The sequence below is a fragment of the Aquarana catesbeiana genome, linkage group LG09, assembly GCF_042186555.1.
Source record: "Aquarana catesbeiana isolate 2022-GZ linkage group LG09, ASM4218655v1, whole genome shotgun sequence".
Taxonomy (NCBI): domain Eukaryota; kingdom Metazoa; phylum Chordata; class Amphibia; order Anura; family Ranidae; genus Aquarana; species Aquarana catesbeiana.
The window spans coordinates 37,649,433-37,793,611 of NC_133332.1; the positions used below are offsets into that span (position 1 = coordinate 37,649,433).

General features: G+C 44.1%; 1 protein-coding gene across 9 annotated transcripts; it reads right to left on the reverse strand.

The window, feature by feature from the left end:
• Positions 1-5,685: 5,685 nt before the first annotated feature.
• Positions 5,686-93,266, reverse strand: LOC141107518 (zinc-alpha-2-glycoprotein-like). 9 transcript variants are annotated; one of them, XM_073598296.1, is made up of 15 exons: positions 91,242-91,702; positions 80,442-80,473; positions 72,403-72,492; positions 63,891-63,950; positions 56,595-56,618; positions 45,372-45,473; positions 39,691-39,798; positions 36,788-36,928; positions 34,422-34,538; positions 30,809-31,072; positions 29,468-29,743; positions 22,511-22,786; positions 20,236-20,324; positions 14,423-14,457; positions 5,686-6,008 (listed from the first exon to the last, which is right to left on the reverse strand). In XM_073598296.1, exons 3-15 carry the CDS (start codon positions 72,419-72,421, stop codon positions 5,996-5,998), a joined length of 1,524 nt encoding a protein of 507 aa, XP_073454397.1. In that variant the 5' UTR covers positions 72,422-72,492; positions 80,442-80,473; positions 91,242-91,702; the 3' UTR covers positions 5,686-5,995. The 9 variants fall into 9 exon arrangements, with proteins under 9 accessions (XP_073454397.1, XP_073454399.1, XP_073454400.1 ...); XM_073598298.1 differs by lacking the exons at positions 80,442-80,473; positions 91,242-91,702 and adding an exon at positions 93,120-93,266; XM_073598299.1 differs by lacking the exons at positions 80,442-80,473; positions 91,242-91,702 and adding an exon at positions 91,832-92,107.
• Between the last annotated feature and the right edge of the window lie 50,913 nt (positions 93,267-144,179).

The following is a 144,179-nucleotide window of genomic DNA, read 5'->3' on the forward strand; positions in this document are numbered from 1 at the left end:
TGCATGCAATATCTGTTTGTATTTTTTCCGTATGCAATGGCAAACGAGCCAATTAAAATAAAATATCAAATTTGGGGTAGATATCACACATTTGGTAAATATGTAAGGTAAATACCACAAATTAATAAAGTTAATAAAAAAAGATAAAACATTTGTTATTTATCCCATGGTTTAGGCCCCTGATGCCCAACACGCAACTGGCAAGCTATTGGGCACCAGTTACACAGCAGAGTGGCAGCAGGGTGCTAGGTGATGGAATGTTTTGTGTTCCAGCACCCAGCACTGAATGAAACTGTACTGTGAGTCTGGGTTATCTCCACCTACAGTACAACTAAAGTCCTGGCCTAGGGAGAGAGAGCAGAGCAGGAGATTGTGATCAGGTAAGTGATGCATTGGGGTTAACTTTCATTGCCACTGACCACCAATGCAGGGGAGTAAAAGCACTGACACCATAGTGCTAAGGGCTATTATTGAGGCCGCTGACACCAATATTGTTTTTTTTTTTATTAAGGCCAGTGACGCCAATGCTGGGGGCTATTATTGAGTCCATTGACATCAATGTTGGGGGTTACTATAGAAGCCACTGAAACCAATGATAGGGGCTATTATTGAGTCCACTGACACCAATGTTGGGGGCTATTATTTATGCCGACACCAATTTTGGGAGTTAGTATTGTGGGCACTAACACCAATGTTGGGGGTTATTGCATGCCCTGGTACCAGTGTTGGGCATATTATTGGGCTTGATACCAGTGTTGGGGGCTATTACTGAGGCCACTGACACCAATGTTGGGGGTTATTGCATGCCCTGGTACCAGTGTTGGGCATATTATTGGACTTGATACCAGTGTTGGGGGTTATTATTGCATCCTCTGACAATGAGGTTGGGAGTTATTGTTTCATCAAAGGCACTAATGTTAGGGGTTATTATTGTGTCCACTGATATCAATGTTGAGGGTCATTATTGCACTCACTCACAGCAATGCTTGGGGCTATTGTACTCCAATTTCTTCAGTGTGCATTGCGAAAAGAAGCAGGACCAGAATTTTTGTTCATTTAGATGCGTTATATCCCAATAATTATGCACGGATTGCCTAACTTGATGCAATACAGCTCAATGCACAAAAATGTGCTGCTATTGAGTGGCCCTTTGGAAGTGTCAGGGCTGCATATAAGGCCTCAATCATTTTTAAGAATCTATAAAGAAGAACTGGAAATGTAATATTTTATTCATTCCAAATATTAAAATAATTAAACAATGTTGACTCTCAAGGACAGAGAAAACACATATAAAATTGTCACAACATAATAGAGAACAATATAATGCATGTAAAGCTATATAAATGCCTGTTTGCTCAACATGTTTCGCTATATTGCTTTTTCAGGAGATGTAAGGCATATGTTGGCTACAAAGAAATACAAAAAAGAGGTATTTAACGCTTACTGAATTGACCCCACAGTGCTTTAACAACTAAATGTCACTCAGTTACAGTTTACATTTACTTTACCGCTTGCCAACCAGCCGCCATAATTTTACGGCGGTAGGTCGGCACAATCCCGTGAGCCGTCATAGCTATACGTCGGCTTGTGGGATCGGGATAGCGAGCGCGCAAGCGCCTGCTGCACTGCGGGGGTGCCGGTGTCTTGCCGAGAAAGTTCCCTCGGTGGATAAGGTCCCCACTGTACTGCGCAAGCGCAGCGCTTGCGCAGTACGAATGACTAGGAGCCGCCGAAAATGAAAATCTTCAATCAGCTGTATACGGCGCCTGCGCCCTGGGTCCACGCTGAAGCCCCACCATCCAAGTGTACCTAGAGGGGGAATAAAAAAGTGCCGAGCGAAGCGAGGCCGTGCCCGAAGCGTGGCGCGCGAAGTGAGCCCGCGAGGGGCCCTCTTACAGGCGCCGTGTACAGCTGATTTCTTCTTTATTTCGCTTCGGCTATTTCCGGCGGCTCCTACTGCGCAGGCGGAAAGGGGGGTCCTTATCCGCCGAGGGGAACTTTCTCGGCAGAACACCGGTGCTCGTGGCTGATGGTTGCGATGACCGCCGGCCACGAGCGATCGTGGGCACGAGAGGCAGAACACGGAAGTGTGTGTGTAAACACACAAATCCCTGTTCTGTTCTCTGAGGAGTTACAGATTGTGTGTTCCTAATAGCTAGGGACCACGATCTGTCACTTCCTCTAGGTCAGTCCCCTCCCCCTACAGTTAGAAACACACTGAGGGAACACAGTTAACCCCTTGATCGCCCCCTAGTGTTAACCCCTTCCCTGCCAGTGACATTTTTACAGTAATCAGTGCATTTTTATAGCACTGATCGCTGTATAAATGCCAATGGTCCCAAAAATGTGTCAAAAGTGTCTGATGTGGCCGCCATAATGTTGCAGTCCCGATAAAAATCGCAGATCACCGCCATTACTAGTAAAAAAAAAAAAAATAAGAAGAAGAATGCTATAAATCTATCCCCTATTTTGTAGATGCTATAACTTTTGCACAAACCAATCAATATACGCTTATTGCAATTTTTTTTTACCAAAACTATGTAGAAGAATACATATCGGCCTAAACTGAGAAAAAATTGGCTTTTTTAAAAATGAAAATGGGGATATTTGTTATAGCAAAAAGTACAAAATATTGTGTTTTTTTTTTTTTTTTTTAATTGTCGCTCTTTTTTTGTTTAATAGCGCAAAAAATAAAAACCGCAGGGATGATCAAATACCACCAAAAAAAAAAGCACTATTTGTGGGAAAAAAAAGGACGTCAATTTTGTTTGGGTGCAGCGTCGCAGGCCCGCACAATTGTCAGTTAAAGCGGCACAGTGCCAAATCACAAAAAATGGCCTGGTCATTCAGTGGCCAAATCTTCTGGGGCTGAAGTGGTTAAAACAATTCTACACAATCTGAGGAGTTCATAGAGTGTGTCATAGGCAATCTTTAGAACCCATCTAGACAAAAAATGTCAGTGCGGGAGACATATTTATGTATATGTACTGAACAGGTACATGAATCTCTCACATGGATTGTGGCATCACTAAGGCTACAGCGTCCATATTGTGGAAACTCGGTCATAGGTGCATGTTCAGCCCCATGTTATCTAAGACACTATCGGCTATGCAGTCAATATCATCATAGCAATGGATAATCCATATTCAGCCATGAGTCAGGAGATTCCCAAGCCAACAGATGAAAGTAAACAAAGGGATGGGGATGCTGGTAATATCATTGTTCAAATATGGCTGTTGCCATGGACATCTTTGGACACTGTCATATTAGGACAGTGATATCACCATCTCCCAGCCAGAAGATGGATGGGACTGGAGATGAGTCATTGGTTGCTAGGAAGCCTGCATTTGCTGGCATCCTAGCAACCACATTCCCTATACAGGAAACTTTCACATTAATGATAGTTTCCCAGCATATATATCCAACTCTGAGCACTGGTTGTACTTACAGTACACCGTGCACTGTACACAACTCAGAGTTGGTCTTGCAGTGTAAGTTACCCTAAATTTTTCCTATGTGTGTATTTTATAAATCATAGTCTACCCTCTATCATTTTCATGTACTTCTTCCATCTGAAGTACCTGGTTAACCCTGCCAGTCATTTTCCTTCCTTGTTCTAAACTGACCACACAAAGCACAGAAGCTGATCTATGTTCATGTGGTCAGTTTTCACCCTTTGTCTGGTCATTCAAAGATATGGGACACTGTGCAGACACATTGCATGCCTATTGAGTAGTTTGTCCAGCCACCACACCCCCGAACCAATCACATCCTGCCTCTAGCACTACCTGAATCTTGCCTCAAGTTGAACAGGCTATGCAATACAGGCATGGTCTGTGCCTGCACAGTGTCCTGTAACCCCGCCCCCCACCATCAGAAAAAAGAGATGCATGGTCACATGACAGCTTTTTAACCTTGTTAAAAAGATAGGAAAGCTCATTTCTGGAACTAAGCAAAACAGTTTTGGTGACTGCATAGTTATAACTGTATTAGAAAGTGTCTATAACATTGTATATTCACAACTACGTCTTTTAGAAATTTTCACAGCTTTAGTGATAGACTCTAAAAGTGATAGTAGTAAAAACTACCTGATACCGGTGCATGTGTCGGTACTGGCACTGAGACTGGCTAACAATTTTCATTAAATTGTGCTGGTCATGTTAAAGGCTCCAAACCAGCAAAAACGTGTCTGTATTACTTACTGAATTCCCCCAGAATACATGTAATAGTTCTATAGATTACAGAAACAGATCTAATTGATTCATTTACTTTGGATACATTCCTGAAAACAATGACATGTTGCTGCTCACAATTTTAAAGTGTAACATAAAAAAACAGTGATCTTTGTTTTTGCAGGGTGCTACCATTTTCTGTGCTGAAGAAAAAGCTGTACATTTCATCATGTCCTTTCTAGACTGATTCCTAAATGGGATGGCCATTGTTTAGTATAATGACCAGTCCACTCTCAGTATTTTGATGAGGAAAGATGCAGTGTCTGTATCCCTTTAGAAGTAGTCAATCCTTAGAGAGTATCTCACTCAAAATTAAATTCTTATTGCAGAGGATGCCTAAAACTTGACTTAGTGCAGACTTCTGAGAATATCACAATCAAGTTTCCCAAAATCACACCGCTGAAATTTCTGGGGACATTCCATACACCAACACTGTGCAGAACAACCCCAGGTTGTTATGCTTCATTGAATTTTTTTAAATAGATATTTTTTTACCTCTTGCCGCCCGCCCACCGTCAAATGACGGTTGGGTGGTGCGGCTCTCGTTCTGGGTGGACATCATATGACGGCCTCCCAGAACGACTGCTCTCGCGCGCCCCCGGGGCACGCTGTGTTGCTAGGACACTGCGTGACCCCGATCTGTGGCTCTTTAACCATGTGATCAACTGTGTCCAATTACAGCTGGTCACATGTAAACACAGAGATGCCGGTAATCGGTGCTCCTCGCCTCACACTGACAGAGTGTGAGGAGAGGAGAGCTGATCAACGGCATCTCCTCACAGGGAACAGCTAGGTATGTAATTATGGCACTGATCATCAGTGCCCTGATTACAATTAAGTGCCCTCCAGTGGCAGCAATGATTGCCCACTACCGCCAGCAATCAGTGCCAACCAGTGCCCACAATTGCCACCAATCTGTGCCCACAAGTGCCAGAAATCAGTGCCCACAAGTGCCAGCAATCAGTGGCCATTAGTGATGCCAGTCAGTGCTGGCTATCAGTGCTGCCCATCAATGCTCATCACTGCTGCCCATTAATGCCACCTATCAATGCCCATCAGTGCCGCCCATCATTGCTGCCTATCTGTGCCCACCAGTGCTGCCTATCTGTGCCCACCAGTGCCGCCTATCTGTGCCCAGTGCCCACCAGTGCCACCCATCAGTGCCACCTATCATGGCCACATATCAGTGCCACCTATCAGTGCCCATAAGTGGGGCATATTCGTGCCTCCTTATCAGTGCCACCTAATCAGTGCCCATAAGTGCCGCCTTATCAGTGCCACCTCATCAGTGCCCATCAGTGCAGCTTATCAGTGCCCATCAGTGCCACCTCATCAGTGAAGGAGAAAAATTACTTATTTACAAAATTTACTGACAAAAAATAAGAACAACTTTTTTTTTCCAAAATTTTTGGCCTTTTTATTTTTTTTGAAAAAATAAAAAACCCAGAAGTGATTAAATACCACCAAAAGAAAGCTTTATTTGTGTGAAGAAAAGGATAACAATTTCACATGATTACAGTGTAGCATGACCGCGCAATTGTCATTTAAAGTGTGACAGTGCTGAAAGGTGAAAAATGGCCTGGGCAGGAAGGGGGTGTAAGTGCCCTGAATTGAGGTGGTTAAATAGTTTCAAAAAAATCACAGCGGCTACAGACTGAAATTGAAATGTAAATTTTATTATGTTAAATTCATAAATGGCTTGTGCAGCAATTTTGCAGACTTTATTAAATGTTTTATTGTAAGTTGAGTTCTACTTTAGGCACTCAAATGGATTCCCTGGAAAACAAGAACACAACAGTATTTATATGTTTAAAACATAAACTATAACTCGTGCTAGGTGAAAAATAATAATAAAGTAAGACCGCAGCTGCTGTTGCAAAGGTACTAAAACCTTGTGGATAGAATAAACAGTGATAACGGCGCTAGCGGAATAATGACACAATGTGATACCATGTAACACACTAAGAAAAATAAATAAAGTGCTCAGTGCTTTCAAAATAAATGATCAGTGAACTAGTGATAGCGCAATGTGATCCCATATATCACACACTAAAAAATATTACATATTAAAATGCTGGGTGATTGCGATAGTAAACAATGGTGATGAAAAAGTGCTTCCGATCAGATGATATCACCTCTTGTGACCCCACTCACCGGAGTTATTGGACCCTCAGCTTTGCAGTCCAGGGGTCAAACTGGGCTTAGAGTTTTTTTTGGGAGGTAAGACACCGATATCAATTTCTCAGAGGTGATGGGTCTCAGCAGGATCCAGGATAATTTAGGACATGACGAGGCAAAAGAGAGAGAAAATACATGTGAAGGACCGCCAGTACACAAAACACACTGCACTGCTAATGAGTGTCACTCACGAGACATTAGGCAAAAACAAGCATCAGCGTTTTCCGGGTTCGCACCATCCGCGTGCGTTCCATGGGAACAGGAAGTAGCGTCACTGGTTCACTACTTGATGACGCCCTGGAGGAGGGGCGAAATGCGTCAACATAATTTCGGTATAGTGAACCAGTGACGCTACTTCCGGTTCCCATGGAACGCACGCGGATGGTGCGAACCCGGAACACGCTGATGCTTGTTTTTGCCTAATGTCTCGTGAGTGACACTCATTAGCAGCGCAGTGTGTTTTGTGTACTGGCGGTACTTCACATGTATTTTCTCTCTCTCTTTTGCCTCATCATGTCCTAAATTATCCTGGATCCTGCTGAGACCCATCACCTCTGAGAAATTGATATCAGTGTCCTACCTCCTAAAAAAACTCTAAGCCCAGTTTGACCCCTGGACTGCAAAGCTGAGGGTCCAATAACTCTGGTGAGTGGGGTCACAAAAGGTGATATCATCTGATCGGAGGCACTTTTTCATCACCATTTATGTTAATGGTGGATCAGTATATCCCGGTCACTTAAGAATATCTGAGAACAGAAATCTTGTAAGGGGAAGTGTGGAGGGGCATCTTTCTGTACCAGCCATGATATGGAGGGGGAATATTTGGATGAAGCTTAAAGAACAAATTCACTTTTAGTGAAGTAGTTCCTTCTTAAATTTTTTCCCCATCCCCTTTAGTGGAAGTCACAAAATGAAATACTTTCCTTCAGCCCCACTGCCCAGATCTTCACTGTGCCACCCTGCCTGGCTCTGCACAGCTATTGTATAAAAAGTCATTGCCGAAGCTATTCACTTCTATGGCTGGGGCCTCACAGTATATGACTACCAGGGGGAAATCGCCCATTAACCCTTTCAATGCCAGAGCCATTTTTGCATTTTGTGTACACATGTTTAAAAGATCATTTTAAGACCTCCTCTGTAACTCAAAACTGGTAACCTGTAAAAAATGTATTCTCTAGGGGGTCTGAAAAAAAATATATAATGTTTGGGGTTCTAAGTAATTTTCTAGCAAAAACAAAAACAGATTTTAATCACTTGCCGACTGCTGCATTCTGATATACGTCAGCAGAGGTGGGCAAATGGGCTTACGTGTACGTCCCCCTTAATTGGAGGGGCTAGCGGGCGCGCGCGTGTGCCTGCTGCATACAGCATGACCGTGCCTGGCGGGTCCCGCAAGTCCCCCGGTCTCCCGGCGATCATGTCACGGAGCTGAAGAACGGGGAAGTGCCTATGTAAACAAGGCATTTCCCATTCTGCCTTGTGTCATGACAGAGATCACTGCTCCCTGTCATTGGGAGCAGTGATCGCTTTCATGTGAGTTGAAGCCCATCCCCCCTACAGTTAGAATCTCTCCCTAGGACACACCTAACCCCTTCATCGCCACCTAGTGGTTAACCCCTTCCCTGCCAGTGTCATTTACACAGTAATCAGTGCATTTTTATAGCACTGATCACTGTATAAATGCCAATGGCCCAAAAAAGTGTCAGATGTGTCCGCCATAATGTCGCAGTCCCGATAAAAATCGCAGATCGTCGTCATTACTAATAAAAAAAATAATAATAAAAATGCCTAAAAACTATCCCCTATTTTGTAGACGTTATAACTTTTGCACAATTCAATCAATATACGCTTATTGAAATTTTTATTACCAAAAATATGTAGAAGAATACGTATCGGCCTAAACTGAGGAAAAAATTAGTTTTTTAATATATTTTTGGGGGATATTTATTATAGCAAAAAGTAAAAAAAAATGAGTTTTTTAAAAAATTGTCACTTTTTTTGTTTATAGCGCAAAAAATAAAAACCCCAGAGGTGATCAAATACCACCACAAGAAAGCTCTATTTGTGGGAAAAAGTGGTTAACTTGTAAACACCAAGCCTGAAAAATAGGCCTGGTCCTTAAAACGGAGTTCCACCCAAAAATGGAACTTCCGCTGTCCGGATTCCTCCCCCCCTCCGGTGTCACATTTGGCACCTTTTTAGGGGGGAGAGGGCAGCAGATACTTGTCTAATACAGGTAATTGCTCGCACTTCCGGCAAAAGATCGCCATGTCCGGCCCCTCCTCCGCCCCCCACCGCTCTCTTCTGGGAGACACACAGGTCCCACTCAGAACGTGCAGTGCGACTCGCCCGTGTGTAGTAGGGAACCAGGCAGTGAAGCCACAAGGCTTCACTGCCTGATTCCCTTACTAGCAATGCTGGTGCCTCCACCCGGAGCCGTGGGATGGATTGGCTTCGGGTGAGGACATTGCGGGCGCACTGGACAGGTAAGTGTCCTTCTTTTAAAAGTCAGCAGTTGCAGTATTTGTAGCTGCTTACTTTTAATTTTTTTTAGGCGGAACTCTGCTTTAAGTAGTTAACAGGGACCCCACTTTATTAATGTAATTGAAGCAATTATAGGACAAGATTAGTAACTACAATGTGAGCTATCTGTAGGAGAAGACTGCTGCACACTTGGCACTGAATAAATGCCACATGCTTTGCGTTTTAGTGTGTGTTGAACGTACTTAAGTTAATGTGCGTTGACGTGATTTTTTTAATGTGTTGCATTGCATTACCTTGATGTAAAAATTTTTAGAGCAGAAGACAAAAATATTTTATTTTATCCTCCTTAACACACAGTATCCTGCAGCAAGCTGTGATGATCTGTAGTGAATTGCTCTGTGTTTAAATGCAGCATGTATTGTTTGCACCCCGCACACATCAACATGGTGCATTGCTATGAAATTAGCGCATTGGAAACAACAGATTTCAGATGGTTATTGCATTGGGCTGCATTAATCAATGCAGCCCAACGGACATGGTGTGAATGGGCCCTCAAGCAAACCTTGCATGAAAATGAAAGATACTGTACTGCAATTAAGTAGACCCCCCCACATGTAAACACACTATAAAAAATAAAATAAAAATAAAATATTTTTTTTTTAGAAAGGAAGTTACTTAAAGAGGTTGCAAACCCTGTCAAAAAACAAACAAACCTGTAAGCTCATTATGACATACTTACCTTAGAACGAAGCTCTCTCAGCGGCACCCGCACACCACTGAGACAGCTGACATTTTTCCCGGCGTTTCTTCTGGGTTTGTGGGCTCCGGTGCTGTGATTGACCAGAGTTGTGATGACGTCACTCCCACTTATGTGCACGGGAGCCGGTGGTCACAGTACAGGGTCCTAAAGAAACACCACGGGCGGCCATTTCTTTAGAACGCATGCTCCGATGACGTTGGCATGGCGTGTACAGTAGATATCGCCTAAACGGTGCAAGTTTAGGAGATATTTACAGGACCTACAGGTAAGCCTTATTATAGGCTTACCTGTAGGTACAATTGTGTTCAGCAGCCAAATCAAAGTCAGTCAGCCAATGAGGAGAGAAAGGGGGCGGGGCCAGCCAACGACTCTGTGTCTGAATGGACACAGGGAGCTGTGGCTCAGCTTGGGTGCCCCCCATAGCAAGCAGCTTGCTGTGGGGGCACTCAACAGAAGGGAGGAGCCAGGAGCACAGAAGAGGCAACTGAGAAGAGGAGGATCTGGGCTGCTCTGTGCAAATCCACTGCAACAGAGCAGGTAAGTATAACATGTTTATTATTTTTAACTAAAAAAAAAAAAAAAAAAAAAAAAAAAGAGACTTTAGTATTACTTTAATTATAGGGCCACATTCTCATGAGAATGTGTAAGGTAAGCATCTTTCCCTTTGGTTTCTTTCTTTCTTTGTTTCTTTATTTCATGGGGATTATTAACCTCTTGCCATCCAGCCGCCGTCATTATACTGCGGCAGGTCAGCACGATCCCGCGAATCGTCGTAACTATACGTCGGCTCCTTTAAGCGGGATACCTGGCCACTTGTGATCGTGGGCACCAAAGGCAGAACAGGGACATGTGTATGTTTACAGGGAAGTGTAAACACACAAATCCCTGTTCTGTTCTGTGAGGAGAGACAGATCGTGAGCTCCTAATAGCTAGGAATCACGATCCGTCACTTCCTCTAGTCAGTCCCCTCCCCCTACAGTTGGAAACACACACAGGGAACCCCTTGATCGCCCCCTAGTGTTAACCCCTTCCCTGCCAGTAACATTTTTACAGTAATAAGTGCATTTTTATAGCACTGACGCTGTATAAATGCCAATGGTCCCAAAACTGTGTCAAAACTGTCCGATGTGTCCGCCATAATATCGCAGTCCCAATAAAAATCACAGATTGTCGTCTCATGGTTGGGACGTATCGCAGCTGTGAAAATGTCCCTATTGCCAAAGCTTCTGTACTTATACAGAGTGCTCCCTATTACAGTCCCACCCTATTAACATAGGATCATACAAAACAAAGTTTTCAAATACATTTGGGGCCCTATTAGGCCCAGAGTGGCGAGACCGGTTCTTCTCCGTAACAAGCTCTTTGGCGGCCTAGGCATTCCCAACTTTTCGCATTACTATCATGCAGCCCGTCTAGCCCGGTCAATATTATACCACGCTAAAGCTGAGATACCACTTTGGGTTGCCCTCGAGGCCATTGACTTACATCCGATTAATGTAACTAATTTAATATGGCTCCCTACATCAACATGAGGACCCATAACTAATCCATTAACACAACACATGCTTAACCTCCCTGGCGGTATGATTCTTTCTGATTTTAGGTGCTGAAAGCGGTACAATTATTTTGCATGGAAATTTGGCGTTTTATATTGTAGGTCTGTAATTATTAAGAATAACACACTTAAATCTGTCCAAACAAGAGTCTAGTAGATATCCCGGGTATGATAAAGTTTGAAACACAAAAACGTAAATTATAATATAATAAAAAAAAAAAAATAATTAAAAAAAATAAAAATAAATAGTAATAAAATAAATTTCCACACGATTCACTATCGCTCAATTCTGCAAGTGTTCTAATTTACTATTGCTGTTTTCTAGCTGGTCTAAAGCCATTTTTGACGTAAAGGGACACTTTTTGGTTGCTATGGACAATCTCCAGTTTCCAGGCAGAAAGAACAGTATATGCAATATAAAACTGCATGCAGGGCATGGGCCAAAGCACTGGGGACAAATGGGATGTGAAATGATTTCATACAGTACTGTAATCTGTAAGATTACAGTACTGTATGTGTTATGCTTTTGATATTTTTTTGAATTTGCCACCAGGCTCCGCCCCCGTGCGTCGCGACGCTCGCAGGGAGCTGGGGCCTGGCACAGAGAGGCTTCGGAGGAGGACACAGCCCGCGGACACTGCGGGGGACATCGCAGGATCCCGGGGACAAGGTAAGTAAGGAGGCACCAGGATCCTGCGATGCAATCCCGAGTGTGGCTCGGGGTTACCGCTAATGGTGCTGAATTTTAACCCCGAGCCACACTCGGGAATACCGTCAGGGAGGTTAAGCTATGGGACAGACTGAAAACCCCCTTTAAGTTACTCTCTCCACACTCCCCACTTCTATCCTATTTAGGCCATTCCCAATTTTACCCAGCTCGCACAGAGCCAACTTCATTCCATGCCTGTGTCCAGGCGGGTCTGACTCGCATTTGCGATCTAATTAGCGGAGACTCTGTAAAATCATTTCCAAATATCCAGGTGCAAGCACAGCTCCCCTACAGAGAATGCTTCCGCTACCTTCAAATTAAACACTTTGTTCAAACAATCATAAAATCTAACTCTGGGCTAGATACTCTAACTGAATTTGAGCATATGTGCGACTCGGACCCATATGCCCCAGGTATTATCTCCCGTCTATACTCCCACCTTACATTACCACCCCCGGGTCTCCCCACCTATGCACAGCGATGGTTAAGGGACTTAGATATTAGCCTTGAAATGGATGACTGGACGACCATATGGTCTAACACAAAAAACTCATCCCAAAACGTTGTTGCTTCAGAAGTGAACTATAAAGTGTTAATGCGCTGGTATCTAGTCCCAGCTAGAATCGCTAAATTTCTACCTGAGTCCTCTCCAAGCTGTTTCAGAGGGTGTGGAGACAGGGGCACACATCTACATATCTGGTGGACATGCCCCCTGGTGCAGTGCTTCTGGGCAACAGTATTCCGGATGGCATCCACCCTCCACCAAGTTACCTTACTGTACCTCCTAACTCAACAATGGCCCTCCTTAATCATTTCCCGCAAGATTACACTAGATCACAACTCCGTCTCCTCCTTCACTTATTTACCGCAGCCAAACAGACGATTGCTAAGGCTTGGAAAACGCCCACTCTTAACAGTCGAAATAAAGAATAGGATCACCCAAGCAATGATACATAGCAAAATTGAAGCGAGAATTCTTGATAAAGTCCCTCAACACTCCAGAACCTGGCAACCCTGGGTTGAACATTTTTTGCCCGCGGATATTGACGAAAGCCTCTTGCTACTTTAGGTGGGTCTCCATACCACCTTGAGACTCTGAAATGGTTCTTGTGCCCGCGTGGACCGACCGGTACCTCTCTCCCCTCTGCTTCTCTTATCCACATCTCCTTCTCTTATACTCCCCCTTTACTACTACTTTTCCTTCTTTCATTCTTCTACCCTATCCTACCCTCCAAAGTTAAATACTGGTAATGTACTCTGTTACATGTGATAGTTTCGGTGGCCTCCCCACCACTGTTTTTGGGGAATGGCCAACACTTTACTGTAGTAAAATTTGGAACGTAGCTCCCTTTAGCTATTCATGTATCTAGTTACACTGATCCAGAATGTTACTTGATTAAGAATGTACCTGCTGTTATATTATTCAGTTTTCTTTATGCTCATGTTCTTTTACCTTATTATTATACACACTGTCAACTATTCGTATGGTACAATGTATTGAGCTTAATGTAACAGTTGTATGTGAAATTACCAATAAAATATTTGAAAAGAAAAATCACAGATTGCTGCCATTACTAGTAAAAAAAATAAATAAATATTAATAAAAATGCTATAAATTTATGCCCCTTTTTGTAGACGCTATAACTTTTGCGCAAACCAATCAATATATGCTTATTGCGATTATTTCTTACCAAAAATATGTAGAAGAATACATATCGGCCTAAACTGAGAAAAATGGCTTTTTTTAAGAAAAAATGGGGATATTTATTATAGCAAAAAGTACAAAATATTGGGAGTTATTTACTAAAGCTGGAGCGTACAAAGTCTGGTGCAACTCTATATTGAAATCAGCTTTCAGGTTGTATTGCCAAAGCTTAATTGAACAAGCTGAAGTTAGAAGCTGATTGGCTACCTTGCACAGCTGCACCAGATTCTGAGTGCTCCAGTTTTAGTAAATCCCCTCATTTGTGTTTTTTTTAAATTGTCGCTCTTTTTTTGTTTATAGCGCAAAAAATAAAAACCGCAGAGATGATCAAATACCACCAAAAGAAAGCTCTATTTGTGGGGAAAAAACGGACGTAAATTTTGTTTGGGTGCAACATCGCACGACTGCGCAATTGTTAGTTAAAGCGACGTAGTACCGAATCGCAAAAAATGGCCTGGTCATTGAGCAGCCAAATCTTCCGGGGCTGAAGTGGTTAGATAAATTTGATGCAAGGTCTGCTTTAAGTGAATTACTCCTTTGGCTCACTGATGGAGCTCAATGACTGAGTGGGATCATCCAATAAGCCAGCAACATAACCTCATCCAGATTTGATGTAAAATCAGGTTTATGCAAATTGATTCCCTTATCCCTAGCTGCAATGGAGTTTAGGGTAAAAATAATTTATTTTCACCATCTAGCCATAGAAAGGATGAAATTTATCCCCTAGATGTGAGATGAACTTTGATCTCACCAAGACGTCAGAGAAAATTCTTGATCACTTTCAACAGTTACTACTTACCGGGTCAACACTATAGGGGTCCGTCTTGCCTGAAACTGAGAAATAAACATTTATCATGGCAGCCCTATAGAATATGGTGACCATACTTTCACAATAAAGTCCTGGGACTCCCTACTGACCACACCCACATTTAACCACACCCACAAAAAAATCACTTGCGTGGGTTTCCTCCGGGTTCTTCTTCAAGGACATGCTGGTAGGTTAATTGGCTCCTGTCGAAATTGGCCCTAGTATGTGTATGTATGAATGTGAGTTAGGGACCTTAGATCATAAGCTCCTTGAGGGCAGGGACTGATGTGAATGTAAAATATATACGTAAAGTGGTGTGTAAATTGTCAGTGCTATACAAGTACCTGTAGAAAAATATTTAAACAATATAAAAACATGTAAATGTTGATAATACCCATAAGAGGTATTCTGCCTGGCTTTATCATCAAATCATAGGGCAGTATGACAAAATTTTGCTCTCAATCAAAATGCAAATAAAGTACCAACTACTAAGGTACTTTTAGTACTAAAGTATAAAGTACTAACCACTACATGGAAAAAATCCTTTTCAAGTTTCTGTATACAAACATATATAAGATCATCACTAGTATTATCATGGAGTCAGTATGTAAATCTGACCAATTGTTTTCTTTAATTTATTATACACCCCCCAAAAAATTGTCATAGACATCCTTTAGAATTCTGTTGGGTTGCTGCACAAAAATTGCCCCTGTGATTCAAGTCAATTCTCAAATATGGGCCAATGACATCATCACTTTCCCCGGCCCCTTTGTTTACATACAGTTTTGAATATCCCAGCTGACAGCTGGATGGGGCCGGGAATAGAGCCCTGTGCACATCCCAACAAAATCATGCCCGACTGAGTACTGGTATACCTCTGTACGCAAGCCTAGAGTTGGTCTTAACTGCCACTGGTTTCCTAATCTGCAAACTGGGGGTAATTGTTTATAAATCTGTATCTGCCATTGCGGCAGGGTCTTAAAGTGGCAGTAGTTAGTACTGTAATAAGAATATTCCTGCGCTACCCAATTGGAAAAAGAAAAGAAAACAAGAACTCAGAAAAATAGTAAAAAACGCACGTATGTGACTGGACAGCTGCATGCACCGAAGCAAGGGTCAGACATAAGCCCAAAATCAAACTGAGGTATAGGGGGGAGGTGCTGCGCTAACCAGAAGAAAGCTGTAAATCTCTGTCTGTGGTCAATTAATAAATGACATAAAATTGCATAATAAATCGCATAAATAAGTGTTGACACTAAAAACATTCAAGTCTTAATAATCAGCATCATGTGTATGTGAAAAAAAGTGCATAAAAAATCCTTTTCAGTTAGTATATACTAAATGACAAAAAAAAACGCATGTAAAATCGCATAAATAAGTGTTGACACTAAAAACATAAATCTAGATAATCATGTGTAGGTGCACAAAGGGACATAAACACTACTTCATGTGAATAATTCTAAATAAAAATGCATAGAATAAATCAGAAATAACCATCAAAAACATATCCTTATAAATGGTGCAAAACGTACAAAGTGCCAGTGCTTAAAGGTAATCTAGATATCGCAAATAAAACACATCAATCCAACGCAATATGGATAATAAATAATATAAATAAATGTCCCAATAATAGTGATATAAAATATAATGTGCTGGCCTGCGAAACAAATGACCAATGACATGCCAGTAAGTGCAGCAAACTTAAAGTGCCAGTGTAAAAGTCATTGAAGGTGCAAAAGCAAGTTCTGGTGTATTCAACAAAACAACAGTGGGGTGTCTGGGATGCAATTCACTCAGTGTCCTCTTCGTGCATAAAACACTATTGTAAGCAGTGGCCCCTTACCTAGCGGTGCTAGGTCAACCGCATGAATTGTAGCTAAAACGCCAGGTCCTGAGCCTCCATCGCGTCCCTATATCCACGCTTGCCGGTGTTGGGTTATCCTAATGGCAGCTGATTACAAGTGGCTATGGTCCTATCAGGGGTCCTGGACCAGCGCGGATCCTAGCTCAGCCTCCACATCTCAGGTATGTATGTACAGGAATAGGCAGGACAAAGGTACTTGATAGTGAAGTATGTCTTAACCAGGTAATGCTTTATTAAAAATCTTTAAGTAGATGTACTCACATAAAAACAATGCAGAGCAAACCTCTCTCCTACGAGCAGCGAACTCGTTCTGTGTCTAGCAATGTGAAACAGCCTATTCCGTCCCTACGCGTGTCATCACCGATCACGTGACTTCTTCCCCTGAAGAAGTCACGTGATCGGTGATGACACGCGTAGGGACGGAATAGGCTATTTCACATTGCTAGACACAGAACGAGTTCGCTGCTCGTAGGAGAGAGGTTTGCTCTGCATTGTTTTTATGTGAGTACATCTACTTAAAGATTTTTAATAAAGCATTACCTGGTTAAGACATACTTCACTATCAAGTACCTTTGTCCTGCATATTCCTGTACATACATACCTGAGATGTGGAGGCTGAGCTAGGATCCGCGCTGGTCCAGGACCCCTGATAGGACCATAGCCACTTGTAATCAGCTGCCATTAGGATAACCCAACACCGGCAAGCGTGGATATAGGGACGCGATGGAGGCTCAGGACCTGGCGTTTTAGCTACAATTCATGCGGTTGACCTAGCACCGCTAGGTAAGGGGCCACTGCTTACATTAGTGTTTTATGCACGAAGAGGACACTGAGTGAATTGCATCCCAGACACCCCACTGTTGTTTTGTTGAATACACCAGAACTTGCTTTTGCACCTTCAATGACTTTTACACTGGCACTTTAAGTTTGCTGCACTTACTGGCATGTCATTGGTCATTTGTTTCGCAGGCCAGCACATTATATTTTATATCACTATTATTGGGACATTTATTTATATTATTTATTATCCATATTGCGTTGGATTGATGTGTTTTATTTGCGATATCTAGATCACCTTTAAGCACTGGCACTTTGTACGTTTTGCACCATTTATAAGGATATGTTTTTGATGGTTATTTCTGATTTATTCTATGTATTTTTATTTAGAATTATTCATATGAAGTAGTGTTTATGTCCCTATGTGCACCTACACATGATTATCTAGATTTATATGTTTTTAGTGTCAACACTTATTTATGTGATTTTACATGCATTTTTTTTTTTTCATTTAGTATATACCAACTGAAAAGGATTTTTTATGCACTTTTTTTCACATACACATGATGCTGATTATTAAGACTTGAATGTTTTTAGTGTCAACACTTATTTATGCGATTTATGGGATTTATTATGCGATTTTATGTCATTTATTAATTGACCACAGACAGAGATTTACAGCTTTCTTCTGGTTAGCGCAGAACCTCCCCCCTATACCTCAGTAGTTAGTACTACCTGAATTTGGCGCACATGTTGGTATTGTTACTGAAACTGGCATAACTGCATGTCTAAATTAGGCGCAGGTAGTTCCAAAGGAAATTACTGCCAGAAAACATGTAAATGCTTTATTGATCTTCCCCCCATTAATTTCATTAGGACTTTATTTTTTTATGTTCTTAACCTAGAATGCTTTTTCTTACCATTTCATTTGTGTCACACTCTATAGGGGCCTGTTGACTGTTGGATGTATGTAATTTGCACTAGTCTTTGGTTACCCATAGCAATGGCATTACTCTTCCGGTTTGACTTGCCGAGTAGACTTCTTACAGTAGCTGTGCTTTATACCCCACATGTACTTTACTGACCCAAGTTCTTTTAAATACACCAGGACCAACATGCACCCCTTTGAATAACTTTAGACTAAGCTTAAAACAGTTGACACAACATTACTTTACATTACAAACATTTATTTTTAGAGTTTCTGCCAATACAGTCCAACACGAACAGTGTTCATATTCTGACCCTAACTACAACTGAATGGTTGCCCAGGCATACCTGTACGAGGTAGTAGTCCTTTTTGGTGTCCTCCAAGTGCTGGTTGAACACCGGATCCCCGATGCCTCTGATAGACTGCGAGGTGCAGCAGTCCTCCTCCACAGAAATTAAAGCATGTCCTGCTTGGTATGGCCCGTCCGACGATCCCAAACCCAGCTTTCCCGCATTTTTATGTGGCACTACCCCTGTAGGGGTTGCAGATGACAGGGTTCCCCACTCGTTCACAGGCAAACAACAAGTAACTTCCACACTTTCTCCAGACTCAAGGAACAGTCTTTAAGCTTGGTTTTTATGTTTTATTTTAGGGTAATAACTTGGATGGGGATTAGGAATTATGGGATGCCCAATGTAATAGCAACAAAACCAGGGACAACTTCCTCCCTATGTACAACTCTGATTGATCTCCTTCTCTCTGCACAACTCTGATTGATCTCCTTCTTCTAGCAGCTAACAGTCTTTGTTAGCAATACAAAAGCCCCCTATGGACTAAGAACTCTTAATTTCTTTAGAAAGTAGCACAAAGTGTTGTGAACTGCATTTTAGAGTACCTCCAAATCCCTTGTAGACACTGATCCCAGTTCTACTACTGCAGGTAATGCCAGCCCACCTGGCTGCCTATTCACCAGTCTACCCGACTGACTCTTCACCAGTCTACCCGACTGACTTGGAGATCTTCCAGGGCAAGGTTAAAGAAGATTTAAGCACACTGATATCTTCCAGAGAGACCTGCTACGTGTGGCAGTATCTCCCCTTGTAGGTCCCTGAACCATGCTGTAGTACTCACACTGTCGTCATTGCTCTCGCTGCCTCTCAGGGAAGACTCCTGTTGTCAGGATCCTCCCAGGCCAGCCTGGAGCCCCAACCTGAGGCAGAGCACCCCCCTAGACTAGGAGGTGTGTCTCAAGGGCCATCAACAGTCCCCTCAGTGCTCCATCTCCATCTTCCACCCGACTCCCCTGCCAGCATGACTCATTTATATTTAAGGGTTGGCTTAGCCCCATGCCAGGCCTACTGCCAGGGGATTGGCTAAACTCCCCTAAGAATGCAGAACAACCCTCCTCCACCCTCCAGCTTCCTGAACGTTTTCCAACTTTCCAGAACCAGGGGAAGGTACCAGAGAGTTGTCTGTATGAGTCATCCAGCCCTGACCTAAAATAAACCCAAGACCCATTTAAAGACTCACAGGTTTAAGCATGAGTCAGATATACATTTTCCTGCACTCTAGAGGGTGCTACACTTATACTACCGGTGGTAAGGGTGGATCCAAAAGGCCCAGGAGCTGCAGCACACGTATTAAATCTTTCCCCCCTTGCGTGGGCCAGCCAATAACTAAAACCAGAATACCTGTAGGCAACCTGCCTACAGGCCCACTTGTACCTGTACATTTTATGTGTGTTTTGGGTGTGGTGCTTTAAAAAGAATCCCACTTGCTGCATCTTTCATGCCCTTTCATAAAAAAGCATGTTCTATACAGTTCAATAGTAATGTACCTGAAACGCATGTAAAACACACCTAAAACACAGTGCACCTAAGATGCACCACACAAATGTGAACTGGCCCTTAGGGTCAGGGGCCTGAGGGCCCTCTGATAACTTTCATACCCAACATTATACTCAGTGCGGTGTATTTACTAAAGGCAAATAGACTGTGCGCCATGGAAGTGCAGGTACAGTCATTTTTCCCAGAGCTTAGTAAATGTGGTAAAGCGCTTCGGATTTCCATCATCCAATCACGTGTAAGCTTAAAATGCTGTTTTGGTTTTTTTCTTGCAACCGATTACAAAGTGAAGCTTTACCACATTTAGTAAAGAAAATTAGTGCAACTGCTCTTGCAAAGTACACAGTCTATTTTCCATCAATAAACCAACCCCAGTATGTCCCAAACTTACCATTCTAATGCAGAATATCAATATTAAAATAGAGATGAATGAAGAAGACAGCAAAACCAAACGCACTTTTACATCATATTTGGTGGGTTCTGAAAAGAACAATAATTAAATATTATTATGAATAAAAAAGAAATGATCCATTCTGCATAATAAAGCTGAACTCCAAGCAAACAGCCAAATACAAAGATGAAATACACATAAGGGAGTTGTTTTACCTGATAAAGTATTGTTATTTCTCTACATCCAGGGCTGAGATTTACACTCAGCTCTTTCATACAACACAGCTCTGCCTGGCAGGACACAAAGCTGATCTTTGATCACTGCATTTAACCTCCCTGGCGGTATGATTATTTCGGATTTTAGGTGCTGAAAGCGGTACAATTATTTTGCATGGAAATTTGGCGTTTTATATTGTAGGTCTGTAATTCTTAGCAATAACACACTTACATCTGTCCAAACAAGAGTCTAGTAGATATCCCGGGTATGATAAAGTTTGAAACACAAAATCATAAATTATAATATAATAAATAAATATAAATAATTAAAAAAAAAAATAATATAATAATAATAAATTAATTTCCCCATGATTCACTATCGCTCAAATCTGCAAGTGTTCTAATTTATTATCGCTGTTTTCTAGCTGGTCTAAAGCCACTTTTGACGTAAAGGGACACTTTTTGGTTTCTATGGACAATCTCCAGTTTCCAGGCAGAAAGAACAGTATATATCACATAAAACTGCATGCAGGGCATGGGCCAAAGCACTGGGGACAAAAGGGATGTGAAATCATTTCATACAGTACTGTAATCTGTAAGATTACAGTACTGTATGTGTTATGATTTTGACATTTTTTTGAATTTGCCGCCAGGCTCCGCCCCCATGCGTCGCGACGCTCGCAGGGAATGGAGCCTGGCAAGGGGAGGCTTTGGACGAGGACAGAGCCCACGGACACTGCGGGGGACATCGCAGGATCCCGGGGACAAGGTAAGTAAAGGCACACCAGGATCCTGCGATGTAATCCCGAGTGTGGCTCGGGGTTACCGCTAATGGTCCTGATTTTCAACCCCGAGCCAGACTCGGGAAAACCGCCAGGGAGGCTACATAACATGACTGGGGGGTATACTAATCCTGACTGTGAAGGGGCACATCTCTCTGATGCAAAGAATGACATTTGCAAACAACATATTATTCCTGGCTTTATTTAAAAACAACAAACGAATTTAAGGAGGACTCCACAATAGAAAAAAAAAAGTGTGACGTTCCCCTGAAAATCCATACCAGACCCTTAATCTAAGCATGCAGCCTGGCTAGCCAGGAAAGGGGGACGAGCAATGCCACCCTATCTAGAACCTTGGCAGGCCACATACTTTGAACATAGGGGAGTGCAAACACTCCATGTTGATGAGCACAAGGGCCTCTTCCCCCACAACCTTGGCCAGTGGCTGTGGGGGTATGCCAGTGATGTCACTGCCATCTCTTTCCCTTTGCTTAAGTGGCAGGGAATCCTGGTGACATCAGTGGTTCCTATGGACGTTACAGGTGCAAGCACCCATAGCTTCATTAGGAACCAGTGACAGTGGAAAGTTGTCATATATAGGATTGGTAGAAAAACAGAGGACTAAACAGGAAAAAGTTTGGGCTTTCAACAGCAGTGTTAATTTTGGCAGCAAATTTCGATTTAGTCTTAGGACTAAAATGGCATTTTTGTCCCATTTTAGTCTTCTGCAATTGTTCTAGTTTTAGTCGTATTTAGTTGACTAAACCTCCAGGACATTTTAGTCGACTAAAACTCATTTGAGTCATCTAAAATTGAATATGTTGAGTTAAATTGTAACACATTATTTAAGCATTTCTCTACAATTTCCAAACTCATTATATACTGCTGGAGTGAAAAATCTAATATGCTATTATTTATGGTATTGAGGTATGAACATGCACTACAGGTCAGTGTTAATTTAATTTAGTTTTAGTCTTAGTCTTTTGACTAAAATTGCATTTTAGTTTTAGTCGTATTTTAGTCATCTCAATTGTTTTAGTCTTAGTCATATTTTAGTCGACTAAAATGGTATTAGGTTAGTCAATTAAAATGTTTTAGTCCAGGCTGTCAGAGTCCCCCCTGGGCATGCATTATCATGCCACCCTGGGCTCACAGTGTGCCTAAAAAGTATAGAAAATTTGAAGTTTGCCTTTAACAATGTACAGTATTTGCAGGATGTGCCTGACACATCGGACAAGCTCAAAACATCTTTTGACTTCTCAACTCATATTTACTTACCCCATTTTACAGTGAGAGTCTCCTTCAGACTGCTGTGGTCCACATGACAGGAGTAAGTATCTACCTCCCTTGTTGGCACTTCCACACTGATTCTGATCTGATAGGTGCCATCAGGATGGGGGAGAACTGGACTCATTTCATCTGAAGGAACATCCCCCCCCCAATTCCTCACCCACTTCACATCTACAGGTCGGGGGTGAAACCCGTACACCAGGCACTGAAGTCTTGTTATCCCATCTGATTGGTGATGGCTCCACACCTTCACCTCTGGGGGCACTGAGAAAAGCAAATAAAATATATATTATATCTTTATTATACAATTCATTAAGATATGGAAACTATTATTTGATCACATTCTTCTTTCCAGATTTTTGCATTCTCAGAAACTCGTTCACTAATTAGTGGGTTTTGGGGCTGAAGTTTTACAATGCTGAGAGAAGCAGAGTAGCTTCATGTTTGTTAATGACCCTAGAGTCTCTAGCAAGAGGCCTGATGATAAACATTAGACTATATTTAGGTAGGTGAGAACCTCCCACCCATTACCCCTTTAAAGAGGAAGTAAACCCTGATGTGTTTTTCTTCCTCTTTATTCCCCTGCAAAGTAAAAGCATAATGGGCTAGTATGCATCGCATACTAGCCCATTATGTGCCACTTACCTGCAAACGAAGCCCACGATGTCCATGACGTCCCCGCTGGTGGCCGCATCCATCTTCATCCCTCTTCCTTCCGAGGCCCTTGACTCGGGCTCTGTGACTGTCCGGAGCCGCATGACGTCACTCCCGTGCATGTGCGCGGGGGAGACACCGGTCACGGCACATGCTGGGGGAAAAATGGCACAGCGCAGTGTACATGAAATATCTCCTGAACAACGCACATTCAGGAGATATTTTCATTACATATAGGTAAGTCTTATTATAGGCTTACCTATATGTAAATATGTCTCAGCGGGGTTTACAACCACTTTAAGCACCTGTCTGAACATAACTTAAAGGTGAAGGAGTTTATATAAAATACATGGCAGGACAATAAATATAATGGGGAAGGTGTGTATTTAACAACACCCTTTCAAAATACACAAAGGTCCAAACTACATCGGAAAAGCTAGGTGATTTGACATTGTAAAATCAGCAAAAAATCAATAATATTTGAGAAAAATACACCTATTGACGTCTCCAGTGATTGCTAGAGAGTCACATTCTCATCCAGTCACTGGTTATAGATTATAGTAATGAGCAGAGCCCTCTGATTCCTCCTGTATTGAATTGTATTGTAACTGGATTGTCTGCCCTCATGTTATAAAGTGCCGCATAAATTGTTGGCGCTACATAAATCCTGTATAATAATAATAATAATGATAAAACTGAAATGCCTGTTAATATGTCGTGAGCTAACCAGGGCCCAGACATTAGTAAATTTTAGTGCTATTTTTTACAAGCAACTTTTTGAGTATGTAATTAATTGAATATCAAATTAAAAATCTAGTTAGGGCCTACAACTTTCATATCACCTGTTATGCTCATTTATGGCAGAGTAACAAGTTTTGCTTTAGAGTAAGGTGGTTATGGGGCACATGCTTACATTTCATACACTTTCTCACCATTCTCTTCATTTGCAAAATTGCTGTGTAAGCTCTGACCCAACCCCGAGTCCGAGCTTACACAGAGCTAAAAACCTACCCCCGTCCCATGTGACAGCTTTTGGGTCAATGTGTAATTGTGGGGAGGCAAGAGGAAGAGAGTCACATGTGCCTACTTATGTGGAAGAACTGTGTGCTTCTCTGGCTCCAGCAGGAATGCAGGATGGCAGAGGAGCAACTAGATGCAAGTATGTGCTCTTAGGTCCATATCTAACATTACCAGGTTTGCTATGAAGGACACATGCATATGTTACATAGTTGCATAGTTACATAGTAGGTGAGGTTGAAAAAAGACACATCAAGTCCAACCTATGTGTGTGATTATGTGTCAGTATTACATTGTATATCCCTGTATGTTGTGGTCATTCAGGTGCTTATCTAATAGTTTCTTGAAGCTATCAATGCTCCCCGCTGAGACCACCGCCTGTGGAAGGGAATTCCACATCCGTGCCGCTTTTACAGTAAAGAACCCTCTACGTAGTTTAAGGTTAAACCTCTTTTTTTCTAAATTAATGAGTGGCCATGAGTCTTGGTAAACTCTCTTCTGCGAAAAAGTTTTATCCCTATTGTGGGGTCACCAGTCCGGTATTTGTAAATTGAAATCATATCCCCTCTCAAGCGTCTCTTCTCCAGAGAAAATAAGTTCAGTGCTCGCAACCTTTCCTCATAACTAAGATCCTCCAGACCCTTTATTAGCTTTGTTGCCCTTCTTTGTACTCGCTCCATTTCCAGTACATCCTTCCTGAGGACTGGTGCCCAGAACTGGACCGCATACTCTAGGTGCGGCCGGACCAGAGTCTTGTAGAGCGGGAGAATTATCGTTTTATCTCTGGAGTTGATCCCCCTTTTAATGCATGCCAATATTCTGTTTGCTTTGTTAGCAGCAGCTTGGCATTGCCTGCCATTGCTGAGCCTATCATCTACTAGGACCCCCAGGTCCTTTTCCATCCTAGATTCCCCCAGAGGTTCTCCCCCCCAGTGTATAGATTGCATTCATATTTTTGCCACCCAAATGCATTATTTTACATTTTTCTACATTGAACCTCATTTACCATGTAGTCGCCCACCCCATTAATTTGTTTAGGTCTTTTTGCAAGGTTTCCATGTCCTGCGGAGAAGTTATTGCCCTGCTTAGCTTAGTATCGTCTGCAAATACAGAGATTGAACTGTTTATCCCATCCTCCAGATCAATTATGAACAAATTAAATAGGATTGGTCCCAGCACAGAACCCTGGGGGACCCCACTACCCATGACCATTCTGAGTACTCCCCATTTATCACCACCCTCTGAACTCGCCCTTGTAGCCAGTTTTCAATCCATGTACTCACCCTATGGTCCATGCCAACGGACCTTATTTTGTACAGTAAACGTTTATGGGGAACTGTGTCAAATGCTTTTGCAAAATCCAGATACAGGCCTACAGGCCTTCCTTTATCTAGATGGCAACTCACCTCCTCATAGAAGGTTAATAGATTGGTTTGGGAAGAACGATTCTTCATGAATCCATGCTGATTACTGCTAATGATATCGTTCGTATTACTAAAATCCTGTATATAGTCCCTTATCATCCCCTCCAAGAGTTTACATACTATCGATGTTAGGCTAACTGGTCTGTAATTCCCAGGGATGTATTTTGGGCCCTTTTTAAATATAGGTGCTACATTGGCTTTTCTCCAATCAGCTGGTACCATTCCAGTCAGTAGACTATCTGTAAAAATTAGGAACAACGGTCTGGCAATCACTTGACTGAGTTCCCTAAGTACCCTCGGATGCAAGCCATCTGGTCCCGGTGATTTATTAATGTTAAGTTTCTCAAGTCTAATTTTAATTCCGTCCTCTGTTAACCATGGAGGTGCTTCCTGTGTTGTGTCATGAGGATAAACACTGCAGTTTTGGTTACTGAAGCCCCCCGATTCACTCGTGAAGACTGAGGAGAAGAATAAATTCAATACCTTCGCCATCTCCCCATCCTTTGTAACCAGATATCCTTCCTCATTCTTTATGGGGCCAATATGGTCTGTCCTCCCTTTTTTACTGTTTACATACTTAAAGAATTTCTTGGGATTTTTTTTGCTCTCCTCCGCTATGTGTCTTTCATGTTCTATCTTAGCTGTCCTAATTGCACCCTTACATTTCCTGTTGCATTCTTTATAAAGTCTGAATGCTGAGGATGATCCCTCAACCTTGTATTTTTTGAAGGCCTTCTCCTTTGCTTTTATATGCATTTTTACATTGGAGTTAAGCCATCCAGGATTTTTGTTCGCTCTTTTAAATTTATTACCCAATGGGATACATTGGCTAATGCCCTTATTTAATATGCTCTTAAAGCAAACCCATCTCTCCTCCGTATTCTTTGTTCCTAATATTTTATCCCAGTTTATGCCTTTTAGCAAGGTTGCTCCCTCGCTACCTGAATAGGTGAAGCTTTGCTCCCAACCTGGGGAATGGCAGCTTAAATTCTGCAGAAATTTCATCAGTAGTGATGGGCCAAACACCCCCCCCTCCCCCAGTTTCGGTCTGCACCAGAACTCTTGAACAGGGAAAAAGTTCAGACCCGAGCTGCTAACTGTATTAAAGTCTATGGGACCCAAACATGATAGATCAAAAGTCCCTATTTTGAAGGCTTATATGCAAGTTATTGGCCATAAAAAGTGTATGGGGTCCCAGATACTGCTCAAGGGGACATATATCAATGCAAAAAAAAGTTTTTACAGCAGTAATTTTAACCAGCCGCTTGCCGACCAGCCACCGCAGTTTTACTGCGGCAGAATGGCACGGCTGGGTGAAACAACGTTACCTTACGTCGCTTTGCCTTTTGGACACTAGGGGCGCACGCACCCACAGCCTGTGCACGGAGCCGATGCAAATGCCCGGCGGGCATGATGACCGCCGCCCCCCCGCGTTCGCTCGTGACGGAGCGAGAACCGGGATCTGTGTGTGTAAACACACAGATCCCGGTTCTCCCAGGGGAGTGGAGAGAGATTGTGTGTTCATACTATGTATGAACACCGATCTCTCTCCTCCTAGACAGTCCCATACCCCTTCAGTTAGAACACACATAGGGAACACAGTTAACCCCTTCACCACCCCCTAGTGTTAACCCCTTCGCTGCTAATGACATTTATACAGTAATCAGTGCATTTTTATAGCACTGATCGCTGTATAATTGTCAACGGTCCCAAAAATGTGTCAAAAGTGTCAGATGTGTCCGCCGCAATATCGCAGTCCTGATAAAAATAGTAGATCATTACTATTTAAAAAAATAATAATAATAAAAATGGCATAAATCTATCCCCTATTTTGTAGACGCTATAACTTTTGCGCAAACCAATCAATATATACGCTTATTACGATTTTTTTTTACTAAAAATATGAAGAAGAATACATACCGGCCTAAACTTAGGAAAAAATTTGTTTCTTTATAAAAAATGTGGGATATTTATTATAGCGCAAAGAATAAAAACCGCAGAGGCGATCAAATATTACCAAAAGAAAGCTCTATTTGTGGGAAAAAAAGGACGTCTATATTGTTTTGGGTACAGCGTCGCACGACTGCGCAGTGCCATATCACCAAAAATGGCCTGGTCATTCAGCAGCCAAATCTCCTGGGCTGAAGTGGTTAATGATGCTTGAAGTGAAACAATAAAAATGAAATATTCCTTTAAATATTGTGCCTGGGGGATCCCCTTAGTCTGCCTGTAAAGTGGCACATCTGTACAGTGTATATGACCCGCTGAAGAAAAACTGTAAGGAAAAATAAAAGACATTTAAATTGACTATCGTGGCTGCGAGTTATTGCCGGCAATGAAAAAAAAAAAAGAAAAAAAAATTGGCATCTGGTATGGATTTTAAGGGGAACCCACACACATTTTTTTTAAAATGGCACGGGGTCCCCCCAAAATCCATACCAGACCCTTATTTGAGCATGCATCCCACCAGGTCAGGAAAGGGGGGGCAGAAGGATGAGCGAGCACTCCCCCCTGAACCATACCAGGTCACATGCCCTCAACCTTAAATAGGTAAAGGGCAGGGCCACCTGGTGACGTCACTGATCGGTGCATGCTGAGTCAGTGACATCACAAGGGGGCGGTGCCACCAGGTGACATCACCAGGTGGCCCTGCCCCTTGCCTATTTAAGGACTGTCAGATGGAGGAGCAGGCATTCAAAGGTTAGCTTTCATCGCGGGCGGGCGTTTTTGGGTGTGTGGTGGGCATCGTGATCGACAATGGAGCTAAATCAGGGGACATTGTTTTTTTTTATTTTTTTAATAAAGGAATTGTCAAAAACTGTACCCCTACTTATACAAAAATATGTATAGAACCTGCTGCAGCAAAACAGACACAAAAAAATGACATTTAAATTGATTTTCCTGGCTGCAAAAAACAAAAAAAAAAATTGCCGGCAATAAAAAAAAAACACCCTTTGGGTATGGTATGGAGGAGAACTGCACGCTAAAATGATTTTTTTTTTTAAATAAACAGCATTGGCCCCCTCCCCCCAAATCCACACTAGATCCTTAGCCAAATTATTAAAAAAAAGTAGCATGGGGTCCCCCCAAAATCCATACTGGACCCTTATTTGAAAGGGGGGACCTAATAGTCTGCTATGGGTTTTGGGGGGACCCCACACCATTTTTTTTTAAATTCTGGCATGGGATTCCCCTTAAAATTCATACCAGACCCAAAGGGCCTGGTATGGATTGTGGGGGGGTACACTTTTTTTAAGATCTTCTAATGCTGGCAAATTTTTTGACTCATTCGTTGTTGCGGCGGCTGGGTTTGGCTTATGCTCGACCCCAACCGTTCGCCCATCACTATTCACCAGTAAGGGACAAACACTTTCCTGATCTAGCCAGCAAGGGCGTGGCACATGCAAGCAGTTTAGTGGGACATCTGCCATAAGCCGGCCATAGACGGGTCGAATCTTGGCCAGTTCAACAGGAATTGGCTGAGATTCAAACCATGTATGGGCAGATTGAACGATCGATCAACTTGGGTACAACCAGCCTGTCAGATTTTACATGCAATTATTGCTGTTATAGGTGCTAGCAATAATCACAGTGATCTCCCGCTGGGGACGGATTTCTCCGCCCCTGCTGAGAGAACACAATGGCTCTGATTATGTTTATGGGCAATCGAGCGATTTCCTTTCCTGCAATCAATTCGCTCTGTCAATGGCTGGCTTTACTCTCCCTGCTCTAAATTGAACTTACCTTCCAATAACCACCTCTTTTGCAGAATGTTTTTTCTGCTTTGATGTGACATGTGCACATTAAGATAGGACAAGTACACTTTGTGCTGTGTGTAGCACCAACTCACCTCTCTTGTTCAGCTCTGGTTCACCCAAGCTTATGTATTTTTGCAGAGCATTAGTGCAGTGCTGTGTAAGATAGCCTATCACACTCTTGGCAATTATTGGGTCGCTGTTCCATCTATCAGCGCTGATCTGTGCTTCATACAAAACCGGCGTCCACAGCGATGACTTGTCATCTAGGTACAAGAAGTCTCTCCCATTTAGGGCATACTGGTAATGGCCTCTGACACTTCCATCTTTGTTCCTTTTACAACCATACATAAGCTGGAGAGTGAGGAAAACTGTAAAGAACAAAGAACATACAATTAACAGATGTCACCTTCACCACGTCAGTCGTCTAGATGCCTAAATGTACTAAGTTGCTGTCATATGATTGGCTGATTAGCAATTTGTGATAGCAAGCAATTGAACAGGTATACCTAATAAAGTGGCTGGTGAGTGTATATGTGATCAGGTATCTTTTAGACCCCAAAGGGGCTTTAGTATGATACTCAAAGGGGTTGTAAATGTTTGTTTTTTTAAATTACAAACATGTTATCCTTACCTGCTCTGTGCAAGGGTTTTTCACAGAACGGCCCTGATCCTTTTCTTCTGGGGTCCCCAAGCCTTGCTCCTGGCTCCTCCCTGCATCGAGTGCCCCCACAGAGAGCCACATTCCATAGGGGCACTCATACGGGCACGCTCCCGAGTCCTGCTGCTGCGTCCTTTGACACAGACAGCAGGACTCAGGCCCGACATTCGGCTCCCGTGTCACTGGATTTGATTGACAGCAGCGGGAGCTAATGACTCCTGCCGCTATCAATCTATCCAATGAGAACCAGAGACAGCGGCTGCAGCTACTATGCTCTCTCGTCGCTGGAAAGATCAGGTTCAGGTAAGTAAAAGGGGGACTCTGGGGGGCTGCTGCACTACAGAAGTTTTTTTCACCCTAATGCATAGAATGTATTAAGGTGATAAACCTTGAGGGTTTACAACCCTTAATACATATGTACAGTATATGAGGTCTTTTCAAGTTGAGAACATTAGAGGTTGGCTACCAGGGGCAAACGCATGCCACATTATACACTCTTTATTGGGTGTATTTATACTATATGACAATGATTTTTTTTAAATGGTTATATTATAAAATAATGTAACACTAAAATATGAATTTTTGTAGGATGTGGTGGTTCTTTATTGCACCTGAAAATGTCCACTTATCTAATTAATGGATCTGAGTCTACAGAGAGGAAGGGAAGACTTCCGAAGGCTTGCTCACTACAAGCTATAACGTCTCAAACAATAATCCAAAAAATGATGTAACTTTAGTAATGAATAAGCTAAAAAATGCCGTATACAATACTCACCAGAAGAATCATTGAGCCGATGCTTCAGTATACGGAGGTTGTCCTCGAAGACCTTCTCCCAGCCTCGGCGATAATTTGTTTCCCTGTCCCAATAACTTTCATCCTCGTGCTTTTCCATCCAGGAGGCCACAGGGACGTCACACTTTCTATCATGGTCATATTTGTCAATCTGCTGATCATTCACAAAGCCCACAGCTTCAAATTTGAAAGGACATTTGTCTTGCTGATATACTCCAGTGTGGTAATACATCAGGCTCTGTGTTTCTGATCAAGAGAAGAGAGGCATGTTATACTACAAGAGAGCGCATGAAACCTGATGAAAAGTGAATTCTGATTGGTTGTTCTAGGTTATTGCATTTTACACATCCTGATGTTTGAATTTTCTTACTGAATAAAACTTGAATGAAGAGAATGGGGTTGATTTACTAAAGGCAAATAGACCGTGCAAGTGCAGTTACTCCAGAGCTTAGTAAATGAGGGAAGCTCTGCTGACTTCCATCATCCAATCATGTACAAGCAAAATTGCTTTTTTTTTAATTCATTATTTTCTTTGCACGTGATTGGATATTCTTTGCAAAGCTCATTTACGAAGCTCTGAAGCGACTGCACTTGCAAAGTGCACAGTCTATTTGCCTTTAGTAAGAGGCTGCAGTCTCAGACTTTTGTGAACACAGCCAATAATTGCACAGGCACCAAGATTTATTTACATAATTTTGTCATCTCTTAACCAGCATCTTCACAAAGCTGACCCTGGATGATGCTTGGACAAAGAGAAAAAGCAGATAAAGACATTGTCATGGGGAGCTTTGTGATTTCTGCGAGAGGTGATGAATACTTGGAAGTAGGGCTGGGAGATTTTCTTTAAATAAAAATCTTCGATTCTCTTAAAAAAAACTCGATTCACGATTCGAATCGAGTTTTTTTGTTTTTGGAAACCGCGCCGGTCCTGAGGCGCTGCGGGCATGAGCATTTAGGCGAGGCCGCGGCTATGGCCTAGTCCACGGCATTCGGCCGTAGCCGCGGACTAGGCCGAAGCCGCGGCCTTGCCTAAAAACTCATGCCCGCAGCGCCTCGGGACCGGCGCGGTGGGAAAAAAAAAATCTAAAAAAAAAAAATCGATTTGACCTCTCAACTCGATTCAAGATTTAAATCGATTTTTTTCCCAGCCCTACTTGGAAGTATTACACCTTACATTACTTCAAGCAGAGGGTTTGCAGCCTAAGCAGAGATAATTGTTCTGCTTCTTTCACACTATTGGATGATGGATCTGACACTCACTGGCCTGTTAAGCTGGACAAACACTGGATTTTTTTAGTTCAGCCTTCAGACAGCATTGATGAGTGAATCTCCTGTTGCTCATATTGTAATACCTTAACAGCGGCTACATCCGATTGGATGAAGCCACTGTCCCAAACATTTTCTATCTGGCTCATTAATTTTTTCATTAGAAGCAGGAAGGTGGTGACAAGGCCATTCGTGGAGTGAATTCTGACTCATCAAGAGTAGTGTATGGCCAGTTTTACAGATGTCAACTCTTTAATGTATGGACTATTCCCCGAGTTACTTTGTGCCAATGCCAGTATCCCAAGCAGGCATAGGTGTGCGTATGGGGTGTGCCGGATGTGCCTTGGCACACCCTAATCATCCCATGCATCTCCAAAAGTCTACCTGTGTGTAATTTAATCTCAGAATAAATACAGCTGTTCTGTGGAGCCCTCAGAGGTTTGTTAGAGAACCTTAGTGAACAAACAGCATCATGAAGGCCAAGGAGCACTCCAGACAGGTCAGGGATAAAGTTGTGGAGAAGTTTAAAGCAGGGTTAGGTTCTAAAAAAATATCCCAAGCTTTGAACATCTCACGGAGCACTGTTCAATCCATCATCTGAAAATGGAAAGAGTATGGCACAACTGCAAACCTACCAAGACATGGCCATCCACCTAAACTGACAGGCCGGGCAAGGAGAGCATTAATCAGAGGAGCAGACAAGAGGCCCATGGTAACTCTGCAGGAGCTGCAGAGATCCACAGCTCAGGTGGGAGAATCTGTCCACAGGACAACTATTAGTCCTGCACTCCACAAATCTGGCCTTTATGGAAGAGTGGCAAGGAGAAAGCCATTGTTAAAAGAAAACCATAAGAAGTCCAGTTTGCTAGAAGCCTTGTTGGGGACACAGCAAACATGTGGAAGAAGGTGCTCTGGTCAGATGAGACCAAAATTAAACTTTTTGGCCTAAAAGCGAAATGCTATGTGTGGTGGAAAACGAACACTGCACATCACCCTGAACACACCATCCCCACTGTGAAACATGGTGGTGGCAGCATCATGTTGTGGAGATGTTTTTCTTCAGCAGGGACAGGGAAGCTGGTCAGAGTTGATGGGAAGATGGATGGAGCCAAATACAGGGCAATCTTAAAAGAAGACCGGTTAGAGTCTGCAAAAGACTCGAGACTGGGGTGGAGGTTGAGCTTCCAGCAGCCCTAAACATACAGCCAAAGCTACAATAGAATGATTTAGATCAAAGCATATTCATGTGTTAGAATATAAGGAAAAGGGGAATAAGGGTTTCAAGGCCCCCCTTTTCCTCATGGGAGCACAGCAGCAGAAGTTTCAAGTCTCCCCTCAGGTCAGGGGCTCGTGGCTTCGGGGGAGCCTTGTGACTGATGAAGAGGGGAGCCTTGAAAATAGACAGAAGGTTCTGGAACCCCTTGGGGTCCCTATATAAAGGGGGTGTGGATAGGGTCTGATGCTAGTCGCCGGTGGATGGTATAGCTGCAGGAGCTCCCCACCCCTCCCTCCCTTGTCGTGGTCTTTATATTGTGGTGGGCCACCTTTCTGTTTGGACAGTTTAATAAATACTGATGTGGTTTTGTAATACAGCTTGAGCTGTAATAGCCGAGCTGAATAAATGGTTATTGTATATTTAAGTTGGTTTAACTATCTATTGTGATTTTGTGTGAATCGTTTTTACAATTATATTAAAACCAATAATAAAGCTGCGGACAATTTTTGTTCCAAATGATCTTGAGTGGTTTACACATTTAACATGTCTGGTGATTGTTTAATATATTGCTGCTTGTGATCTCATGGACCAGTCAAAGTCCAGACCTAAATCCAATTGAGAATCTGCGGCAAGACTTGAAAATTGCTGTTCACAGACGCTCTCCATCCAATCTGACAAAGGTTGAGATATTTTGCAAAGAAGAATTGACAAACATTTCACTGTCTAGATGTGCAAAGCTGGTAGAGACATCCCCAAAAAGACTTGCGGCTGTAATTGCAGGGAACGGTGGTTCTAGAAAGGATTGACGGGGGGGCTGAATACAAATGCACGCCACACTTTATCATTTTCCTTCCACTTTACAATTATGTGCCACTTTGTGTTGGTCTATTACATAAAATCCCAATAAAATACATTTATGTTTTTGGTTGTAACATGACAAAATGTGGAAAATTTCAAGGGGTATAAATACTTTTACAAGGCACTGTACATGCATGTCTGTTTGTGCACACCCTAATGTAATAGGCTTCGCACATGTATACATGCTGGTCTGCCTGTGGAATACCATCCAATGTGTGTGTTGTGTCAGCTTCTAGAATGAATATAGGCACTCACCAGAGACGACACTCTGAAACAATGATGTTAACATTACTTTAAGTATTAACGAAGATGAAAGATAGACTGCAGGAAGTAGATCTCTGGAGGATGAATCTGATTTTTTGAGTATACCATCTGTAATTAAACCAAAAATATACATCATCAATGCATGCCTGCATATACTGTCCGGGGCCCTCCTTCCCATAAATGGCCTTCTGATAGTAGGTCCAAAATTGACATGTAAAGAAAAAAGCTAACCTAATGTCGCGTACACACGAGCGGACTTTGCGGCAGACTTTGCCCGGCGGACTTTTCCAACGTACTTTACGACGGACTTTCTGAATGAACGGACTTGCCTACACACAATCCACCAAAGTCCGTCGAATTCGTACGTGATGACGTACGACCGGACTAAAACAAGGAAGTTCATAGCCAGTAGCCAATAGCTGCCCTAGCGTGGCTTTTTGTCCGTCAAACTAGCATACAGACGGGCGGACTTTTCGACAGGACTCGATGTCGACGGATTAATTTAAAACATGTTTCAAATCTAAGTCCGTCCAACTTTTGAGAAAACAAAGTCCGCTGGAGCCCACACACATCGAATCGTCCGACCAAATCCCGTCCGCCGGGCAAAGTCTGCCGTAAAGTCCGCTCGTGTGTGCGCGGCATAATGTCGAGGTGAAGAAAATGTCATGGTTTATAGGTAGTTTTTGGGCTGAAGTATATCCACTGATCTGAAGGAGTTTCCATTTCCTCAGGCTGGCAGGAGACCATTGAGCACTAATTTGACCCCTGCTATGGGCTCCAGGCAGCCATCTTGGGGAGTGCCATATCTCATTGGATGCTGAAGTCTGGAGAGATTTGGGCACCCATTTCAACACAGAAGTCCTTCAAAACAGTGTGGGAGTAAGATATGGATAGAGTACCCCCTGTATAGGTAGTGAGTAGGAATAGTATTAGGGAGTGGTACATGTTGAAGAGAGAAAGAACACATTTCCCATAACAGGGGGTCTCCTCTGTCAGGTTCTCAGAACAGTTTCCCACTGGCAGACAGATATCTGCAGAGGCTTTCGGGGATCGCAATGTGGCATGGTAACAGGTAACACCACAACCCCTCCACGGGAAGTTCTCCTCTGGCATCCTGCGATCTTAAAGCAGATCTAAACACTGAAGGTTTTTACCTTAATGCACAGTAAGGTATAAAAAAACTTCTGGGCGCAGCTTCCCCCCAGCCCCCCCCCCCTTTATACTTACCTGACTTACCTGATCTCAAACCAGCACTGTTTCCAAGAGCAGAAGCTCTCTCCGCTCTCTCCCTCCTCATAGGCTTTGAGACAGCAGTGGGAGCCATTGGCCCCTGCTGCTGTCAATCACAGCCAATGAGCAGAGAAGGGGACGGGCCGAGACATACATAGCAATTATAGTGTGTTGGAAGTAAGAGATAATTGATTATAGGTATCTAATATTTGGACAAAATAGGAGTCAGACAGCAATAAAAACTGACAACTGTTCTAATCTAGCAGGTCCCTCCTAACCCTCTTGTATTGAATTGCATTGTTGCTGTATTGTCTCCCTTTATATTGTAAAGTGCTGTGCAAACTGTTGGCGCTATATAAATACTTAATAATAATAATAATAATAATAATTAATCTCCACTCTATCAAAAACTAAACAAACTAAACAACTTTGGCCTCATGCACGCTGGACGTTATAACGTTATATAAACGCCAGTAGGTTTGCAGTGAGTTTTACAAAGTTTTTGAATGTTTTTGCAATAGCGTTTAGCATTTTTCAGCATTAGTGTTTTTTTAGCGTTTATTTCTTTCAATGGATCAAAAACGTAAAAAAAATATATTGGTGAGCCACGTTTTTGAGAGTTTTTGGGCGTTAGAGCGTTTTCACAGCTGAAAAACTCCTCTCAGAACCCACTAGTTTTGGGTTTTTATTTACAGCCAAAAACAGTTGATAACAGCCTGTGTGTACATGGACACATAGGATAACATTCTGGAGAGTTAATTGACTGTAGAAAAAAATGTCTGAAGCCAAAAACTGCAGCTGTAACAACGTCCAAAAACGTCCAGCGTGCATGAGGCCTAAAGTGGAAATCGCACCTGAAGTCGCCAAAAGCAGTACAGGAACTACTTTTGGGAATCGGTGCGGCGCCACAAATGTGACGTCGCACCGATTCGGACAGTGCCATTGCCGTCAATTGCCACATATCAAATCGCTTGCCAAATCGCATCTATTTGAACCTAGGCTAAGGCATTTTTAAAATTATATGTAAATCTCTTTAGGCACTCATAGAAGGTATTCTAGAATATAATGCATTTATTGTATTATAGTTACAGTTCTGTTTAATTTGAGTGAACCGAAATTCAACTTACATGAGGATATGGAAAAGAGTTTTCTAGCTGGCTTCTTTCGAGGACGTTTGTTATACTGGGAATGATGGCCAAAATCCAACTTGAACTGTGTTTTAGACTGTATGAATCTCAAATATATTTTGCTTATGATGCCAAGATACACTGATTAAAAGAAATAATAAATAAATAAAGAAGATAAAACTGGTCAGTTATTGATGTAATACATACAATGTTTTTGTGTGCTACATCATAAAAATGGACACTTGTGGAAAGACTACTGTAGTGCATTCAGAGAAACAGACAACCATGATCAATATACAGTAAAAAAAATTATAATAGTTATAATCAGAATTTTCCCCAAAACAACAAAAAGTTTAATGTAGAATGCCAGTCAAAAATAACAAGAAAAAAAAGAAGTGTAGCCCAATAAAAAGGTAAGATAAAAAAGCAGCTTTTGCTGAAATAGTTTACTTTATTCTCGATATTTTCTCCACAGTACTTTTCTTCTGCCACTAGATCTGGCCAGCATCACTCAACCTACCTCCCCTGAGCCCAGGTCATACTGGACCCACCTCCAGCCTGTGATTGGATAGTAAAAGAAGAAGCAGCACAGTCATGAGCTCCTCTCTCTTTCACTTTGCTTTTTCCTTCTATAAGCATGCTTCTTGTCAGCACATAAACTGACGGGCTCTTTGTACTTCAAGTGACTGATACCAGGTCACATTCAGGCATGTACACTGTTTGTATATAAAACATACAAATATCCAACTCAGGGCTGCTTTTAAATGTACATATGCAGTGGGGCCCCCTGATGCACTGCATGGGTTAAATGCTTGTCTGGCTGAGGGGCAGGAATAAGTACAACTACTTACCTTATTGCCCACTCCCACAGGCTCCTTCCTCTTTGTGCAATCAATTCCCTAAATCCACTTCACTTCACTGCCTGGCTGGTTACATTTTTCTGATATCACTACATACATACACGGGTGTATCTACCGCGAGGCAAACAAGGCGTTTGCCTTGGGCGGAATTTTTGGGAGGGGGGCGGCTCTGCTCAGGCAGAAGGGGCTCTTTAACCACTTGCCAACCGTGCTATAGCCAAATGATGGCTACAGCGCAGTTGTCCAGTTCTGGGAGGGCATCTATTGACGTCCTCCCAGAACTGCGCCCGCTGCAGCATACACCCGGGGCACTCTGTGATCGGCTGCTGACACAGCAAATCACAGATCGGGATAAAGAGCCAACCACAGTGGCTCTTTACTGTGTGATCAGCTGTTTCCAGTCACAGCTGATCACCATGTAAACACACTTGCTGGTTATTGGCATTCACAGCATGAGGAGAGGAGAGAGCCGGTAACTGGTGGCCAGTGTGAAAGGGGAAAAGGGGACATCTGCACTGATAATCAGGGCACTGATCATTAGTGTCCTGATAATCAGTGCAGCTTCAACAGTGACCATCAGTGCTGCCTATCAGTACCAATCAGTGTCCATCAATAAGGATGAGCTCAGGCGTGTTCGCAAACTGCACGTGCAGAGCCTGCCAGGAAGTTGGCACTGCGGAGCGCTAATCATAGGTAGTGAGACATTTTCCCGATGCGCAGCTGCAGAGATCAAGAAATATCTCACTGCCTGTGATAAACGCTGTGCAGTGCCGGTTCTGCAAGTGTGGTTTGCGAACATGCCTGAGTTTATCATTATCCATCAGTGCTGCCAAAAAGTGCCGCCTATCAGTGCTGCCTATTAGTGCCTATCAGTACAGCTTAATCAGCGCACATCAGTGAAGGAGAAAAATTACCTGTTTGCAAAATTTTATAACAGAAACAAAGACAACTTTTGTTCGGTCTTTTTTCGTTTGTTTATGATATTTATTTTTATTTTATTATTTTTTGTTTATGATATTTATGATGATATTTTTACCGGCCCCTTCCCCCGCTTTTCATCCTGAAACATCCCCCTGTGTGCCTGCAGCAGCAGCCGGTGGGAGAGGAGAGGAGAGGAGGGGAGCCGGAAGCGCAGCAGCATAATTCTGCATTGCATGGGGTGATGAGGGCGAGTTCCAGGCACACCCCGTGTACATGCCTATGCTTAAATCTGCCTAGTGTTAAGCTATAAAGTGCAAGTTAAGGAAAATCTTGCTTATATATTTTTTTTTTATTAAAAGGAAATATTTTCCAGCATTTTAATATTTGGTTGTCCTGGAACTTTGCTGCCACAGGTGTTCTATCTCTCCATTTTTAATCCGTTTGTTGGTGTATGAAAAAAAGACAGCGTTTCATTCCTATGGGCAAACGGATGTCAATGGGCGTTGTCCATTTGCATCAGTTTTTCCTCAGCTTACGATAAGCTCTGTTTTTTAAATTGCAGAAGTCAGCATTTTTTTTCCATTTAAAAAACATAGGCGGACAAAAAAAACAGATGTAGATGGAAAAGAACTAAAACAGAAGATGATGCTAACTGATGTAAACTGAATGAGTTTTTTCTTAGCAAAACCCGCGACTGAACAGATGATGCCCATATAAAAGGGGCCTAAAAGTCAGCTATTGTAACTATCTAAATTGTAGAAGCAGAATATGAGTAGATAACAATACACTTTGCTTAGATATATATATATATATACAGGGCTTTTCTTCAGCGGGAATGTCCGGCACCTCCAGCACTAAATGCATGTAATAGCATGGGGTGTCGGGTGTGCTGGAGGGTCTATTGATATTGGCTGCTGGGGGATCAATTGTCACTAGTGGGGATCTGATTTTGTGTGGGGGTCTATTGTTGCTGATGGGGAATCTATTGTTGCTGGGGGGGTCTTATGTTGCTGGAAGGGATCTACTGTTGATGGAGATGATATTATTTGGAGGTCACCAACATTCTTGCTGAGCTAAAATAGATCTCAAAGATTGTAGCTGAATACATTTTCTATATCTTACCGGTTAGAAGTGATCTGATTACTTTATATTTAGGTTTTAACATTCGTAAACCACCATCATATGATGTGACCGGCTCTGGACTTTCCTCTGGGCACTGTACACATTTATCTTCAGGACCATAGAAACAAATAAATGTAGTTAGACAGAATGTAGCAGGAGCAGAGCATCTATTTGTTGTATATAATCTGAAAAGGTCACCATTGCTTATAGAAATCTGGATGCAGACAAGTCACTGTCCAATAACAGCTCTTGTGATGAAATTAGACATGGACATTGAATGAATCCCATCATAACAGAAATACAAGAGATGCCATTTCTGACCTCTATCTGTTAGTTGCCTGGCTAATATTCTGACCCATTGGATCACTATTTTCTGAGTCACTGACCAAGCGCAAGATCAAGATAGTCGAAGAAAAATCAAAAAGTTCTTATGCCCACAGTACTTGTCCCAAGTCAGGAAAACAGCCCGGCCACTAGTATTTTTAGAAAAAATGTCTTTTTTTTTTGGCAGAAAATGAAAGAGCAAATTCACTTAGAATTTGGCATTATATATTAAATACATAAACATTACATTAAAATAAATGTATTGTCAAACAGAATGATGTACCCCCTTAGCTAGTAGTAGTTAGTCACATACATCTAGATTCTTCTGCAATGGTGAAAATGTTGTGAAGCTTATCAAAGCGGCTTCTTCAGTTCTAATGAGTGCCAGGAACCTGCTTTGGCATTTATAGCCACACAGATAGCTCGGTCCCTTTATTCCAATCACCATGGAGTGTGTCTCACCCCCTATTTCAAGAACAAGCACAACTTCTACAGACAAAAAATATGGCCGTGCAATACAATCACCAGTATCTCCTATTGTAGCTAACCTGTTCATAGAGGAGGCAGAGAGGGGAGTCTTGAACTCATTCAAAGGAACAACACCAAGTCATTGGTTCAGATATTTGGACAATACAGTGGAACCTCGGATTGCAAGTAACACGGTTTACGAGTGTTTTACAATCTGAGGGTTTTTTTTTTAAATCCTGATTCACTTTGCGAGCGTTGTCCCCCAAGACGAGCAGATTTCAAGCCTCTGGGGTGTGCAGTACCGCATTTGACCAGAGGTGCGGGGGCGCCGGTGACACTCGGAAACACTTTGTTCCCGAGTGTCTCCGAGTGTCTCAGGCGCCCCCGCACCTCTGGCCACATGCGGTACTGCATAGATAAGCAGTGGCTGTAGAACGGATTATCTGAGTTTCCATTATTTCCTATGGGGAAACTCGCTTTGATATACGAGTGCTTTGGATTACAAGCTTTCTTCTGGAACGAATTATGCTCATAATCCAAGGTATTACTGTGCATGGGCCAAGATATGAATCTTGGAAGTGGAAGATTTTAGTGAGTGAACACATAAAATCTGTGGATAAAAAAACATCAGGTTTATATCTGAAGAGGCACAGAACAACTTACTCCTTTTCACTCTGTGTGTTACATGTCAAGGAAGGAGGTGACTTGGAAAGATTTGGGAGTGAGAACTATATATTAACTGTTTTTTAAAACCATAATATAAGTGAAATAGCTACTTCTGTGCACCGATCAGTCAGTGTCATTCTCATTAGCAGGCGTCACATTCTTCCCGGCTGCAACAGGATCCGCGATTAACTATCCAGCAGAATTAAAATTAAGATCTGGTGTTCTGTGCCTGTTACCCAGCACAGTCTGCTAACAGTCTAATTCATAGGGGGACATTTTACCCCCCAGCTATACACGTGTGGAGGTGATGGTGAAATGGCTATATCTAGGATATAATGAAGCACTCTTCCTGTTTTTTGGACTCTAGTACACCTGTTAATGTGAAGTGATCACACAGTTGCAACGATTACTCTGTGGACTTTACCCTTATATACATGGTTATGATAACACACTCGTGACAGCGGGAACTTGTCTGTATATGTAGCGCTGCCTTGATGAATGTTTTTTATCTGTTCTAAATTGAATTTGCTTGCCATCGGCAAGCTTATATGGTAGCAGATTCAGCCTTAAATAGGATATCTATGTGTGTTTATATATATATATATATATATATATATATATACACACATACACACACACACACATTCATACATGTTCTTATATTATTTACTGTCAGAGTTTTACCCAATCCTTAAAGAGGAAGTAAACCCTGATGGGTTTTACTTCCTCTTTATTTCCCTGCAAAGGTAAAGCATAATGGGCTACTATGCATCGCATAGTAGCCCATTATTTGTCACTTACCTGAAACCGAAGCCTGTTATGTCACCGCTGTCCCCACTAGCAGCGAGCCTCCATCTTCACCCCCTTCCTTCCGGGGCCACGAACTCCGGCTCTGTGACTGGCCGGAGTAGCGTGACGTCAGTCCCGCGCATGCGTGCGGGAGCCGACAGTCATGGCATAACCCCTTTAGAAGCGGCACAATCCTACCTTTCTAAAGTGCGCATGTGCCGTAGTCATCGGCGCTTGGCTTTTTCTTAAATATCTCCTAAACCGTGGAGGTTTAGGAGATATTTCCAGCACCTACAGGTAAGCCTTAATATAGGCTTACCTGTATGCAGAAGTGGTTGTACAGGGTGTACAACCACTTTAAGCATGCCTGAATTTGTAGGAGGGGGCCAGTTTGTCTACAAGTAGTTATAACCATAATATAAAATGTGGTGAACAAACAGATGGTCTAGTGTGACGGGAGGAGTGTATATAAGAGGACCAAACCCCGACAAGCATCCGCAGGGCTGCTGATAGAAATCATGGGGCCCAGTACAGACTAACTGACAGGCCCCCCCAAGAAAATATTAAAGCTATATATCCCCTGAAGAAGTCCAATACTTGGTGACAAATGTCGGGATTATTGGGATTATCATTCCATGGTTACCACCTACAATAGATCATGGCTGTAAATTTTTAAAGATAAATGGATCCATCATACTATTAATGTATTTTAGACGGTTTTTACATTTATTTGTTCTTCTGTTTTTTGTGACATATTTTTAACTTGATGTAATAAAATATTCAAATTTTCTTTTGTATAAAATTTGAAATTTAGGGGCACCTTAAAAAACCCTGCCCCTTTGGGAGCATTTTGTTCTGTATCTTGTCCTATAATATAATGTGCATTGTATGCAGGCTACACATTGTTTCATTAAGAGACCTGTATATATACCGTATGTGTATATATACACAAGGTGTGTCTAAAAAGTTTGGTGAATGGTATCAGAAAACAAACAAAACAGAAGATACAAACAAATTACCTTTATTGGCCTTCAAAATAATCTCCATCCTTCATAACTCACTTTTGGCAAAGTTCATAAAGCTTATGGAAACTATCAGCTTTTGCAGGTGACTCTTTTTGGGTCATGGGGAAGACGGTGAACTCCATTCCACCGATTGCCGTTTGGATTCCGAATCAAACTAGTAGCACCAGGTCTCATCCCCTGTGACGATAGTTCGCAGAAAGGATGAATCCCCTGGTCACACATGGTAATGAAATCTCCAGAGGTTTCCAACTGTTTTGCTCTCTGTTCGTCTGTCAGCTTGTGCAGCATAAACTGGGAACAGATCTTCTGCTTACTCAAATCTTCATGGACGATGGTGCGCACCGCGTGCTTGCTAATGCCCAACTCCTTCGCCATCAATCGAAGAGTCAGACGCTGAACTCATGGCAGCTTTCATCACACTCGCTCGATCATGTCTGGGGTTTTGCTTGTCGATGGCCAACAAAACATGGCTCATTCTTGGTCGATACCTTCCCGTCGTGAAAGTCGTAAACACATGTTCTGTTTGCAGCTTCCGTCCTGTACATGTCGCGGTCTTCCCCAATTTGTATCAGAACTTGATGTTCACTCATTGCTCCATTGAACTGTGACCCTACCGCTCACACTGACTACATTTGACTGCCAGCAGCGGGTTTACCCTGGCGGTCACGTGTACTCCATGCTAGGTGGTGCTTCTCGATGTGTCTCTGAATAGCCATGTGCATGTGCGTGCACCTGGTCCATGTTGTCATTGAGATATCGGACCATTCACTAATCTTTTTAGACACACCACATGTTATTATCTATGAATCTTATGTGAATAAAAGCTGTAAAAGTATTTTTTTTTAATCTGTTTGCCCTTGCACACCAGTAAAAGTCCAAAGTGTCCTTCCCTTTGGAGTTTGTTTTAATATGTTTTCAGGATGTAGTGCTGTCTAATATTGCTTCCTCTACAACATATTATACTATGAAAGCCTTGGGTAATCTGCACCATTGGCATTTTCGTCTATTTTGTGGATAATGATTATAACATTATAAATGTGGCATTGGGAACATATGAGGCAGCTGTGGTCTGTTTGGTAATCCTGTATGAGCATTGTATAATACTAAAGCTCAGATTGACCTCTAGGCTTCGAGGTCTAACTTTCTGGTATGCCTTGGATTCAAATGTTGTGACTGTGGTTCATCTTGATATTCATGGAAGTCTCACTCATGCTGTCAAACTTTTGTTAAAGGGACTTGCATCTGACGTTCCTTTTGAACATCATGGTGAAGGATTCTCTCATGATGTGGAACAGTCTTATTACTACCACTATATATATATATATATATATATATATATACACACACACACACATTTAAAGACTGTTAGGTTATGCAAGAGCCTTACTACCATTACTGCAATTTTCTTTTACCTATGTTTTTTACTAGCACTGCAGTTTTGTTCTTTATTATAATTCACACCTTTAGCCATGTAAATTGAAGGATTAGCACATGTTGCAGGCTTCCTGGCACCATGGGATTGAATGATTTAATTAGAAAAGGGTGTTTTCACAAACCTTTACACCACCAATCCTGTTTTTGGACAATCAACATCTGCTTTGACACATTCCATGGTGATTGGATTAATTTGAATGAGCGACCTGTGTGACTATAGATGCTGGGGTAAACGCCTGACACTATTTCGAACTGAAAAGCAGCTTAGATAAGCTATGATAGCCGCCGCCTCCTGGCCCTTTAAGAGGTTTGAAATGCTGGGAGGTGGAGGCGAGAATTCAGATCATGTGACCACTGTGATTGGCTGTCACATCAGTCTCATGATCGGAAAGCTCCTGATCACAAGTATGCATTGGGAGCTTTCCGATTCCCTCTGGCAACTGTGCTGGGAGTGCGTAGGGTGTGGGCTCTCAGCACAGAAAATGGTCACATAGGAACACATATGTGGCCTCTCGGCATTGAAACCCACCTGCTAAGAGGCCGCATATATGCGCACGGCCAGCAGGGAACAGGTTAACATTACAGAACAGGAACAGTCCTACACTAGCTATACCATGACCTGATTAAATAACAACCTTCACAAGCATGTACCCCTTCTTATAATACATTAAATTAAAGGTAAACTGTTATGGTTTTGCTAATTTTTTGTGTTTATAAACTGATATTACATATTTATATTTTGCATTCTTTTTTCTATAAAATCCTTATTTAAATAATGAATACAGGGTGTTTTTATACTCCAGTGTTTGAAGTACATGATGGGTTGTCTAATAAAACAACCCAAAACTAATTCTACATTTGTTGTCAGCTCCTGCAGACTTGTATTCTAGGTACCATCTCTTCAGGACAAGAAAATGAGGGAGTGTTTCCCTTTTTTAAGTCATGTAGCTGTGTGTATGTCTTTTTTTAGCTTACCAACTGAACAAGATTCCATTGGTCTAGGTTGATATGCTTGCAGACAATCATCGTGTGATTTGAGAGACTCTGGAGGTTCTTCCGGACAAAGAACAAATACATCTTGAAAAACACGGAAAGAAATAAAATTGGTATGTTGAATTTGAGTTATTACTGTATTAATAACTATATTTCAATAATTCATATTGATGAGAAAAGTTCCAAGAAAATCCGTTCAGTTCTCGTGTAAAAACTCAAAAATTGATTTAATAATAAAATAGCAAAATGTTACAAAAACAATGTCAAAACGTAGAATATAAAAATAGCATCAATACGTTTCTTATTCTTGAAATGAAGATTAAATCAGATATGTCTGTGCATAAAAGTAGCATCAATTTCTTGAGATGTAAGTGTGTGAGTGTGTGTGAGAAGGCTTGTCAGCCTCCTTCAATGTCTCATCCCCTCTGTCTGGAGTGAATGTCTGCCTTTGTCCCCTCCTGTTACAAGCTTTTCTACTCCTAAAAAACAACCCCTCCCTTTTCGTATTCAGACTGGTTTAAAGGTTTGTTTTTTCCTTATAGTCCCACAGAAAAACCGGGAACTTTGAATGAGCAATTTCCCTCCCACCTTTCTAAAAAGGTGGGTGTCACTCAATCTAACATTCCTAATGGTGGGGCTGTGGACTATGTGAGAGTAGCTAAAATAAGAATAATTGAACTTATACAATATAAAGGTTTCCTTTAAACATCTAAAATCCTACTACATATCAGTAGATATACACATTTAAAATGCAGTGTTCTTATTAATATCCTAAACAAGAAATATTGTAATGTAAAGAAAGAACTTATATTCTTTTTTTTGACAGTAAAAGTTTTTTATTTATTGTAAGAATACAAAAAGGAAAATTATAAAATACAAATAGCATGAACATAGTCAGTACAGTATTTGCCACCAGATCATAACTCAGTAGGATTTGACCGTTGCCAGGCAAACAGAAAATCAAAGTTTCCAAAGGTGAAAAGCATTCCGTAGTAAAGAATATGTCTATTTTTTTAAAAAAACTACCAATATCAAATGGTTCAGTACAAATAAGGGGGGGGTGCATATACTTTATACCAACAGTGATATTCTTAGCTTGTACCTAACATTCTCCTGCTAAAGAAATAACGAGAAGGAGATTATTTCGGTCCAGGGGGGGGGGGGAGAGGGAAAGAGTAGGGAAAAAGGGGGAGGAAGGAAGGAGGGGGGGGGAGGAAAGCGGGGAAGGGAGGGAAGCAGGTGGGGGGGGGAGAGTGAGGGGGGGAGAGATAAACCAGAGAACGATCAACAGCCACCCCCAGCTCCCCAGTGGCCTATGGGTGCAATACCATGACAGTTTCATATGATATAAATTCACTGCTTTAGACATCAGACCAGTTTGACCATATTTTATCATATTTTGCCGGGCAGTTTCTACTTTCATAAGTAATTTTGTATAATGGAAGGACTTTATTGATTGCATTTCGCCATGCGGCAACTGTGGGGAGCTCTGTACCCCTCCATTTCAATAGGATTTCTCTTCTTGCATAGTAGAGGGCAAAAGTCAAGCATAATTTGGTATAGCGGTCACCTTCTACATCCCCAAGATAGCTGAGCAAGAAGACAAGAGGGTCCAGTGTCAAAGCGGCACCACAGACTTCTGTTAGTACCTCCGCTACTCCTCTCCAGTATGGATGGATCTTGGGACAGGTCCATACCATATGGAAGAAGGAGCCCCGTTCAGTGGAGCATCTCGTGCACAATGGGCTGTGAGAGGGGTATATGTTGGCCAACCTTTGTGGGGTATAGTATGCCCTATGCAGGAATTTTAATTGTACAAAACGATCTCTGGACGCTATCATAGAGGGAATAAACGTGGAAACACATTCTTCCCATATCTCTTCGTCAAGGTTGGGAATGTCTACCTTCCACTTGGCCAGCAAGTGTGAGGTGTCCGTGTCATGGGCCACTGTAAGATACATGTAGAGGGTGGAAAGTGGTTTGTGCAAAAGTTCTGTCGTAAGAAGTCTCTCAATAGAGTCAGAGGTCAGAGTGACTGGGCTAGGGAATTGGGATGTAAGGGCATGTCGGAGCTGCCAGTAACGAAATTGGAAGGACCGGGGAAGTTTAAATGCTTGTTTTAGTTCCAGGAATGTTAGGATCTTGCCGTTTGGCATTATTTGCTTAAGGGTAACAATTCCCTTCGCTGCCCATGCCGCCGGGTCAGGTATTGTATTTAGGTGGGGAAGAAGGGGATTGCCCCAAAGGGGTGTATGGGGGGAGACCGCCGTGGGGTCCCGATGTGCCGTCCGGGAGCACTGCCAAACCCGTATAGTGGTCTTCATAGGCACCGTAACAGCCGGGTGTGCTTTACACCCCCTGAAGACTAGATTAGAAAGGGCCGCATATGAACCAAGGATTGCGGCTTCGAGGGTGACCGCTGGGTTCTGTCTAGGCTGGGAGAACCACCAACGGACGGTGACCAAAACTGCCGCCCAGTAATATATGAGGAAATTTGGGAGGGCCAGGCCACCTCCAGAGAGGGGAAGGTAAAGGGTCCGTCTGGCCACTCTAGGAGGTTTACCCGCCCAGACAAAGTCACCCACAATACTGTCTAGTCTCCGGAATAAAGCCCGGGGTATATGAACAGGAGTGTGACGAAAAAAGTACAACAGTTTGGGCATGTACACCATTTTGATTAGATTCCCTCTGCCCACCGGCGTAAGTGGGAGCTTGCGCCAAGTAGTACACTGTTTGGTAAGCTTGTCCAACACCGGAAGAATATTACGTTCCAGGTACCCATCTAAGGACGAGGCCACTCTAACGCCCAAATATGTGAACTCTTCAACCCATCCGAGAGGGGTCAGAGTGTCGATGCGGGGCAGGGATGGGTGAAGTGGAAAGAGGACTGACTTGTCCCAGTTGATACGGACTCCTGAAAAGCGGCTGAAGGCTTCAAACTGAGACAAGGCAGCCCTCAAGGACCCGGAGGCATCAGCTAAATAAAGGAGGGAATCATCGGCGTAAAGGGACAATTTCTCCTCCAGTGGGCCTACCCTGATACCCGTAATGGTTCGGTCACTTCTAATATGGGCCGCCAGCGGCTCCAGGGCCAAGGCAAACAATGCCGGGGACAGCGGGCATCCCTGCCGAGTCCCCCGCTCCAAGAGAAATGGCTCCGAGAGGTTACCCCCTGTGCGTATGCGAGCCCTTGGATGTGCATACAACATCTGAATCCAGGAGAGAAAAACCGGACCAAAACCAAATCTGGAAAGGACCCTCCACAGGTAGCCCCACTCGACCGAGTCAAAAGCTTTCTCAGCGTCGAGTGAGGCCACCACCCCAGGGCTCCCCGGGTCAGCCACCGCAATATGAGTGTGTAATCTACGGATATTTATATCTGTACCTCTACCGGGCATGAACCCCGTTTGATCCGGATGAGTCAGGGCAGTGATGACTTTATTTAAGCGGTTGGCAAGGATTTTGGCTAGGACCTTCGCGTCAACATTTAGGAGAGAGATAGGGCGGTAGGACGCACAGAGGGTAAGATCTTTCCCCGGTTTCGGAATGAGCACTATGACTGCTTCACTCATCGAGGCCGGGAGGGCCCCAGCTTTTAGAGCTGAGCTAAAAACCATCTGTAATCTAGGGGCTAGTTCCTCCATGTAAGTCTTATAGAACTCTACTGGGAAGCCGTCTGGGCCCGGCGTTTTCCCTGTCTGCATCATTTTGAGGGCTTTTTGTATCTCTTCCAGTTGGATGGGAGCGTCCAGATTGTTTGCTGCGGTGGTTGTGAGGACTGGGATGTCAATTTCCCCCAAATAGTCAGTAAGGGCCTGTTGGTCGTACACTACTCGTGAGCTATATAATTGCTGATAGTATTTGGTAAAGCATCTGTTTACCTCCGCTGGGGAGGAATGAAGTGTCCCGTCCTGATCTCTAATCCGCGCTATTGCCGTTACCCCGGATTGTTCCCTGGAGAGCCAGGCCAAAAGGCGACCTGTCTTCTCACCCTGCTCAAATATGCGTTGGGATTGGTATAATAGCTTTTTTTGTGTCAGGGAGGTCTGTGTCAACAAGGTCTGTTGAATAAGGGATTGGAGTGTGGTATAGTCTTGTGGGTCGCGAGACCGGACATAAAGAGCCTCTTGCCTAATCGCCTCTGCTTCAAGTCTAGTAAGTTCTGCCCTGCGTAGTCTCCTTACTTTAGCAATGATATATTGGTAGTGCCCCCTTGATGAGGCCTTGAAGGCCTCCCAAACAGTGTTATCAGGGGCGGTGCCCGGGTTGACTTGCCAAAATTGCTGCATCGAATCCTGAAACTGAGAGTCCACTTCCGTATCAGATATCCAGAATCTGGACAACCTCCAGAGTTTATCCGACGGAGTCGCCGTCAGTTCCAGGGACAGCAGCAGCGGGGCGTGGTCCGAGATTCCCCGTGGAAGTATGCTGATATCTCGAACTCTGGGAAGGACAGGGGCCGCCACATAGGCCAGGTCTATACGAGAGAATGATCTATGCGTGGCTGAGTGGCATGTAAATGCTTTGGTTTGGGGGTTTTTCCATCTCCAAACATCCACCAGACCATATGTGTCAGCCCAGTCCGCTAAGTCATGGCGAGCCGTACCTCCCACTGAGCTCCTATCCAACCCAGAGTCCGGAACCAGGTTGAAGTCTCCCATTAGCACCACATTATCCGGGGGAAACCGAGCCAGCCCTCCCGAGATTAAGTTGAGGACCCTGAAGGAAGCCGGGGGGGGCAGGTATACACCCACCAGCACCCATGGTAGGTCATATATCAGAGCGTGTATTAGCACATATCTCCCATCAGGATCCAAAACCAAATCAAGGAGTTTAAAGGGGAGAGTCTTTAGGACCAAAATACTAACCCCTCTAGCAAAGTTGGAATAGTTAGAGTGGTAGTGATAACCTACCCAAGGTTTCTTTAGGCTGAGGGTTTTGCTACCAATCAAATGTGTCTCCTGTAACACACAAATATGGGGGTTATGCTTTTTGATGAATTGAAACACTAAGGAGCGTTTCAGTGGAGAGTTTAGACCCCGTGTGTTCCAGGAGAGGATATCCAGGTTAGTCATGTATACAGTTTAAGTATTAAAGAAACAGGATATATATTGCATACAAGTCCCGGTGCACCACCAGCCATCCCAAGGGGCGCCCGAAGTGAACCAAGGCTTGGCAAGAGATCTAGTAGGCCGAGCAATCACAGTACTGTCAAATAATAGAAAACAAAAAACTGGGAGCCAGAAACATGGCTCAACGTCCCCAAACCCCCCCCACCCCACCCGACCCCCCAACATGGAGGCAGGTTTGTAACCCAAAAATTGCTACAGCCCAAAGGCTAGTCATGGAGGCAGTGAACTAGAGGAAACCAACCTCTGAGAATCAAAAAATATTCAAGTGTACTTTAAGTTCCGGTAAGGAAGAGTTGGTGTGGATCACCCGGAGCCCCGGGGGCACAAAACTTGCGGTAGTTGCCGAGTGTCCCCGACCCCAGCCGGGATCGAGGGTTTGCTGGAAAAACTTGCAGGGGGAAGTAGGGGGGGGGGAAAGGGGAGAGGAAAGTACAAAAGGCAGGTGATTACTGGGGGCCCTATCCTGTCCCAAAGAGGATGAGGCGTCACCTCTGCGTGTTTGGCGACAGTCCAGGATTAATGAGAAAAACTTGTCTTTTGTCCAGGAGTAGACAGTATCAATAAAGGGTATTTATATATAAGGAGAGGTTCAGGGTTTCACAGCAAGCGTCTCTCTTCTAACCCCATGCTGGATCTCGGAAAAAACCCATGTGCCACCAGGGATGTACTGGAGGGGGGAAATATGGGTTAGGACCAGAGTTACCAGTTCAGGGGGGGTACTGAACAAACAGCCCGCAGGTGTCCTTGATGCTGTGATAAATGACCAGTAGCGATCCCTCCCTTCTAGTAACAATACCCCTCTGCAGACTCTCCAGCATTGTACTCACAATTTGGTGGAAATCACCTTCGAATGGTATCAGCCCATGCAGCCGCCTCTCTGGGAGAGGTAAAGAACTGCACTTTTTCGCCATCCTGCACCCTCAGTTTGGCTGGAAATAGCATGCTATACTTGATTCCTTTCTCTCTCAACATGGCACAAACATGGTCGAAAGATTTCCGCTGCCTCTGTGTCTCCACAGAGTAGTCTGGAAAGATGAGAATTTTCGAATTTTCGTAGTGTAGGTCTCCTTGCAGGCGAGCAGAGCGGAGCACTGTGTCCCTGTCCCTGTAATGCAGGAGTTTAAAAATGAAAGTGCGCGGCGGCGCTCCCTGTGGGCCTCTGCTAGCAGGCATTCGATGGGCTCGTTCGATGGAGAAGTGCGGGGAAAACTGAGCTTTCGGGAGGAGAGTTGGCAGCAATTTCTCCATAAATCCGACCGGGTCTGTCCCTTCTGCACCCTCCGGGAGACCGAGGACCCGGAGATTATTCCTCCGATTCCGATTCTCGGCGTCTTCGGCCCTGAATTCAAGTGCCCTCACTTTCGTTTTCAGGATCTGAATGTCCTCATGGTGTTCCCTCTGCACGTCCTCTGAGGCAGAGACCCGCCGTTCCACCTCACCCACTCGCTCCCTGAAACGGTCCATGTCCCGGCGGATAAGAGCGGTTTCTTCCTGGACATGGTCTATTTTTATGGTGAGAGTGGCCTGGCATGTGGAGATAGCCTGCATCAGGGCCTCAAACGCCTGAGATCCAGCCTGAATCGCGCCGTCCGGCGGGGCGGATGTCTGCGTCTCCATGTGGTGAGCCTTAGGAGGAGAAGGCCCGGGCTTCGGCGGCGTCCGCGTATGGTCAGGAACTCGCGGTTTCTGTGTCCCCTTTTTGTGTCTGCGCATTCCCTGAGTCACAGGGGAGACCTCGGTGTATTTAGCAGGGCGATATGTGCAAAATCCACACCAGGATTATAGAAGGATTTAAGTCCGGAGTGGGAGCTCTGGTACTACACGTCCGCTCCCAGCGCCATCTTGGACACGCCCCCCCCCAACTTATATTCTTAACTTAACATATATAAACTTTGTGTCTTTGGAAAAGGATATAACCTTATCTCTTACGATGGGGGAGGTGAAACTAATTGATACCACATGAGAATTCTACATAGAACTGCTTTTCCAATAAATGCATTTGAAGCTTCAAACAAATCATTACATAAATATATGTAACAAAAATAAATAAATTATATATATATATATATATATATATACCTAGAATATATGATGATATACATAAGGAAGTCAATCATTCTCAAAAGACCCAAACCATTCATAAATATTGATATTCTATCAGTATAGTGGAAAGAGACATGTGTGAGAGTCAGGCAGGGCTGCACACCCCAAAAGTTTTATAAAGAAATACAGAAATTGGTGAGATTGTAGAAGAAGCATGGAAAAACTACTAAAGGCAAACCTTTTCTTTTAGTTTTGGAAAAAAATGCAGAGAGATTAGAACACCAATACAGTTCTACTTGAAGTCTAGATTTTGTATATATTGTGAAAGTGTCTCCACCGGTTATGGAAGTCTGGATGTGGACAACTCAAGACCAGAGACTTCATCTATGGGTCATTTTTTTATGGTGTAGGGAAAAATAGTGAAGAGGAACTCTCTTGGTGAAGCTGTATACAACAAACATGCAAATACCATCTATCTATATAAAGAATTCTTTAGGACAAGTTTTGGACATAAACATGAACATTTGGACTCCTAGTGCACTTGAGTTGTCATTAGCACTTATTAACTTTTAGAAAATGAGGATCCAGACAAGTGCATCTCTACTTTATTTGGCCAGTTGTGTGTGTATAGGATCAAAAATGATTCAGCTGTGTCTGATTTTTCCTGCTAATTAGTACTCAATTATCCTTAACACCTAGAAGGTCCAAAACAGGATTTTCAGCACCCTTCAAGGATTTATTGCAATTTCTAGAATGACAAAATTACAATGCCTTTTGTCCAAACACAAAATAATGCATTGGTTTTCAATTGTTATTTTCCCCAGCGACATTAATTTTTTTAAAGTGTAACCACCCTTTCCTAAACAGGGGCTACTTGTTAAATTTAGTTTTTGGCTGGGTGATAGTTAGCCCAGACTGATTGTATAGTTTGTCTTTTCCTAAGCTCAAGGTGAGTTGTGATTTCTCTGCTGCCAGTAGGTGTTACTGGTACCAATGGCAATAGTATGAGATTTCACAAACAGACTGAGTTAAGAATATTTATATTTCCTTCAGCCAACCCAGTAGGAGGTGCAGGCCACTGGTGCATGCTGGGGGAGGATATAAATATTTGGGACAAGTCTTGTAATCATTCTCTTCCCCTTGGCTGAGGCCTAGGGAGGTGCTACTGGATTTAGCTCTGCTATTAGGCCCCACCAGTGTGGGACCTAACCATTGCTGAATTTAGGCTTAGACCTGAAGTGGTCCTGAGGGCTGTCCTGCCTGTAGATGATGGAAGCTGTGCCAGGGAGGGGACCCAGGTGAGGACCTTTGCTGGAGAAAGCCAGGATGAAGTCTGGTTTCTCACTGGGCCTGCTGACTCACTTGGAGGACACACTGAACCTAGGAAACAGAGAAGTCTGAACGAGCTAGGATGCTATTTACAGTGTTGTTGGTTGGCTTAAAGTTCTTGCACTGTGAAGCTGGACATGGAAATGAAGAGTCTGTAAGTGATCTGCTATGGAATCTGGGGCCCCTAACACTCACCTCCTTAACTGTTCCAGAATAAATCTTTAAAAAAACAAAAATGACTGGAGCCCAATATTCTTTCTCAGTCCCCCATATTAACCATGGACTCATCTCTGGGGTGAAATGCTGGCCTGTCCCCTGCCTCTGGAGGTGCCCCTATGACTCCATAGGTGCCACCAAGCCTTCAGGTGTCAGGGTGTTACTATAGACATTTGAAAGTGTGATTTTCTCCTGAACTGTTAGTTTATCTCATGACAGTAATATAATTGCTTTTTTGTGTAACTTTTCTTTTTATTCTTTTACGTTTTAAAGAAAACACATTCAAAAAAATATAGCAATTTAATGTTGACACAGTCAAATGTAAGTTTTTTGTTTTTTTTATTTGCAGATACTGGAATTAAGGGGCAAAGTGAATAGACTATGATAGAAAGAAATGACTTGAATAGGCTTTTTACAATTAAAATACTGTTAAAAAAAAAATCCCTTTAGACCTCATTTACGTGGGGCATATCATTGCGCTCTCTGTGTGAGGGCGGTGTTTACCTGCTCAGGTTTTCTTTGCAGGCAGATCATTCATGTCAGTTTGGATGCAGCGATTGCATAGACACAGTCGCTGCTCCCAATATTACAACTGTATGAGTTCATGTCACTAAACTCACCCAGCTGCATTTGGAGCCATGCACCCTCACCCACACGGATGTCACATTAGGAAGCAACTGTGTTCTTGCAGCTTCTGTGTCCCAAATGACATCAAAAGGACTGTCTGCTTGGGGATACAGAGAACACCTGCGCATCCCCATGCGGTTAAACACGGCCCCTGCATGGGGTATGCATTGATATATCCCATATTAACGAGGCCTGAAAGTCCAACTAAAGTCACAGAGATGCAATCAGATATTATGCTAGCAACATCTATTTTCAAAGTCTTATTGCCACTTCTACTGTTACAGCAGTTGGGCAGGGTGTCTTAACAGAGCTGTACAGTCTAACAGAGGCCAGAAAAGACCCAGTGCACTCAGTAATCACACAGATCTGGTTGGATACACCTTCTCCCCTTCTCTGAAATACTAGACTATACAGATTGCTGTGATGAGGGGTGTGACTGCTACTCAACTCTGCCAGCACAGATCTCTGGAGTGTGAGGGTTTGAAGCAGCTTTTTCACTGGCCATTTTAAAGCAACTCCAAACAAAACTCAGTCGCAATTATAACATGTGGGTGTACAGCACCATAAAGAGATAAAAAGGTGCTAGGGAAGCTTTATAGAAATACAAGTGTAGGAATTCAAATGATTCATTTTATGTTTACATCAGATAGATAACAGAAGTTTTGGGCTAAAAATGTGAAGACACACCAAGACCCAATGAGATTTTTGCCTAATTAAGCCAATTCAACATTAGACTTCCATTCCTCACTATTCTGAATAAAAAATAAAGGCTCTAGCCTGCTTGTAGGGGGTCTTCTGATTGGCTGTGTGTTGGTGCCAAAGTGTGCCAGTACATGCCCAGCTTCTCTCTCGTATAGGACAATAACCTACCTGCTGGTAGCTGGATGCCTTCGCCATATTGTGCCAAACTCCTGGCTGTAGGCCCAGTCATGACATTCCTGGCCGTAGGCCTTAATATTTAAGAATAAAATAAATGTCCACACAAGAAATACGTTTTTCACACTACTGTAGCTCTTCAAAGATGGTTGTGATATCTAACGTCACATTGCCATACTCACAGAACTCTTCAGTATGGAGCACAACACAGGAACGGACATTCTGTAGCAGTCATTTGGGTGTGGAATGCCAGCACATAATAAAAAAGCCATCTTCCCTTATACCTACTCATTCCTTGGGAGAACCACAGTGTTGGGACCATTTGTCATGTATACTAGATTCCCAGCATTCAGCCCCTGTCACAGATGTCCAAGGTGCTTTTCTTTAGTATACCTGTTTCTCCCTCCATGTCCAATTCTATAGATCTGCCCAGTCAGGCACACTCCCAAATGTTACTCTCAGTCCCGGTTTACTAGTACTCACGTCAGAGAACACTTAGCATGGCCTAAAAGGCCTTTTGCAGCCTACTCACAGCCCACAACAGACCGTAACAAGAGTCAGGGTGACTACAGCCGGTTCTTCTGGGTGTTAAACTGCCTCACCCAATGTTTCAGCCCTGTGAAGGTCCCTTGCAGTAGCTGACTACATCCACATGACTCTGGGGTGTTCAGCTCCAATGTCCCATGTCTAAGACTCCTCCCATTCTCACATTTATATGGGCACTAGCTCCATCCACTACATCAATTGAAGAGGGTTTTCTCTAAAAGGGGACCTAACATCCAATGACATAGTTACCTTTACCATACTATGTTTGGACAAAGCCACCTAGTGTCAGACTAGCTAACTGCACCTGCTAACATACTCTCAATATCTGACATTCAGAATTGCTCACTATTGTCTCCTAAATAGTCAAACGTGTCTACTCATAGTAAATAGTGTTTGAAATCAGAATTCAGATTGAAAAAAGCTGATTAGTCCTTACCTTCAAGAGTCTCCTCATCAGGTTCTAGAAAAAAGCAAATGACAAAATAATCTTCTTGTGTCACTATTGTAGTTGGATGTTAACAGAATTTATGAGACTGGCTCTTTCTATCCTACAATTTTCTTTTAACCAGTAATTATTTTTAATATATAACAGTAAAAATGATCAGTCAGTTAAAAAAAGGGAGTGTAGGCTGTTCAATTTGCAAAGTAAACACATTCTACTCCTTTAGTAAATCAACCTATTAAATCAGAAAGACTTCTGCTTGTGTATTGGTGATCAGTGTAAACTGCAGACAGACTGAACATCAACAAAGCAATATTTACATTAGTCTGCACTGTGAAATCATCTCTCTAAGCACCATGAAAAAAGCAAAGGTATCAGGTTATCAGGGATCCCCATGACTAAGCTCTGAGGGGCGGAGTGAAAAGTGCTGGGGGCGTGGCCTGGCTGGAGTCCACGCTGAAGTTGCCACTAACACATTGATCAGAGCTATCATAAGGCTAAGGGAGACTTTTTCCCATATCAGGTTGTATTCAAACAGCTTCCTGATGTCTCTAACTATACTAAAAGAGCTTGTGCTTTTTAAAGTTACCGGTATCCTTTTTTCCATGTTTTTTCATGTTAAATTGACTATTTTTTTGAAGATTACTTATAACCCTCAACATATTGCATGTTTTCTACAAGCAGAGGGCCTATAGAATAAAATTATGGTAATTGCATTGTTTTGTTGTGCGATACTAGTGCAAGATTTGAAGATTTTGATTCCTGTGCTAATTAGGTAAGATGCAGCAGCCAACCCCTTCCAGCCAATTGGACAGGTTGGCAGGGTGGCAGCTCTATTCTAATCTCTAAAGTATAAAGTTGATATCTGCAATCACACCTTGGTTTTTAAAATCAAAGAACTAGGCTGCACTTGAAGAACAAGTACCCAGGAGCGGCCCGTCCATTAGGGAGAAACAGGCACCCCCCATCCATGGGTTTGGCCCCCTAATCTACATGCAGGGTGCATAAATTACAATGGGGGGGTGTTTTTTTGAAGGGTAGTCTCGGGGCGCAGAGAATGCAAATGAAGCCCAACCAGGAGTGTTACAATAGCAAATTAATATTCGCTATTTTAACACTGATCCTCCTCCTGGCCAATCAGGAAGTGGGTCTTGAGATCCGTCACCCGATTGGCTGAAAGGATGGGCAATCCTATTGGAGTGTGGAGGAGGAGAGGACACAGGAGCCACTGCCTGATGGCCGCCACCTAGATGGGGTAAGTGCTGGACTGACAGACAGCAAGCAGAATGAGTAAGTATCCCTTACTCATTCACATGGGGGGCTGTTATCGGGTGCCCCTTATTGATAAAGGGGGCTTCCAGATTCTGATGAGCCCCCACCCATAGACCCACCCCACCACAAACACCAGGCCGGGGTTGTAGGGATGAGGACCTTGTTCTCAACCTGGCAGGGTACCACCCTGTTGAGGGCATGTGGCTTTGTGCGGTTCAGGAGTGCCCAAATCCTGCCATGCTGCAAGCTTGGATAAAGGTCTGGTATGTTTTTTTGCATGATTTGCCCCTCAATATCCACACCAGATCCTCATTAAGGAAAAGGATCTGGTATGTATTTTTAGGGAAACCCCACACACAAAAAATGCCCCATGAAAATCTTACACTCAGGCCCCCACCTAGGATAAGGGTCTGGTATAGATGAAGGGAAGCCCCAGACATTTGTTTACAAACCGAAGTAAAGAAGCTGAAGCTGACATTTACCAGTAATTCAACCTGAATCTTTCCGTGACAATGTCAGTTTTGCTGTAGTTGATTGTATACATCACACAGATGCGCCATGTGACATGTGGGGCATCACCCAGGCTTGTTATTTCTAGGAATTTTGCATTTCTAATGTTGATTTTAAAACAATAGTAAAATGTTCATACCTCCCAACTTTTGAACTTCAGAATGAGGGACACTGGAGGAGTAAAAAGACCTGCAATGCGCTACGTTGCGGCAAATTGTGGGTGTGGCAAGTGCCTAGCAGTGGGAGGGACTTAAGGGAAGTGGTTAAACAAAACCCGTGCTTCCTTGTACCTAAAAAATATGCTTTGATTGCTTTGTCTGAACCTAACTTAAAGAACTTCATTAAAATAAAATTTAATTCAAATAGTCAGGGAATGCATAGCAGAGGTATGGACATAATACAGGAGATGGTCAGAGACTGCAGACATGATACAGGAGATGGTCAGAAACTGCACATACTACAGGAGATGGTCAGAGACTGCAGACATACTACAGGAGATGGTCAGAGACTGCAGACATACTACAGGAGATGGTCAGAGACTGTAGACATACTACAGGAGATGGTCAGAGACTGCAGACATACTGCAGGAGATGGTCAGAGACTGCAGACATACTACAGGAGATGGTCAGAGACTGCAGCCATACTACAGGAGATGGTCAGAGACTGCAGCCATAATACAGGAGATGGTCAGAGACTGCAGACATGATACAGGAGATGGTCAGAGACTGCAGACATGATAAAATAGGTGGTCAGAGACTGCGGACATGATACAAGAGACATGATACAGGAGATCGTCAGAGACTGCAGACATACTCCAAGAGACTGCCAGAGACTGAACATGCTCCAGGAGACTGTGGACATGCTCCAAGAGACTGTCAGAGACTGTGGACGTGATACAAGAGACATGATACAGGTGATGGTCAGAGACTGCAGATTTGATCCAAAAGACTGTCAGAGACTATGAACATGCTACAGGGGTTGTTGGAGACTGGGGGCATGCTTCAGTAGTCAATCATAGACTGGAGACATGATACATGACAGATTACAGATAAGTGTCTGCAGGGGACCAATGGGCCACACAAAAAGGAGCAATGGGCTACATGTGGCCCCAGGCACTAAGCAATGCACTGTAAGTTTGGAGGGAAGTGCACATGTTTTTTTCCAAAACTCCAAGCGCTAGCACTCTTCTCCAGCTCTGGCAACACTGCCAGGATGTTGGCTATGATACATAAAATACTATCTATTGCTGGAGATTGGGGACATGCATGGGCCAGTCTTCAAACAGCAACAATTCTACTACCTGGCAAACCTGAAGACTGGTACAACATAACCTGAAACCCCTCAGCACTCTCCTAAAATGTAAAATGCTGTTAAAGTCCAACTTGAAAATGATCCCTTGCAGTGATGATGTGCCAGAAGTGCAAGGGTTACCTGCATTGTAACTGTTGTCCAAACTTCTGCTATCCAATGCCGTTCAGGCAGCTTGGTGTGCCTCCTTCCCCTTCCTCCTCTGTGTACAGGAATACATCAGGAGGAGGAGGGGTGGGTTCCGTGCATTGTGTGTGTGTAAGAGGCAGAGGGGAGAGATGCAGCTGCCCTGTAAGTGTAGCTCGCGGCATGTGGGAACCATGGTGAACCGCATACGCCACGGCCATTCCGGGACTCAGCCCTGATTCGCCAGGAGAGGGTCCAATTTGCGGGACAATCCCAGTGAATCAGGGACGGTTGGGAGGTATGAAATCGCTGCTCCCCTCAGAATTAAAAAAAAAAAAAAAATCTGCATTGGTACATGTACATGTCCCTGAGGGCAGTGTTAAGCCCCCTCGGGCTATTTGTATGACAATCCTTTGCCTATTAACCTGAAAATTACTATTATTATATTATTATACAGGATTTATATAGCGCCAACAGTTTGCACAGCGCTTTACAACATGACTGTTTTTTAACTTTCAACTCCCAATAGGTTTTGGATTTGTCACCTGATGTAGTCATGTTCTGTAAACCTGTTTCAAACTGAACCCAGGTTTGTTTGTGAAACAGATAAGTGTACAGATAAGTGTAAACCCTCTTCTCTGCAGGTTCCCATTTCCTTTACATTTTTTGTACCCAGCGTCAAAGTCGCTTTATGTTTGGACACAATAGCAGCTGGTGTTACAGTGTGCTCAGCATTTGGTTTCGAAGTCTGCACCAACAAATCTTGCAGCCCGTGTTCATTTCAGGTCATTGCTCAGCAAATCAAATTCTCTAAACGGTCCTCCATATAGTGTATTAATCAGCAATAGGGATGAGCTTCGAGTCGAACTCATGTTCGACTCGAACATTGGCTGTTCGCAAGTTCACCGAACAGCGAACAATTTGGGGTGTTCGCGGCAAATTCGAATGCCGCGGAACACCCTTTAAAAGTCTATGGGAGAAATCAAAAGTGCTAATTTTAAAGGCTTATATGCAAGTTATTGTCATAAAAAGTGTTTGGGGACCCGGGTCCTGCCCCAGGGGACATGGATCAATGCAAAAAAAGTTTTAAAAACGGCCGTTTTTTCAGGAGCAGTGATTTTAATAATGCTTAAAGTCAAACAATAAAAGTGTAATATCCCTTTAAATTTCGTAGCTGGGGGGTGTCTATAGTATGCCTGTAAAGGGGCGCATGTTTCCTGTGTTTAGAACAGTCTGACAGCAAAATGACATTTCGAAGGAAAAAACCCATTTAAAACTACTTGCGGCTATTGCATTGCCGGTCCAACAATACACATAGAAGTTCATTGATAAAAACGGCATGGGAATTCCCCACAGGGGAACCCCAAACCAAAATTTAAAAAAAAAATGATGTGGGGGTCCCCCTAAATTCCATACCAGGCCCTTCAGGTCTGGTATGGATATAAAGGGGAACCCCGGCCAAAATTTAAAAAAAAAAAAATGACGTGGGGGTCTCCCTAAATTCCATACCAGAACCTTTTTGGGGGGACCCCACGCCCTTTTTTTTCATTTTTTTTGGCGCGGGGTCCCCTTAAAAATCCATACCAGACCCTTATCCGAGCACGTAACCTGGCAGGCCGCAGGAAAAGAGGGGGGACGAGAGTGCGGCCCCCCCTCCTGAACCATACCAGGCCACATGCCCTCAACATTGGGAGGGTGCTTTGGGGTAGCCCCCCAAAACACCTTGTCCCCATGTTGATGAGGACAAGGGCCTCATCCCCACAACCCTGGCCGGTGGTTGTGGGGGTCTGCGGGCGGGGGGCTTATCGGAATCTGGAAGCCCCCTTTAACAAGGGGACCCCCAGATCCCGACCCCCCCTGTGTGAAATAGTAAGGGGGTACTTACCCCTACCATTTCACTAAAAAACTGTCAAAAATGTTAAAAATGACAAGAGACAGTTTTTGACAATTCCTTTATTTAAATGCTTCTTCTTTCTTCTATCTTCCTTCATCTTCTTCTGGTTCTTCCTCCGGCGTTCTAGTCCAGCATCTCCTCCGTGGCGTCTTCTATCTTCTTCTCCTCGGGCCGCTCTGCACCCATGGCATGGGGGGAGGCTCCCACTCTTCTCTTCATCTTCTTCATCTTCTTCTCTTCTTCTCTTCTTCTCTTCTTCTTTACTTCTCTTCTTCTTTACTTCTCTTCTTCTCTTCTTCTTTACTTCTCTTCTTCTCTTCTTCTCTTCTTCTCTTCTTCATTTTCTTCTCCGGCCGCTCCGCATCCATGCTGGCATGGAGAGAGACTCCCGCTGTGTGACGGCCTCTCCTCGTCTGACGGTTCTTAAATAACGGGGGCGGGGCCACCCGGTGACCCCGCCCCCCTCTGATGCATGGGACATGACGGGACTTCCCTGTGGCATTCCCCGTGACGTCACAGGGAAGTCCCGTCAAGTCACCGTGTCAGAGGGGGGTGGGGTCACCGGGTGGCCCCGCCCCCCATTATTTAAGAACCATCAGACGAGGAGACGCCATCACACAGCGGGATCCTCCCTCCATGCCAGCATGGATGCAGAGCGGCCCGGAGAAGAAAATGAAGAAGAGAAGAAGAGAAGAAGAGAAGAAGAGAAGATGAAGATGATAAAGAGAAGAGCGGGAGCCTCCCCCCATGCCATGGGTGCGGAGCGGCCCGAGGAGAAGAAGATAGAAGACACCGCGGAGGAGATGCTGGACGAGAAAACCGGAGGAAGAACCAGAACAGCCAGAGGAACCAGAAGAAGAAGATGAAGGAAGATAGAAGAAAGAAGAAGCATTTAAATAAAGGAATTGTCAAAAACTGTCTCTTGTCATTTTTAACATTTTTGACAGTTTTTTAGTGAAATGGTAGGGGTACAGTACCCCCTTACCGTTTCACACAGGGGGGAGGGCCGGGATCTGGGGTTCCCCTTGTTAAAGGGGGCTTCCAGATTCCGATAAGCCCCCCTGCCCGCAGACCCCCACAACCACCGGCCAGGGTTGTGGGGATGAGGCCCTTGTCCTCATCAACATGGGGACAAGGTGTTTTGGGGGCTACCCCAAAGGACCCTCCCAATGTTGAGGGCATGTGGCCTGGTACGGTTCAGGAGGGGGGGCGCTCTCTCATCCCCCCTCTTTTCCTGTGGCCTGCCAGGTTGCGTGCTCGGATAAGGGTCTGGTATGGATTTTTGGGGGGACCCCCACGTCATTTTTTTTTTTTTTGCGCGGGATTTCCCTTAAAATCTGTACCAGACCTGAAGGGTCTGTTATGGAATTTAGGGGGACCCCCACGTCATTTTTTTTTTTAATTTTGGCCGGGGTTCCCCTTAATATCCATACCAGACCTGAAGGGCCTGGTATGGAATTTAGGGGGACCCCCACGTCATTTTTTTTTAAATTTTGGTTCGGGGTTCCCTTGTGGGGAATTCCCATGACGTTTTTATCAATTAATTTCTATGTGTATTGTCGGACCGGCAATGCAATAGCCGCGAGTAGTTTTAAATGGGTTTTTTCCTTCAAAATGTCATTTTGCTGTCAGACTGTTCTAAACACAGGAAATATGCGCCCCTTTACAGGCATACTATAGACACCCCCCAGATACGAAATTTAAAGGGATATTACACTTTTATTGTTTGAATTTAAGCATTATTAAAATCATTGCTCCTGAAAAAAGGGCCGTTTTTAAAACTTTTGTTTGCATTGATCCATGTCCCCTGGGGCAGGACCCAGGTCCCCACACACTTTTTATGACAATATCTTGCATATAAGCCTTTAAAATTAGCACTTTTGATTATTCATGTTCGTGTCCCATAGACTTTAACGGTGTTCGCATGTTCGAACGAACTTTTTTCCTGTTCGCATGTTCTGATGCGAACCGAACAGGGGGGTGTTCGGCTCATCCCTAATCAGCAATAATATGCACATCAGTTTGTTAGGTCAAAATAATAAACAAAATGGTTATCATTAGAGAGTTATTAGCTGCTCCGCATGTATTGAAAGTCTGGGTTATGCATATATTTTTGTATTTTTAAACACTCTATGTTATCTGTGGATTTGCATTGTAAATATAAGCAAAATTTTACTCACGCAAATAACAGGATCGTATTGACCTTCCAGCTGTCTCCGGGATCGATAGTTTAATGCCATCTGTAGTAAAAAGTAGAAACATATCTTAAGAAGAAACTCTAGCTAACAAGTGACCTTACTTATAATCTTTTTGTGTCAAGGATTCAAACAAAAACAATGCATCGCTCAGAGCAGTGGAATTCAAGTGCAGGCTGAAAGTTGCAATCTGGGTGCCAAAGCTGTGGTGTCTTCTCATCCACCAAAAGACAGTATAGTCATCAGAAAAAGACAGCTGGCAACTCCATAATCCTCAAGTATTTTATTTTGCCATACCAAGGAGTACACAGTCAGGGGCAAACGCATTTCGTCGATAAGCCTTGTTCACAGCACACATGTGAATTAAAAATGAACACACACACATATATATATATATATATATATATATATATATATATATATACACACACACAGTATCTCACAAAAGTGAGTACACCCCTCACATTTTTGCAAATATTTTATATCTTTTCGTGTGATAACACTGAAGAAATGACACTTTGCCACAATGTAAAGCAGTGAGTGTACAGCTTTGAGTGCACCCTTAAGTGAAAATGTCCAAATTGGGCCCAAAGTGTCAATATTTTGTGTGTGGCCACCATTATTTTCCAGCACTGCCTTAACCACCTAGGGCGTGGAGTTTACCAGAGCTTCACAGGTTGCCACTGGAGTCTCTTCCTCTCCTCCATGATGACATCACGGAGCTGGTGGATGTTAGAGACCTTGCGCTCCTCTACCTCCCATTTGAGGATGCCCCACAGATGCTCAATAGGGTTTAGGTCAGGAGACATGCTTGGCCAGTCCATCACCTTTACCCTCAGCTTCTTCAGCAAGGCAGTGGTCATCTTGGAGGTGTGTTTGGGGTCTTTATCATGTTGGAATACTGCCCTGCAGTCCAGTCTCCAAAGGGAGGGAGGTCCTGCTCTGCTTCAGTATGTCACAGTACATGTTGGCATTCATGGTTCCCTCAATGAACTGTAGCTTCCCAGTGCCGGCAGCATACATGCAGCGCTAGACCATGACATTCCCACCACCATGCTTGACTGTAGGCAAGACACACTTGTCTTTGTACGCCTTACCTGGTTGCCGCCACACACACTTGACACCATCTGAACCAAATAAGTTTATCTTGGTCTCGTCAGACCACAGGACATGGTTCCAGTAATCCATGTCCTTAGTCTGCTTGTCTTCAGTAAACTGTTTGCAGGCTTTCTTGTGCATCATCTTTAGAAGAGGCTTCCTTTTGGGATGACAGCCATGCAGACCAATTTAATGCAGTGTGTGACATATGGTCCGAGCACTGACAGGCTGACCCCCCACCCCTTCAACCTCTGCAGCAATGCTGGCAGCACTCATATGTCTATTTCCCAAAGACAACCTCTAGATATGATGCTGAGCACGTGCACTCAACTTCTTTGGTCGGCCATTGTGAGGCCTGCTCTGAGTGGAACCTGTTCTGTTAAATCGCTGTATGGTCTTGCCCACCGTGCTGCAGCTCAGTTTCAGGGTCTTGGCAATCTTCCTATAGTGTAGGCCATTTTTATGTAGAGCAACAATTCTTTTTTTACAGATCCTCAGAGAGTTCTTTGCCATGAGGTGCCATGTTGAACTTCCAGTGACCAGTATGAAAGAGTGAGAGCGATAACACCAAAATTAACACACCTGCTCCCCATTCACACCTCCGACATTGTAACACTAATGAGTCACATGACACCGGGGAGGGATAATTGGGCCCAATTTGGGCATTTTCACTTAGGGGTGTACTCACTTTTGTTGCTAGCAGTTTAGACATTAATGGCTGTGTGTTGAGTTATTTTGAGGGGACAGCAAATTTACACTGTTATACAAGCTGTACACTCACTACTTTAACTTGTAGCAAAGTGTCAGATGAAAAGATATAATAAAATATTTACAAAAATGTGAGAGGTGTACTCACTTGTGTGATACTGTATATAGGCATATATATATATATGTGTACACACATACATAAATACATACATACATACATACACACATAGATGCACACACAAACAAAAATATCAAAATTGTTTCCGCCCCTCCTTCAATTAGTAACACAATAAACTAAAGGGTAACACCACTTTTGTGGGGAAAAAAATAGTAAATAAAGAAAAAATAATATAGCGCATATGATTGTGACACTAATCATTTTGTAATTGAATGTTATTAAAAATTACCTTTCCTTTTTAATCTGCAGCCAATGTAATTTTCTGAGAATACATTGCAATATGGCTACATGGAGTTTTCTGTACACAGAGTGTGTACTGATCACTCCCCAGAAACATAATTTCCTGCTTGTCTGATTGGCTCACCAATTTTTCCAGAAGTCTGCCTAAGATACAAGTGAGATTTCAGGCATCCCCTGCAACAACAATGTAATTTTTTAAGAGATACTTTCAATAGGAACCCATCTAAAGGGATGCAGGCCCAGCAGATTTCCTCATTAGTGCCCTGTAGCTCCACACCTGACAGTTGTGAAACCACTCCCATTAGACCTACTCAGAACAGAGACACAGACAAACACACATGGATTTCTTCAGAATAACAAAAGGTAGGAATCTGCAACAAAGTTTGTGTGTGTTTGTGCCCATCAAACGCAGCCACTGTGCCATATCAAATGCTCCCACTGTGCCAAATCAAATGCCATTACCTGTGACAAAGTTCACAGGTAATGGGCAATTTGCAGTGCATTTTGGAAATGCACTGCACATGCGCATAGAACTTGTGGTGCCATTAATTGTTAATGGCACCCCAAATGCAATGAGCAGATATGCGTTTTGTCATGTGGCAAAGCTGCATGCCTTAAAAGTTTCCAAAGCCTCTATGATGTGTTTGTCACACATATGGCAGCTCATTCATCCTATGTGCAAAAAACAAGAAAAAAGAAAATGTGAGCATTTTCCTGCTATGTGAAGTATAAAGGGACCTTAGGGATGGTATATAGAAATGCCTGGGTAGAGATGCCTGGCAGCTGGAGAGAGAGAGATGTGTACACTGGCTTCATGTTCAGCACTGCAGTGACAGCTATCTGCAGTTCTAGGCAGGCTTCATATTCACCCTCTCTACAAAATCCTAAAGTTTTGTGACTTTGTTCCAGCAGCAACCCCCCCACCCCCACCAGCAGAATCACTACTCCATCCAAATCCTGGAGTTCAGTGAACACAGAGCAATGAGAGCACAATCTGGAGAGAGGGGGATCAGAGGTCAGGACTCAGGGAGGAGGTAAAGCAAGCTTCCTGCTCATGCTGACCAGAGATAACACTGACAAGGGGGAGTTTCAGGACCCGGCAGATACACAGGCAGACTGAGACTGCAGCTGTCTTCTGCTCATCGGTGGTGGAGGAGTCCGCTCCTCATGCTTCCTCCGCTCAGGCACACTGGCACAGATAAAACCAGAAGTGACATCGTAACTTGACTGTCAATCAAAGCACCCGGCCGTAGTAATACATACTACGGGTACCGGGCGGAAGCTGTTCGGCGCAATGGATTGTGCTGCAAGGCGGGTCAAAAGCCTGCAAATGAAGCACCTTGTCTGCAATGTCGTGATTGCATAGACGTGGCGCTTCCCATAGTGCACTGTGTCCAGCGCCCTAACACAGAGCACTTAAGGACCTTTTTTTCTATTTTTTTTCTTTAAGGCGCCATTTTTAAAAATAATTTTTTTTTATTTATTTTTTTTGTGACTGCCTGGAGGGGGGGCGGCACCCATGCACCCCCTATGGATGGGCCGCCACTAATCATAACAGTGATTCATTCCCTGGGGTACTCTTGTTTGAGGATTGAATATCCACCAAACCTCACGTAACAGGAGTCTACAGTGAATATCCCCATCGTAAGAGAACAATTTAACCCTTTCCAAACCTAAAAAGGAAAAAGATGTCATATTTCCACCGTGTTCATACTTAAAATATTTGGATACATTAGATAGTTTTTTTAGCACAGTTATAAGATGCCCCATGGAAATTTTCACTCACTCTAGTTCTTAAAGGTCTAGAAGTGCACCCACATATTGCTCATGGTTTGGGATAGTTCCTCTCTCGATTGAGCCCCCTTTGTTTCTTGGGTTAACGATAATTCATTTTTAATTCACATGTGTGCTGTGAACAATGCGTTCAGGTAAAACTGTTTAGGCTTTAAAAGCACTTTAGGCTGGGTTCACACTATTGTGAATTGGATGCGGAGAAACCCGCATGTCAGGAGATTGAAAATGTTGAACAGAGACGCACCGGACCCCTGCTGTGAGATGCTCCGTGCGCCAGTGTGAACCCAGCCTAAAAAGTCAGGAAGAAGCAGTTTAACAGGTAAGAAAAACTGGCCAAATCTTTAGACAGAGTGTACAGATTTTAACTTTACTGAACAGGCACACAATAAGTTTAACCACTTAACGACCACATTTGAAGACTTTGAAGCCACAGATACAAGAGAACGACCGCTACTTGACTAAACAGTACATAAACAGCTACTAGGTCTGGGTACACAGGAGAACACCTGGAGGGATCTCTGAGCTGGTAGAACAGGTGAGCAGCAGGAGTCCCAGGGCTGGTACCACAGGCAGGTACCTGGAGATGCAGAGCTACCCCACTTGAACCACAGTACTATGGTAGCAATTGGTGAAGTGCACAGTGGTTGGGTCTCCTTTAGATTATGCATGCTTTTAGGCTCCTGCCCAGCTGCTTGCAGGTCAGGACTAACCCCTGGTTCACATCTACAGTATGTGGTTTCCCCAGAGCCCAATTTGCCTCTTTCAAATGATGGGGCTGCTGTACCCAATGAAAATGCAGGAAAAGTTCCCTGCACATTTTCAGAAAATGTGGCCACAGGGAAATTGCAAAGTGCAGAGCTATTCCTAGTATGGGAAAGCATGCTACTGTTTCCAGTGCATGGGGGTACCATTAGGATTAAAGGTACCCCCTTGTATCTCCTAAACTGCATTACATTTTCTTCTGTGTATGAAGGAAAGCATGCAATTACACACCACTCCACAGCCTGCACTAATGTGAACCTAGCCTAACAATGGAGGAATGTACACCTGTTCTGCCAACTCTGCCTCATCAGATGCAGCCTCCCCCAACTGCCGAGGGAAAGAAGCAGAGAAACGTATATTCCCTGGGCACATCTAGGAGTCCAGATGCTTGTGGTAAAAAGATTTAAATGGACCGACAGCTGTATCTGAACATACTACAGTGATGCGAAAAAGTAATTGCCCCCTTGCTAAATCATGAATGAACTGTGAATGAGTTCAATGTCACTTGCCACGCCCAGGCCTGATTACTGCCAGTCCTGTTGTACAAAGGAATCACTTAAATAGAAGCTGTCTGACAGAGTGAAGCATGCTAAAAGGTCTCAAAAAGCAACACATCATGCCGTGATCTAAAGAAATTCAGGAACAGATGAGAATCAAAATAAGTGACATGTTTCAGTCTGAAAAGGGTTACAAAGCCATTTCTAAGGCTTTTAGACTCCAACGAACCACGGTGAGAGCCATTATCCACAAATGGAGAAAACTTGGAACAGTGGTAAACCTTCCTAGGAGTGACTGGCCTACCAAAATTACTCCAAGAGCATGACGACGACTGATCCAGGAGGTGATAAAAAAAAACAGAACAACATCTAGAGAACTGCAGGCCTCACTTGCCTCAGGTAAGATCAGTGTTCATGATTCAACAATAAGAAAGAGACTGGGCAAAAATGGCATCCATGGGAGAGTTCCAAGGCGAAAGCCACTGCTTACCAAAAAGAACACAAAGATTCGTCTCACATTTGCCCAACAAAAATTTTGATTATCCCCAAGATTTTTATTCAAACATTCTGTGAACTGATGAGACAAAAGATGAACTTTTTGGAAGGTGTACGTCCCATTACATCTGGCATAAATTGAACACAGCATTTCATCATACCAACATCATACCAACAGTCAGATATGGCGGTGGTAGTGTGATGGTCTGGGGCTGCTTTGCATCTTCAGGACCTGGACAACTTGGCATAATTGATGGAACCATAAATTCTGTGCTCTACCAGAAAATCCTATAGGAGAATGTCCGGCCATCAGTTCCTGACCTCAAACTCAAGCACAATGAAATCATAATTTAACCACTTAAGGAGTGAGCCTCTTTTTTAGATGTGTTGTTTACAAGTTAAAAACATATTTTTTTGCTAGAAAATTACTTAGAACGCCCAAACATTATACATTTTTTTCTTAACACCCTAGAGAATAAAATGGCGGTTGTTGCAATACTTTCTGTCACACCGTATTTGCGCAGCGTTCTTACAAGCGCACTTTTTTTTGGAAAAAATATTACGCCGAGTAAATTGATACCCAACATGTCATACTTCGAAATTTCGCCCGCTCATGGAATGGTGACAAACTTTTACCCTTAAAAATCTCCATAGGCGACGTTCTGCAGGTTGCATGTTTTGAGTTACAGAGGAGGTCTAGGGCTAGAATTATTGCTCTCCCTCTACCGATCGCGGCGATACCTCACATGTGTGGTTTGAACACCGTTCATAGGCATGCGCACAGGGTGTGCCAGGTGTGCCTGGGCATACCCTAATCACCCTGTGTGGTGCAAATTCCCCCTATTTAAATCCCTGATATTTCACCAAAACCCCTAGCAGTGCTCCCTCAAAAAATTGTAATTAAAAAAAAAAAAAACAATAAAAAATGTATGTAAAATATAATAAAATAATAAAATAATAAAAATAAAAATTACTGACACCATCCACTGCCCTACTGACACTGTCCACTGCTCTACTGACACCATCAGTATACAGTACATACACATGCACATAGGTTTGAGCTTTGAGGCGCACACCCTAATGCAATAGGCTGTGCACACCTATGACACCGTTCATATATGCGGGCGCTACTATGCGTTAAAAATTGTGTTAAAAAATGATGTCACTTTCATTACTATTATAGGGAATGTAAACATCCCTTGTAATAGAAAAAAGCATGACAGGACCTCTTAAATATGAGATCTGGGGTCAAAAATACCTCAGATATCACATTTACACTAAAATGCAATAAAAAATAAATACATTTGTCATTTAAAAACTGATTTTTAAAAAATGGCCCTTTAAGAGCTATGGGCGGAAGTGACGTTTTGACGTCGCTTCCGCCCTGCAGTGTCATGGAGACAGGTGGGGGCCATCTTCCCCTCACTCGTCTCCATGCACAGCCAGTGAGAGGACCAGATCGCCCCCGCTGCTGCCGACAGCTCCGGTAAGCGGCGGAGGGCACCGGAGCGCGGCGGGAGAGGGGCCCTCTCCCGCCGCCGATAAAAGTGATCTTGCAGCGAATCTGCCACAGAGACCACTTTTATCTTGTAGCCGGCCAAATACGGATATACCAGGGTTATGGCAGCTAGCTGCTGCCATAACAACGATATCCATCCTCACAGTGAAGACGTATATCGGCGTTCGGGGGTCGGCAAGTGGTTAAAAACTGCATTTTGTATTTACTCGAGTTATCTTTGTGTAATATTAACATTTGTTTGACGATCTGAATCATTTAAGTGTGACAAATATGCAAAAAAAAAAAAAAAGTCAGGAAGGGGCAAATACTTTTTTACAGCACTGTAAGCAAAGGGCAAGCACTCCATAGATAGAGTATATTAAGTGGGTTACTGCATAATGAGAAAAAAAAACAAAAAAAAAATGAAAACTAATGCAACCACCACATCTAAGGACCAGTGAGATGGAATATATTACATTTCTGTTGTTGGGTTAAGTTACAATTTTAAAAAAAAATTGACAACTGCAGGGCTCTGATTTTTGATAGAGCTACCTTGTAGGAAGGGAGGAGAAAGGATTAACTTACTACAGCAATTTATCATGCAAGCTAATGCAGTGCTGGCTCTGGCAGGGAGCAGTGCAATGTATGTTTCAGTATCATAATGCTTGTTTTTTTTTCTTTTTTCTTCTTTTACTTTGTTATGTTTTTTTTTTATTATTGATTTGTCACATAGGGTTTATTTACTAAAGCTGGAGAGTGCAAAATCTGTTTTTTATTACGTTATTTTAACGTCCAGTGTGCATGAGGCCTCATTGAAAAATCTGAAGTTAGATGCTGATTGGTTACCATGCACAGCTGCACCAGATTTTGCACTCAAATCAACCCCAATGTGACATTTTATTCATGTCACTGCACAGCTATGTTGTGCTGCAGTGACATCCAATGTAGTGCAGAAAAATGAAGACATGCTGCATCTTTTTGCACTGCACTGCACATCACACCAGCATTGTGTTGTGAACAGGACACATAGAAAACAATTATTTTCTATTCGTCCTAGTGGTGACCTGCATTTATCCAGTACAGAAAAATGCAGATCACTGCAAATAATGTGAATAAGTCCTAAAACTTTGTTCTGCAAGTATTCACAAATCCAACAAAGAGGGACCTCTAGATCAGTTCCTGGACTCCAAAAAAACGACCTTGCCAATATTCATAATCATCACTTACCATCAAACGTAGTTGTCATGCTTTATGATGTGACACAGATTTTTTGCAACACTTGTCCTGGTGCTATGCAAATGTCCCCTCCTAGTCCAGCTGGAAAGCAAAATTAAATAATTTAGTGACAATATTTTCTTTTCAAAAATATTAAAGTCAACAAACAAAAAAAACAGTTTTCACCTCATACCTACAGGCATTGTTTTCCTGGGTTTGAGGTGCACTGGGAGCATTTGGAAAACCCAGGTCAGAAAAATCCTATTGACTTCAACTGAGCAGTACAATTACGAGGTGGTATCAAAGAGTTTTGAGACTAGCTCAGTTTACAAGAAAGTACTTGACATTTGCAGGACTTAAGCTAGGGTGACCACATTTCCAAACTGCCATTCAGGGACACCCACCCTTCCCAAAAATCAGCTGGTGCTGTAATGAATCACAACACAGCTGGGGCGGCGGGTGCACGCTCTACACAGAAGCACTGATCATGCCCCCCAAAAAGGCCGCTGCATCGGTGATTGTGCCTCTGCAGACATTTCAAGGACAAGTACTGTCAGTGAGTAAAGCGGTGTTGTGGCCGCCTTTTTTGGGGGGTCATCAGATCGGCCCGGGGAGGGTGGCTGTGTCAGTTTCATTCCGGGACACTGTATTGTCCTGGAATGGAGGTGCCCGGGACAGACCTGCAAAATGTGGGACTGTCCCGGGCAATCCGGGACATGTGGTCACCTTAACTTAAGCCCAGTATACTATTGACACCCGTTTTTACCCCAAAGTTTTTCCCCTTCCTCACTCACATAAACCACTCGACCCGGTTGGAGTAAATGGCCTTTACGGCCTGTTTATTAAAAACTTATAAATTACATAAATAACATTATAAATAACCATAATCTCTTTATAAACTTTTTGAGGTAATGTAAAAAAACCAACATAACACTGATCACTGCGAACAACTTCATTTGAACTTTTAAGGCCTCCAATCAGAAACCCCTGACTCGGAGGTGGTACCCCTACGTTCGCAATGACCTAACCTTTTAACCCCTTCCAGGTTACCCCATAGTAACCTAAAAGTACTTGAAATCAACTCCCATCCTTCCATGGATGGGTACCAAACAACCCCTATCCCATGGATGGGTACCACCTGTTCCATACCTGTACCTAATAATTCCTTAATTCCAGCAACCCAACACTGCCCCCCCATTATCACTAAATAGGGCGGGTGGGTGGGAATCTCTTCCTCCTCCACTCTGGACTGACGTCACTTCCTCCCTCTCCTTCTCTATCCTGTGGTCATCTGACCTACCCAGACCCTCCCCCTTTCTAAAAGGGTAAACCATTCTTAAGGCGGCACTGTGCTGTCCAGCACTGTCTTGCCGTCCCTATGCCCATTCCTTTTGTTTTGTGGCTCCGGGACTTTTTTTATCTATATTTACACACTGTCACCTTCAAAATAGTCCCCTTGCACAGCAATACAGTGCTCCCAGTGTTCCTGCCACTTCTGGAATGTGTCCTGGAAATCTTCTCTTTGAAGAGTGTCAAGCATCTTCTGCTATTTGCACTGGATCTCCGCAATGGTGTCAAAACTGCGACCTTTGAGCTGGATCTTCAACTCATTGCAGCTTTGCTGTCAACTTGCCAAATATTGTCAAACGTCTCTGTGGCAGATTTGCCCAGTGTCACACAGAATTGTCTGTCCATGGTGAAATAGCAGACGTGGTAACACATGTGGTCAGAATAGCACCAGTTGCACAGCTCCCGATGTACACAGGATAATTATGTACACAGGACGATGTCTTTTGGCACACTGACTTATGAAGGTCAGTGTCCCCTGTGACTGTGTGTGCAGCCTTATGCTGCCATCTGTTGGCGTGTTACAAAACTAGTCTCTAAACTTTTTGATACCACCTCGTACAGGCGGAGCGATCTCTCAGTTTCTCATCCCTACAAAGCAGGTATGAGAAACCGAGAGATCTCTTAATAAGAGCAGCACACTTTACAAACATTACACATACAGTTGTGCTCTAAAGTTTGCATACCCTGGCAGAAATTGTGAAATTTTGGCAATATTGAAAATATTATTATTATTATTCACAATTTATATAGCGTCAACAGTTTACGCAGCACTTTACAATGTATAGGGGGACAACACAATTACAGTACAGTTCAATACAAAAGGTACAGGAGGGCCCGGCTCGTAGAGCTTACATTCTAAAGGGAGGGGGTGGTGGTACAAAAAGGTAATAGATGCGGGGAATGATTTGATGGGGGTGGCTCAGGGACAGTTATGTGGGTGTGGGATAGGCTTCCCTAAATAAATTAGTTTTCAGGGATCTCGTAAAGGTGGACAGGGTAGGGGCTGATCGGACATAATGGGGCAGGGAGTTCCAGAGGATGGGAGAGGCTCTGGAGAAGTCCTGAAGGTGAGCATGGGAGATGGTAACAAGGGAGCTAGAGAGCAGGAGGTCCTGGGAGGAGCGGAGGGGACGATTTGGGCGATATCTGCAGATAAGGTTGGTGATGTTGGTGATGGGCATATATATCGGCAGTGTTTTCTTATCCCTCTTCAAAGCTCTAATTCGCGTAGCTGTCTCCTGCCCGTTCTTCTGTTATCAGCCTGATAACTCCTGACAAGTTCTCCATCACATATGATAAAAGCAGGCTGAGTTTTATGTTGGGGAGGATGATATAAATAGATTAGCAGTGTGCTGAACTATTCAACTAACAGAGATGAAAGTCTCTACATTTGTGGAGGGGGGGGTGCCTTTCCTCCAATCTGCTGTCTTGCCTGTATGCCCAGACTTCACTGCAGTGCTGACCAGGAAGAGAAAATCTCCTAACAGGATCTGAACTTTCTAAACAGTACAAGGAAGATGAAGACAGCAGATATACATGTAAAACTTATTTAGGGATATTTATTTCATCTCTGTGTATTATCTGAAGCTGTTCACTTCACTGGGTATATGTGAGGGTTTACATCCACTTTAAGCTAGAAAGCTGGAGCTTGCACTGAATACCAGCTTCCAAGAATGAAGAATGCTGGCTACAGAATCATAGGTTGCAGGTCACAATCACATGGTGTTTTCTGTATACCAGTTTTATAGTGTATAGAAGCTCACATCTTTATTTCACTGCTAAAAATAATGCCACTTTTTTGTGCAGAACAAATAAATATTGGAATAGGGAAAGAATAAAGATATTTGGACAGAGGAATATGCTGAACTCCAGGGAGGAGGTAGAGGAGAAGACAATGATAAACATGGCAAGAGTGGTGGATAAGCAAGAGGATAGTGGTAAACGGGGGGGGGGGGGGGGGGGGGGGTACTGTTGGATAGGGGAGAGGATAGTGGTGGACAGGAGAGAGGATAATTGTGAATAGGAGAGAGAGGAATGATGGACAAGGAGAGGGTAATGGTGGACACGGGAGGGGATATCAGTGAACAGGTGACAGGGGAATGGTGGCCATGGAAGAGGGTAATGATGGACAGGTGACAGGGGAATGGTGGATATGAGAGAGGGGAATGGTGGACAGGGGAGAGGATAGGGGTGGACAAAGAAGAGGGTAATGGAGGACAGGGGAAAAGGTAATGGTGGACAATGGAGAAGATAGTGGTGGACAGAGGAGAGAGGGTAATGATGAATGCAGGGGAGATTATAGTGATAGGCAGGGAAAAAGCTAGTGGTGCACAACGGCAAGGCTGGTGCCAGCATTAGGCTGCTTAGGCAGCCACCTTTGGGTTCCAGGATAGGGGGCAGGGAGATCTGAATCCTCAGCCACTTGCTGGGGAATCAGACTTTTAACTAGTTCAGTTCTTAACCACTTAAGCCACGGACCATTTGGCTGGCCAAAGACCAGAGCACTTTTTGCGATTCGGCACTGCGTCGGTTTAACTGACAATTGCGCGGTTGTGCGACGTGGCTCCCAAACAAAATTGACGTCCTTTTTTTCCCACAAATAGCGCTTTCTTGTGGTGGTATTTTATCACCTCTGCGGTTTTTATTTTTTGCGCTATAAACAAAAATAGAGCAACAATTTTGAAAAAAAAGCAATATTTTTTACTTTTTGCTATAATAAATATCCCCAAAAAATATATAAAAAAAACCCACATTTTTCCTTAGGCTGACACGTATTCTTCTACATATTTTTGGTAAAAAAAAAGAATCGAAATAAGAATTTATTGATTGGTTTGCGCAAAAGTTATAGCATCTACAAAATAGGGGATAGTTTTATGGCATTTTTATTGATAATTTTTACTAGTAATGGCGGTGATCAGCAATTTTAATCATGACTGCGACATTATGGCGGACACATCGGACACTTTTGGTGCTATTTTGGGACCATTCACATTTATACAGCAATCAGTGCTATAAAAATGCACTAGTTACTAGGGGTGCAACGGATCAAAAAACTCACGGTTCGGATCATTCCTCGGATCAGGAGTCACGGTTCGGATCATTTTCGCATCAACAAAAAAAAAATCTCCCCCACTGTAATATCCACAATCTCCCTATTGGCAGAGTATTGCAGGGTATTGGCAGACTATTGGCAGGGTATGGCAGACTATTGGCAGGGTATGGCAGAGTATTGCAGAGTATTGTCAGGGCATTGCAGAGTATTGTCAGGACATTGCAGAGTAATGTCAGGGTATTGCAGCAGAGCATTGCAGAGTATTGGCACTGCTGCCATCCGATCTCTCCCCTCCACTGTACAGATCAGTACACAGAGGGGAGAGAGGAACCGGCGTCATGAAATGACGCCGGTTTGTTACAAGTGATCGCTCCGTCATTTGACGGAGCGATCACGTGCTAAACGTCCGCCAGGTGTACCAAGATGGCCGCCGCTCCGGAGCTAGGCCGAAGCCGTGGCCTTTACTATGGCCGAGCGCTCCGCGGATCGCGGGTGTCCCGTACGGATCAACCTCCGCGGATCGGATCACGGATCGATGATGATCCGTTGCACCCCTACTGGTTACTGTGTAAATGTGACTGGCAGTGAAGGGGTTAACCACTAGGGGGCTAGGAAGGGGTTAAATGTGTCCTAGGAAGTGATTCTAACTGTTAGGGGGCATGGCTACGATTGACACATCACTGATCATGGCTCACGATGAGAGGGAGCATACGATCAATGACATGTCACTAGGAAGAACGGGGAGATGTTGTGTTTACACTGAAATCTCCCCTTCTTCTGCTCCGTGACACGATCGCGGGACCCCGGCGGACATCGAGTCCATGGGAGCTTGCGGCAGGGTCGCGCGAGCTGCCGCCGGCGCACATGCGACCACACTGCGGCAAATTTAAAGGGACGTACCTGTACGCCCATGCCTGTCCGTGCCATTCTGTCGACGTAAATGTTCGTGCGGCGGTCAGCAAGTGGTTGATGAACCCTTAAAGCAGGATTCTGGCCAGCAAAATTTTTTTTTTAAAGTCAGCAGCTACAAACACTGACTTTAAATAAGTAGACTTACCTGTGCTGGGTGCCCGCGATGTCGGCCGCCCGAGGCCGACCTGTCCCTCGGCTCTCGGGTTCCGGCACGGCCATCCTAAGTAAGGGAAACCGGCAGTGGAGCCTTGCGGCTTCACTGGCAGTTTCCTACTGCGCACGCGCGAGCGGCACGGCGCTTTGTGAATGGGACGCGATGTGTTGTAGGACACACACAGTTCCCATAACACACTGCGCCCCATTCCCCAGAAGACAACGTGGGGAGCAGAAGACTGAAGATCACCGCGGTGTAGGAAGAGGCAGATTAGGAAGACTGCCTAGCAACAACCATTTCACGTAAGTAAAACATTTTTTTTTTCCTCCATTTTTTTAGGTATTTTTTTAGGCAATTTTTTTTTCAGGGTGGACCTCCACTTTAAGCTTGAAAGTGATTCAGTGGCTGTATAGCCACCAATCACTTTCACAGAGCGCCCCCCATCTTCTTTCTTCATCTCTCCTGCTCATTCGTAGACTTACTATGGGGCTTCCATTGTCGTCTGCCTCTCCTGCACAACCCCACACACTGAAGCCGCCGCTAACAGCTCAGCCTGGGACTAGACTGGACCGGAATGGCTGCAGAACAGGTAAGTATAGTGATTTTTTGCTTTGCAGGCTAGATAGGTTAGGCTTAGAATGTGGTTGTGAGTAGGTTTAGCGTTAGTTAGGTTTTGGCTGAACTTCCATATTAACTTTGGTCCCTTCAGAACACAAAACCGGCCTGTGGCCTGAGAAGGGAACATCCCCCAGAGTTGATTGGCTAAGGGCTAAAGTCCAGCCCAGATCCATAACTCATAAATTGAGGAGCTTGAGATATGGTGGTGTGATTCACATGGCGTTAGTCCACCTGGTGAATTGCAGACAATATGATATGATACGATATGCTCCTGTGACAGGATAAACCTTGGTAAAAGTTTTTAACCCCCTTTATTTTCATAGCCAATAGCCAAACTGTGAATGTCCTTATGTCTTTTTTTGTATTTTTTTGTAATTCTTTTCTTTGTACATATTATACGCACTGCCCACTTTCAGGATATGAAATTATAAAATTAATAAGTGGCTTCTGTGTACTAATCTAGGATTCATATCACCAGAGTGACTGTTGTATTGTAGTGTCTATGTGTTAGATTGGTTGCTAATCTGTATGCAATTGCATTGTATGTTGGCAGATTGCATGGCGATTGTAAACTAGCAGATCTGCCAGACGGAGATCTGTGTGTGTATGTATGGTTGCCTAGAAGACCAGTCATTAGACAAACTGCTAGGTTGTGGCAAATTACCGTTTGTTGTGTGTGTCTGGTCAGGGTGTGTGTGTGTGGACATTGAGAAGAGAGATTGACATGAGGAGGAGCTTGTAGGCTAGCATGAGAAAGTCTGTGCTAATATCTAGGCTGCTCCCCAACCCTTACAGTGCACCAGATTGCATGTAAGATTCAAAGGGAACTCCCCCCTTCTGAGTCACCCCTTGTCTCCGCCCCCTACCCACCTCAGAGCACTGTCCCTTGTTTCCATCCTCTACCCACCTCCCAGTACAACCACTTTTAGAAAATACAGAACCAAGTATAATTTTGTGGTGCTAAGAAATCTTCATGGAATTTGTTATTGATAACTAGAAAAGCAGTAAAATAAATCCCCTGCCGTCAGCAATAATAGACCCCGCCAGCACCGATTCCCCCCCAGCAGCAAAAAGCACCCTTCTCCCTACCAACAGCAGATCCTCCTTACAATGATAGACGCCTCAGCAACAAAATACCACCCCAGCAAAAAAAGACCCCCAACAGCAACAACAGGTCCAGACCCTCCAGCAATCAGCAACAATAGACCCTCCAGCAGTCAGCATCAATAGAACCTCCATCGATCAGCATCAATAGAACCTCCAGCGATCAGCATCGATAGAACCTCCAGCGATCAGCATCGATAGAACCTCCAGCAATCAGCATCGACAGACCCTCCAGCAGTCAGCATCAATAGAACCTCCAGCGATCAGCATCGATAGAACCTCCAGCGATCAGCATCAACAGACCCTCCAGCAGCCAGTATCAATAGATCTCTCCCTTAACAGCAGATCCCTCCCAATAACAACTGACCCCCCCAGCAACATAAGACCCCCATGCAAAAATAGATCCCCTCCAGTGCTTGACAGAATTCGTAAGCTTGTTTCCTGATTACACAATGCTGTTTAGTGGAAGTTCAGCACAGCTCAATGTTATAGCTATATTGCTATACTTAGCTATAACACTATAGCTTAATGGAGCACAAATGAAGTGTATGCCATATGAGGGTGGGGTGGGGGGGTTGCATTGGAGGTGACTATATATGCATATAGCTATAGCATTGGGGGTGACTGGAGGAGCAGCAAAATGCACCTTCGCCCCTGTAGACAAAAATCCTTCCACCCACCCTGCACAGGCGGAGAATAATTATGTATTGGGATGCAGAATGAAGAGCAGCGCAGAGAACAAGAAAGTTTAGCTCTAGAAAGATATTCTTTTCCACAACACACAATATTATACACAGGAAGACATAAATATTATTATATTATATTATTATAAATTTTAAATATTCAACATATCCACGTTACCTTTTATAGCATTCACAGCTCAGATCTGCCCGCTGTTGTGTGAATAAACGGAAAGAATGTCTTCCTGCTCAACCGTCACACCCAGCGAGCTTTGTTCTATTGTTCAGACATTTAAATGATTTATGAATGGGATTGTGATGTCACCTTATTTTAGGAATGTTTTATAACAAAATTACAAAAAGACACGGATAGCACCCAGTTGCCCCTCAATTGGAGGGACTGTCCCTATTTCAGAACTAATTCTGGCCATAAAATTGTTTGTTTTTCTAATCATTATTGGGGTCAAAATGACATTCATTTTCAGTTATGATGATGAGAAAAATCGAAGGCACAGGATAGAAAATTCTTCTCAAACACATTTTTGTTCAGTGTTTGTGGTTTTGTTCTGGAATGATATTCATTCTAAAATCAAATGTTAAAAGCAAGTTACATTTTCAAACAACATTTGTCCAATCTTCCAATATACAAATCATTTTTAGGATGAAGGTTTATACAAACATTCTCATCTGAAAATCTACTAGTGTGTGGCCAACAAAGTCCTTTTGTTTCTATTTTATTCTCAGTCGTTCCTTTGTTTTGTCAAATGTATATATCACTATACAAAATGTATTATATAAATATTAATGTGATTGTAAATGATCACCTTGTAAAACAACCAATTCAGTTTAAAATAGAAAGGAAAGGCAAAAGCTTTTTGTATAGCTATAAAAAACAACAATTTTACATACCTTTTTTTCCCTTTTTTATTAGTGATAGCATTCCCTCTGTCCTCAGCTGCATACGAGCTGGGGGTAGGAGAAACAGCAGTACACTGATCTTGCCAATGAATGGCTGTGCAGGGGGAGCGTGTCAGGACAAGTCTGATCAGTGGAGGAGAGCACACCGAGTTGCCAGCACATCTAGAGAGCTGACCACGCTGTGCTCCCCTGCTTAGTGTTGACAGTTTTTAATAGGAAAGCAAGAGGACTAGCAGTAATACCAAAGATTTCACACAAAGGAAACAACACAAAGAGAACGTTCACCCCCTCCAGGTGTTAACCAGTCCAGTTCACAGGAAAGAGAGGGAGGAGGGGGAGGGAGAGGGAGGGGGAGGGGGGTGGGGAGCGACAGGAGAGAAAGAAGCAGAGAAAGAGAGGGATACTTTCTCATACAAGTACATGGTACAGAAAACACATATCAGGAATATGAAGTGTTGGGGTAACAAATGCTTTAAAGGGATTGTAAAGGTACATTTTTTTTAAAATAACAAACATGTCTATACTTACCTACTCGAGCGGCTGGGAACCTCCTGTTTTCAGGTCCCCCGCCAGGGCTCCTGGCCCCTCCACTCTGTCCAGTGCCCCCATGGGAAGCCGCTTCCCATGGGGGCACTCATGCATGCTCGCACCCGAGTCCCGCTGCTGCATCCATTGACGCAGACAGAGGCTTAGGCGCATGCTAGATGTGCCTGGGCACACCCTCATTACCCTAGGCAATGCAGATTTCCCCTGCCAAACGCCCCCCACCCTTGTGGCAGCTTAGGCTACAGAGAAAGGGACTGGAGAATCTCTGTCCTCAGTCCCTTTATCTGCTAATTTAACCAAAACTCCTTAATGGGGCTCCTAACAAATTGTAAAAAAAGAATAAAAAAAGAGTATTGTAAAAAAAAAATTAAAAAAAATAAAATTGTAAAAAAAAAACCTAACAAAATAAAAAAACAAATAACTACTGACACCAATTTCATCCATACTGACAGCGGCTACTGTGTATGTGTATTTGAGCTCTGGGGTGCACACTCTAATATAATAGACTTTGCACACCTATAGACAGAGGGACTCGGCCCCGCCTCCCATTCTGTCATCACTTGGTTTGATTGACAGCACTGGGAGCCAATGGCTCCTGGTGCCCCAGCAAGGCCAGCGAGACCCGGAAGTGAGGGGAGAAAAGATCTGTCCATGTGCACGATGCTGGATCGAATAAGGTCTCAGGTAAGTAAAGGGGGGTGAGGGGGATGCTGACACCTAAACATTTTTTACCTTAATGCTAGGAATGCATTAAGGTACAAAATGTTTAGACTTTATAACCACTTTAAAACGTGCCAGTTTGCATTAAAACTTTTTTCCAACTTGTTATTTTGAAAAAACGGTAAAAATAAAAAGTAGTGGTGCAAAAGGCACTTGGCATCCACGTTCTGGATGCGTTTTTGCTTACAGTTCACACCACACTCCATTCTGGAGCATTTTTGATGCGTTTCGCTGTGTTCCAGTACAGTTCTGTGCATAAAAAAATGCAACATGTTCTACTTTTTTTTTCTTTTCTGAACTGGAACTGACTGCACTAGTTTGAACTATGCCATTCAAGACCATACAATCTACTGTCCATGCGTTTTTGAAGCAGATAAAAAAATAAATTAAAAATGCTGGACCGCATCTGGTGTGAACCATCTGTTAAGGAAGTACTATATGATCCACCTTTTAATAAAAATAAATGCATCCTATTAGAAAAATGACCATGTAGGCGGAGCTTAATCAGTGTGGCCAAGAATTGGGAGTCAACACACATGTATTTTACATCATAAAAAATGAATGATCACAGAAATAAGACTAATGCCGCATACACACGATCGGATTTTCCGACAACAAAACTGTGGATTTTTGTTCGAAGGATGTTGGCTCAAACTTGTCTTGCATACACATGGTCACACAAATGGTGGCCAAAAATTCTGAACGTGAGAACGTGGTGACGTACAAGACATACAACGGGACTATAAAAAGGAAGTTCAATAGCCAGTGCGGCTCCTTCTGCTTGATTACGAGCATGCATGAACATTTGTGCGATGGACTTGTGTACATTTGGAACATGTTTCAAATCTTTCTGATGGACTCGAGTCCGGTTGAAAAATCTGCTCTTCTGTATGCTAGTCCGACGGACTAAAACCGACGCTAGGGCAGCTATTGGCTACTGGCTATCAACTTCCTTATTTTAGTCCGGTGTACGTCATCACATACAAATCCGTCGGACTTTGGTGTGATCGTGTGTAGGCAAGTCCGTTCATTCAAAAGTCAGTCTGAAGTCCATCAAAAGTCCATTGGACCAGTCCGGTCGAAAAGTCCGCCCGTGTGTACGCGGCATAAGATTTAGAGAGTGCCGGTGGGCGAACCCAGAAGAGGCGAATCAGAACCGTTCAGTGAAAAATCATTGCACAGAGCAGGTAAGTATAACATTTGTTATAAAAAAAAAAATTAAAAAAATCAACCTTTACAAATCACTTTAACCACTTGAGTCTTGTAAGATTTTAGCCTCTTCATGACTAGGTCTTTTTTTGCTATTCACTGCGCTATTTTAACTGGTAATTGCACGGTCATGCAACGTTGTATCCAAACAAAATCTGATATAATTTTATTCACACAAATAGAGCTTTCTTTTGGTGGTATTTGATCACCTCTGGGTGTTTTATTTTTTAATATATAATTTTGAAAAAATATTTTTTTTTTACTTTCTGCTGTAAAACATATCTAATAAAAATGAAAAAAAATCAAATGTCCTCATAAATTTAGGCCAAAAGGTATTCTGCTACATGTCTTCAGTAATAAAAATCCCAATAAGTGTATATTAATTGGTTTGTGTGAAAGTTAACAAAACATACAGATTATAAGAATTGGATAATGTGCTAGCCTGCCAACATCCAACATAACATTATGAAGATCAAATGCAGAAAAATGCAAAGAGTGGACCCCCCTTGGACTTTTAAGGGCAGGAAGGAATTAATAGGGAGTAAATGAGTATAAAAGGCACAAAAGTGCCAACTTTATTAATATACAAAAATAGAAAAGTGATTTTAAGAAATATTCAAAAATCATATACAGTACAAATGATACACCAATGATAAACCATCAAATATTGCACAATATATATCACCCGAAGCTGGTAATCCAAAGTGCTACTCATGGTGAGTTGAACTTAATTTGAATTTCACAGCATATATCCCGACATGTTTCGGAAAATCACATTGGAGTGTACTTTTCCTTCTTCAGGGGAAATTTATAAATGGGTATATTATTGTTGTATCTGTAACACAAATATGTATAATACAGACATGATATTTGTAGTATAGGCATCAACAATATAGTTTAGTGCCTAGTTGTATCATGTTACAAAAATGATGTAGAAAGTACTTACATATATATCATTGACTCATGGAGCGAAAAAGAGATAAAAACAGAAAAGAGAGTACAAGCTGGCTGCGTGAATCCATAGACACGGCATAAAGATTATCCGTGTGTCCATAGGCTGAAGATCAAGATGCATTCACAAGGGACGCCTGGTTTCACAGCGGCAAACAAATCTGGCCACTGTGGAGACAATCATGACAAAAGGGGTAACTAAATCTGCCTAATGATGTTGCTGTGTGAAAGTAATAGCGTCTACATACTATGGTTTATATGCTGGAATTTTTTTTTATACTAGTAATGGTGGTGATCAGTGACTTATAATGAAACTGTGATAGTGCGGCAAGCAATCTGACACTAACTGATGCTGGGGGGAACTGACTAACTGCCACTAATATCCCCAGAGACACGAATACAGTGATCAGTGTTAATATGCACTGTCACTGTTCTAATGACATTGGCTAGAAAGGGGTAAACATTTGAGGACAATGAAGGGGTTAACTGTGTGCCTACAATGTGCACTGTTTTTACTGACTTATGTGCCAGTTTTTTAGGGAGATAAAAACCAGCACATCACTGCTGTCTGTAGAGAGCTCTGTGTTGCTCAGCTGATTAGCAGGTTCCAGACATTAATTATTGTCCGGGACCCGGTGATCGGCTTGTGCTGTAGCGAATGAGAGCACAACTGACACGGCGGGCACGCATGTGCATGCTCTTTACCCCGAACTGCTGGATCACATATGTACATTTACATGATCCAGTGTAGCAGGGCTGCTCTGCTGCAGTTTTAAAAAGGAAAAAATTTTGACACTTATTTCTAACCACAAACCAGCAGTTGCTCATCACTTGACTTCTAACAAGCAAGTAAAGCTCATACAACCCCTTCAGTACTTCTGACAAGTTTCTATAATGAGACACTTCTGAGAAGCCTCAGAACAAACAACTTGATATGGTGAGTGTGTAGGAGGTAATGTGCTCTATTCATGATTTAGGGTATTCCAAAAATTGGTAGAACAATCATATAGGTGAGCTAAATTTAGTAATGGGGTTTTATAGTCTAAGTTTCGGCACAAGGGACATTACCTACTATCAGCCTGATGTGTCTTGTGCAGTTGTGCTGCTGTCTTCTAGTCTAGTTGAAATCCTCCTCCGATCCCCCCCAACTCTCACTGGTGCAGTGGGTGTGAATTAGAGCTGCACGATTCTGGCCAAAATGAGAATCACGATTTTTTGCTTAGAATAAAAAGATCACGATTTTCGCGGCATAAAATCTTTCACATTATACAAAAAAATTGGGCTAACTTTACTGGTTGTTTTTTTTTTTTATTCATTAAAGTGTAATTTTTTCCCAAAAAATTGCATTTGAATGACTGCTGCGCAAATACAGTGTGATATAAAATATTGCAACAACCACCATTTTTTTCTGTAGGGTCTCTACTAAAAAAAATATAATGTTGGGGGTTCTAAGTAATTTTCTAGCAAAAAAAAAAAAAATGATTTTAACTTAAAACCAACAAATGTCAAAAAAAATGTTTAGTGGTTAAACTTCCCTCATTTACACACCCAAGTGTATTACTTTGATCTAAAGGACAAATTGTTACAATGTTTATACTTAAGCTCCACTGCTAAAGAATGTTGTGATTCTTGGCAGACTGCCCTTTTTTTTTTTCTTTCTTTTGACGGCTGTCGGCTTCAGCAGAGTAGAGAGAATTCTCTGCATAGAAAGAATCGGGAAATACTTTGTCAAGATCGCAAGGGGGGGGGGGAAATTGTGATAATGATTAATCGTGCAGCTCTAGGGTGAATAGGAGCTGGGGAGCTGTAAAAGGCACCTATTTAGAGTGCCTACTATGCCTGCCCTTTTTTGCCCACCTGCTCAATTCATAGAAGCTTTAGTATTGCGTCTAAGAATGAAAAACGATCTAAGAATGGAGAATGGGCTGATGATGATTCATAGATCGCGTTGCATTCCGAGAAGTGATAGCAGGGGCGTTGCTAGGTCTACAAAAGATCTGGGGCTAGAGCCCATAGCAGCGAAGTAAAGAAAGTCATAGGCTTGGGCGGGCATACGTGTGTGTGTATATGTGTGTACATATATATATATATATTTACATAAGGGCCCCCTCATTACATCGGGGTCACCAGAGAGCTTGTCATGTCACCTGCCACCAGATTCGGATTGTGTATACAGAAGATAGGCTGGGTATATACAGAGAGGCTGCTTGTTACCTGTATAGAAGACACCTGTCCACAGAAGCAATCAATCTAATTCCAATCTCTCCACCATGGCCAAGACCAAAGAGCTGTCCAAGGATGTCAGGGACAAGATTGTAGACCTACACAAGGCTGGAATGGGCTACAAGACCATCGCCAAGCAGCTTGGTGAGAGGGTGACAACAGTTGGTGCTATTATTCGCAGATTTTGTACATTTGCCCACTGACAAAGAAATGATCAGTCTATAATTTTAATGGTAGGTTTAATTTAACAGTGAGAGACAGAATAACAACAAAAATATTAAGAAAAACGCATTTCAAATAAGTTATACATGGATTTGCATTTTAATGAGTGAAAAAAGAATTTGACCCCTTCGCAAAACATGACTTAGTACCTGGTGGCAATCACAGAGGTCAGACGTTTCTTGTAGTTGGCCACCAGGTTTGCACACATCTCAGGAGGGATTTTGTCCCACTCCTCTTTGCAGATCCTCTCCAAGTCATTAAGGTTTCAAGGCTGAAGTTTGGTAACTGGAAGCTTCAGCTTCCTGCTAGGGGATGGGCCGAACAGACCCCTTTTCTGCTTGCACCAGAACTTCCAAACACCACAAAAGTTCGGACCCGAATAACGAACCCCATTAACGTCAATGGGAACCGAACGTCAAAAATCAAAAGTGCCCATTTTGAAGGTTTATATGCAAGTAATTGGGCACACAATGGTTATAGGGGTCCGGGTCCTGCCCTGGGGGACATGGATCAATAAAAAAAAAAGTTTGTGAAAGACGTCATTTATAAATAAGCAGTGATTTTTTGATTTGTAAAGTGAAAGCCTAAAAATGAAAAATTCCTTCCAATATAGTGCCTGGGGGTCCCCTTAGTCTACCTGTAAAGTGGCAGATCTGTTCCATGTCTAGAATCTGCTGCAGCCATAATTGCATTTATAAAGCTAAAAAAAGCTGCCTTTATTTTGCTCAGCAACAGTTGGGGAGCCAGTGTGTATGATGAGGCCACAATGTAGTGCACTGGGAACAAGATTACGTATTTTTTTGGATACATTCTGGTGTCACTTTGATTTTGTATAGAAGTAACAGGTGCGTAAAAATTGGTCTTTGGGTATCAGCGCCTTCCCACCATAACCCTATAGAAGTAATCTTGATGAAAGCAAGAATTGGCCTTGCTGTAAAAAAATTCAATTATATGCACCTGTTAAACAGGTGCAGAAAAATTACTCTTTGGGTGTCAGGGGCGCCTTCCCACTGTAACGCTATAGAGGTGCTCTTGATGAAGGCAAAAAAATTGCAATGATATGCATATGGGTGGTGTTTTTGCCACGATTGATGTGCCTGAGACACAGTTTGCAGATAGCAACCGTGCGATCTGCTGCAGATGTGCTGAAAACAGCCCAGACAGCTGAGCTTTGGGGAGTGGGCCAGGAGATAACAGCAGCAGAATGTGATGGAATAGGGTGGCTGCTCTCTACTCTTTCTTGATGTCGGCCTCCTTGGGGTTGGGAGCCTCACCTTCAGTTTCCTCCTCTGCTCTATCTGACACCCAAGTCGCATCAGTGACCTCATCATCATCATCTCCATCTTCATCGTTACCACTGGAGACAACTTGGCAATACGCTTCGGCTTGGAGGACATGAATGCCAAATTGTCTACCAGTGTTCCTCCCTCTCTAGGCTGAATCCAGTAATGGCTGCGCATCATCAAGGAGCAAGTGGCTGACGCTGTGGTCAAATAACTCAGCTGACTCCTCAATGGCTAATGTTGGGGCTATGGCAGGAATAGATGTGGACAAGGAGGCAGGTTTACCCACTCTGGCAACTGCAGGGGACTGCACACTTGTCTCTGCTTGCGTGACAGAGGATGAGGAAGGTTTAATAAGCCAGTCCACCACATCCTCTGCATGCTGTGGCTGGATAGCATGGGCAAACTCACTAAACAGAGGAAATGATGCTCTGCCTGAGGGCTGACCACCACGTCCACCTTTGCCTGTAGAACGTCCGCCTCTCCTTGTTGTTCTCCCATACATTATTGGGAGGGAGGGGGCAGTGCTTATAAGCAAATGTAAAGAAGAAGTTGAAATCTGTACATCAAGGGTCTTAAACTGGCAGCCTTCCAGCTGTTGCGAAACTACAAGTCCCATCATGCCTCTGCCTGTGGGAGTCATGCTTGTAACTGTCAGCCTTGCAATGCCTCATGGGACTTGTAGTTTTGCAACAGCTGGAGGGCCACCAGTTTGAGACCCCTGCTGTACGTAGATGCACTTTAATCAATGTAAAGAGGTGTTTGGTGCACTTTATTTGAGTACTCACACTACACAGACACACTCCACGGATACACTATAATATACTGCAATATAATGCGCCAAAAGTACAGTGACGCACAGAACTATATTGGCATTAAACTGGCAGTAACACACACAAAGTAAATGGCGTTAAACTGGCAGTAACGCAATCAAATAGACGGTGTTCAACCGTCACTACACTGACGCTATCTAAACTGTCCCTACTCTAGCTATACACTAATGTAAAGATTACTGACATGGTCTCACTACACTACACTGAAACTATCTGAGCTGTCCCTACTCTACACTAGTGGCGTCGTTAAGGGGTGGCTATTGAGGCTGGAGCCCCGAATATGGGGCCCATAGCCCCAAGTCCAGGGTCGGCCCTACTGTGAGGGAGTCGCAGGCTGCTGGACACAGCGCTTCCCGCACAGCTGTGGCACTCTCACTGAGTCTGCACTCCGTGCTTCAGTGACACAGCCAGAGCCGGAGATCGGTGTGAGAGTCAGACTCCTCCCTTGCTCCGCCCATATCATAGAGTCGGGAGGATTTTTTGCACACAAATTTCTCCTGAGCTGGTAAGTGCAGACCATATGGAGGTGGAGGGGGAGGGGGGGAACTCTGTATACCCAGCCTCTCTGTATATACCCAGCCTCTCCCTTTAAGAGAGTGCTCCTAATCTCAGCTCGTTACCTGTATAGAAGACATCTGGGAGCCAGAAATCTTGCTGATTGATAGGGTATCAAATACTTATTTCACTCAAAAAAATGAAAATCCATTTATAACTTTTTTGAAATGCATTTTTCTGGCTATTTTTGTTGTTATTCTGTCTCTCACTGTTAAAATAAACCTACCATTAAAAGTATAGACTGATCATTTCCTTGTCAGTGGGCAAACGTACAAAATCAACAGGGGATCAAATACTTTTTTTCCCTTACTGTATTAGCAAACGTATGAATAGGAATAGTAGGAATAGGACACAAACAAAAATGCATTTCTGCGCTTGCCTAATGTGGAACTGCTGCAACCCAAATCCTGGAAGTTGAATAGCAAGCAAAACAAAAAATAATGGTGCGCTGTTCCTTTCAAAATGTGGACAAATGTAAGTGAGTGCTACAATAACAGGTTGAATGGATGAAATCAATCTGGCTAAATGAGTAGATCCCACATCATATAACGAACCAATTTATGCAAGCTATATGTATAAAATGTTGCTCTGATCTCAAAAATGTAAATATACAAATATATAAAATAAAGTGCACAAAATGAAAAAGAAATAAATATAATATATATATATATATATATATATATATATATATATATATACACACACACATACACATACATACATCCCTACCTGCAAAAACTAATTTCTGGGAGGTGACGCGCCAGCGCCCCCCCCCCCCCCCCCAATTAAATGCAACCTGAAAAGTACCAATTAAAGTTTGACGTTTTTGACATACATAGACATTCTGTGTCTCTTAATTTTTTTTTTACTAGTAAGGCTGCTTTCACACTGAAGCACTTTACAGGCGCTATAGTGCTAAAAATAGCCCCTGTAAAGAGCCTCTCCTGTGTCTCCAGTATGAAAGCCCGAGTGCACTGGAGCGGTGCGCTTGCAGGATGGTAAAAAAAAATCCTGCAAGCCGCATCTTTGCAGCACTGTAGGAGCGGTGTATTCACAAAGCGCCGCCAAACCACCGGCAAAGCACTGCTGCAACGGCGCTTTGTGGGCGGTTTTAACCTTTTTCCTGGCCACTAGCGGGTGTTAAAAGCACCCCACTAGTGCCCGAATAGCACCGCTAAAACTACGGTAAAGCGCTGCTAAAAATAGCGGCGCTTTACCGCCGATGCCCCCAACGCCTCAGTGTGAAAACACACTGAATGTTTTTTGAATGATTACTGTCTGTGTCAGAGAGAAAGGAGAGTGCAAAACTGTAATTGCTGGAACATGGAAACTTCAAGTTACATTTGCAATAAAATGTATAATGTCATATTATGTTCTCCTGCCATATCCCCAGCACTCAGCTCTTCACAGGGGAATCTGCTAGGACTGCCATTGTAACCTCAAAATATTATAAAGAATTTTGGCATAATCTACTGAAAACTTTTATTTGCAATATACATTACAGTGTCATACAATGGCATACCTTGGGGTGTAGGCAGGGCTTTTTTTCTCAGAGAATAGATGCAGGAACTCCGACCTTCACCCTTTGTTTCTGCTCCCTACCCGCCCCTAAGCTCCGTTCCTTGGTTCCACCTCCTACCGACCTCCCAGTACCACCCATTTTAGAGAATAAAGAACCAAGTATCATTTTTGCTACTAAGTGATTTGCAGGGAATTCATTAATGAAAACAAAGAAAAACAGTAAAATAGATTGCCTGCAGTGAGCAACAATAGACCTTACCCCAGCAACAGTAGACCCCCCCCCCAGCAATGATAGACCTCACCCCAGCAAAAACAGAGCCCCACAACAAAATACCACCCCAGCAACAATAGACCCCCGGCAGCAACAGATGTCCCAGCAAACTGCATCAATAGACCCTCCAGGAGGCAGGAACAAAAGACCTCTCCCTCAACAGTAGATCCCTCCCAGCAACAATTGCCCCCCCCCCCCCCCCGAAACATAAAACTAGCAACAATAGACCTCCACACAAAAATAGCTCCCCAGTGACAATAGATTCCCAAGCAGCAAGCATCAACAGACCCTCCAGCACACCGAAGCACTCCTTGCATACATTCATTGCTGGAGGTGCCAGAACTGTGTTCCCTCACGTTCCTGCTGAAAAAAAGCCCTGGGTGTAGGACATGAAGAACAGTCAGCCTCGGGTAGAGCAAACTGGGGATGCTCTAAAATCACATTCCAATTCACCTGCATATACAAGCAGTCCCCAGTGGCAGGAAGGGAGAAGTGCACGTCTAGAGGGAAGCCAGGGGTGCTGTCTATTTTATAACACTGGGAAGGGAAGCTGCAGCGTGTCAGCTCAGTAACATTCCGCCGCTCGGGCTGCTCTGCCTTTCTGAGTGAAAGGCTCAGCCGGGAGATCGCGGGCTCACGGACACTCGTGGGTGTCTGTGAGCCCGCATCCAAATGCAGGAGTCTCCCGCGATTTGCAGGAGACTTGAGATGTCTATATATATAGTAACCTGGGGGACAGGTAGGCGGTACAAAGCTCCCTGGGGTAAGCAGTCTTTCAGGCACAGATACCAAGTCCAGTTAGGTAGTGACAAACAGTGCAGTGTTTATTGGTGATATATACAAGTCTATATACAGGTGCTGTACAGTGTTCCAAAAAAAACAAACAGAACAAAAATAGCCAAACAAAAACCTAGCCATGTCTCAGCACTAACTACACAATATATACAGGCCCTAACTACCAGGCTAAGCAAGCCTACAGCTTGTCAGCTTCCACAGATACAGCTTTTTCCCAACCTTTTGCTCTCACAGACCAGTGTTGTCTGTGTTTCCAAGGCCAAGAGCAAAGGCTGTCTGTCACAGGTGAGTTTAAATTGGCCTGGGGGAGAGGACCAAGATCCGAACTGGATTGTGGATCAGAGATCCCTGAATGTATATGAGAGGAGACTGGGAAATGTATAAACCCTGAACAGGACTTTTCCTGGCTCTCTCTGGGACGCTCTGCTACAATATATATCTTATATAAACTGATGCATGAATAATGATGCCAAATTCTCAGTGCAACATATAAAAGTCCATGAATCCAGTCCACAACTTAAAAAAATTGCATGCAACAATGGAAAAGTGTGTAAATATAAATCCATGTCCACCAGTGTTTAAAAGATGAAAAAGGTGCTCTGTCAACAAAAAATTGGCCTCTTACCAAACACAATGGATCCCTATTACAGAGATCAAGGCAGCTTGTAAAGGAGTAACCACAGGCGTAGATGTCTCAAATAGTGTGTCTCCACATACATGCAGGGAAAAGTTCCATATATCCAGTAAACATGTATAAAATAGGGAGTAAATCAGCCAGACGTTTTATTTAAAAAGGTAATGGTTGCTCTTACTTTGAGGTTAAAAAATTCAAGCATAAACGATATCTCTAGTGGTGGTGTCACTCGTCCAGCTAGTTCAGATGACGTTACACATACTCTCCGGCCCCACGTGTTTCCACAAAACCGTCATCTATCGGAATGGAGGATGTCGTGTCACGTCAGGCTTTAAATAGGAAGTTTCACCGGAAGTGGTTTAAGAAAAAAAACAGATGTCACGATGAGCAAAGACGTGCCTGTCACAAATAGGAGCGTTTAGGAGCGTTTTTTTTTTTGCAAATAGTCAAAAATGTATCTCCGTTAAAAACGCCTGTAAACTAACACAGCTAAACGCGAGTTACCGTGTTTAGCAGCATTTACAAGCTGTTACAGGCATTTGGCATTTCAAATGCCTCTGATAATGCGTCCTGAACGCATTTTTTTTGCTTTTCAAAAAATGCTTCTAAACTCAACTGCCTAGAAACGACTATAAACGACCCTGTGTACATGTACTGATAAGATAACGTAGAGGAGAGTTCAGGGGCAGCTGAAAAAAATGCTCCTAAACGTCCATTTACCAGCAGCATTGTACATGAAGTGTGATGAAAGTATAACTATTAGGGCTCATGCACACAGGACTTTTTAAAAACACCAGCTCTACAGCTGCGTTAAAAAACTTGCGTTTTCCTGCGTTTTTATAACAGCGTTTTGCTGTGTTTTCCCAGCGTTAGTGTTTTTGGAAGTTTTTTTGTTAAAAACACGCCCTATAATGTAAAGACGTCCAAAAACGCTAATGCCGAAAAACGCTGCAAAACACGTTCAGATGCTTTTTTTTGTCATTTTCTTTTTTTTTACAGTTTGTTTTTACTGCTCCTGGACACACAGGCTGCCTTTCTTTTATACTGCCCCTAAACGCTTATGCCTCCAAACGCCTCTGACAGTTTATGTGTGCATGGACACATAGATTAACATGGAGGGGCTTTTAGAAGCAGTTAAAAAAAACGCCAAATGCCCCTAACAGCAACTGTAAAAACATCCTGTGTGTATGAGCCCTTAGATTTCATCTAAGGACTCTAATGCCCTGTACACAAGATCGGGCATTCCGACAACAAAATCCATCGGATTTTTTCAGACGGATGTTGGCTCAAACTTGTCGTGCATACACATGGTCACACAAAGTTGGTGGGAAATTCAAAACGTCAAGAACGCGGTGACTTACAACACGTACAACGAGCCGAGAAAAATTAAGTTCAATAGCCAGTGCGGCTCCTCTGCTTGATTCCGAGCATGCATGGCACTTTGTGTGTCGGAATTGTCTACACATGATCGGAATTTACGCGATCGGATTTTGTTGTCGGAAAATTTTAAAGCCAGCTCCCAAACTTTGTGTTTTGGAAATTCTGATGGAAAAAGTCCGATGGAGCCCACACACGGTCGGAAATTCCGACAACAAGCTCCAATCGCACATTTTCCGTCGGAAAATCCGATCGTGTGTATGGGGCATAAGTCATTTGAGTGAGTATAGTGCACGTCGTTGCCATCTAGCAGGTACAATATAAAATTACACATATACATACTTGGTTATTCTCTGACATGTTAAAAACCTATGACAGAAAAAAATTATAAACTGAATTATGTATTGGTATCTAATTTAAATTTTGTCACCATAACTAGTCTAGGACAAAAATTATATCATTCTAATATGTTTCCATGGAAACATTATATAAAAAGGAAGATATGACAAAAATTGAAAATAAAATAAAAACGAAAATATTAATGAAGATTTTTTTTAATCTGAAAAAAAAATATACATAAAAAAGTATAAATATATAAAAATTATTTTATTAAAAACGTATCTAAAAAGTGTCCATAAGAGAGAAAATATATCAGTGTAGGGATCAAGTCACCAAACGAAAATGCTATCAAAACGTATTTAAAACCCAAAGATAATTATGGGTGGGAACAGAGTTAATTAACAAAGTGGCAAATTACTGAATATATCTGCAATACACGTATTCACAAGACAAGGGAACACCACATATTTGAATACAGCATTGTAACTTTAACTGTTATTAATAAAGGAATTTACATCTCATTCTATATTCAGGCCCCAAGGATGATAAGGCATAGGACACACCCCCTGCCACACCCCTTAAAGGCAAATTATACAAAAAATAATTAGTTAAACCCATAAGTGCTTTTTTTTTACCACTAATATTCCTTTATATTAGCTTTTGAAATTTACAAATGCAGAAATTTAGAAATCGGATGAAAGGCTTAGAATTGGGTAACACTTTTTTGACAAATAAAAAGAAAGGACCGGAACACAGCATGTAATGCATAGGTGGAGGGAGTACATGACTGTGGCAGCAGTGGAGTTAACACAGAGGGGGAGTGTATATTAGTTAACCGAGGGGGAGGCACTAGGAGGGTCTTTATAAGTTCATCCCGCCCTGGGGGGAGTAACAGTTTTCCTGAAGAAAGTTCACTGAAGAGCAGCATGGCTGACCTGGAGCGCCTGATGGAGCAGATGAGAGTAGAAGCAATGGTGAGAGGGGTAGCCTGGCTCCAAGACACCTTAGAGGAAGCAGTGAGGGGAACAGAGCCTGCATCTAGCAGGGGGGTAACGAGCGACATTAGGACTCGGCGGTCGCGGCCCCCAGAGAGGTTTTCCCCTGAACAGCGGCAGCCTGGGACTCACTCCGGTCCCTCAGCGGGCCCGCCGCCAAATAGAGTGGCAAGCGAACGGGAGGGACGGGGGAGAACCGAAGGTGAACCGAATGGCGGTCAGCGGGATGTAGCGGGAGCGGCGCAGCGGCCTAGCACAGCCAGAGTGGAGAGAAGCGTTAGCCCCGCCCCCAGAGTCAGGGAGTCGGATGTGCGCAGCGGTGCACGAGGAGAGATCCCTGGGCCTTCTGGTTCCACGGCAGGGGGTCGCAGTAGAAGCGAGAGAGGACGGCCGGGTAGAGCAGCGATAGTACCTGACGGCAGGACTGTGGTTCCCAACACCGGTCCGGGCAAGGTACAGCAAAAAACGACAGGCAGATGGGATACGTGGAGGCGGGGGTGTACGGCCGCGGTTTCCACGGCAACCTTGGTGTCCAGGCCGGGTGGGCATTCATCGGCTGAGGAGGAAGAAGGAGAGTGCATTGGGGAGGATGAGCGGTCCGGGTCAGAGGAAGAGACGCCCCCCCCCCCCCCCTCCAGGAGGACAACAGCGGTGGAGAACAGGAGTCCGGCTGATGAGGCTACGCCTGTGCAGCCTGGTGAGTCTAATGTCATGATTTCTGTTGCAGGTCTGCCGAGTAGTGGGGGGCTGGGGGTTGCAGGTGTGAGTGAAGCTGGCAGAGTGAATTACACAAACGGGGGGCCTCTGGCTTAGGGGGTTTTCTTGGCAGGCATAAAAGAGCTCTTACAGCGTTTTGAAGCGGCAGAAAAGGGTCGCACGGGCCCGGCGGCGGCATGGGTTCCGCCGGGGGTTGCAGGTGGAGCAGAAAAAAGTGGAGGGCCGGTGGTGCAGGCCGCAGTCGCATTGCCCAGCCCAGCGGTGACAGGGAGTGGGGCCGCGGAAGGGACGGAAAAATCAGCGGAGGCAGCTGGCAGGCAGGACATAACAAGGTTGGCTGACGCGGCAAAATGCGAGGTCTATGTTTGCTATGAGGGACCGTTAGGGTCGCACTTAAAACAAGTAGTGCGTGAAAAACTGTGAAAAGGTGAGTATGTGGAAATTTTTTCACTGCTACCATTGAAAAAATTTAATCTTGATAGAGTTAAGCCGCATGGCTCTAAGAAGGAGGATGAGGAGAAGAGGAGATATCGTTTGATCCCTAGAACGTTTGCTAACTGGTTGCAAGCGTTTGCGATTATGGCAAGTGTGATAGGGGAAAAACAACCCGAGCATTGTTCGGCACTGTTTTTGTTATCAAGATGCTATTTGGTGAGGCGTACAGAGTTTATGGGGGAACAGCATGGTTGAGGTATGACGAACAATTCTGACAACGGAGGGTGGTCAGGCCGGCTCCGCGTTGGGATCACAAGGACATCAGCCTCTGGATGAAATTGATGACGACGGTGAGGGCCCCCAATCAGTTTTTTTTCAGGGGGGGGGCGGTGGACCTTCGTCCCAGGGACATTCGGTCGGAAATAGAAAAGGGGTTTGTTGGCTATACAACACCGGGACATGCAGGTTGGAGTCGCATGTAAGGATAAACACGAGTGTTCAGGGCAGGGGGATCTCACCCCGGGTCCAGAGGTTTCCAAGCAGGGAAAAGCACGTACAGGAGAGACTGCAAACAAAAGGGAGGACCCCAGTGAAGGTGGAAAGGATGCGACCGTTTCTAGGTAGGTATCCGGACAGGGCAGCAGCTCAATTGTTGGAGGTAGGTTTTTTCGGTTGGCTTTAAGATCCCATGCGAGTTGACGGTAATTCCACCGGTTTCACGCAATTTGCGGTCAGCAATGCAACATCCGGATGTGTTTTGGAGAAACTAAGGAAGGAAGTTGCATTGGGGCGGATGGGTGGCCCATTTCCAGCGGCGCCGTTTGACGATCTGGTGGTCTCGCAGCTGGGGGTGGTACCAAAAAAAAAAAAAAAAAAAAAAAAAAAAAAAAAAAAAAAAAGGTACCAGGTAAATTTAGGCTAATTCATCACCTATCTTTCCCAAAAAGGGGGGTCAGTGATCGATGCTATAGATCAGGGGGCGTGCTCCGTGACCTATACTTCATTCGACGCGGCAGTGGGATGGGTCCGTCGTTACGGTTAGGGGGCCCTGATGGCGAAAGCGGATGTGGAATCTGCTTTCAGACTACTGCCGGTGCACCAGGATAGTTTTAGGCTACTAGGTTGTCATTGGAACAATGAATTCTACGTGGACAATTGCTTACCCATGGGCTGCTCAATATCGTGCGCAATATTTGAACACTTTAGCTCCATCGTGGAATGGGTTGTGCGGGATGTGTCGGGGGTGAATTCTGTTATTCAACACCCAGACGATTTTTCTTTGTATAGGTCCGGCGGCCTCCAGGATTTGTGTGGTGCTGTTAGCCACGCTGGAGCACATCGCAGATAGATTTGGCATTCCATTGGCTGCTGATAAGACGGAGGGACCGTGAACGGTCATCCAGTTTTTTGGGCATTGTCATAGATTCGGACGCAATGGAATGCAGGCTGCCGGACGATAAGCGGGAAGATCTGAAGAGAGAAATTGCAGGGCTTTTGGGTTTAAAGAAAGTGCAGTTAAGGACACTACAGTCAGTATTGGGCAAGCTGAATTTTGCACGCCGCATATTACCGATGGGGAGGGTGTTTAGTCGCAGGCTTGCGTCTAGCACGAGTGGAATAGAATCACCGTGACATTTCGTGCGATTAAGAGAAACGCACAGGGCAGATTTGAGAGTGTGGTATATGTTTTGGAAGCTTTTAACGGTAGGGCACTGTGGATGTCTGGTCCAGTCAGCAAATTTGACCTGGAACTATTCACGGATGCCGCAGGTTCCACAGGTTTTGGGGCATTTTTTCAGGGACAATGGAGTGCAGGACCATGGCTCCAAGCATGGGTGGAGGCAGGATTCACGAAGAATCTGGTGCTGCTGGAGTTGTTTCCGGTAGTGCTGGCAGTGGAGCTGTGGGGAACATCATTCAGGGATCTGAAGGTGCGTTTCCATGGGGACAATTTGGGGGTGGTGCAAGTTATCAATGGGATTACGGCATCATCCACGCCAGTGATCAGGTTATTGCAACACTTAGTATTGCGCTGTCTGCAGTTGAATGTTTTCATTCATGCGGTACACTTACCAGGGGTGGAAAATGTGATAGCTGATGCGTTGTATCACTTTCAGTGGGATAGGTTTCGGGAGTTGGCGCCGGAGCGGAGCAGCAAGGAGTACCTTGTCCCGAATGGCTGTGGGGGATAACATTGGCCTCATCGCGGGATGGATAAGGAAGTCGGTGAGTGGGTCTACATGGGCAGCGTACTCTAAAGACTGGTGCAAGTTTACCCAGTGAAGGGATCACAATTATGCCCGGTAGAAGCAGTTCGGGAATTTTTTTTTTAAAAAAGTTCGTTCAGAACGACCGGGCCCCTTTTTTTGGTACATTTAAGTGGTGAATTTTTATCTAGATTTCAATTTGCGGCAGTTTTTTACAAAATGCATACGGGGTTTGGGCCTGGATGAGAATGATTTCTCGTCCTATTCGTTTAGGATAGGAGCAGCTACGGAAGCAGTCAGAAACGGTATGCATGCACCGTTATGGGATCTCTGTTATGGGATCACTGTTATGGTATCTCTGTTATGGTATCTCTGTTATGGGATCACTGTTCTGGGATCTCTGTTATGGGATCACTGTTCTGGGATCTCTGTTATGGGATCACTGTTTTGGGATCTCTGTTATGGGATCACTGTTATGGGATCTCTGTTATGGGATCACTGTTCTGGGATCTCTGTTATGGGATCACTGTTTTGGGATCTCTGTTATGGGATCTCTGTTATGGGATCTCTGTTATGGGATCTCTGTTATGGGATCTCTGTTATGGGATCTCGGTTATGGGATCACTGTTATGGGGATGTGGTAAAGAAGGTGGAATATAGGAGTTTTTTATTGTTCGGTTGTTTTTTCTTTTCTTCTGTTTCAGATTCGTTGCTGAGGATGGTCTGGATCATGGGCCATTCTTACGTGTCCTGGGGGGCACGGAGAGGTGATGCACGTTTTTGAGGGTAGGCAATTGGGTTTCAGCAAACGGGAGGCATGTATCAAGTGGTTGGGGTTCCCCGGCATGTTGTGGGGAAGGTTGGTTGCTGAGGTTCATCGGTAGGCACAACGAGATAGGCCGCCGGACGTATTAGTTATTCATTTAGGCGGCAATGACTTGGGCGTTAGGGCCATGGTAGACATTAAACGGGACATAAAGTAGGAAGTTTGGCAGTTGAAGGAAGCTTTTCTTAAGATGGTGATTGTCTGGTCCGACATGGTGGCGCAGACATCATGGAGGATGGCTAGGTCGGTAGAAGGTGTGAACAGGGCACGGAGAAAAATAAACAGAGAAGTGAGCAAGTTTGTGCTTAATAATGGTGGTTTAATGGTGAGACACCTTGAACTTGAGTTTGAAACCTGGAGGTATTTAAGGTCTGATGGGGTTCACTTGAACGAAGTGGGTATAGACTTGTGGGCTTTAGGTTTACAAGATGGCATACAGCGAGCACTTCGGGTGTGGAGGGGCACACAAGAATAAGGTTTTATTCTCGTGTGCTGTGGCGGGCGTTGGTCTGGGCAAGAGAAAAAAGATGGCAAAAAGTAAGAGTTTTTTTGGGAGCCAGCGTTGATATGGCTCATGATGGTGGTTCCCGGTTAATGGAGGTTAACCGGGAAGTGATAATGGGGCTCTGCGGTCATTGGTAGTCTCTGAGCCAGCTTGTCGGCTTGAGGCCTATGTGACAAATTTGATGGGACCGCAGGGTAAGTTTTTGTTATTGGACACTGATGATTATGAAGATATTGCTCAGACCAACGCTTGAGAAATTAGACAGGTTGTTTAACAGATGTTGTTGTTTTGCTGTTTTATGTTGGATATGTTTTATATCCATAGTGTTGATATTCTAAGGTATATTTGTTTAAATAAAATAGGCTGCTACGGCCTTTTATACTCCAATATCGGTGTGGTCTGAATTATTGGGGTAAGGGTTTTTAGTGGTGGCAGAAGGGCATGTTAATTACATCTGTTATCCTACAGTCAAGAAAGGACCGGAACACAGCATGTAATGCATAGGTGGAGGGAGTACATGACTGTGGCAGCAGTGGAGTTAACACAGAGGGGGAGTGTATATTAGTTAACCGAGGGGGAGGCACTAGGAGGGTCTTTATAAGTTCATCCCGCCCTGGGGGGAGTAACAGTTTTCCTGAAGAAAGTTCCCGCCCACCCTCCCTTATATTGGTAAAGTATTATTAGGATGTAGGGTATTGTATTGTTTCTTTTACAGGTGATGGTCGCAGATACGTCGTGGCAGGGGCGGGCGTTGGTCTGGGCAAGAGAAAAAAGATGGCAAAAAGTAAGAGTTTTTTTGGGAGCCAGCGTTGATATGGCTCATGATGGTGGTTCCCGGTTAATGGAGGTTAACCGGGAAGTGATAATGGGGCTCTGCGGTCATTGGTAGTCTCTGAGCCAGCTTGTCGGCTTGAGGCCTATGTGACAAATTTGATGGGACCGCAGGGTAAGTTTTTGTTATTGGACACTGATGATTATGAAGATATTGCTCAGACCAACGCTTGAGAAATTAGACAGGTTGTTTAACAGATGTTGTTGTTTTGCTGTTTTATGTTGGATATGTTTTATATCCATAGTGTTGATATTCTAAGGTATATTTGTTTAAATAAAATAGGCTGCTACGGCCTTTTATACTCCAATATCGGTGTGGTCTGAATTATTGGGGTAAGGGTTTTTAGTGGTGGCAGAAGGGCATGTTAATTACATCTGTTATCCTACAGTCAGGTGCATTTTATATACAAAATGAGGGACAAATGAGGAGGAATGAGGGACAGATGGACTTTGTTCCAAATCAGGGGCAGTCCCTCCAAATCAGGGACAGTTGGAAGCTATACAGAAAGTGGTTAAAGTGGTTGTATGCCCTGGGGAAAAAAAAAAAAAACATGTAAAGGAAAAAGCATAATCAGCTACCCTGTTTCCCCGAAAATAAGACCTAGCATGATTGTCGGTGATGGCTGCAATATAAGCCCTACCCTGTTTCCCCAAAAATAAGCCCTACCCTAAAAATAAGACCTACAAGGACTTTAACTAGGGCTTATTTGGGGGGTAGGGCTTATATTTTGCAGCCATCACCGACAATCACGTTAGGTCTTATTTTCGGGGAAACAGGGTAGTATGCACTGCATACTAGCTGATTATAAAATACTTACCTTAGAACAAAGCGAATGCACCACCTCCCGTTCACCACTGAGGGAGCTGACATATTTCCTCTGCGTTTCTTCCGGGTTTGCGGCTCTAGCACTGTGAGTGGCCGGAGCCGCAATGACGTCACTCCCATGCATGCGCACGGGAGTCCCCATTACGGCAACATCTGGCAGCAGGCCCGGACTGGCCATAGGGCACACCGGGCGTTCGCCCGGGACGCCAGGGCTCAACAGCGGGAGGTAAGCGATGACTGCTGTCTGGAGGGGGTTAACACAGGCCGCAGTCACCGCTCATCTCCCGCTATGCAGTGTGCCTGTGTCTCCTCTCCAGGCTCTCCTGCCCTGCATCTATCAGCAGATTAGGGGTGGGAGGAGCCGGAGATCTGTACACTGAACAGCATGAGTGCAGGGATCCGTGGTTGCTAGGCAGCAGGTCGGATCCAATTAAAACAGCAATCGCTGTCCATGCACGTGTGCTGCGGCCAGTGATGGCATGGCAACGGAGGGGTGCTGCCAGGGCTGGGGCCGCTGATGTCATGGAAACATATGTCAGGAGACCCCGCCCACCTAGGCAGATTACATCCATTCAAAAAACCAAGGGGAGTGAAGGAGACAGTAAATGTGAGAAGTGTAAGTGCATAGAGAGAAGTGAAGCCATCAGTTCGGGAGTGCATACAAAGAAAGGAGACACAGAAGAAAAACAGGTAAACGAGAAAAGGCAGACAAAAGGAGTAATGGAGGACACAGGAAAGTGTAAATAGATAAAGATGAATGGCGGCAAAAAGGAGATAAGGAAGGGGGAAGAAGAGGGGAAGGAGAACAGATAGAAAAAAGGGGATATATAAAGAGAAAAGAAGATTAAGAGAAAAAAGGAAAAAAGAAACAGAAAAAGAGACAAAGGTGAGGAAAATAAGAGAAAAATACGAGTGAAAAATAAAAAAAGGATAAAGATAGAGAAATGAGAATAAGAAAAGAAGAAATGAGTGGGAAAAGGAGACAAATTAAGAGGATAAGGTGCAACTGAGAAAAATAAACAGAAAAAAACAAGTAAAGAAAATTACCTAAGTAAGAAAAAAAAATAAAAAGTGTGAAAAAATAAATATAAATAAAAATAATAATAAAATAAAAAATAAAAATCATATAAAAATAAATATAATAAAAATAAAAGAAAAGAAAAAAAAAAGGAGAAATAAAAAATAATAAAAAAGGATAAAAATGAAAAAACACGAAGAATAAAACCCCATCATTATTTGTCATAAATTCATCATCAGGTGGTCCCCCCGCCGAAGGAAAAAAAAAGGGGAAAAAAGAAAAAAACTCCATGGTCAAAGTGGACTAGTTTGATCATAGTTCAAGCCAGAAAATACAGATTAGTATCTTTCATTTTAGAAGCATGTAAATGACAAGTTAGCGTGTGCCAAGGGTATGAATCCAGTAAGCTTCACGTTGAAGCAACAGTCGGTCATGATCACTGCCTCTGATAGGTTGTTGGACATGTTCAATGACCATACCCCTCAGTTCCTGTATTTGGTTTTTGTGCTTGATGAAATGCACTGCCACTGGTTTGTTCAGATCTGTCTGCGTGTCCTCCTCTGTTTTAGATAGGACGAGTCTAATGTCACTCCCGTGCTTTTGAAATCTCATTTTGAAAGGACCAGTTGTCTTGCCCACATAGGTGAGTGCGCATGGGCATTTATGAATGTAAACACAGTGATCAGTGTTACGCTAGAACCATACCCCAAATTTCCACCATAACCGTTATCACATAAAGGCGTACCTGGCCTGTAACTCTGACCACTGTGTTTACATTCTTAACCTCCCATACAGCACGGTGATCCTGACAATGGAGGTGTGCCATTTCTCCTCTGGGGTTGTATCTTCTTATTTTGGGTGAGATTTTTTGGTCCAGCACTGGTCGGATGTTCTCTCACCCCTATTTGGGATGCCTTTGCATCCGGCCAGTGTCTATTTTGCATGTCATCTTTTATTCACCCGGCTGTCCCCACCTTGATGATGACTTTTTTCATCAGGTTAATGTGCGGGCACCTCTGGTAGCTCCGCCCTTCGGATTGCGGAGCTCCCGTAATTGTTTACTACTCTCTATTTGGGTGCTACTTCCGTTTTTTTTCAGCCCGCCCCACGTGACATGCGGCGGCATTTACTGTTGGCAATGATGCTCCCGCTGTCACGTCTTGGATCACGTTTGTCGGATCGGCCCACAGGAGGGCGTGGCTACATCAGCACGCCATGCCCTCCTTGGGTTGGCAACCGTCAGCTGTTTGGATGTTTTTCCCCCTAATGAATCCCTTGTTGGAGCGGCTCACCAGGGCAATGACGTCACTGCCTGTGCGCCATGTGACACCGTCCCCTGATGCTCCACGAGGCTCATTAGGTTCAATGCTTGGGCTTTATAAGGAGGATGTCGGGAACCCCAGAGTCGCCATTCCTATTCTAGGACATCCTATTTGGATGTCCAGTGAATCGTTTATCTCACATGGGGAGGAGAGGGGTAACCTCTCTATCCCTCTCATTTAGGTGCCACTACGGTCCTTCGGCTGTTCTAGGTGGGGATCTCTGATTATTCAATCTATTTTTGGTAAGTAAAAGTACAGCTCCTTTGGATATTCTTAGATGGCCTATATTTTATTTATGATGCTTGATGCCTTGGGCTTTGTAGCCTCCTCCTGCTGGAGGAGTGCTCTGCCTTTTGAGCGTCTTCACCTGGTTTTGTTTATTCTGTTTAAAGTAAATCGCCTATTACTGTTAAAACTTTGGGTTCTCAAATTATTTGTTGACAGATATCAATTTACCATCTTTCGGGTGGCTTCCCCCCCCCTTTTTTTTCATCACTGAAGGCTGGGATCATTGTCTCCCTCCCTATGCGTGGGTTGGACTATCCCCTGTGGAGCCACCTCACTTTCAGGTCGTGGTTTGGACCCAAGAACTTGTAAGTGTTATTTATGTTAATACAATTTCTGCCCTATGGGTTATTTACCCTGGATTGCATTCAGCCACTCCTACGCTTATGGCATCTGGGGTATTGAGCCTCCCCGGCCCCTCGGTTTTCTGAGGGGTACATGGAGGTCTGACCTTTGTTTTGCCTGAGCTCGGAATGTAGGCTTGCTCCTTTAAGATATGCATTCATTATTTACTTTTTGCTCATGCACGTTACAGGCTTCATTATATATAGTAATTTTTCTTATAGGTCTCCCCTTTTCCCTTTTTTGGCCGTTGTTTTCTAAGGTGTGATCTTCATTTACTTTGGTGCCTCTGTTGGATTTCAATATCCTGGGGTTCTTTTGTATGTTGAAAGGCCAATACAAGCCTTGTGGACAATTGATGGTATAGAAGAATCTTTGCTCAAATCATTGTATTTCTAAAATGTAAGTTTTGTGTATATTCTGACAGATGTTTTTCATACATTCTGCCAGTTGTATGTTATGTGGTTATTTCTATATTCTATGCATTTATACTGTATTTTACATTTCAGAAGTGGCAAATTGTCCCTGATGAAGATTGTATTTACATATTTCGAAACGCGTCGGACTCTCACTCATGGATGATGCTCATTTATGTAGTGGGATTTTTTTGCCACCACTGTTAACTTCCGAATACAATATTTTTGTTATTTATGTAATTGTCTTTGTTAAAAGTCTGGTTTTTAAATCTTTTGTACCAATAAAATTTAAGATTTTATCTTAGTTTTCTATCCGTTCAATAATTGCCCTCAGAATCCCATTTTTTGAGGTTTCTTTTTCTCTTTAAAGGAGATTTACTTAGCTTCGATTAAAGATGTATTACAGATGATACAATACAGGATAAATTCAGCATTCAATCCAGGGAACCCCCCAACTTCTGAAATCATCGGAAAGTTCTGGAAATTGACAGTCTCTTCAATGTCCAGGCACATCCATGTCCTGGAAGAAGTTCCCCACTATTCTCTATTGTCTAACCTTTTAAAGGCTTGAAAGAAGGCGCGAAGAAGCTGGTTTTATCTGGTACTAACAAAAGACAAGCCATAATGGTCCTGAGACAATGTGAGGTCAGAGAGATCAATGTATGCAGAAACATACATATTTACATATATAGAAGTAACCACCTTAAAACTATCATAGTTAATAACTCATAATACCAAGTTCTTTGTAAACCAATTATGAATATAGACCCATACTACATTCCACCCCTTGATTCACAAGGAACTCAGGTCATAGACATAATCTACAGACTTACGTATAGATAAAGCCTCAATAGTAGATCTTGTACATTTACTAATACAGACAAAAATAATCTTCACTATAATAAAAATTCCTAATGCTAATAAAATAAACCATGAAATATACATAACCACTTGTTGCCCCAATTGACCAAACCAAGCAAATATTTCATCATTAAAGATAGAATGAAGTTTACCAACAGCTTTTCGGGCCTCTTAATTCTGACTCAATGTTTTCACTACTATCTGTAATAAAGGAGCAACATTCATCCCCAATTAGAGCACATACCCCTCCCTTGGCAGCAAGAATAAAATCTAGAGCAGCTCTGTTTTGTAGTACCACCAATCTCATTTGCCTAACCTCTTCTGTAAGAGCATCAATACTATCAAATGTTTTGTTGAAAGCATATTCTATGATTTTAGACATTCTCCTCAGCATTTGCACTGTCCGAGCCACTCCATACTGAGGAAGAATAATCATAGCCAATCTATCTCCTTCAGTGACATCCCACCCCTCAGGTATATCTTGTATTTCTGAGAAACCTATGCTCCTTTTCCAATTCCTTACCCTCCCAGGTGGATTATTAAAAAGTATACAGGCTTTTGATACTATATGTCCAATATAGCAGGTCCCTGACCAATTTGGTGGTAGCCATTTATAAGCGTTCAGACCACATATAAAATAGAATTGATAAGGCAATGGAGTACAAGTAGTTTGGTGAATCCAGTACTGCCAAAACATATCTGCTCATGTTTGATTTTTAGACAGATTTACACAGCTAATAAGGGCACTATCTTTGGCCACACACACATGTGTATCATTTTTAAATGCAGATCCTCCTATGCGGTACCCATCTACTTCAAAATGAAACATTTCTCCTCTCCCCACCACCTGCACCATAGAGATATTATTCCAATGATCTGTTACTACATAATCACAGTTACTATTTCCCAATTCTATGGAATATGAGTCATTTGTACTAGGTCTCTGTACACACAATACACCAGTGGCTTTACGGGATAACTTTATAGAATATTCTTCTGGGCCAAAATTAGTTGGTATGTTTTTACATGATGGGTTAGTCAATCTGTCCATAGCTCTACTCATTATTGCTATTCTCCAAGCATCATCCAAAGGCAACCAGCTAATGTTAACTGGTAGTCCATATAATGGTATGCCCTCAGGTGCAGCACGGGGTGTTTGTCCACACACCCAACAGTTTGTAACATTAAAAACATGAGCTGTTGCTTTCAGAGTCTCATGGAAGAAGTTCTTCTGTGCTGTTACACTGAAAAGGAAGCTGGTCATCATCTGAAACCATAGTATTGTCCTCATGGCAATGGCAACAATCTGTGGATAGGAACATAAATAGGTTGGTCTTCCAGTTCAATTAAAACTAAAGCTGTGGACCCGGGTTCCCAGGCCACAATTTCTCCCTTCCTTCCTTTAGCTCTTCCCCTCTCAGCTACACTTGGGGCTACCCACACCTTGGTACCTAATTGGGCAGAATACATTTTTCCCATGTACCCGTAGACGTTTAGGTATAATTATTATCTGTTCTATTTGCTGTCCTTTTTTCAGACATCCCATTTCTAAAGGTACTAGGGAAGTGATGGCGAACCTTGGCACCCCAGATGTTTTGGAACTACATTTCCCATGATGCTCAACTACACTGCAGAGTGCATGAGCATCATGGGAAATGTAGTTCCAAAACATCTGGGGTGCCAAGATTGGACATCACTGTACTAAGGTAACACAATATTCTCCCAGTGCATCTTTTTTCACTTCTGTATCACACTCACACCACTCAGTCAACTCAGAATCTGGAATGAACTGCAAATCACATGTGGGATCTAACTGTAAAATGCCAGTGAGTGCTGATATGTGGGAGTCAGGGCTAGGATTCACTTCCCCCTCACCACCTCTTACTTACACACCTTGGAGCATTGTAACTGGTATGGGTTGAGTTACAGGAATTGTTGGACCTTTAGTAGTTACAGTGACTACCCATTCTCCTGCACTTTCAATACCACTTCCCAACATTCGCTGCATAGGAGTGTTCTGTCCTACCAACCTGTTGTTCAGAATGTACACTGCTTCTTGTATCACCTTATCCCATCCCCTGGGTGTGTGTGTAGGTTTTAATTTCCGTATTTGCTCTTTAAGCAAACCATTCATTCTCTCAATTAAACCTGCTGCTTGTGGATGATAGGGAATGTGAAACACCCAGTGTACACCATGTTCCTCCGCCCATTGTTTAACGGCTTGTCCTGTAAAATGTGTGCCATTGACTGATTGGATTTCTTGAGGCACTCCATAATGCTGTGTCAGCAATTACATAAGTTTCAAGGTTGTCTTCTGATCCGCATGCTTAGTAGCGGAAACTTGCAAAAGTCCACTATATGTGTCCACAGCCATGCCACAATATTTCAATCCACCTCTTCCTCCCGGCAGGGGACCTATGAAGTCTACTTGCCAGACTTGTCCTGCTTGCTGACCTCTGTAAATGTTTCCTGGCATGGGTGTCATTCGCGGCCATTTCTTTGCTTCTTGGCAGAGGGGGCACTGGGCAATAATGTATTTTGCCTAAGTCTGAGTTAATGGTATGCCTTTGTGCTGCGCTCATTGACACATGCTTTGTGCACCTCTGTGTCTGGATTGACTGTGTGCCAATTTTCCCAAGATTTCCAGAATAGTGTCATTCTCTTGGTTAGCAACAGACACTTGTGCCAGGCCATCAACTGTATCATTGTTAGGATCTCCACTATGGGCGTGGACATTTATCCGATTTGAATAATTCGATTGTGACCTTCTTGCCACAAAAACTCCAGATTTGAGGCCCACCCCACAGTTCTTTTCCATTTACTTGCCAGTTGTCTTGTTTCCATGCTCTTAGCCAAGTAGTTAGTTCTTTAAATACTGCCCACCTATCGGTATAGATGATCAAATTTCCTGATATATCTTGCACCACCATATACACAGCTTGGAGCTCAGCATATTGACTCGATCCACCCTGACCCCTTTGGTGAATCACCATTTCAGTACCTGGCTGGAAAGCTGCTGCAGTCCATACTCTACCCCGAGGGGTGATTTTGGCCGATCCATCTGTAAACCAAGCATTTTATTTGTCTTCATCTGACAGCTCAACAAAAAGAGGTGCTTCCTTGAAAGGAGATTCTCCCACTTGCATTGGAGGCAACTCAGGAACCTTTGATTCAAAGTCCATATGTCCAGCCAGTTGTTGTGATATCTGACTGGGATCCTCAGATGAAATGTTAGCCCTTTCACTTAAGTACCATTTCCATTTCTCTAGTGTCTGCTTTTGTGCCACACTTGTATGAGCCTGGAAGCCTTCTTGTCTCACCCACCCAGAAATGGGTAGGTCAGTCCTCACTGTCACAAACTGCTGCTTTGTTGTTACTTCCACATGTTGTAATGCAGTGTAGGCAGCCAGCAACTGCTTTTCCAAGGGGCTGTACTTTCTCTGTGCAGTGGTGAACTGTTTGGACCAGAATCCCAATGGTATCTTCCGATCACTTGGATTTTGGCCTTTCTGCCACAGACCCTACGACATCTCATGTTCAGTTGCAGTCACATCTAGGATAAAAGGCTGATCTGGTTTCAAGGGGCCTAAAGAGTGCTGTGTTCTTACAGTCTCTTTGGCAGTGTCTAGTGCCAACTGCTGGTCTGGTCCCCATAAGAATACAGTCTTTTTCCAAGTGATATAATAGATTGGCCTGAGAATCAGGCCCAAGTGAGGAATGAAAGGTCTCCAAAAACCCAGTAAACTGAGTAAACTTTGAGCCTCTTTCACATTTTTGGGAGGCTTCAATGCTGCAATAGAGTCTAATACGGGTTGTGGAATAGTCTTGATGGGCCCAGACCAAATCATTCCTAGAAATTTGACACTTGTAGCTGGTCCTTGGATCTTTGTAGGGTTAATGGCCCATCCTCTTTTCTGTATATGGGCCTGCACTGTAGTCAAGTCTTGTCTTACTTGTCCTTCTGTATTACCAGAGAGCATGATATCATCAATGTAATGATACAGTTTACAGTCCAGTTTTGATAACATAGCCAGATCCCTGGCTACCATACCATGGCAAATAGTTGGACTATGCAAATAGCCCTGAGGGACAACATTGGCTGTATACTGTTTTCCATCCCAAGAAAAAGCAAATTGATCTTGTGATTCCTCATGAATAGAAATGAAGAAAAATGCATTTGCTAAATCCAGTACTGCATGCCATTCTCCAGCAGCTTGAGAAATAGTCTCATATCTGGGATATAGACACCATATCTGGGACAGCTGCTGCAAGGGGTGGAGCCACTTTGTGTAGCGCTCAATAGTCTATAGTCATCCTATACGTTTCATCCGGTTTCCTTACAGGAAAAATAGGCGAGTTAAAGGGGCTCACCGCAGGCCTGAATACTGCATCCAGCAAGGCCTTTATTGTGTCAGTCACTTATTGGTGTCCTCCAGGTATATGGTACTGCTTGAGATTGACAGGGTGTTTGGGTGGAGGGATGTACACTGGCATCCACTTTGCATGTCCCCTGATGATAGGTTTTACTGCAGACACAAAGAATAAACACACTGAGTTACCAAATGAAAACACACCTGCATCAGTTTGGATTGTCTGACCCCTCAAGATATCCATTCCCAGTATGTTATCAGGTAGCTCAGATATTAAAACTTGTGCCTTAAATATGGGGCCTTTTCCAATTTGCAATCTGCAGTATACCTTGTGCACACAAGTGTGTTGTCCTCCCAGCCCTTCAACTGCCACTACCCCTGTGCTCTGATGTTTTTGTCTTTTGATGCTGTGAAACAAAGTCACTTCAGCTCCTGTGTCTAACAATGCAATAACCCTTTGTGGTCTATGTTGTCCTTGCCAATATATTGCCACTGATACATATGGGCGGCGATCCCCTGATTTCAGCATGTTAACTTGAACCAGTTGCACAGAGGATCTGCCCTCCTGTCATTCCAGAGGAGTGGGCACTTCCCATCCTCTGCTCCCAAATTTCTTTTTGTGTTTCATTAACTCTTCTGCTGCCGCCCCATAAGGGTTTGACTTTCTTTCCACAGGAGGGGCAGAAGGAAAACAGGTACATCCTCTATATCACTGGTTGCCACCCTCTTAGGCAAGGTAGATTTTAATTTCCCTTATGATTTTAATTCTTTCCATCATTTTAAAAGAGAGCCTGTTGATATGCCATCAATATCTGATATTGGTACACCACTCTGCACAAGATCTAAAAATAACTGCTTTTGTGTAATCTTCAACCTCTCTACAGGATTTTTCTCTTCCACACTCCTTTGTTTAACCCTGTCTACGAACCCTCTCCAATTCTCCTAATTGTCCCAGTAGCTGCCTCGTGAACCTTCTCCTTCTTTGCATCAATAGCACTCAACATTGTAAACAATGGAGCCTTTAAATGGGATGGGGCATTAGCAAGCAATTTATTCATCATGTGTGCCGTGAACAAAGCCATATCAGGTCCTGTCCAATTATCATGCACAGTAGGAGTTAATATTGGAGGGTCTGCAATCAATCCACTTACACACTCATATTCTCGCAGCCTGTGAATTTCTTCCCCTATTGTACGCCAAGGAGTTAAATCCATAAATTCTGTAGGAGTGTCATTAACTTGGACTATAGAATCTCGTATCAGATGCAATAGGGAGGATACAACAGTAGTGTCTCTAGCTCTGTGCAGATAAAGTCTTAGCCCCGGTTCACACTGGGATGACTTGTCAGGCGACCTAGTCGCCTGACAAGTCGCCTCCCGTTCTGTACAATGGAACCGTTCTAATAGGAGCGACGCAAGTCACTCCGACTTAGAAAAAGGTTCTTGTACTTTTTTGGGGGCGACTTGAGGCGACTTGCATAGACTTCTATACAGAAGTCGTTTTGCAAGTCGCCTTGGATGTCGTGTGCAGGTCGCCTCGGTGAGGCGACCTGCAAGTCGTGCCGCCCCTAGTGTGAACCGAGCCTTACTCTTTGGCCATGCTGCCCAACCCCACTGCCTCTGTTAGACAAAAGTATTCCATCTCCTCCCAAGTCCCACACACGTAAAACCCTGAATCAAGCCATGGAAGCTGACATTAAGGTGAAGTGCTAAATTATATTTGTAGAACAAGCTGGGTTAGTGTCAACATGTTCTGTGTCATGGTCTGTCTGTTATCAATGCTTGCAGATTACTGTTTAATTATCAGTATCCGGCAACTCTGATAAGACCCCAGACCAGGACAATTATACTACTTCCCAGGATCATTATGGATATTTTTAAGGCTACATGTTTTGATTGCAAAGGAGGAGAGCATCTGCAAGAATTAACCACTTGACAACTGGGAACTTAAACCCCCCTCCTGCCCAGACCAATTTTCAGCTTTCAGTGCTCTCACACTTTGAATGACAATTACTCAGTCATGTAATACTGTACCCAAATGAATTTTGTGTCCTTTTTTTCATACAAATAGAGATTTCTTTTGGTGGTATTTGATCACCTCTGGGTTTTTTATTTTTTGCGCTATAAATGAAAAAAGACCGAAAATTTTGAAAAAAAACAAATTTTTCTTAGTTTCTGTGATAAAATTTTGCAAACTATTAATTTCTCTTCATAAATTTTGGCCACAATTTATACTGCTACATATCTTTGGTAAAAATAACACAAATTAGTGGATATTATTTGGTCTTTGTGAAAGTTATAGCGTCTACAAGCTGTGGTGCAAATCATAAAAAATTGATCACACCTGATGTACTGACTGATCTCATTTCTTGCGACCCGAACAAGTCAGGAAAGTACAAATACCCCCCAAATGACCCCTTTTTTGAAAGTAGACATTTCAAGGTATTTAATAAGAGGCATGGTGAGTTTTTTGATGTTGTCATTTTTTCCCACAATTCTTTGCAAAATGAAGATTTTTTTTCCCACAAAATTGTCATTGTAATAGGTTATTTCTCTCACATGGCATGTGTATACCACAAATGACACCCCAAAATACATTCTGTTAGTCCTCCTGAGTATTACGATACCACATGTGTGGGACTTTTCCACATAGAGAGGCCCAACATGCAGGGAGCACCATCACGTGTTCTAGGGGCATAAATGACACATCTAACTTGTTGACTACCTATTACACTTTTGAAGGCCCTGAAGCACCAGGACAATGCCATGTGACACTGACATGGCACTGATGACAGATGGCACTAATAAGTGGCACTGATGACACATGACACTGATAACAGATGGCACTGATGACACATGGCACTGATGACAGATGGCACTAATAAGTGGCACTGATGACAGATGGCACTAATACATGGCACTGGTGACACTGATGACAGATGGCACTAATATGTGGCACTGATGACAGATGGCACTAATACATGGCACTGATGACAGATGGCACTATTACATGGCACTGATGACAGGTGGCACTAATACGTGGCACTGATGACAGATGACACTAATACGTGGCACTAATGACATGTGACACTGATAACAGATGGCACTGATACGTGGCACTGGTGACACTGATGACAGATGGCACTAATATGTGGCACTGATGACAGATGGCACTAATACATGGCACTAATGACATGTGACACTGATAACAGATGGCACTGATACGTGGCACTGATGACACATGACACTGATAACAGATGGCACATGACACTGACAGGTGGCACTGATACGTGGCACTGATGACAGATGGCACTAATATGTGGCACTGATGACAGATGGCACTGAGGTACTGTGTACACTCTTTTTTCCGTTTTTTTTTTTTTTCTGACACTCACACTGCAGCCGTTAGCTCTCCCTCCTCACACGCTGTCTCTGTGTGAGGAGGGAGAGCCGGCGATGAGAGATGATCTCATATGTTTACATATGAGATCATCTCTCTTTGGAAGCTCTGATCGCGCTGTAAACGGTCGCTGTGATTGGCCATTTACAGCGATCTGTGACAGGCTGTATCCAAGGGACACGGCCAGCACAGAATTTCCCCGATGCGCACCCGCGGGAGTGCGCATCGCAGATGTAAACAGGAGGATGTCCCAGGATGCCCTCCCGGCAATTGACGTCTGCGCTGTAGCCGTCTATCGGCTATAGCGTGGGCGTGAAGTGGTTAATTTCTGACCAAGCATGTGATCAGTTACATATTCTTTAAGGTCAGTTACAAATGTCTCAAAATCTCTCTTTCACTCAGCATAAATCATTTTGGGCATTCTGTATGTAGCTGTAAATATTTTACAAGAAATCTGTATTTTAGGCTAACTAAAGACACCCAAAATTTAGCGTAGTTTGGCATCTTCGCCCTGGTCACCAGATAACCTTGTCCTGACACTGGCAGCGCTGCAAGGTCAGTGTCACTGGGCACAATAGGAGACAGTAGCATTTGTATGGCCACAATAGGAGTTATACGGTATGGACAGAATATCATATTTATGCTATTGTGCTCATATAGATGCTTTTGCACCCATACACAGTAGAGGCACACCAGCAGGGCCAGATTAAGAGCAACATGGGCCTGGTGCTAAGGATTTTGGTGGGCCTTTTTATGAAAATAAATAAAATGAAAACGCAAACAATTTTTTGTTGAATTAAATTAAAGAGAGAGAGGGGTGTGAGAGAGTGGTTGAGAGAGAGAGAGGGGGGGTGATAGCGAGAGGAGGGGATGAGAGGGAGGGGAAAAGAGAGAAAAACGTTGAATGAGAGAGATGGGGACGAGAGAGAGGGGGTGAGAAAAAGGGGAATAGAGAGAGGGTGAAAGAGAGAGAGGGTGGTAGGAAAGAGGGGGTTGAAGGGGGCAAGAAAGAGAGAATAGGGGATGAAGGGGGTGAAAGAGAGAACAAGGTGAAAGAGAGGGGATGAGAGAGAGAGAGAGAGAGAGAGAGAGAGAGAGAGAGAGAGAGAGAGAGAGAGGGGGTGAAAGAGAAAGAGAGAGGGGGGGGTGAGAGTGAGGGGGTGAGTCTGTGGGGGGCACAGCATAGTACATTACACGGGGGGGGGGGGAATAGCACAGTACATTACAACATTACATGGTTGGCACTACACATTACATGGTGGATACATGGATACAGCACATTTAATGGTGGGCGAAGCACAGCACATTACATGGCGGGCACAGCACATTACCCTGTTGGCACTGCCCAATACAGCACATTACAAGGTAGGCACAGTACATTATATGTGGGCACAGCACATGACAAGGTTGGTACTGCACAACACAGCACTTTGCATAGTGGGCACAACACAGCACATGCACACGGTGGGCACAGGACCTTTTATGGTGGGCACAGCACATGACATGGCGGGCACAGCTGAGCACATTACATGGTGGGCACTGCACAGCACATTATATGGTGGGCACAGCATATTATATGGTGGGTACTGCACATGGCATGGTGGGCACTGCACAGCACATGACAAGGTGGGCACTGCATGACACCTCATGATATGGTGGGCACTGCATGACACAGCACAGCACATTACATTGTGAGCACAGCACATTAATTGGTGGACACCGCACATGACATGGTGAGCCCTGCATAGCGCATTCCATTGTGGGTACTGCACGGCACATGCCATGGTGGACAATGTACAGCACATTACATGCTGGGTACAGCACATTACATGGTAAGCACTGCATGGCGCAGCACATGACATGGTAGGCACAACACAGCACGACAGGGTGGGCACTGCACAGTAATTTACATGGTGGGCACTGCACATGACACGGTTGGCACTGCATGGCATAGCACATTACATGGTGGGTACAGCGCATTACATGGTGGGCACTGCATGGCACATGACGTGGTGGGCACAGCGCATTACATGGTGGGCACTGAATGGCACAACACATTACATGGTGGGCACTGCATGGCATAGCACATTTCATGGTGGGCAATGCAACTGCACATTACATGTTAGGAACTGCACATGACATGGTGGGCACTGCTGAACAGCCCAGCACATTGCACAGTGGGCACAACACACTACATGCTGGGCACAACACATGGCAGGGTGGGCACAGCACATAACATGGTGGGCACTGCATGGCACATCACATTACATGGTGGGCACTGCAATGTACAGCACATGACATGGTGGGCACTGCAATGTACAGCACATGACATGGTGGGCACTGCAATGTACAGCACATGACATGGTGGGCACTGCAATGTACAGCACATGACATGGTGGGCACTGCACATTACATAGTGAGCACTGCAATGCACAGCACATTACATGGGGGGCACTGCAATGCACAGCACATGACATGGGGGCACAGCACATGACATGGGGGCACTGCAATGCACAGCACATGACATGGGGGCACTGCAATGCACAGCACATGACATGGGGGCACTGCAATGCACAGCACATGACATGGGGGCACAGCACATTACATGGGGGCACTGTAATGCACAGCACATGACATGGTGGGCACAGCACATTACATGGGGGCACTGCAATGCACAGCACATGACATGGTGGGCACAGCACATTACATGGGGGCACTGTAATGCACAGCACATGACATAGTGGGCACAGCACATTACATGGGGGCACTGCAATGCACAGCACATGACATGGTGGGCACAGCACATTACATGGGGGCACTGCAATGCACAGCACATGACATGGTGGGCACAGCACATTACATGGGGCACTGCAATGCACAGCACATGACATGGTGGGCACAGCACATTACATGGGGCACTGCAATGCACAGCACATGACATGGTGGGCACAGCACATTACATGGGGCACTGCAATGCACAGCACATGACATGGTGGGCACAGCACATTACATGGGGCACTGCAATGCACAGCACATGGCATGGTGGGCACAGCACATTACATGGGGGCACTGCAATGCACATGACATGGTGGGCACAGCACATTACATGGGGCACTGCAATGCACAGCACATGACATGGTGGGCACAGCACATTACATGGGGGCACTGCAATACACAACACATGACATGGTGGGCACAGCACATTACATGGGGGCACTGTAATGCACAGCACATGACATGGTGGGCACAGCACATTACATGGGGCACTGCAATGCACAGCACATGACATGGTGGGCACAGCACATTACATGGGGCACTGCAATGCACATGACATGACATGACATGGTGGGCAAAGCACATTACATGCGGCACTGCAATGCACAGCACATGACATGGTGGGCACAGCACATTACATGGGGGCACTGCAATACACAACACATGACATGGTGGGCACAGCACATTACATGGGGGCACTGCAATGCACAGCACATGACATGGTGGGCACAGCACATTACATGGGGGCACTGCAATACACAACACATGACATGGTGGGCACAGCACATTACATGGGGGCACTGCAATGCACAGCACATGACATGGTGGGCACAGCACATTACATGGGGCACTGCAATGCACAGCACATGACATGGTGGGCACAGCACATTACATGGGGGCACTGCAATGCACAGCACATGACATGGTGGGCACAGCACATTACATGGGGCACTGCAATGCACATGACATGACATGGTGGGCAAAGCACATTACATGGGGCACTGCAATGCACATGACATGACATGGTGGGCACAGCACATTACATGGGGCACTGCAATGCACAGCACATGACATGGTGGGCACAGCACATTACATGGGGGCACTGCAATACACAACACATGACATGGTGGGCACAGCACATTACATGGGGGCACTGCAATGCACAGCACATGACATGGTGGGCACAGCACATTACATGGGGCACTGCAATGCACAGCACAGGACATGGTGGGCACAGCACATTACATGGGGCACTGCAATGCACATGACATGACATGACATGGTGGGCAAAGCACATTACATGGGGCACTGCAATGCACAGCACATGACATGGTGGGCACAGCACATTACATGGGGGCACTGCAATACACAACACATGACATGGTGGGCACAGCACATTACATGGGGGCACTTCAATACACAACACATGACATGGTGGGCACAGCACATTACATGGGGCACTGCAATACACATGACATGACATGGTGGGCACAGCACATTACATGGGGCACTGCAATGCACATGACATGACATAACATGGTGGGCAAAGCACATTACATGCGGCACTGCAATGCACAGCACATGACATGGTGGGCACAGCACATTACATGGGGGCACTGCAATACACAACACATGACATGGTGGGCACAGCACATTACATGGGGGCACTGCAATGCACAGCACATGACATGGTGGGCACAGCACATTACATGGGGGCACTGCAATGCACAACACATGACATGGTGGGCACAGCACATTACATGGGGGCACTGCAATGCACAGCACATGACATGGTGGGCACAGCACATTACATGGGGCACTGCAATGCACAGCACATGACATGGTGGGCACAGCACATTACATGGGGGCACTGCAATGCACAGCACATGACATGGTGGGCACAGCACATTACATGGGGCACTGCAATGCACATGACATGACATGGTGGGCAAAGCACATTACATGGGGCACTGCAATGCACATGACATGACATGGTGGGCACAGCACATTACATGGGGCACTGCAATGCACAGCACATGACATGGTGGGCACAGCACATTACATGGGGGCACTGCAATACACAACACATGACATGGTGGGCACAGCACATTACATGGGGGCACTGCAATGCACAGCACATGACATGGTGGGCACAGCACATTACATGGGGCACTGCAATGCACAGCACAGGACATGGTGGGCACAGCACATTACATGGGGCACTGCAATGCACATGACATGACATGACATGGTGGGCAAAGCACATTACATGGGGCACTGCAATGCACAGCACATGACATGGTGGGCACAGCACATTACATGGGGGCACTGCAATACACAACACATGACATGGTGGGCACAGCACATTACATGGGGGCACTGCAATGCACAGCACATGACATGGTGGGCACAGCACATTACATGGGGGCACTGCAATACACAACACATGACATGGTGGGCACAGCACATTACATGGGGGCACTGCAATGCACAGCACATGACATGGTGGGCACAGCACATTACATGGGGCACTGCAATGCACATGACATGACATGGTGGGCACAGCACATTACATGGGGCACTGCAATGCACAGCACATGACATGGTGGGCACAGCACATTACATGGGGCACTGCAATGCACAGCACATGACATGGTGGGCACAGCACATTACATGGGGCACTGCAATGCACAGCACAGGACATGGTGGGCACAGCACATTACATGGGGGCACTGCAATGCACATGACATGACATGACATGGTGGGCAAAGCACATTACATGGGGCACTGCAATGCACAGCACATGACATGGTGGGCACAGCACATTACATGGGGCACTGCAATGCACATGACATGGTGGGCACTGGGCACAAGAGAGCACATTACATGGGGGGAAGCAGCAGTCTTTCCCCTAGCACAACAAAACACCTCCCTAACAAATGTACTGACCTTATCTCAACAACAGCATGGGAGATGTCCTTCCTCCCGGGCTCCTGCTGGTTAGAACATCAGCGCCCCTCCCCCAGACACTGAGGAGGATCTGTGTGAGTGTAACAGATCCTGTGATAGGAGTCAGGCATCGGCAGAGACAGGACTCACTCGGCTGCACTAACACTGGTCTCCTCCATGTGTGCACAGAGGGCTCCTCTTCCTTCAGGAAGACACAGATATTCATAAGCCACTGGCATGGGCCTATATTGAGGGAGGGGCCTGGAGCTGCAGCTCCACCAGCCCCTATGTTAATCCGGCCCTGCACACCAGCATCTATATGGGCACAAAAGCAGCTATATGGGCACAACAGCATAAAGATGCTATTGTGTCCATATAGATTTTAAAATCTCCACTGGCTTAAGCCAATGCTGCACCATGCAGGTGCAGTTTTTTTTTGTAATTGATTGATTGCCTAATTGTATGTTTATTTATACCTTCACTTGCTGTGGTCGCTCGCAGCATATTTTGCATGGTTTTGCATGTGGCTCAGATCGCCATGGCAACACCAGGTACACTCTCTCCCTCAAAAAGTGCCAAATGTGGCAGTGGAAGGGGGGAGGGTGCAAACAAGTGGAGCTTCCCCTTTTGGGTGGAGCTCTGCTCTAACACTGCCACAAGCCACCAATAGGGAGGGTAGATTGAAACTGGAATTCCAGCCTTAAAAACTGCCACCCGCCCCCATACCCCAACACCTATGCGGACTAACCTATTTTCACACTGTTCCAATCTGGTCATGTTATCTCACCATCCAAATCACAGAGAGATCCCATATACACAGGGAGAGGGGTATTATAGACAGAGAGATTCACTATTCAGAAGCACAGTGATCCGATACATGGAGAGATCCTCTATACAGAGAAATCTACTATGCAGAGAGAAAGGGGAGTTCAGATACATGGAAAATACTATACAGAGGTCCCATATATACAGAAAAAGAGAGACGGGTGCAATACATGGAGAGATCTGAGATATATAGAGAGAGTGATCTACGTACATAGATCTGATATACAGAGTGCTTGTGAGAGGGGGATGCCATGTGGCCATGCCTGTGTGTCCTCTGCTGGCTCTCCCACCCCTCCAATTATGTCATCCTATCAGCAGAGTAGGGGGCGGGAGGAGCTGGAGATCTGCACAGGGAGCGGGAGTCTTTTCATACCAACAAGCTGGTAATCACCCGTTTGTTAATATGATCCAGATCTACAGCTCCTCCCGCCCCCTGCTCTGCTGATAGGATGACATCGTTGGAAGGGTCCTGCCTCCTGCCTCTGCCTTGCCAAAGGTAGGAGTGTGCAGGGGAGGCAGAGAGTAAAAGAGGCCACTGTGATTACAGAGAAAAAGGAAGGGGCATGACTGCAAGGGGCACTGTGATGGGGGGCTGTGATTGGTAGGGGCACTGTGATGGTGGGCTGTGATTGGTAGGGGCACTGTGATGGTGGGCTGTGATTGGTAGGGGCACTGTGATGGGGGGCTGTGATTGGTAGGGGCACTGTGATGGTGGGCTGTGATTGGTAGGGGCACTGTGATGGAAGGCTGTGATTGGTAGGGGCACTGTGATGGGGGCTGTGATTGGTAGGGGCACTGTGATGGGGGGCTGTGATTGGTAGGGGCACTGTGATGGGGGGCTGTGATTGGTAGGGGCACTGTGATGGGGGGCTGTGATTGGTAGGGGCACTGTGATGGGGGGCTGTGATTGGTAGGGGCACTGTGATGGGGGGCTGTGATTGGTAGGGGCACTGTGATGAAAAGGGAACTGAACTGTAAAGGGGGACTGTAATCATTACAGTTTCATTTACAGTGCAGTCCCCTTTATATCACAGTGCCCCATTACATTACAGTGCGGAGGACCGACTCCGTAATGATCCCATCACCAGCCGCCCTCGCGAACGGGCGGTTGCTGGAAAATTGGCTGCTCAGTCTAAATTGCCCGGGCCTATTTTTTGTCCCAGTCTGGGCCTGTCTGGCGGCATCCGCCGGACCATCATAGCACATGTGCTGCTGACAATAGCAGCTGCATGCAAGTTGAATATCTCCTAAACCGTAGGTAAAAATGTTCAAGCAGGGTATACAACTGCTTTAAGAAGCTCTCAGCCCATTTTTCTTGTAAAAAAAAAAAAAAGAAGCTCTCAGCCCAGCTCAGTATTGTGTTGGCAGCAGAGGGGAAGTCCCAATACTGTTGCTGAATAGATTCAATACTGCACCTTCAGCTCCATCTAGTGCTCAAAATGCAGTATGGTTTTCTGAAATACCTGAAGGTGAAAATACAGTGCATTTTGTTCACAAAATGGAGTTGGTGATACAGGATTTAATCTTTTAGGCCGGGTTCACACTTGAGAATGCAGCGGCTCACAGCAGGAGTCCAGTTCATTCTCATTCACCATTTCAGGTCCGATTTTAGTGTCTGAATTCAGACCTGAAACGAACCAAAAGACACATAGGGCTCCTGTGCAATTTGCAATGGAGCCTCTGTGGAGAAGTGTGAACCAGCTCCATAGAGAGCTGATCAAAATCTCCTGCTATGCGAATTGGATGTGGAGAAATCCACATCCAATTCCCCATAGTGTGAATCCAGCCTTAGAAATATAGGTTCACATCTATGCGGTTTGCAGGCGCGTTTTGCATTTTTAAACCTGCGTTTTTTATGCTTTTTTGCATGCAGTTTTCATGTATTTTGCGTTTTTTTTCTCTTTAAATTCACTGTATATAGCTGGTTGCTAAGGAGCGGGCCAGGAAGCCGGCTGTTGTGTCCTTAATAAATGTTGAGACATCAGCTGTCAGCGGGGTTCCCTGCTGACAGCTGAATGTTAAAAAAAAGATTTGATGCATAAGCCGCTAATTATCCCTCTCTCGTATCTTCTCTGAAACGCCTGCAAGATACTTGGGATATTCCCCATATTTCATAGATGGGTCGTATCCATGCCATCATAATGTCCCTCCTTCCCAAGATACTATACCCATTTAGAGTTCTTCCCATCCCCATTCCCCCTCATGTCCTCTGCATTTTGCAATGTCGTATCTTACAATTTATCTGGGGTAGAACCAGACTGCGGTACAGATCCCTTCTGTGCACTCCAAAAATTAGGGGAGTGTTGAGAGTTTCCAATATTGCCCTTTATTACCAAGCAGCCCAGATTGCTCCCATCGTCCAACTATATGCAGGTAATTGGGCACCCCTATGGACCCTTATAGATGTCTTGGATACCGACCTAATTCCTCTTTCTTCTATACCATGGATTCCTCCTGTGCACTGCCCTAAATCTCTAAACCCAATTTTGGCCCATACCTTCTCTGTCTAGGATCCGATTAAATACTCTGCATGTCTGATATCGCCCCCATCTCCCACTTTCACTACTGCTCAACTGTCCTTTGTTCCCACCTGGGCTGGAGAACCCCCGCAGTTTTCAATGGTGGACGCACAAGGGTCTCACTATGGGGCTTTCGTTGCTTACGGCCAGAGGAATCTGTTTGTACCAATCCATACGGGACTCTTACAAGATCCCGAATCTGAAAGTTTTATATATATATATATATCTCTGCTCACCCGCCGCACCTCAGATTGTGCAGACTTCGCTGCCCGCCTGTAAACAGGCTGCGGACCGGGGATTGGAGACCCCTGTGTTAGGGTACAGGCTGGGGAACACATTTCCAGTAGGAAATTGCCGGGACTGGCCCTTAATTCAAGTTTGTGTCCCGGGCACCTTCGTTCCGGGACAATACAGTGTCCCGGAATGAAATAAGCACACACATCCACCCTGATAAACATTGCCGAACTGGTTGCTAGGGCCGCCCCGACTCGCGTCTAGCAACCAGTGACGTTGGATGAGCGTGGCCTTACCCAGAGCTGTCCTGCGCACCCACCCACCTCCTCTCCTCTGCCTCCAGCCGCACCGCAGTAGCAGCAGAGAGCAGCCAGTCTCAGAGCCCAGGCCTGCCAGAGAGCGTCTTCTGTAGCTCCTCCTTCTGAGTCCTGACCCCAGTCCAGCGGCATTCTGCAGTGCTGGTAAACCAGGATCCACGGCAGCCAGTGCCCAGTGCCAGTCCCGGGGCTTACTCCTTTCTGCTCGGGCGGCAGGGGTTGGGTCCAGTACTGGCCGAGTGGCAGTGCAGAATCCCTGATCCCTGGCTAGCAAAACAGTTGCAGAGGTTTCTTGGTTGACATGAGTGAAGGAGGACGCGGTGTCAGGATTCCTGTCCCAGCACTTTGGCTGATGTGTCATCTGTAGACCGGACTTCTCCCCCCCCCACCTCCCTGCACTCCACCAGAAATATGGAAGACACCTGCTGCTGGAGATGATGCCAACAACAAGAAGCCACAGTAATGCACAGTTAACATAGAAACATACACCACAAGCTGGAACAAGTGAATGTCTGACCGTAGTAGGGTGAAGGTGATCAGGACGGAACTAGGATGGCTGGCAGGTAGGCAACGTGACCTTCTGCTCCTCTTAACACTGACATGATGATAACAGGCTGGTCTGCAAGGCATGCATCTATGGCAACCATTGCTCCTCAGGGCTCTCTGCAGGGGGGGGGGGCACTCTGGAGGTACTAACTTAGTGCTACCAGAGTGCCTCTTTACATCCTCCTCCAGAGTGACCCCTTAGTACCTCCAGAGTGCCCCTTACATCCTCCTCCAGAGTGCCCCTTTACATCCTCCAGAGTGCCCCTTACATCCTCCTCCAGAGTGCCCCTTTACATCCTCCAGAGTGCCCCTTACATCCTCCTCCAGAGTGACCCCTTAGTACCTCCAGAGTGACCCTTTACATCCTCCAGGGTGCCCCTTTAGTACAGTAATACTAAGGAGGCACTCTGGAGGAGAATGTAAGGGGGCACTCTGAAGGATCTAAAGGTGCGCTCTGGAAGTACTAAGTTAGTACCGCCAGAGCACCCCCTTAGATCCTCCAGAGTGCCCCCTTAATACCCCCCTGGAAGATGCAAGGGGGCACTCTGGAGTTACAGATGTAAGGGGCAATGATGTAGGGGCGCATGCTGGAGGATGTAAGGTGGGACCCTGGAGACGGGTATGTAAGGGGGACTCTGAATTATAGAGGGAATGCTGTGGACTTTGATGTAAGGGAGGACTCTGATGGGAATGTAACACTCATCCTGACTGTTGCACTCCATATGTTGTTTGGTTTGTTACATATTTCTGACCCTGCACTCTATACTATGTATGTTCTATATTATGTTGTACATAGACCTGACCAAGGTGTTCATTGTCTCAACAGTTGCTTTATCAATGAAAAAAAGCAATTGGGGGTTGGCAACACTTGACAGGAGGGATGGGCGCCGGGCTGGGGGTGGGAAATGTCGGGGGGGCCCTTCATGGTTTCTTGCACTGTTGCCCTGAAGGTTCAAGCTACGCCACTGCTGCAGCGCATTGCCACCGCTTGCCAGCAGCCCGACTTCTCTCCACCTGAGCCTCCTCCCGCCTACGAGGGCCGCGATTGTCACCACTGTTTGCGTTTTCCCCCATAAAAATGGCAAAAAAAGTATCAAACCCATCTTTTTTTGGGCGGGTGCGGGGGGGGGGGGGTGTTGTCCCTGAATAGCAGTTTGGGAATGGGGTCACCCTAATTTCCAGTGGTTGTATATGTTTAAGATAACGGTGTACAGAATCTGTAGACAAAATAAGTTTGACTATTTTGCTTAGGCCTGTATCTGACGTAGTTTTGGTTTTACCCTGTCTCAAGTTCTGGGTACTGTATATACGCCGCCTGTGTACCCTTGTATTTTCTGAAAAATCCTTTATTTTCCTATATATTCCTGTAGGTCATTAAAATAAAAATAGAGAATTAACAATAAAAAAAAAAAAAAAAAAAAAAAAAAAAAACAAGGATTCTGTGAACCCCCATACTGGTCACAGTAGATGTGCAGACCGAGGACAACATCTACTAAAATACTGAAACTTAGTTTCAGGTGGGTTAACCCTTAAACTTCTTACCTTACTGCATATGATTTTGCAGTCTGAGACTGTGCTACCAAAATTGTTGTATGACCAGGAAAGCTGGTATTATTGCAATTTAAATTTAGCACTTACCTGTCAGCTGAAAGAAAAAAGCAAAGAGTCTTCAATCTGAATATCCTTTTTGTATAAAAATATAAAAATACCCCTGTGATAGCTTGTCCAACGTTGTGAGCAGTGCACGGGAGGAAAAGAAAGTTGTCTAACTTTGTGCTAAGACTGAAAGTAAGTTGTTTTACTTATCTTTATACTTTATTGTGACTTTGTTTAATAGGAATTTACTTTTATTTTTCACTTTCTATTTTAGTCGTCTAATGCCTCGTACACACGAGCAGACATTCCGACAACAAAATCCATGTTTTTTTTCCGACGGATGTTGGTTCAAACTTGTCTTGCATACACACGGTCACACAAAGTTGGCCGGAAATTGTGAACGTCAAGAACACGGTGACATACAACACGTATGACGAGCCGAGAAAAATTAAGTTCAATAGCCAGTGCAGCTCTTCTGCTTGATTCCGAGCATGCGTGGCACTTTGTGTCAGAATTGTGTACACACGATCGGAATTTCTGACAATGAATTTTGTTGTCGGAAAATTTGAGATCCAGATCTCAAATTTTGTGCGACGGAAATTCAGATGGAGCCTACATATGGTCGGAATTTCCGACAAAAGGCTCCCATCGAACATTTTCCGCCGGAAAATCTGACCGTGTGTATGGGGCATAATTGTTTGAATTTGCTCTGAGGAATCTGCTTGTTACTAGGGATGGGCAAATCTGCTTCTGCAATCTTGCTTGAAGTTTGAAAACTCTGTGATGAATCCTACTGAAATCTCCGGGGGTTGGAAAAAAATGATGGAAACAAGTATGAAATTATTACCTAATATGATGTTGGAACGCTTTTGGCATCCAAGACGTCCTGAATTCTCCTGGGAATTTACAAATATAAGTCTTGGATGGTGGATAATGGAATCTGATACCATTCTTCATGAAAAAATTTGGCTCATAATATTGTGCAATGTCTTTTTGTCTGTTTCGGTCAGTTGACCATGTCGACCGCCCTTATGCTTAACAGACGTTTTCCTGGAAACAGAGACAGAGACAGAGACACAAAACACGGAGCTGACAGGCAGGGAGGAGGGGGTGAGGGGCGTAGACAGAGACACAAAACACGGAGCTGACAGGCAGGGAGGAGGGGGTGAGGGGCGGAGACAGAGACACAAAACACGGAGCTGACAGGCAAAGAGGAGGGGGTGAGGGGGAGAAAGGAGAGTAGAGAGGATAGCTGCGGATGACGGAGTGATGTACGCTGACCACAGTGCTGTTTAATCTGAATTAAGGGAACAGGATATGTATTTTTCTTTTTTTTAGGTTAACAAACACTTTAACTTCAATATTCAATCCTAGCCAATTTTATGGCCAATAGGCAATCTACTGTCAAACAAAAGGCATAGGAATACCAAGCACTGCCATGGGGGACATGTATAATTGCGCATAGTAAAAAAAAAAAATGTCTTGGTACCTAATAACAAAATGGTGGCCATACTGGGGGAATCTATGGAAAGTTACTATACATTTTGGGACTCTTGGGACCACACGCTTTTCCAACAGTTTTTGATCACTCTCTATTGACTATTTACTACCACTCATTAAAATATATCCTGGATTAGGAGGGTTTTCCAGCCCCAAGGTCCTCTCACCCCTCCTCCCGCCTTACTACTTTCATTACCTTCTCTATCCTTATTTCCTTTCTTGGTCTAAGATTCATACTCTTTGGTACTCATAAAAATCACAACGACTTGACTGTTGGGTCGTTTCAATAACATGTTAATATACCTTATATATGGGTGATCCAACTGATGTGGCATGTACCATGCAAAATACACAGGCCATAAACATGTATCCCTGTGTGCTTAGATAAATAAAAAGTTCAAAATGCTTCAGTGCAAAACACACTCAAATCTTCAAAGTGCAATTGTGTTACCATACGCAATGGGGTTGATTTACTAAATGCAAATAGACTGTGCAAATGCAGTTGCTCCAGAGCTTAGTAAATGAGGTGAAGCTTCACTTTTCAAAGAATACCCAAGCTATAACATGCAAATAAAATGAAAACAAACAACATATTTCTTGCACATGATTGGATGGTGGAATTCAGCAGAGCGTCTCGTCATTTTCTAAGCTCTGGAGCAACTGCACTTGCAAAGTGCACAGTCTGTTTGCTTTTAGTAAATCAATCTCAGTAGTGAGATCCAAATCTTGTCCAATACCCTCTTTAACTACTTGACCTCCGGAAGATTTACCCCCCTTCATGACTAGGCCATTTTTTGCGATACTGTTTTAACTGACGCAACGCTGTACCCAAATAAAATTTGTCCTTTTTTCCGACAAATAGAGCTTTCTTTTGGTTGTATTTGATCACCTCTGCGTTTTTTTTACTTTTTGCACTATAAACAAAGACCAACAATTTTGAAAAAAATTAATAGTTTTTACTTTCTGCTATAAAACCTATCCAATGAAAAATGTAACAGTAACAAATCAGATTTCTTCATAAAATTCGGTCAATATGTATTCTGCTACATATTTTTGGTAAAACAAACCCAATAAGCATATATTATTAGCTATAGAGACTGCAAACTATGGGATATATACTGGAATTATTATTTTAATTTTTTACTAGTAATGGCGGTGATCAGTGACTTATAGCGGGACTGCGATATTGCGGTGGACATTCTAACACTAACCGACACTTTTTGGGAACCAGTAACACTAATACAGTGATCAGTGCTAAAAATATGCACTATCACTGTACTAATGACACTGGCTGGGAAGGGGTTAAACAGTTAGGCTAGGTTCACACTGCCCCATGGAGCGGCTCACAGCAGGGGTCCGGTGCGTTCCTGTTCATTGTTTCAGGTCCGATTTCAGTCTGAATTTTGGGCTCAATTTGGACCTGAAATGGACCAGAAGACGCACAGGACTCCTATGCAATTCGCACCGGAGCTGCTCCGGAGATATGTGAACCGGCTCCATAGAGAGAGAGCCGGTCACAATCTCCTGACATGCGAATTGGATGCGGAGAAATCCACATCCAATTCACAATAGTATGAACCCAGCCTTAAAAGGAGTTGTAAAGAAAGAAGGTTTTTTATCTTAATGCATTCTATGCATTAAGACACAGGTGTCAAACACAAGGCCCGTGGGCTGAATCCGGCCCTCCAGGCCATTTCATGTGGCCCTCGCACCAATCGGCAGCTGCAGGAGAGCTCCAGCCCCCCTCCAGACCCTTACTTTCTGCTTTCAAGCAATGCATCCAGCTTCTTCCCAGCAGCAGCATAAGGAAAGGGGGTGCACTGTGATGTAAGGGAGAGTGGGGGACTCAACTTCTGATGGTGGGGTGGCTCTTGACATCCAATGTAAGGGGATGTGCTGGACATCTAATCTTACACATACAAACGGTCCTTTTGAAGGCAATCATAATGCTGATGCGGCCCATGATGAAATTGAGTTTGACACCCCTGCCTTAAGATATAAAAGCCTTCTGTGTGCAGAAGCCCCCCCCAGCCCCCCTAATACTTACCGGAGCCCTACCTAGAACCAACGATGTTGTATGAGAGACTCGGTTGTCTGGGACTCACCTCCTCATTGACAGACACAGCAACGGCGCCATTGGCTCCCCCTGCTGTCAATCAAATTCAGTGAGCCAATGAGGAGAGAAAGGAGGCCAGGCCAGGGCTCTGTGTCTGAAAGGAGGGGGGGTGCCCCCCAAATATCTTGTTTGTCTGTGTTTGAATGGACACAGAGAGCTGCAGCTTAGCTCAGGTGCCCCCATAGCAAGCTGCTTTTTGCTGTGGGGGCACTCAAGAGGAGGGAGGGGCCAGGAGCACAGAAGAGGGACCCGAGTAGAGGAGGATTGGGGCTGCTCTGTGCAAAACCATTACACAGAGCAGGTAAGTATAACATGTTTGTTATTTTTAAGGGAAAAAAACAAGACTTTAGTATCACTTTAAGGCGATCAAAGGGTTAAATGTGTGCCAAGCTAGTGTTTTGGTGCACATCATGTGCTGCTTTTACTAAGGGAAGTTATAGATTTTATTCCCTGCTTAAAATCCACACACAAAATCCATCACTTTCCCCCTGTCAAAACGGAGCTCTATCTTGTATAGATAGGCAGAACTCCATCCTGTGTGTCTTCTGGATGATCAGCGGGTGCCGGTGGACATCCATTAGCCGACACCCGCTGATCAGCAACTGCTGTGTCTAATCACAGCACAGCTGGGTGGCCAGCGGTACACACCCACTTGCCCCCTACCCGAAAGTGCTGGATCACATACCTAGATCCAGCACAGAAGAGCCACCTTATATCTGTGTTATACATTCAGCGAGAGGTTACTGTTGCCCTGAGGAGAGAGCTGTATTCATTGTTTACTGTGGAGAAGTAGCTTTGGAACCAGGTGGAAAGGAGCGATCATAATCGGAGCTCTGGAGTCCTGATGAGGCTGAAATTGACCACCTAGACCACCTAGACATCCAACATCTCTGGTGAGCTTTATGTGACACTGAATGTCTGAAGTGGTATACAACACTGATTAAGGAGGAGATTGATCAAGATTTGGATCTCACTGTGTATGGGAACACAATTACACATTGAAAATGTGAGTGCGTTTTCCACTGAAGCGTTTTGAACTGTGTATTTGTGTAGTACAATGTGCCATTTTTTTCGTATAGAATTGTTATACAGTGCCCTGAAAAAGTATTCACACCCCTTGAAATTTTTCACATTTCGTCATGTTACAACCAAAAACATAAATGTATTTTATTGGGATTTTATGTGATAGACCAACACAAAGTGGCACACAATTGTGAAGTGGAAGAAAAATGATAAATGGTTTTCATTTTTTTTTTACAAATAAATATGTGAAACGTGTGGTGTGCATTTGTATAGCAACCCCCCCCCCCCCCCCAAGTCAATACTTTGTAGAACTACCTTTTACTGCAATTACAGCTGCAAGTCTTTTTGGGGATGTCTCTACCAGCTTTCCACATCTAGAGAGTGATATTTTTGCCCATTCTTTACAAAATAGCTCAAGCTCTGTCAGATTAGATGGAGAGCATCTGTGAACAGCAATTTTCAGGTCTTGCCACAGATTCTCAATTGGATTTAGGTCTGGACATTGACTGGGCCATTCTAACACATGAATATGCTTTGATCTAAACCATTCCATTGTAGCTCTGGCTGTATGTTTAGGGTCATTGTCCTTCTGGGAAGGTGAACCTCCGCCCCAATCTATTTTGCAGACTCTAACAGATTGCCCTGTATTTGGCTCCATCCATCTTCCCATTAACTCTGACCAGCTTCCCTGTCCCCATTGATGAAAAGCGTCCCCACAACATGATGCTGCCCCCACCATGTTTCACATTGGGGATGGTGTGTTCAGGGTGATGTGCATTGTTAGTTTTCCGCCACACATAGCGTTTTGCTTTTAGGCCAAAAAGTTCCATTTTGGTCTCATCTGACCAGAGCACCTTCTTCCACATGTTTGCTGTGTCCTCCACATGGCTTCTCGCAAACTGCAAAAATGTGGCAAAAAGTGGCTTCTTGCCACTCTTCCATAAAGGCCAGATTTGTGGAGTGTACGACTAATAGTTGTCCTGTGGACAGATTCTCCCACCTGAGCTGTGGATCTCTGCAGCTCCTCCAGAGTTATCATGGGCCTCTTGGCTGCTTCTCTGATTAATGCTCTCCTTGCCCAGCCGGTCAGTTTAGGTGGATGGTCATGTCTTGGTAGGTTTGCAGTTGTGCCATACTCTTCCCATTTTCAGATGATGGATTGAACATCGCTCCGTGAGATGTTCAAAGTTTGGAGATTTTTTTTATAACCTAACCCTGCTTTAAACTTCTCCACAACTCTATCCCTGACCTATCTGGTGTGTTCCTTGGCTTTCATGTTGCTGTTTGTTCATTAAGGTTCTCTAACAAACCTCTGTGGGATTTACAGAACAGCTGTATTTATAATGAGATTAAATTACACACAGGTAAACTCTATTTACTAATTAGGTGACTTCTGAAAGCAATTGGTTTTACTAGATTTTAGTTAGGGGTATCAGAGTAAAGGGTGCTGAATACAAATGCACGTCACACTTTTCACATATTTATTTGTTAAAATTTCTAAAACCATTTATAAATTTTCCTTCCACTCCACAATTATTTGCCACTTTGTGTTGGTCTATCACTTGAAATCCCAATAAAATACATTTACGTTTTTGGTTATAACATGACAAAATGTGGAAAATTTCAAGGGGTATGAATACTTTTTCAAGGCACTGTATATGGCTTGAATAAAGTGTATTGAAACAAAACAATAATATTGATAAAGATAATAATTAAAAATATATATATTTCTCATTACGCAGAACTGCCGGTTGTCCCTAACAGCCTCAACACACACTGACAAGCTTCTTGGCTCTTGTGACTCCACTGACTGAGGAAAGGCCATGTACTGCACTGCAAGTCATTTTTATTTTTGGCCAGCAAACCTGCAAAGTTGTAGCTAAAGTTCACAATTCACTACCTTTATAAATTCAGGGAATTACCGGTAGCTGTAAATCTATGGTAACAATGAATCCAAACATTGTCCCTACTTGTTACCCTGAGAAGCTTTAAGTACATGTAATTATTTGTTAGTATCTGTAGATACATTTGTTATTAATACATCAATGGCAATTGGAGAAAATATGAGAATTTCTCACAGTAGATAATCTATTATAATGATAGAATATTCTTTTATTATTAGTTTGTTAAAGGTGCACTATAAAACAAAGTGGTATGCTTTTTGCCCCCTCTGCATTGACCTAACAAATCCTACACTCCCTAGTGATGCATACTTACCAAGATCCAACAGCCGCAGCCTCCGGAGATTATTTACATCCAGTGCCACAAGGCTTTTCTGTGTTGGCCGTACCTTCTCTTTAAAACCCCATAGACTTCTATTGGACTCATCTACTGTATGTTTGGTTCCAGCATCGGAAGTTGAAGGGAGTCAACCCATTGCACAGCCACAGTGCCCACAGCTGATACAGACAGTGAAGATTTTACTTGCAATCTGCTGGAGAGGTAAATATTCCGATATTTATGTTTCAGGGAGCAATTGGATGACTTGACTAGGGTATAAAAGATGAAGTTCAGGCCTTCCCAGGCTGCCTGGCCACTCCACTACCCAACCCTGCCATAAAAGGTGCCAAATTAGGGGAAGCTCTACCCAAGACCAATCCCAACCTATTGACATTCACTATTGCCTAACTTCTGGAGCCTTGCACCCCACTAGCTGCCATGACAGATCCCCAATGCCCCAGGAAACTCAACCCCATAAAGACAAAAACCACTATGAAATACAGGGGAGGGAGGGTGGGAAGATTCCCTGATGTCTGCCGTCTTCCTACTTAAACCAGGAAGGCTCCCTGACCAAAACACCGAACCCACCGGACTGCCATATCAAACAAGGTGTAAGACACCAAGCATAATTCAGATACTCTAAGTTATGCTGAGATAGGAAAAATGATGGATCAAGCAGAACTTGTTCGGCTCTCATTTGGGCACCACGCCCAAAGGGGAAACCACCAAATAGTCCAAAGGGGAGGAGTCAAAAGGACAGACCATACACCTCAACTGATCCTTATGAATAAATCCACATCCGGGTGAGAATAAGCCAACTTCAAATTATCTGACGGCAAAGGATGAACAAACCCCTCCAAAAAACCACGCTCCAACAAACAGGCCACCCTGCAATCCGCATACCTACTTAGAAAAGGCTGCATCCTTTCCACCATCACCAGCATCCTCCTTTTTTTACAGTAGACACCACAGGGGCGACCCCTTTCCTTTGGTACCACATTGGGTAAAGGCATGCGATCCCCCGCAGCCTGAACACTCGTGGCAGGCGGAACCAAAACCGCAGGAGCCCTGAACTGCCAGGAAAACCCCTTCTACTTACTGGCCGGTTGTACCGAGGCAGATGAACCCCCAGGCCCCCTTGAAATAACTGATTCCCAATACTGAATTCATTGAGTTTATCCAAAGACTAATATGCTTATGGTCCCAGTTCCAAAAAGGCCGGACCACCTTGCATTGCTGGAATTGCCCATTGTGCCTAAACCAGGTGAGCCCACTGTACACACTATGCGCCTCCCCAATCGCATCCAAGTAGCAAAAGAGAACCAAACAATGATTGGGCTCTTTTTCAACAATGACACTAGGCATAATGGTAAGCGCCTGAAGCCAATTAGCGAATGTCCGTGGGATCAACCTGTACCGTTTCTTTTCTTCCTCCTCTTTCTTTCTATCATCCCCCGATCCAAATTGAACTTTTCCAATGGTAGCAATGAAAAGATGAAAAGATCTCCACATAGTCGCCTTTCCAGACCTCTTCCTTAACCTCCAGCTTAAAATGGGCTCTGAGGGGTCCCTCAAAGCAAACATAAACTTCACACTTGGCAGCATCCACCAACCGAGTTCTATCTGAATCCTTTACCCCATCCATACTTTTTTCCGCAGACTGGACACTGCCTTCCTTCACAGATCTGACCACCACTTCAGCAGGTGAAGACGACCCAGCACCGCCATCCAATGCAGGAGCAGAGGCCCCAGGCTGAGTCTCGTCCCCAATGAGAGACCCGGCGAACACCCCCACTGCCGCCGGGGGTGCCGAACCCCCGAGCAACAACTTTACCATAGGCAGCAGGCAAGGCGATGTAGGGACCAGACCCACCAACAAATGGCGCAGCTCCGCCACCAATTGACCCACTGCCAGCTCGCCAGGTCCAACACCACCACCACATACACCCCAGAGCCCACACCAGCAGGTCCCGCACCCAAGCCAACAAAGACAAAGGGTTAACAGAGGAAACAAGTGATATTGACTCACCAGGCTTCTGAGGGAGGGACCTTCCACCAGCCGCTGATCCCACATCTAGCGTAGTGGCAGACCCCACAGGCAGCTTATCTTTAAAGGTCTTCACCTCCCCCTCAGACTGACTAGATCCATCCTTTGCAGCCCAGGGACACCTGGCAGGCATTATGGAGGATGCTGATGCATTGGCTCACCCTCCTCCAACGTCACATGCCATCTTCTCAGGCTGCCTGCTGCTCAGAGCACTCCCGCCCTTGGACCTGAGCTGAGAAGCAGCACCACTCCTCTGCTGACCGGATGATCTCTGAGGATCGCAGCCACCCTCCACCGTCCCACGATAGGACCCAATCATTCATACAGTACAATGCCATTTTTAAACACACACACATTTACAATATTTTCCAATAGTTTTTATTGCAATCAAGTTTTGACAGACAACAAGGGTTCTCAGTGATACAAGTTTTGTGTCAACAACAGTGTAATGCCCTGTACACACGATAGGATTTTCTGACAGAAAATGTGTGATAGGACCTTGTTTTTCGGAAATTCCGACCTTGTGTAGGCTCCATCACACATTTTCCATAGAAATTTCCGACACACAAAGTTTGAGAGCAGGCTATAAAATTTTCCGACAACAAAATCCGTTGTGTACACAAATCCGACACACAAAGTGCCACACATGCTCAGAATAAATTAATAGATGAAATCTATTGGCTACTGCCCCGTTTACAGTCCCGACGTATGTGTTTTACGTCACTGCGTTCAGAACGATCGGATTTTCCGACAACTTTGTGCGACCGTGTGTATGCAAGACAAGTTTGAGCCAACATCCATCAGAAAAAAATCATAGGATTTTGTTGTCGGAATGTCCGATCAATGTCCGACCGTGTGTACGGGGCATAACAGTAGTGGGTCTCAGATCAGTGCGAATGGATCATTATATAAAACTGTACTAAGACAAAAGGTACTAACCCTGTCCATTCCTGCCCCATAAACCAAATGATAGGTCATGAGATGCCTAGAATTCCCTGATCGATAGAACTAATAACTGTATACCCAACGATAGCATTATTACCATTTATAACAAGTCAAGTCTATTCTGGTATGATTCCGGAAAGCCTTGCCGAAAAAAAAAAAATACAAATAAAAAAAAAGGGGGGGGGGGGCTCAGACAGAACAGTGAAACTTCCCATAGAGGGATTATTGTGTGGTGGAACCGGATTGTCCAGCTTAAAGTCATAGTAGAAAACGTAGTTATTAAGTATATGCTGGGCTTAATGTACTTTAGAGCCCACTATCAAAAGGTATCGGAACCCAACTAAGGGGGCAAATTAAGTTTGTATGAAGAAATGAAGGAAGAGAAAAAGAGGGAGAGAAGAAAGAGAGAGAAAAAAAAGAAGGTATATAAATAAAAGAAAAAGGGGGTGTGCGATCGATCTCCACGCTCCAGACTACGGACCCCTCTCCCCGCCCCTCATGGTGACTGGAGATATCTAATCCAAGGGTTCCAAACCCTTTCAAACTGATTTTGTTGATCACGAAGAATGCTAATTAATTTTTTATTTATCATGATCCAGGAATTTTTGTTTTTCACTAATGCTAAATTTATTAGGGGGGTTTTCCATGCTCGCGCTATGGTCATCTTAGCTGCCAAAAAGATAAAAAAGATGAGGGACCCGAGGTGTCTGGGCAGTTCATTTGAAAGATCAGAAAATAAGGCTGTCTTAACATTTTTAGGTATATTACATATTTCCAATCTTCATGTTTTTTCCAGAGCTTAGCTCTAGGTTTTTTTTTTGTTTTGTTTTTTTGGCCCCATGTAAGAAATTAAAAATGTATATACAATACCTAAGCTATTTCTGTGGAAGCTGCAAATCACTATAGTGGTTGGCTCTATCACAGTGATAGAAGCGATCTTCCGGGTCCTGTGCTGAGCGCCTTCTCTTCTGCATAGTAACCACTCGCTCAATTTTTTTTCTAATGAATGGTGATCACAGGGGGTGCTCACCTGGCAGTACCACCATTCAAAGAATGCCTAGTATTTTTTAACTGAATACAAAATGTTCTCTGATTGGACAAGATGGAAAGGCGGGGTGTTTATGTCACAATCTTAGCCTCATCCAATCATTGAAAAAAACACAAAGCATGAATAAATGAATGGTTATGGCACCAGGTAAGTACAGGGCCGGATTAACATAGGGGCTGATTGAGCTGCAGCTCCAGGCCCCTGCCTTAAAATCGGCCCTCCCAGCCAGCAGTATAAGCCCGGTTTCTCCTGTCCATAAACTTCTATGGGACAGGAGAAGCTGTGTATAAATGTAGGGGTGTCTGGCTGCATCTGTGTTGGCTTACTGCGGTTATTAGTGTCACAGTGCACAGTTCCCCCCCTACACAAATGGCTCTGCCTTCCCCCTCCCCTCTCTCTTCTCTCTCCGTGTGCAGTGAAGGAGCCGTGTGGGCTGGGAAATTGTGAACAGAGCAACTGCAGCCAGATAGAAGGTGAACACAATATCTGAGTGATGAACTTCCGACCATCCAAGTGTGAGCTCAGTGACTGGACTCTTATCTCCCTTCTCTCCCCCTCTTTTACCTTTATCTTCAGCAATGGCTGTTATAACTGCAGTCAATATGTAGACTTGGCTCCTTGTGCTTTTAGGTGGGTTCACACTGATTTGCTGTGTTTTGGCCCATCGCTGGTGTATCCGCAGTTTTCCTGCGTTTTACCCACAGTCCTATTGATTTCTATTAGTTTGCATGTTTTTTCTGAAAGCGCACCAAAATTCCTGCGTGCTGCATCTTATCTTTGGCGCACTGTCAGAAAATGCAGCAAAAATATGCAACCTGATATAAAGCAATAGGTCTGCAGCTAAAACTGCAAATACACAAGCAGTGCGCCCAAACTGCAGCACACCAGTGTGAGCCCAAAGGCTGTACACACCCCCCTCTGTAGAACTTGGTCTGATCAATACTCCTGGCATTCATTTTACACACAACCATACCATCCCAGATGAGGGGTGGGGACTCCAGGGATTTGTTTGACTATGCAGGCCCTGTCCCTTCTCTACCCATCCTGGAAGAGTCCTGGAGGGAGTGGCAGGCTGCTGGTGGCAAGTGACACGCTGTATCTGGGGTCAGGCTGCTGGTGGCAAGTGGCACATTGCATCTGATGGCAAGTGCACACTGTATGTGGTGGCACGTTGCTAGTGGCAGGCTGCTGGTGGCAAGTGACACGCTGTATCTGGTGACAGGCTGTCAGTGGCAAGTGGCACACTGTATCTGGTGAAAGGCTGCTGGTGGCAAGTGGCACACTGTATCTGGTGCCAGGCTGCTAGTGGCACACTGTATCTGGTGGCAGGCTGCTAGTGGCAAGTGGCACACTGTATCTGGTGGCAGGCTGCTAGTGTCAAGTGGCACACTGTATCTGGTGGCAGGCTGCTAGTGGCAAGTGGCTCACTGTATCTGGTGGCAGGCTGCTGGTGGCAAGTGGCACACTATATCTGGTGCAAGGCTGCTGGTGGCAAGTGACACTATCTGGTGGCAGGCTGCTGGTGGCAAGTGGCACACTGTATCTGGTGGCAGGCTGTGGTTGGCAAGTGGCACACTGTATCTGATGGAAGGTTGCTGGTGGCAAGTGGCAAACTGTATCTGGTGGCAAGTGGCACACTATCTGGTGGCAGGCTGCTAGTGCCAAGTGGCACACTGTATCTGGTGGCAGGCTGCTGGTGGCAAGTGGCACACTGTATCTGGTGGCAGGCTGTGGTTGGCAATTGGCACACTGTATCTGATGGAAGGCTGCTGGTGGCAAGTGGCACACTGTATCTGGTGAAAGGCTGCTGGTGGCAAGTGGCACACTGTATCTGGTGGCAGGCTGCTAGTGCCAAGTGGCACACTGTATCTGGTGGCAGGCTGCTGGTGGCAAGTGGCACACTGTATCTGGTGGCAGGCTGCTGGTGGCAAGTGGCACACTGTATCTGGTGGCAGGCTGCTGGTGGCAAGTGGCACACTGTATCTGGTGGCAGGCTGCTGGTGGCAAGTGGCACACTGTATCTGGTTGAAGGCTGCTGGTGGCAAGTGACACTGTATCTGGTGGCAGGCTGCTGGTGGCAAGTGGCACACTGTATCTGGTGGCAGGGTGCTGGTGGCAAGTGGCACACTATCTGGTGGCAGGCTGCTGGTAGCAAGTGACACACTGTATCTGGTGGCAGGCTGCTGGTGGCAAGTGGCACACTGTATCTGGTGGCAAGTGGCACAATGTATATGGTGAAAGGCTGGTGGTAGCATGTGAAACACTGTATCTGGTGGCAGGCTGCTGGTGGCAAGTGGCACACTGTATCTGGTGGCAAGTGGCACAATGTATCTGGTGACAGGCTGCTGGTGGCAAGTGACACACTGTATCTGGTGGCAGGCTGCTGGTGGCAAGTGGCACACTGTACCTGGTGACAGGCTGTGGTTGGCAAGTGGCGCACTGTATCTGATGAAAGGCTGCTGGTGGCAAGTGGCCCACTGTATCTGGTGGCATGCTGCTGGTGGCAAGTGGCCCACTGTATCTGGTGGCATGCTGCTGGTGGCCCACTGTATCTGGTGGCATGCTGCTTGTGGCAAGTGGCACACTGTATCTGGTGGCAGGCTGCTGGTGGCAAGTGGCACGCTGTATCTGTGGCAGGCTGTGGGTAGCAAGTGGCACACTGTATCTGGTTGCAAGTGGCACAATGTATCTGGTGGCAGGCTGCTGGTGGCAAGTGGCATGCTGCATCTAGCAGCAGGCAACTGTGGAAAGTGATACTCTACATCTGGTGGCAGGCTATGGGTGGCAAGTGACAAGCTCAGGTTCCCACTGATTCTGCACGATGGTGAGTTGAACTATTTCACTATATATTACGATGTAGTAACTGAAATAATGGAATTTGATCATCCTGACACCATATCAAGCATGGTGTCAGGATGATTGATTTTAAGTACTAACACCAGCCATTTGTCTGACAAATCACCTCCACTCCCGGTTTCCCTGCCAACCCCGAGACTACATCCTCCACCCTTATCTTTTTTTTGGGAAGAGGGGGTTGTCCCCAAATGACAGTTTGGAAATGTGGTCTCCCTATGTTGCTGCTGGTGAGAGACCGCACAGCAGGTGGTATTGCTGCTGCTCAGAGGCTGCACGGCTGATATTACTGGTGAGAGTATATTTAATTTGTTTTAGCGAAAAATTGTTTGCATTTTCATTTTGTTTCCATAAAAAGGCCCACCAAAATCCTCAGCACCAGGCCCATGATGCCCTTAATCTGGCCCTGCAGGTAAGTTGCCCCCCCCCGATCACTATGTAGAAGAGAAGCCAGAAAAGGACCTAGAACTTGTGGCTACTACAGTTGTATTGGTGACTACTGAAGTGATTGTCAGCTTCCCCGATAGCCCCTCAGATATTAGAAATACAGTACATGCTTACACTGCGCCAAGCTGGATCAATGTAAAAATGCAATCTAAAGTAGTTTTCTATTTACTGTAAAACATTCCCAGTTTTAGTAATGTGCTATAAAAGGCATAAAAGGTCATAAACATGCTAAATGCAGAGCAATAAAGATAAGCTCTTTTGCTTTCTCTTTCACTCTACCTACTTTCTTTCTCTATCTGCTGCTGAACACTCTGTGGATGCACGGTATAGGGTTTCATGCTCTTGATTTAGCCTACTTGCACACTACTCTGTAGCAAAATCGCATATGTGTTCAGCCCGCATTTTAGATGCGTTTCCAGTGCGTTTTCTGCGTTTTCTGGTTGCTTTCACCTGTGAAAAATGGACACGTGACTCAAAAACGCACCAAAAATGCAAATGTGATGTGTTTGAGGTGTGTTTTTTATGTGTTTTCCATTCATTCCCCCCCCCCAAAAAAAAACACCCCAAAGATGCAGCATGCAAGTGTAGAGGTAAATGAAAAATCCTGGACAGCCGCACTCAAAAATAATCTTCGATCTTTATTGAAATATGATCATAAAAATACATGCCACAGCATCACAAAGCAGGAAACTGACGCGTTTCACACTGTAGTCAGTGCTTAATCATAGCTAAATATCACATGAATGAATCTCCTATATATATCAATATTCATTGAACATGTGTCCAGGAAGTTGATTAGTGGTAATCAATCTACAAACTCAAAAAAGCTGTGACTGAAATGGAAGTGGGAACTAAAACTGTGAAAAAAGTAGCGCCTCTGAAATTCCTTTGAATAATATAAGTGAATAAAAAGGTAAATGTGCAAAAGATGCAAAAAGGAAGTGTAAAAAATTCTTTGATGTGGAAAAATATTGCCTCAAAAAATGATGCATAGAATGAGTGATGAAAAAAGGAAAAAGAAAAAAGTGAAACTCAAAAATGTGTGTGTGTGTATATCCAAATGAATAAATATCCTTAAAGCGGAGTTCCACACAAAAATGGAACTTCCACTTTTTGGAACCCTCCCCCCCTCCGATGTCACATTTGGCACCTTTCAGGGGGGGAGGGGGGTGCAGATACCTGTCTAAGACAGGTATTTGCACCCACTTCCGGCATAGACTCCTATGGGAGTCTACGCCACTTCCCGTCCCCACTGCGCTGTCTGCTGAGAACACACAGCTCCCAGGAGAGAGTGGGGACCACTTGGGATGCGCAGCACGACTCGCGCATGCGCAGTAGGGAACCGGGAAGTAAAGCCGCAATGCTTCACTTCCTGATTCCCTCACCTAGGATGGCGGCGGCAGCTGCCGAGAACCGAGCGGGTTCTCGGCGTCCCCTGCCGACATCGCTGGACCCCGGGACAGGTAAGTGGCCATTTATTAAAAGTCAGCAGCTGCAGTATTTGTAGCTGCTGGCTTTTAATATTTTTTTTTTTTGGCGGTGTGGGTGGACCCCCGCTTTAATAGATATCAAACATATAATATAATAATGTCATACTGACCAAACTCCAAAAAGTGGAGAGGTTAGAAAAAAAGAGGATATACAAAAAAGATGTACAAATAATGTGTATGTGTATATGTAAAACAAAGAATAAATGTTGGATAATAGTCTAAATACACGTAAATGGTGTATATAAATGTAAAAATACATTATCTCTCCATGTGCTTAGATCCAAAATATAAAAAATATATATTAAAAAAAAATGTATAAAGACATTTTTCTTCATGAACACATATACAACGCTGCAGACACAATAACATAAACAGATACAGATAAAATGCTAATAATATAATATATTTTACAATAAGGGCATGGCCAATGGCTAGAAATCAAGCATTTAGTACAAAAAATGACATATAATGAAGTAGTTAGAATTGTTCATGCTGTCTCCAGTTTCATCCAGCTCCGCTGTAACTAATATTGTTGTATCTGACTGAATGGCCAGAAATCAAGCATTCAACACAACAAAAATTGCCATATAATGAAGTGATTGAAGTTATTTGTTCCAGTTACATTCAACTCCGCTATATAAGACGGTAAAAACTAATGTTATTAAATCTGACTGAAACATAAATAGCCAAAGGTTATCCCATATTGTAAGCTGATTTATATTATGTTAAGGGCATGACCAATGGCTAGAAATAAGACATTCAACACAACGGGAATGGCATGTAAAAATGTAGTTGACATTGTTCATGCTGTGTCCAATATCATCCAGCTCCGCTATATATAAGACGGTAAAAACAACAAATGTTGCTGTATCTAACTGGCTAGAAATCAAGCATTCAACACAACAAAGGTGGACAACGATGGGAATGAATTAATGTAAAACACCGCGCTAACTGGTAAAGCAAATGGAAGCTGCTGCATACAGTCTGACAAAAACAATGAACTATGTGAAAAAATGCAGCGCATGTGCAAAGGAAATAAATAAATGAGGTTGTGAATTAGTGCTGAAAAAATTAACAAGCCAAAGGTGAATTAAACATAATGTCCATGAACATTATGTTTAATTCACCTTTGGCTTGTTAATTTTTTCAGCACTAATTCACAACTCATTTATTTATTTCCTTTGCACATGCGCTGCATTTTTTCACATATTAACGATGGGAATGATCCTGCGAGCCACACAAAACTTAGTAAAGCACTACTCAAATGTATAAAGTCAGAATGCAGCGCTTAAATAAAACAAATATCCAAATAAATGTGATAGTCCATGAAAATCAATCAACAGTAAAGATGACGTGAAACCTCCACCAAACTTCAGTGTGCAAAGGAAAAGCACACCACACCCACGTGCTATCAATCTGCTTACCAGAAAGATATGAAAAACAGGCGATGTGATCATATGATACAAAGGGTTAACGGCAGATCCGATTGGCACACTCCATCATGGGCAGGCAGAACATGGAAATAGTCAGGTCATCACATATCAGAAGAATCAGGACTCACATAAGGGATGGATGATTGGTGCAGTCATCAGCAGGAAAAAAAACTGTAATGCCCCGTACACACGATCGGACATTGATCGGACATTCTGACAACAAAATCCTAGGATTTTTTCCGACGGATGTTGGCTCAAACTTGTCTTGCATACACACTGTCACTCAAAGTTGTCGGAAAATCCGATAATTCTGAACGCGGTGATGTAAAACACGTACGTCGGGACTATAAACGGGGCAGTGGCCAATAGCTTTCATCTCTTTATTTATTCTGAGCATGCGTGGCACTTTGTGCGTCGGATTTGTGTACACACGATCGGAATTTCCGACAACGGATTTTGTTGTCGGAAAATTTTATCTCCAGCTCTCCAACTTTGTGTGTCGGAAAATCCGATGGAAAATGTGTGATGGAGCCCACACACGGTCGGAATTTCCGACAACAAGGTCCTATCACACATTTTCCGTCGGAAAATCCGACCGTGTGTACAGGGCATAAGAAGACAGCAACAATAGTGAAGCCCGTAAGGTAAAACACTCGTAGTTTATTGTAGTCTACTTACAGGTAGGAAGTAAAAATCATCACAAAACAGGAATACGCCACGACTCTTAGCGTGCTTGCATCGGCCAGCCTTTTTTTTTTTACTAGTAATGGCGGCTATCTGCGATTTTTTTTCGTGACTGCGACATTATGGCGGACACATCGGACACTTTTGACACATTTTTGGGACCATTCACATTTATACAGCAATCAATGCTATAAAATTGCATTGATTACTGTGTAAATGTGACAGGCAGTGAAGGGGTTAACCACTAGGGGGAGACGAGGGGTTAAATGTGTTTCCTAGGAGAGTGATTCTAACTGTAGGGGGAGGGGACTCACAAGGGGAGGAGACCGATCAGTGTTCCTCTGTACTGGGAACACAAATCGGTCTCCTGTCACCTGACAGGACGTGGATCTATGTGTTTACCTGGGTTAACGGGTAATCGCGGGTGCCCGGCGGACATCACGGCTGCCGGGCACACGCACCGGGTCCCGAGCAATGCGGTGCGCGCCCCCTAGATGACCGGGTAGCCCAGGACGTCATATGACGGCCACCCAGGATGGGAGATCCCATCTGCAGCAGGCAATTTCAAATGTGGCATGAAAAGATGTGACTATTGCTGCT

What these genes read in the sequence shown, in the direction of transcription:
- LOC141107518 (XM_073598298.1), bottom strand. An exon ending in ACTCTTTTCCATATCCTCAT is followed by an intron (nt 34,539 to 36,787) that starts GTAAGTTGAATT and finishes GTTTAATTACAG; the next exon opens with ATGGTATACTCAAAAAATCA. An exon ending in ACCAGAGCTGAACAAGAGAG is followed by an intron (nt 22,787 to 29,467) that starts GTGAGTTGGTGC and finishes TGCTTTTCTCAG; the next exon opens with TGCCCCCAGAGGTGAAGGTG.